Below are 144,179 nucleotides of genomic sequence, written 5' to 3'. Positions count from 1 at the left end.
TGCGAACCACGAATGAACCCCAAACTTATGTGAGCTTGTAGAGGGTCGCTGGGACTGTAAGAAAACAGTGAGGGTTAGAAAAATAGCCCACCCCAAGACCCTGTAAGGTAGGTGTAAAGTGCACCTACAACCCCCAGAGAGCACAGAAGTCGTGATAGGGGGATTCTGCAAGGAAAACCAACACCAGCAAAGCAACAACAGTGGATTTCCAGACCTGAGTACCTGTAAGACAAGGGGACCAAGTCCAAGAGTCGCGACAGTGTCGAGAGTGGCCAGATGCCCAGGAAATGCCAGCTGAGGGTGCAAAGGAGCTGCCACCGGATGGGAGAAGCTTGGTGTTTTGCAAGAATGAAGAGGACTAGGAACTTCCCCTTTGAAAGATGGATGTCCCACGTCGTGAAGAAGCTTGCAGAGGTGTTCCCACGCAGAAAGACCGCAAACAAGCCTTGCTAGCTGCAAGGTTAGGGTTTTTGGATGCTGCTGTGGCCCAGGAGGGACCAGGATGTAGCCACTTGGATGAGGAGACAGAGGGGCCGCCCAGCAAGCCAGGGAGCCCTCACAGAAGCAGGCAGCACCCGCAGGAGTACTGAAACAGGCACTTGGAAGAGGAGTGAACCGGAGTCCACCCGAAGTCAGAAAAGGGAGTCCCACAATGCCGGAGGACAACTCAGAAGGTTGTGCACTGCAGGTTAGAGTGCCGGGACCCAGGCTTGGCTGTGCACGAAGGAAATCCTGGAAGAGTGCACAGGAGCTGGAGCAGCTGCAAATCACGCGGTACCCAGCAATGCAGTCTAGCATGGGGAGGCAAGGACTTACCTCCACCAAACTTGGACTGAAGAGTCACTGGACTGTGGGAGTCACTTGGACAGAGTTGCTGAGTTCCAGGGACCACGCTTGTTGTGCTGAGAAGGGACCTAGAGGACCGGCGATGCAGTCTTTTGTTGCCTGCGGTTGCAGAGAGAAGATTCTGTCGACCCACAGGAGATTTCTTCAGAGCTCCTGGTGCAGAAAGGAGGCAGGGTACCCCCAGAGCATGCACCACCAGGAAACAGGCGAGAAAGCCAGCAGGATGAAGCGATATAAGGTTGCAGTAGTCGTCTTAGCTACTTTGTTGCAGTTTTGCAGGCACCCTGAGCAGTCAGCGGTCGATCCTTTGGCAGAAGGTGAAGAGGGAGATGCAGAGGAACTCTGGTGAGCTCTTGCATTCGGTATCTGAAGAATTCCCCAAAGCAGAGACCCTAAATAGCCAGAAAAGGAGGTTTGGCTGCCTAGGAAGGAGGATAGGCTAGTAAGAAAGGTAAGAGCCTATCAGAAGGAGTCTCTGACGTCACCTGCTGGCCCTGGCCACTCATAGCAGTCCAGTGTGCCAGCACACCTCTGAATCCAAGATGGCAGAGGTCTGAGGCACGCTGGAGGAGCTCTTGGCACCTCCCCTGGGAGGTGCAGGTCAGGGGAGTGGTCACTCCCCTTTCCTTTGTCCAGTTTCGCTCCAGAGCAGGGCTGGGGGATCCCTGAACCGGTGTAGACTGGCTTATGCAGAGATGGGCACCATCTGTGCCCATCAAAGCATTTTCAGAGGCTGGGGGAGGCTACTCCTCCCCAGCCCTGACACCTATTTCCAAAGGGAGAGGGTGTAACACCCTCTCTCTGAGGAAGTCCTTTGTTCTGCCTTCCTGGGCCAGGCCTGGCTGGACCCCAGGAGGGCAGAAACCTGTCTGAGGGGTTGGCAACAGCAGCAGCTGCAGTGAAACCCCAGGAAAGGCAGTTTACCCGGGTTCTGGGCTAGAGACCCGGGGGATCATGGAATTGTCTCCCCAATGCCAGAATGGCATTGGGGTGACAATTCCATGATCTTAGACATGTTACATGGCCATATTCGGAGTTACCATTATGAAGCTACACATAGGTAGTGACCTATGTGTAGTGCACATGTGTAATGTTGTCCCCGCACTCACAAAGTCCGTGGAATTTGCCCTGAACCATGTGGGGGCACCTTGGCTAGTGCCAGGGTGCCCACACACTAAGTAACTTTGCACCTAACCTTTACCAGGTAAAGGTTAGACATATAGGTGACTTATAAGTTACTTAAGTGCAGTGAAAATGGCTGTGAAATAATGTGCGCATTATTTCACTCAGGCTGCAGTGGCAGGCCTGTGTAAGGATTGTCAGAGCTCCCTATGGGTGGCAAAAGAAATGCTGCAGCCCTTAGGGATCTCCTGGAACCCCAATACCCTGGGTACCTTAGTACCATATACTAGGGAATTATAAGGGTGTTCCAGTATGCCAATGTGAATTGGTGAAATTTGTCACTAGCCTGTTAGTGACAATTTGGAAAGAAATGAGAGAGCATAACCACTGAGATTCTGGATAGCAGAGCCTCAGTGAAACAGTTAGTCATAACACAGGTAACACATTCAGGGCACACTTATGAGCACTGGGGCACTGGCTGGCAGGGTCCCAGTGACACATACAACTAAAACAACATATATACAGTGAAAAATGGGGGTAACATGCCAGGCAAGATGGTACTTTCCTACACAACCCCCCCCCAACCAAACGAAGGACAATAAGACTAGCCATGACCTGATGAGTCTTCATTGTCTAAGTGGAAATATCTGGAGAGTCCATCTGCATTGGAGTGGGTACCCCCAGGTCTATGTTCCACTGAATAGTCCATTCCCTGAGATATGGACCACCTCAACAATTTAGGGTTTTCACCTTTCATTTGTTTTAGCCAAAGTAGAGGTTTGTGGTCTGTCTGAACAATGAAGTGAGTGCCAAACAGGTATGGCCTCACCTTCTTCAGTGCCCAGACCACAGCAAAGGCCTCCCTCTCTATGGCAGACCAATGCTTTTCCCTAGGGGTCAACCTCCTGCTGATAAAAGCAACAGGTTGATCCTGGCCCTCAGAATTGAGTTGTGATAAGACTGCCCCTACCCCTAATTCAGATGCATCAGTTTGAACAATGAATTTCTTGGAGTAACATGGGCTTTTTAGGACAGGTGCAGTGCACATGGCCTGTTTGAGCTCCTCAAAAGCTTTCTGACAGCTAGCTGTCCACAATACCTTTTTAGGCATCATCTTACTTGTGAGATCATTAAGTGGGGCTGCTATGGAGCCATAGTTTTGAATGAATCTCCTGTAATACCCAGTGAGGCCTAGGAAGGCTCTCACCTGGGTCTGATTTGTAGGAGGAACCCAATCCATGATTGTCTGGATTTTCCCCTGAAGTGGTGCAATCTGTTCTCCACCTACCAGATGTCCCAGATAAACCACCTTTCCCTGCCCTATCTGGCACTTTGAAGCCTTGATAGTGAGGACTGCCTTTTGCAGGGCCTCCAAAACTTTCCAAAGGTGGACCAGGTGCTCATCCCAGGTGGAGCTAAAGACAGCTATATCATCTAGATATGCTACACTAAAAGCCTCCAACCCTTGCAGGACTGTATTCACCAACCTCTGAAAAGTGGTAGGTGCATTTTTCAAACCAAAGGACATTACTGTGAATTGGTAGTGCCCTCCAATAGTCGAAAATGCAGTTTTTGCTTTAGGATCCTCTGATAATTTGATCTGCCAATACCCTGCAGTCAAATCAAAGGTGCTTAGATACTTGGCAGATGCCAGTGTATCTATGAGATCATCTGCCCTGGGTATAGGGTGAGCATCAGTTTTTGTTACCTGGTTGAGACCTCTGTAATCTACACAAAACCTCATCTCCCTTTTTTCATCTTTTGAGTGAGGCTTTGGTACAAGTACCACAGGAGAGGCCCAAGGGCTTTCAGAATGTTCAACCACTCCTAAGTCAAGCATTTTCTGAACTTCCTGCTTTGTGCAGTCCCTGACATGGTCAGGCTGCCTATAGATTTTACTCTTGACAGGCATGCTGTCTCCAGTATCAATTGTGTGTTGACACCAAGATGTGGCGCCTGGCACAGTTGAAAAGAGATCAGAAAACTGACATAGGAGATTTATGCAGTTGTCTTTCTGCTCAGCAGTAAGACAGTCTGCCAAAACTACACCTTCCACTAGAGCTCCATCTTCCTGGCTATTGATGTGTGCTGTACCTGTGAGCGAAATAGCTGTGGCTCTACCCGTACGATTTCCTCCACCATGACCCTGAGCTCCTCCTCGGAGAAGCGGGGGTGTCTTTGGCGTGACATGGGGTGGTGTGTGTGATGTCTGGGGTGGTGTATGTGTTGATGAGTGTGGTGAGTGTAGTGGTATGTGGTGTTTTGTGAGTGGATGTTGTGTGGTTGATGGTGTTGTGTGCCTCTGTGTGATGGGGTTGTCAATAGCTGTGCTCTATCTCTCGCCTTCTTTCAGAATTTTTGGTTGTAGGGGTTTGTGGGTGATGTGGGTGTGTATTTTATATTGTGTTGGGTGTGTGGGAGTGGTGTGTGTACGTGTATCAGATGTGTGTATTTCGAAATGTCCAATGTGGCGGTGTTTTGTAGAAGTGTGTGTACTTTGAGCGCGGCGGTGTGTACCGCCAATGGAATACCACGGTTGAAAGACCGCCGCGTGGATTTGTGGGTCGTAATAGCATGGGCCTGTTTCTATTGGTGTGGAGGTGGAGGTTTTGTTTCTGCATGTTTATCGCTGACCTTTGGTGTGGCGGTGTTGTGTGGGTGTCTGAATTACGGCAGATTCGAAGATGTGTGTCATAATAGCTGTGGCGGTCTACCGCGGCACCGGCGGTGTATTGGCGGTCTTCTGCACGGCGGTAAGCGCCTTATACCGCCAATGTTGTAATGACCCCCAATATGCCAAAAGTATCTCAGAGGATATACTCACATAGGAGGTAAGTAAAATACACAAAATATACACACATACCAAAATCAGGTAAGTAAAACACTTACTAAAGTATTGCAAACACTGTAGAACACAATAGAATGCAATAGGAAACAATAGGCCTAGGGGCAACACAAACAACATACTCCAAAAGTGGAATACGAACCACGAATGGACCCCAGGCCAAGTGTAGTGTGTAGAGGGTCGCTGGGAGTGTAAGAAAACACTAAGGGTGTCCAAGAAACCACACCCCAAGACCCTGAAAAGTAGGAGTAAAGTTACCCTTCTTCCCAAGAAAGACAGTAAAGTTGAGGTAGGGGATTCTGCAAAGACAACAACTGACTGCAAAGCACTGAAGACGGATTTCTGGACCTGAGGACCTGCAAAGGAAGGGCACCAAGTCCAAGAGTCATGCAAGTATCCAAGGGGGTCAGGAGCCCACTAAACCAAGGATGAAGGTGCAAAAGGGCTGCCTCTGGGTGGAAGAAGCCAAAGATTCTGCAACAACGGAAGGTGCCTGGAACTTCTCCTTTGGTCAGAAGATGTCTCACTTAAGGAGGCTGGCCTATTGTGGGTACCTTGTGGTACTTACACCTTGTGCCAGGTCCAGTTATCCCTTATTAGTAGATTAGAGGTGTTCTAGCAGCTTAGGCTGATAGAGGTAGCTATAGCAGAGCAGCTTAGGCTGAACCAGGAGACATGCCAAGCTCCTACTATACCACTTATATCACTTAGCACTATATCATAAGAAAACACAATACTCAGAGTTACTAAAAATAAAGGTACTTTATTTTAGTGACAATATGCCAAAAGTATCTTAGAGGATATACTCCCTTAGGAGGTAAGTAATATACACAGAATATACACACACAACCAAAATCAGGTAAGTAGACAGTTAGAAAAGTAGTACAAACACTGTAGAACATAATAGAATGCAATAGGGAAAAATAGGCCTAGGGGCAACACAAACCATATACTCCGAATGAGTAATGCAAACCACAAATGGACCCCAGGCCTAGTGTAGTGTGTAGAGGGTTGCTGGTAGTGTAAGAACACACTAAGGGTGTCTAAGATACCCCACCCCAAGACCCTGAAAAGTAGGGGTAAAGTTACCCTACTACCCCAGAAAGACAGTAAAGTCAAGATTGGGGATTCTGCAAGGACAACAACTGACTGCAAAACACTGAAGATGGATTCCTGGACCTGAGGACCTGTAAAGGAAGGGGACCAAGTCCAAGAGTCACGCAGTGTCCAGGGGGGGCAGGAGCCCACTAAACCCCGGATGAAGGTGCAAAAGGGCTGCCTCCGGGTGGAAGAAGCCAAAGATTCTGCAACAACAGAAGGTGCCAGGAATTTCTCCTTTGGTCAGATGTCCCACGGCATGCTGGAGGAAGCAGATTTGTTTCCACGCAGAAAGACTGCAAACAAGCCGTGCTAGCTGCAAGAAGCACGGTTGAGGGTTTTGGGTGCTGCCGGGGCCCAGGAACGACCAGGAGATTGCCCCTTGGAGGAGGAGACGGAGGGGGAGCTCGGCAACACGGAGAGTCCACACAGAAGCAGGCAGCACCTGCAGAAGCACCTGAACAGGCATGCAGAAGATCTCAGCACGACAGTCGACTCAGCACAACAAAAGAGGGTCCCGCAAAGTCGGAGTCCAACTGAGCAAGTTGGGCAATACAGGACAAAGTGCTGGGGACCTGGGCTGGGCTGTGCACAAAGGAAGTCTTGCAAAAGTGCACAGAAGCCCGAGAAGCTTCAGTTCACGCAGTACACAGGATTACTGTCTGGTGTGGGAAGGCAAGGACTTACCTCCACCAAAATCGGAGAGAAGGGCCACTGGACTGTCGGGGACACTTGGATCCAGCTCCTGTGTTCCAGGGACCACACTCGTCACAATGAGAGGGGACCCAGAGGACCGGTGATGCAGAGGTTTGGTGCCTGCTTTGGCAGGGGGAATATTCAAACGATGCAAGGGAGATTTCTTCTTGGCTTCCAGTGCATGGTCAAGGCAGACAGCCCTCAGAGCATGCACCACCAGGAAACAGTTGAGAAAGCCGGCAGGATGAGGTGCTACAATGTTGCTGGTAGTCTTCTTGCAACTTTGTTGTGGTTTTGCAGGCATCCTGGAGAAGTCAGCAGTCGATCCTTGGCAGAAGTCGGAGAGGGAAGTGCAGAGCAACTCTGGTGAGCTCTTGCATTCGTTATCTGGTGAGATGCTCACAGGAGAGACCCTAAATAGCCTTCAGAAGAGGATTGGCTACAGAGAAAGGTTAGCACCTATCAGGAGGGGTCTCTGACATCACCTGCTGGCACTGGCCACTCAGAGCTGTCCATTGTGCCCTCACACCTCTGCATTCAAGATGGCAGAGGTCTAGGCCACACTGGAGGAGCTCGGCGCCCCTCCCATGGGAGGTGCTGGTCAGGGGAGTGATCACTCCCCTTTCCTTTGTCCAGTTTCACTCCAGAGCAGGGCTGGGGGGATCCCTGAACCGGAAGGTGCCCTCCTCATGGAAGGAGGGCACCTTCTGTGCCCTTCAAAGCATTTCCAGAGGCCAGGAGAGGCTACTCCTCTCATGCCCTTCACACCTATTTCCAAAGGGAGAGGGTGTAACACCCTCTTTCAGAGGAAATCCTTTGTTCTGTCTTCCTGGGACTGGGCTACCCAGGCCCCAGGGGGGCAGAAACCTGTCTGAGGGGTCGGCAGCAGTGGTAGCTGCTGAGAAAACCCCGGAAAGTTAGTTTGGCAGTATGCAGCAGACCCGGGGATGCATGGAATTGTCCCTCCTATACCAGAATGGTATTGGGGTGACAATTGGATGATCCTAGACATGTTACATGGCCATGTTCGGAGTTACCATGGTGACGCTACATATAGGTATTGACCTATATGTAGTACACGCGTGTAATGGTGTCCCCGCACTCACAAAGTCCGGGGAAATTGCCCTGAACAATGTGGGGACACCTTGGCTAGTGCCAGGGTGCCCTCACACTAAGTAACTGTGCACCTAACCTTCACTTAGTGAGGGTTAGACATATAGGTGACTTATAAGTTACTTAAGTGCAGTGTAAAATGGCTGTGAAATAACGTGGACGTTATTTCATTCAGGCTGCAGTGGCAGTCCTTTGTAAGAATTGTCTGAGCTCCCTATGGGTGGCAAAAGAAATGCTGCAGCCCATAGGGATCTCCTGGAACCCCAATACACAGGGTACCTAGGTACCATATACTGGGGAATTATAAGGGTGTTCCAGTGTGCCAATCAAAATTGGTAAAATTAGTCACTAGCCTGCAGTGACAATTTTCAAAACAAAGAGAGCATAAACACTGAGGTTCTGGTTAGCAGAGCCTCAGTGATACAGTTAGGCACCACACAGGGAACACAGACAGGGCACACTTTATAAGCACTGGGGTCCCGGCTAGCAGGATTCCAGTGACATAGGCAAAAACAAACATACATATAAGTAAAAATGGGGGTAACATGCCAGGCAAGATGGTACTTTCCTACTTGGGCAGGAGCCCACTAAACCCCGGATTAAGGTGCAAAATGGCTGCCTCTGGATGGAAGAAGCTGAAGATTATGCAACAACAAAAGGTGCTAGTAACTTCTCCTCTGTGCAAAAGATGTCCCATGGTGTGCTGGAGGATGCGGAATTGTATCTTTGGCAAAAGACCACAAAGAAGCCTTGCTAGCTGCAAGAGTTGCAGTTAAACAAAAAGGGTGCTGCCCGGGCCCAGGAAGGACCTGGATGTCGCCACTTGGGAGAGGAGACAGAGGGGGCCCTCAGCAATGTAGAGAGCCCATGCACAAGAAGGTAGCACCCACAGAAGTCCTTGAACATGGGTTCAAGAAGTCTGAACATTGCGGTTGTCTCAACACTGCGAAAGAGGGTCCCACGAAGCCGGAGATCAACTCAGGGAGCTGAGCAATGCAGGACAGAGTGCTGGGGACCTAGGCTTGGCTGTGCATGAAGGATTTCATGGAAATGTGCACAGAAGCCCTTTTAGCTGCAGTTCATGCGGTGCACAGGATTACTGTCTGGAGAGCGAAGGCAAGGACTTACCTCCTCCAAATTTGGACAGTTGGACCACTGGAGAGTCATGTTCACTTGGGTCCACCACCTGTGGTCCAGTGGCCACTGTCGTCAGGATGAGAGGGGTCCCAGACTACCGGTGATGTTGAAGTTTGGTATCTGCTGAAGCAGGGAAAAAATTCCATCGACCCACAGGAGATTTCTTCGTGGCTTCCAGTGCAGGATGAAGGCAGGCAGCCCCCAAAGCTTGCACCACCAGGAAACAGTCGAGAAAGCCACCAGGATTAGGTGCTACAATGTCGCTGGTAGTCTTCTTGCTACTTTGTTGCAGTTTTGCAGGTGTCATGGAGCAGTCAGCCATCGATCCTTGGCAGAAGTTGAAGAGAGAGGTGCAGAGGAACTCTGGTGAATTGATGCAAATCATTATCTGAGGAAAAGCCCACAGGAGAGACCTTAAATACCCCTCGGAGGAGGATTGGCCACCTAGTCAGGTAAGCACCTATCAGGAGGGGTCTCTGACGTCACCTGCTGCCACTGGCCACTCAGAGGCCTCCAGAGTGCCCTCACACCTCTGGATCCAAGTTGGCTGAGGTCTGGGACACACTGGATGAGCTCTGGGCACCACCCCTGAGGTGGTGATGGACAGGGGAGTGGTCACTCCCCTTTCCTTTGTCCATTTTCACACCAGAGCAGGAACTGGGGGTTCCCTGAACCGGTGTAGACTGGCTTATGCAAGGAGGGCACCATCTGTGTCCTTCAAAGCATTTCCAGAGGCTGGGAGATGCTACCCCTCCCCAGTCTTTAACACCTATTTCCAAAGGGAGAGGCTGTAACACCCTCTCTCAGAGGAAATTCTTTGTTCTGCTTTCTTGGGACTAGGCTGCCCAGACATCAGGAGGGTAGAACCCTGTCTGTGGGGTGGCAGCAGCGGTAACTGCAGAAAAAGCCCCAGAGAGCTGGTTTGGCAGTACCCGGGGTCCATCGTGGAGCCCCGAGGATGCATGGGATTGGCACCCCAATACCAGATTTGGCATGGGGGACAATTCCATGATCTTAGACATGTTACATGGCCATATTCAGAGTTACCATTGTGAAGCTACATATAGCTATTGACCTATATGTAGTGCACGGGTGTAATGGCGTCTCCGTACTCAAAAAGTCTGGAGAAATGGCCCTGAACTATGTGGTGGCACCTTTGCTAGTGCAATGGTGCCATCACACTTAGTCACTTTGCGTCTAACCTTCAGCAAGTGAAGGGTAGACATATAGGTGACTTGTAAGTTACTTAACTTCAGTTAAAATGGCTGTGAAATAACGTGTGTGTTATTTTACTCAGGCTGCAGTGGCAGTCCTGTGTAAGGGTTTGCCTGAGCTCCCTGTGGGTGGCAAAAGAAATGCTGCAGCCCATATGGATCTCCTGGAACCCCAATACCCTGGGTACCTAGGTACCTAGGTACCATATACTAGGGAATTATAAGGGTGTTCCAGTGTGCCAATTGAAATTGGTAAAAGTGGTCACTAGCCTATAGTGACAAATGTAAAGGCAGAGAGAGCATAAGCACTGAGGTTCTGGTTAGCAGGCCCTCAGTGACACAGTTAGTCACTACACAGGCACACACATTCAGACTACAGACTATGAGCACTGGGGTCCTGGCTTAGAGGATCCCAGGGAGACAGGCAAAAACAAACTTACATACATGTAAAAATGGGGGTAACATGCCAGGCAAGATGGCACTTTCCTAGAGTACCTAGGTACCATATACTAGAGACTTATGAGGGGGTCCAATGTGCCAAGTTGAATTGGTAATTGAAGTCACTAAACTACAGTGACTAATTTGAAAGCAGGGAGAGCATAAGCACTGAAGTTCTGGTTAGCTACTGACAACACACACATTACACCACAAACTATGAGCACTGGGGTCCTGGCTAGCAGGATCCCAGTGACACAGGCAAAACACACTGACAAATAGGGTTTTAAACATGAGCACTGGGGTCCTGGCTAGCAGGATCCCAGTAAGACAGTAAAAACACACTGACACACACTCACAAACAGGCCAAAAGTAGGGGTAACCATGGTAGAAAGAGGTTACTTTCTCACAGTCACTCCCCTTTCCTTTGTCCAGTTTCGTGCCAGAATAGGGACTGGGGGTCCCTGAACAGGTATAGACTGGTTTATGTAAGGAGGGCACTAAATGTGCCCTTCAAAGCATTTCCAGTGGCTTGGAGAGACTACCCCTCCCAAGTCTGCAACACCTATTTCCAAAGGGAGAGGGTGTAACACCCCTGTCTCAAAGGAAATCCTTTGTTCTGCCATCCTGGGCTCGAGTTCTTTAAGGAACAGGAGGGCAGAAACCTGTCTGTGAGGTGGCGGCAGCTGGGGCTGCCTGGAAAACCTCAGAAGGCTGAAATGGCAATACTGGGGGTCCTCTAAGGGGCCCCCAGAGTGCATGGAATCATAGAACCAATGATTGCAAAAGGTTTGGGCTATGATTCCAACATGTTTGATACCAAACATGCCCATGTTTGGAGTTACCATCAAGTAGCTGACCTAGGTAGTGACCTATGTACAGTACACACGTATAATGGCGTCCCTGCGCTAACAAAGTCTGGGGAAACTGGTCCTGGAGTTTGTGAGGGGCCTTATGCTAGTGCAAGGGTGCCCTCATTTACAGGTAATTTGTACCCTGCCCTCAAGGCTGGAATGCCTTCTGTAAGGGTGACTTATTAGTTACATGGTGCAGTGTAAATGGCAGTGAAAGGGTGCTTGCACCTTTTAACTCAGGCTGCAATGGTAGTCCTGTAGAAGCCTTAGCATGGGCTCCCTATGGGTGGCACAATATATGCTGCAACCCATAGGGATCCCCTGGAACCCCAATGCCCTGGGTACCTGGGTACCATATACTAGGGACTTATAAGGGGGCACACACTGACAAACAGGCCGAATGTGGGAGCAATCAAGCTAGAAAGAGGCTGCGTTCCTACAATGGTTGTACCAGAAGGGTAATTGAAAGGACTTTTGGAACACTGAAAGCCAGTTTCCGGTGCCTCCATGTATCAGGTGGATCCCTACTCTACATCCATTGGAAGGTCTGCCAGATAGCGGTGGACTGCTGCAGGCTTCACAATTTGGCCCTCAGGCGCTATGTGCTATACATGCAGGAGTAGGGGGGAGACAATGCACCTGTGGCAGCAGAGGACACTGAAGACAGTGATGAGGATGTGGACAACAGGACAATGACACTCAGTTAACACTAATTCTGTTCATACCTCCATTACAGATAAGTGCTGGGTGGCTGCTGTGTTGTGCCAAGCACAAATGTGTGTATTATGTGACCTGTGAGGTGGCGGCAGCGACCTCTGACCTGTTTCAGGTCCTGAGCTCGCCCCCCACAACCGCAGCACCAACCTGCTGCCTCCTGCCTCTGTCCCCTGACCACGCTGCTGTTTGCGTGTTCGAGGCCCTCCTCCACCCGCAGGCATCCTCCTGCGCCTCATCCCTGGGGTCTAGTGGGCTCTGACTAGCTTCACTTGACCCGTGTGCGGCTTTCCGCCGTCCCTGTTTTGCCCCTTGTGCGCTCCCCGTTCCCTGCCGCTGCCTCCCTGCGGCCCCGCTCCCCTCGCGCCCCCATTTGCCGCTCCCTCCCGCCTCCCGCCTCCCAGCTGCTCCTCCCTCCCCCCTCCCTTCTTAATGGCTGGCGCTGCGCGTCCGCGCCACTGGCGCGCCGGAGGCAAGCCCGTATGCGCCCGTCCGCGCCTGGACCGTGCCCAGCGCCACACCCCCTGGCCCTCGCGCCCCCCGCATCCGCTACTCGATCAACGAACTCCGCGCCTTCAACCCCGGCCCCTCCACTGAATGCTACCGGGCATCCCCGAAGCACACTAAAGGACCTTTTTCCTGCCGTACCTGCAACTTCTCCTGCATCAGAACGACCAATCCAACTACGAAAACATCCAACCCCAACCACCTGAACTGCATCCTCATCAACACCCGCTCCGCTCGAAAACACGCCATCGAGCTCTGGGATTTGCTCGACACCACTGCTCCTGACGTGGCTTTCCTGACCGAAACCTGGTGGAACGACTCCTCGTCTCCGGACATCGCCATCGCCATACCGGACGGCTACAAAATCACCAGAAGAGATCGAACCAACGGAATCGGCGGCGGAATAGCCATCGCTCACAAAGCTACCCTCAAAATCCACACCCACTCGGACGACACCCTCAGGACAGCCGAACACCTCCACTTCCAGATCCACACGGACCCCAACACGACCCTCAGAGGAACCCTAATTTACCGCCCTCCAGGACCAAGAGCCCCCTTCAACGACACCATCGCCGACCTTGCAAGCACCCACGCCCTCGCTTCCCCGTATTACATCCTCCTGGGAGATCTGAACTACCATCTGGAAAATGCCAACGACGTCAACACCGCGTCACTGACCTCCAACCTCCTCAACCTCGGTCTCCGCCAGCTAGTCAACACACCTACCCACATCGCCGGTCACACCCTTGACCCCCTCTTCACCTCTAGCAACCACATTTCCTTCAGCCACACCTCCGAACTCCACTGGACTGACCATCACTGTGTCCATTTCACCTATAAGAAAACCACAGAGCAACACCGCATCCAGCTACCTCCCCACCGCCGCTGGGGCAAAGTCACCCAAGAACAACTGACCAGCACCCTCATCAACAACCTTCCACCCGACGCAATCGACCCGAGCACAGCCGCCAACAACCTCCATCAATGGATCCTCGACTGCGCCAACACCCTTGCCCCTCTCAAGAAACCCACCACCACCCAAGGAAAGAAAAAACCAGCCTGGTTCACAGACGATCTCACCACCTCCAAAAGCAACTGCCAGAAGCTCAAAAAGAAATGGATCCAAGAACGCACACCCGACAACCTCGCCGCCCTCAAAAACGCCAACCGCGAACACCACCAACGGATCCGCACCGCCAAGCGCGCCCACTTCACCGAACGCATCAACAACAACGCCCACGACTGCAAAGAACTCTTCGGCATCGTGAAGGAACTCTCCAATCCGAAAGCCAACTCCAACGACATCCCGCCCTCCCAGAAACTCTGCGACGACCTCTCCACCTTCTTCCACCAGAAAATCACCACCATCCACGACAGCTTCATCACCGGTCCACCGCCAGACCCCACCCCCGACGTCTCCTCCCGCGACTGCCGCCTCACCGCCTGGACCCACGTGGACGAGGCAGAAACCATAGCAACCATGAACACCATCCACTCAGGCTCCCCCACGGACCCCTGCCCCCATCATGTTTTCAACTCAGCCAACGCCACCATCGCCCCGAACTCCGCAAGATCATCAACCTCTCCTTCACTTCTGCCACCTTCCCGGACAGCTGGAAACACGCAGAAATCCAACCCCTCCTCAAAAAACCCAAGGCTGACCCCAACGACCTCAAAAACTTCCGTCCGATCTCTCTCCTCCCTTTTCCAGCGAAAGTCATCGAGAAGATCATCAACACTCAGCTCACCCACTTCCTCGAAGACAATTCCATCCTGGACCCCTCACAATCCGGATTCAGACGAAACCACAGCACTGAGACCGCCCTCCTCACCGCCACAGATGACATCAGACATCAAATGGACAACGGCGAAACCTCAGCCCTCATCCTCCTCGACCTATCAGCCGCTTTTGACACCGTCTGCCACCGCACCCTTCTGACCCGCCTCCAGGAAGCCGGCATCCAAGATAAAGCCCTCCACTGGATCTCATCCTTCCTCTCCGACAGAACGCAGAGAGTCCGTCTTTCCCCTTTCCGCTCCAAAGCCACCAACCTCATCTGCGGCGTCCCCCAAGGATCCTCCCTCAGCCCCACGTTGTTCAACGTCTACATGGCCCCCCTCGCTCAACTGGCCCGCCAACATCATCTCAGCATCATCTCCTACGCCGACGATACCCAGCTCGTCCTCTCCCTGACCAAAGACCCGCTCACCGCCAAAACAAACCTCCACGAGGGACTAAAATCCATCGCCGATTGGATGAACAACAGTCGCCTGAAACTCAACTCCGACAAGACGGAAGTCCTCATCCTCGGACGCACTCCCTCGGCCTGGAACGACTCATGGTGGCCCTCCGTCCTCAGACCCCCACCCACCCCTGCCAGCCACGCAAGAAACCTCGGCTTCATCCTGGACTCCGCCCTCACCATGTCCAAACAGGTCAGCGCCGTCTCCTCCTCCTGTTTCAACACCCTTCGAATGCTCCGCAGAATCTTCAAGTGGATTCCAACAGAAACCAGAAAGACGGTGACCCAGGCCCTCGTCAGCAGCAGACTTGACTACGGCAACGCACTCTACACAGGCATCCCAACCAAAGACATCAAACGCCTCCAACGTATCCAAAATGCCTCCGCCCGACTGATCCTCAACATACCCCGCCGAAGTCACATCTCCCCTCACCTAAAGGAACTCCACTGGATCCCGGTAGACAAGAGGATCACCTTCAAACTCCTGACCCACGCTCACAAGGCACTTCACAACACCGGACCCTCCTACCTCAACACCAGACTCAACTTCTACACTCCAACACGTCAACTCCGATCCGCCAACCTCGCCCTCGTACCCCGAATCCAGCGCAAGACATCCGGCGGCAGATCCTTCTCCTTCCTCGCCGCCAAGACCTGGAACTCTCTCCCCACATCTCTTCGCCAGACCCAGGACCTCCTCGCATTCAGAAGGCTCCTCAAGACCTGGCTCTTCGACCGCTAAACCAGCAGCGCTCCCCCCCGCCCCCCTCAGTGCCTCGAAACCTTGACGGGTACATAGCGCGCTTTATAAATACTATGATTGATTGATTGATTGACACTGTTCCATCTGTGGTCAGTCATGCCAGTGTTATGGTGATGTGGTATTTGCTTATTCAGCCCAGGCAATGTGTCAGTAGTTTAGCTTTCTCAAATACATGCCCCCTGCAAACTGTGTCCTCATCCCATACAGTGCGTAGCATATGTTGCTGGGAATGCCATGTAACTTACAATGTGCTTACACAATCGATCTGTGACTTCAATTTCCCTGACAGTGTGGCCCAGACTAGGTGGTCAGAGGAGGGATTGGCATGCTGACAACATGGCATAGCTAATACTGTGGTATATTGTTGAGGGCCTGAAATTAGTTGTTTCTCCTCACTTATGGCATTAAGAGTCAAACGTTGTTCAAATTACTGAGTAGAAGGGGCCCGCTGAATGTAGGCTGTTATGTTACAGGGGCTCGTGTTGCTCTGCTTTCCTTTACGTCTCAGTTGAATGTCACTAATGGTTTCCCTTTTTGCAGATGTTGGTGTGGTCAAGACTGAGAACTAATGTGATGACTACAGACTGCTCTCACACTGTTTGGTGGATGGTGACTTATGGCATGTTTTCACACTTGTTATGTGTACTGTCCATTGGATTGGTTCACACTTTACATGACATTTGCACAGGATAATACAGGTCAAGACATTGCATATTGTTGTAATTAAAGCACACAAATTTCAGTTGTGTTCAAGTGTGTTTATTGAAGTGACAAAAAGGAAGGGATAGTGCAATAGAGTGGGGTGATGGTGGACAAAAACTTCAGTGTAGTGGGCCAGTTGGTTTTTAGCACAGGTCCGGTATCCATGGGGCCATAGGAAAAGGAACAATGGCAGTCCAAAGTGAACAAGGTGTCTCAGTGGCACACTAGGGAGACATTCAGGAGGGGCTCATATCCTGGCGGTGGATTGGGTCTTGGCTACAGTATCTGGTGTCTGTGTGGGTCGCAGGGAACGTTTGCGGGGTGGTACTTCTGCTACAGAGGGCGAGGTGCTGGTGGCCTGTGAGTCTTATGGCAAGCCCTCCTGGCCACTAGCTGCAGCAGATGTGCAAGGCTGGTGTGAACACTGGCTAGTGGAAGGGGCCCGCTGATGTCTTGTGTACTCACATATGATGTTCGCCATGTCACCCAGCACCCCTGCAATGGAGGCCATGCTGGAATTTAAGCCCTGCAACTGCTGCATGCCCTCCTGGTGGTGATCCCCCTGCAGCCGCTGGTTATCCTGCAATATAGTGATCACCTGGCCCATCGTGTCCTAGGATTTCTGGTAGGCTCCCAGGACCTGTTTGAGGGCCTCCTGGGCAGTCAGTTCCCTGGGTTGTGCCTCCCTTTGGCACACAGCTAACCTCCCACTGACCCTGGCCCCCTGTGCCTGTGTCCCCTTAACTGTTTGCCAAGTCCCACTGACACAAGGACATTCATCGTCTTGTCTGTGTGGTGTTGACTCGTGTCCCTGTACAGGTGGGCACACTGTTGATTGTTGTGTCCTGGGAACAGAGGTTTGAGGATGTTGGATTGCTGCTGTGGTATTGGAGTCCGGGGGGGCACCCTGTGGTGGACTGGGTGTTGGCTGTGGTGTCCAACTGACCAGTGGTCCCAGATCGGCCAGGGAGATCATGCAGGTCGAGACATCCAGAGTTTCTGTCATCTCTGAGGGCTTCCTCTGATCGAGGACTGGGTTGCCATGGCACATGCGCCACACTGACATTGGCTGAGGTACCTGTGGACATGTATAAGATTTGTTGCAGTCATTGTCAGTTACATATTCAGCATTTCTGGCTTTCCCTTTGGTATGGGTGTTATCCTTCCACCTTTGTTTAGTGTATGGTGATGGATTGTGGGATTGGTAGTGCTACATGCCGCCCATGCATTACTGTTGTGTGTGCATGGAGAGCTGGGAGGGCTGTGCTTGCAGTGGGTAGGGCATGCAATGGTACACTGTTGAGGGTGGCTATGAAGGTCGTTGTCTGTATGGGATGGAGAGGGGTGAAGGGAGTCAGGGTGAGGGGGTGACATGCCATGCAGGTGTTGGTGGTGTTGAGGTGGTAAGTGTGACTTACCAGTGTCCAGCCCTCCAGTAAGGCTGTCTGGCTGCTGGTGAGCCACGACTTTCTCCTCCCATGCTGTCAACTGTGGGGGAGGAGGTGGGTGTCAACCGCCAGTCTTCATTATGGCAACGTGATGCCTGGAGGCCATTGCGCGCACCTTCCCCCGTAGGTTGTTCCACCTATTTCTTATGTCATCCCCTGTGTGTCGATAGGTTACCACAGAGTTCACCTTTTCCACGATCCTCCGCCACAGCTCCATCTTCTTGGCAATGGATATCTCCTGGACTGGTGGACTGAACAGCAGTGGCTCTGCCCTGACAATTTCTTCCACCATCACCCACAACTCTTCATCAGTGAAACAGGGGTTCTTTTGTGGGACATGCCTCTTGTGTAGTGTGTGTGTTGTGCAGAGGGTGTTGAGTGTTGAGGTGGGGTGTGTGGTGTGTGATGTGTGACGGGTGTATAGGTGGTTGTGGTGTGTGTGTGTGCAATTCTGAGAATGTATGTGCTGGCAACATGTAACGGAATTGTTGAGTTTTCAAAGACTTGTGGGTTGTGTGGGGGTATATTTTATAGTGCTGTTGGCGGATGGGTACGTTGTGTGTATATGTGTCAGGTGTGTGTTTTTGCAATCTGGACAATGTTGGCTTCTGTTGGTGCAGAGTGGCCAAATCGACCTCAGCAGTCCGCACTGCCAATGCCGGACTGCTGTTGAGTGTCCGCTGTGTTGATTCGTGGTTCAGAATTTGGAGGGCGGTGTGTTGCAGGCGTAGCAGGGAGGGTGGTTGGTCAGACTGTTTTTTGCCTCCTTTGGGTCTGGTGGAATTGTTGTGGCTGATTCTGTTGGTTTTATTTTTGTGTGTCATAATCTGGCGGGCAGATTGCCGCCTCAGCGGCGGTCTGTTGGCAGCCGTCATCACGGTTGTCTTTGGAATAGACCGCCAATGTCATAATGAGGGCCTATGTCTGGCTTTTTTTCTACAATACCTGTTCTGGCCTTTTCCGCCGGTGGTTTCAGGTAAGTAAATCAAAACGTGAGACAGAAGAAGGAACCATCAATTAAAGAAAATACAATTATTAATTTATCTCCATGCACAAAACAATAGTCCAGAGATTATCATAGCCATAGGAATTTTTATCTCTCCCTCTAGTCGCACAGAGAGGGTCGGTTGTGTGACAGTGAATGATGCTGGTAGAATATTAATGCTGTCATGCAATCTGAGGTGCCCTTTTCATCCCCCCTTCTCACTGGCGACCTTCTTTTAATTGACTCCACCCCCATCTTATCTACTCCGTACCTGCCACTCACAACCGTGGCCACATCTCTCCTTTTGGGGTTGCTCAGTGTCTCTGACGTAGTCACAGCACTATGTCCCAAACCATTACTCTTCCTGCTCTTCGGTTTCCTGGTACTCTCCCTCCTCATAGTTTTCATCTTTGGTGCCACAACCACCTCCTTCCTAACATCTTAACTGTTCTCCTGTTCTCTCACTTCCTCGTTCTCCTCTCCCTTCAGCGTCTCTCCTTCATTCCCTTTGCCCTTTTTTACTTGTCCTTCCTCTTTTCATATCCTTTTCCCTCTAGCTTCCTGAATTCATCCCTTTCTGCTTCCTGGTTGTTACTTAGGTATTCTCCTTCCTTTCCACTGATTGTTGTTTTAGGTAGGTCCGTCTTGCTCTACCCTATCTATTGAAAAACATCTGAGGTTAATGTTGTCCAAAAGGGTGGTGTTTCACAAGGTGTTTTAGTAAATTACTCACACATAGCTGGAGGAGATTTCCAACACCTGTCTATAAAAAACCTACTGCTACAGCTAACAACGCAATAAAATGAAATCAAATAATACTTTTTTAATGCAAGTTATACAGTTTTAGCAAAATCATTACTCCTGTGTACATTTAAAAAAAGACATAAAGGCCCTCATTACAACCCTGGCGGTCCAAGACCGCCAGGGCTGTTTCGGAGGAAGCACCGCCAACAGGCTGGCGGTGCTTCCCATGGCATTACGACCCCGGTGAAGCTCTGCAGTTGCACCGCCGGGGCCGGCGGTTTCCCGCCACAGTTGCACTGGCGGTGTTAATCCGCCAGGGCAGCGCTGCCCAGGGGATTATGAGTCCCCTACCGCCAGCCTTTTCCTGGTGGTTTGAACCGCCATGAAAAGGCTGGCGGTACGGGGAGTCACGGGGCCCCTGGGGGCCCCTGCACTGCCCATGCCAGTGGCATGGGCAGTGCAGGTGCCCCCTGACAGGGCACCATGCAGCTTTTCACAGTCTGCTATGCAGACAGTGAAAAGCGCGACAGGTGCAACTGCACCTGTCGCTCGGCCGCAACACAGCCAGCTCCATTTGGAGCCGGCTCCTGTGTTGCGGCGGAGATTCCCGCTGGGCCGGCGGGGATCTCCAAATGGCCGTAGCGGGGGTGCGGCTGCATTGGCGGCCGCCCGGCAGTCCGATCTTGGCGAGCGGCTCCAGCCGCCCGCCAAGGTCGTAATTAGGGCCTAAATGTCTAAAATTGTTAAAGGTTGTTTTACAGCATGTAAAAGACCAACTAACGCAATCCCAATTTCACAATCAGCCATGTATAGCCACGCTCAAAAAGGCATTCACAAGCACTTTGTTGTCTTAAATATTGCAAAGGAGGAATAACGGTTGAAGAAAATATTTTCTATATAAAGCACATGTATGAAAATAGCTTAACTTTTTAATAGTGTGCCTTTATAATTGCTAAAAGTTTGAAACAAGTTTTTTTCCAATAACCATTGGTGTGATTTACCAGACTCCACGCTGCCTGCTCTTTAAGCCTTCAACTAAAAACAACAGGATAAAAACTTGCAAATTCTCAAAAATCTTGTCTTTTCGCAGGGACTAAAACTAGGCTTGAGCTCTTTTCAATCCAAAGCTAACGATTAGAATGCTGCAGTCCAAACTAGGAATGGTTTGACACACGCATGCATTAATTATAAGCACCAAGCATGACATTTTGGCAAACTTTTACTCAAATACCAAATCACCTCAGGAGTCGCTGCATTGTTTCAGAGCTTTAATGAATCGAACCTCAATTGAGGTAGACCACTGAAAGACAGTTTTTCCACAACATTTTGTTCCATATTCAGAATATAGTTTATTAATCATTATAGTTTTGTTCCCATTATATTTAACTGAGCAGAAATTGTGCGCAAAGAAAGCAGCAAAGTGAGCAGAGAATTAAATTATGTAAATTTTATTCTCTTCAGCCACTAGTCATTTAATTCAAATTTATGTATCAAAATAAAAAGAAGCATAAGGTTTTGTAAAACGTTGTCTAACAGCCTGTTAGAAATGGCGTCTCTAGTTGGCAGTGGTTTGCACCCTCTCCAAATACGGGCCCCTGTTCTAGTCAGGATAATGAAGTTACACAGCTATGACAACCCCTGCTCACCCCCTTGATAGCTTGGCACGAGCAGTCAGGGTTATCTCAGAGGCTACATATAAAGTATTTGTACACACACACACACACACAGTAACACAGTGAAATCACTACGAAAGGACTCCACACCAGTTTAGAAAATAGCCAATATTTGTCTGAGTAAAACAAGAGCAAATTGACAAAAATCCAACATACACAAGTGGAGATATCACTTTTTAAAGATTTAAATGGGTCTTCATTCATAGGAATCAATGATTGTATCTGGAATGCATCAAAAACAAAGACAATGTGGGCCGCAGAGGAAGTGAGGCACTGAAAAAGCAAAGCAGTGCATCAGTTTCTTACTGAGCAGGTGAGATGATATGTCGGTTCCTTACTGGCAGGGGATATGATGATTCTGTTATCGCCTTGCAGGGAAGGGGATGAGTTGGTTTCAGGTCATGCAGCCTTGGCTCCTTACTGAGGATGAGAAAGTGATGCCCAGAGACGATGCATGCAAAATCCAGATGCGCTGTAATCATGGAGCCACAATGGAACAGGCTCTGCGTTGATCCAACAGGTGCTGCGTCAATTTTTCCACCGCAAGATAGGCATTGCGCTGATTTTCAGCCGCTGAGCATCATTGCATGGATTTTCTCCCTCACATCACCAGTTTCCACTTCCAAGTGCACCAGAACTGTATTTGACACCATTTGGCACATCAGGACTCTCAGCAGAAAAGTCCAGGCAATAGTAGATGAAGTCTTTGATGCCCCTAAGAATTCTTAACAGGAGTCAAGCTCAGTTCAAGCCCTTGAGAACATTGGAAATCAGATGTTAAAAGCAAAGTCCTATCCTTTCACTTCCAGGACAGAAGCAACACGCCAGCATAAAAAGCAACAGGCAGAGTGGCAGTCCCTCTTACAGCATCCAGCTCTTTTTCCTGGCAGAATGTCCTCAGTCCAGAAGTGTTCCAACAATGTGGTGTCAGAGGTCCAGTACTTATACCCATTCCTGTCTTTGAACAAGGATAAGTCTTTGTAGTGCACAAGACCCTGCCTTACCTTTGCTGGCCCCAGACACTCTCCAGGGGGTTAGAGACTGCTTTTTGTGATGACACGCACAGCCCTATTCTGGCGCAGGTGTCAATTCCTCCCACCAATCTAGCTCAGGAAGACCCATCAGCCTGGTGATGGGCCATCAGGATATGCAGGGCGCACCTCAGCTCCCTTTGTGTGACTGTCTAGAGTGAATGCACAAACAGCCCAACTGTCATCCTGACGTGTATTCAGCAGACAGGCAGAGGCAGAGAATTGTTAAGCAAGAAAATGCCCACTTTCTAAAGGTGGCATTTTCAAACTTACAAATCAAAAAACAACTTCACCGAAAGTTGGATTCTTAAATTGTGAGCTCAGAGACCCCAATCTTCCAATCTCTGTCTGCTCCCAATAGGAAATTACACTTAAAATGTATTTCAAGCAATCCCCATGTTATCCTATGGGAGAGATAGTCCTTGCAATAGTGAAAACCGAATGTACAGTATTTCACTATCAGAACATGTAAAACACACCAGTACATGTTCTACCATTTAAATACACTGCACCCTACCCATGTGCTGTCCCCAGGCCTATTTTAGGGGTACATGAGATGTACTGAAAGGGAAGGTTTGGGCCTGGCAAGTGGGTGCACATGCCAGGTCGAAAGGGCATCTTAAAACTGCACACACAGACACTGCAGTGGCAGGTCTGACACATGTTTACAGGGCTACTTATGTGGGTGGCACAATCACTGATGCAAGCACACTAGCAGCATTTGGTTTACAGGCCCTGTGCACACAAAGTGTGCTTTACCTGACACTTACTTGTAAATCAAATATGCCAATCATGGATAATATTAGCCCTGGTTAGCAGTGGCAAACTGTCCAGAGTCCTAAAGCCAACAAAAACAGGTCAGAAACAATAGAAGGAAGAAGGCAAAAACATTTGAGGATAACCCTGCAGAAAGAGGCAGGTCCAAAACAGCCTAAAATATATATTTATGTATATTCTGATTCAACATAGGCTAGAGTGGTTTACCCATTAGATGCAAGCCAGATGCTTTAGTTCTGAATACATCACTTAAACCTCAAAATGCATTAATAGCCACAAAAACTATTGCACCTTATTTCAAAATGACAGTATTAAACAACAATTGTTACATTCTTAAATTTACTAATTGACAGAGGGATAAAAAATCCACTTTTCTAGAGACCAAGTCCTAGTCTAGCTGGACCTATAAGCAACGTGTAATTTCTACCCAATCACTAACAGCATGTGTAATACCATTAAAGAATGGTAACTGATTAAAAACACTAATTTATATATTTGACTTCTGCATTCACGGCACACAGCACCAGAAGTATGTCAGCTGCCTTAGTGTCAAACGGTCAGTGCCAGACGCAACATTTCCTTATGTTAGCCAACATGTGGGATTAAAACATGACAAGCAACCCTCTAACAGTATACGAAGCATATGTGTTAACTTGTCAGAATAGAGCACGTTGGCATGTTTAAGCCTACGCACAAGAGTCCACAGAGAAGTGTGTTGTGTAGACCAACTGCCATAGTTGCATATTGGTCAGAAGTGGAATATTAAAGTTATGCAAACATATGTTTCCTTATTAACAAGGACACCAAAGAGCTATTATTACATAGACCAAGAACGTCAGTGTTTCATTGACAGATTACCTTTTTTTTTTTAAAAAGCCTATTTTGTTTTTTACAATAGAAAAAGCTTTGAGTTTTATTTGGCTTACATTTTACAAGACTTTTAACAACAGTGCCCCAAAGCATGCTTTCGCAGAATGCAAAGACGAGATTAATGCAAATCCTGAATTAATCTCAGCCACTGGTAATCATTCAGGCTGCATTCAAGGCCCTGAATGCATGCCTTTTTTTTCCCACCATGCCACCTTAGACTGGACCCAGCCATATGCAAATCCGCCTTGTTTTTCTTCCAGTAAGAAAAGTTTAGACCAAACTGCCAAGCCAAATCCTCTCACGTCCACTGGAACACAAACAATCGAAGACCAGCTTCAGCCTATTTGGTCCTCTTCAGTAGGGAGCAGCTTGGTTCAGGCAGGATAGTGAACACAGGACCCACATCTGGGCATGCATGTCTTATTTAGAACAATAAAATGAGGAATAAGAAAAGTGATGGGTGGAATCATTGAATTAATCTCAGCCAGGTCACATCTCAGTTAATTGTTTTTGTTGCTCCCCACGCCCCCTCAAATTACACCCAGCCATGTGCAAAGCAGCCATGGTCCTGTTCCAATAAGAACAAACCAGCCCTAACTGCTAATCAAGTCCTGTCCTAACCAGAATACAAGCAACCCCACACCAGTTTCAGTATATTTGAGGTACTGCTGCCCGGTGTAGCTTGGTTCCAGTGGCATAAGGTGGGTCTCTGTCTGGAATGATACAGTGAGCAAAAATGCTGGCCTGGAATGCAGCCTGTGGAATAGCCAGTGGCTGGGAATAATTCTTCACCTTGTTTTTGTGGTAGACACCATAAGGTCCCATTCTTTCTGTGCCATCGGACTCAAGCTATCCCTCTCTGACAAGACCTAAGTAGGTTGAAACTGGTGTGAGTTGCTTGTGTTTCCATCTGGAGGTGACCTGGTCTGGATTGTACCTATTGGGGCAGAACCAGAACTGATTTGAACAAGTATTAGTCTAGAAGGGCACAGTTGGCAAAAAAATAATGACCTGGAACGTGGCTTTAATCAATAACTACTGGCTGAGAATAATTCAAGCATTCCTTCCAGCACCTTGTTGTTTTTGCCATAAATTATATCTTCAAGCCTTGTTAAATTCTATCTTTCCTTCATCATAGTAAAACCAGTTTGCCTCAGTAAGGACTTGTGTGCAGTTACTGTAATTAGATTGCCCTGCAGCCCAGATCACTGAAAGAAAGATGTAGTCTTCTATAATTATTGCAGTGGATCATTAGTCATGCTGGGGAAGCCAAAATCGGAAAGGAAAGGAAATGTAATTACAGAAGTTGCCACTGCCAGGAAGCCCTGTTGTTGACAGTTGTGAATGGGACAGGAAAAGTTTACAACTGCTGCCTCAAATAAAGGCAAGCCTGAGCTCCCTTTATTTTCACAGTTACAGGGCAAAGATAGGTCATGGTAGAAAATGACCAGTTAAGCATGCTTTTCTATAGTCAAACTGGCCTCGCTCCCATGTGGAGAACATTAAGATGAACAGCTTGAGTGTCTTCCTTTGGCTACGGAGATGACAATACTTTATTACAATGTACAGGCTCATGGGTTTGCTTCAGGAGACCACACTGATGAGCTAGCCCAAGACTCTCTTTTGTAGATTTGAAGAACACTGAAATAGTGCTCCCTGAGACAATGTCTGCTGCAAGCTGCATGCTTCAAAATCTAGAAGGGAACCGTTTTTATTCTGCAGCTTATGCTTTGCGAGTCACCACCAACAATGCTATGGTATCTGAAAATATATATGGAAATGAGAACATGACTGGAATTTGGAGACAAGAAGAAGATGACGACTGCTGAGGAAGGACCATTGACAGAATCAAGGTTCTAATGCTAACAGAAGAAACAGGGTTTAAGGACTTAAGGACCAAGAATAAAAAAAGAGTGGACCATTTCCAAACCAATCTACCTTGTACAAAATTAGTGGCTTCATTTGGGACTGCACTTTTGTCCTAAAGAGAATGGTTGAGAAGACTGTCCTCCAATGAAATACTTGGCATGTACCTGAAGAACAGTTTCAAGATATGTGAGACTTTTGGAACATCAGAACATGACTCAGAGAATGTTTTGCTACAAGTTTGGGGAATCTCAATATTTAATTTTTATCAGCTCTTTAGAAACATGAACAAATGCTGCAAGTGAATAAAACTGGTTTTGCAGGCCATCATCTCCATAAAAGTTAACTTCTTGAAAAGATCTCTCTGAGACTTTCCTTTAAGTGACAGAAAGCAGCCATGTTGAAACAACTATATATACTACTGGAGTGTCAAGATCACAACATGAGCATTGTTTTAAAGTATAATACTTTAATCTGATTCATGTTTGTGCCATTTTAATTATCATCTTGTTTTGTTAGTTATTCGGGTTGGGATTTTCATGTGCTTTAGTTCTTGACTTTGAAGTTATTTAATGCTACTGAATGCAAACACAAACACTTTTTCTGAAAGAAGTACATTACATGAGTCAGGAGCTTGGTTGCCTGTCAGAACCTCTGTCGCATGTTTGCTACCACAGACATCTCGAAGTGGGAAACTGGATTCCCTCTTTGTCAGATCATCTAGAGAAGAGCAGGGCTCCTTCTCAACGTCAGAGGATACCATTTTCATGACTTTCTCTTTCATTCTTCCTAGCACTGCCACTGAGGCGCTAACAGCCGCCATTTTAGAAGTGCTGATTTCTCAGAGCAGAAAAATGATACACATGAGTTCTTCAGAGCACATCTTGTCAGTTAGGCATGTGTTTCATGTATAGCAGACTCAGTAGAATTATGCTCCATTTCTTTACTCTACTCCATATTTCGATTGTATTTTTAGCTTTTCCTGTGTTCTTCCTAATAAATTAGTTTTTACCAGGCCACGAAATTCCTCACATTACAGTCTTGATTGATGCTGCATTCAACCAGTATATCTATATATGAGTGGTCTCTCAAGATTTTTTGGTGTCTTTCAATTAATATTGTGTGCTTCTATAATACTTACTCCAGTTGTGTCTCCAAGGATCAGTCTACTGCAAAGTCCCCATACAGTCTCTATCCAGAAGCTCCTTGCTGGATGATTTAACTTTTTCCATTGCAATAGCTCATTCAGTTACTCCTTGTTCCTAATCAGTGTATCTGTTCTCAATGAAGCAAGAATCACACTCCTCCGCAAACAAAAGACTGAAAAAGGACCCTCCTTTTCCTTAGAAACCACCATCTCCTACATCATTGGAAATTTTGTTGGAGGAAATTCAAGCCTTTCATCTTTTTGTTGAAGAAAAAAACAAACGCATCCAGTATCTTGATGATAAATGGTCCATCATGGAAACTTGAATGTCATTGTTCGAGCAATAGGTTAGTGACATACTAATTTGGAAAAAGAAAGTTCTTCAATTAAAGAAACACTCAGAAGACTTAGAACACAGTTGCAATCATTTCCGAATTCATAGTCTTGCTGAGGGAATGGATGAAGAGTATCTTGTCCCCTTTTTTTGTTTCAATCATTCCTCAATTATTGGATCTACCCCCTTCTACTAACTTCAATATACAATGAGTGCGTATACTGGGTCCTCATCTCTCTTTTACAACACCTACTAAGCTGCGAGCAGTTACTCTTTTCTTTTTGGAGTTCACAGACCTTTTGAAACTTCTAAATGCAGTCAAATCAAAAAGACATATCACATGGCCTAACAGAAAGATTTTTGTTTCACAAGATGTCTCCAATGTTATGGGCAACAGAAGAAAGGAATTTCTCAAACTTTGTCTGGCACTCCAAACTCCGGATGCTCGATATGGCTTTTTTCATCCATGTTTTTTTAAGAATACTTATCAAAATAAAACCACCTTATATGAGCAACTGGCTGAACTTAAGAAATATATTAAATCTCATTTGGTAGAAAATATGGATACACTTGGTCTCTCTATAAATTAATGTTTATATTATGCTGTTTTTTGTCTCTTGAGACTCTAATTTGTTTGTTTCATTTGTTATTAAGATATCTATGTAATAGTTCTCTCTTGTTTCTTTACAGATCCACAACATTTGTCACCCTATTTATTGTACAATGTGTGTACCTTGACCACTGTGGTCCCTTACAACATGATGGTGCATACAAATACATCTTTGTTGCTCTTGACTACTATTCTAGATTTGTGTGGGTATGGCCACAACGGTCGGCAGATGATGGACCTGTTATTAATTAAAGATTTGCAGGTCTTTATATGTACATATGCAGTTGCAGCATTCCACTCAGACTAGGCATTCAGGGACACCATGAGGACGATAGGTGTTGAACTCCATTACTCTTACCTGTACCATCCCAAGGGTAATTTGGTGGTGGAGAGGAGGAATCGAGACTTGAGACATAAAGCAATCCTTAACAGCGAGAGCATTAGGCTCAGAAATCATTAAATGATCTGCCCGGACAGTCCTTGGGACACCTATGTATGTTCCAGATCTTGATGGTCCTGGAGTGGTGGCGGTGGACACACTGTTTGACCTGACTGAGCGTGTCACTGTTTTATAAGAACTACAGCAATTCCGTGATGACAATTCATCCACTTGTGCCACCACCTTGGGAATAAGGGATTTGCCAACAATATCTACCAGCTGGATCCCTAAAGTTGGGGATCTGGTTCAAGAAAAGATTGCGATGAAGACGGAATTTGGGCCATCCTACAGAGCACCGGTTCCAGGCCTGGGAATTCAACTTACCAAAACTGTCTTTCTACCTGCCTGGTTCCAATGGAAACAGATTAGTCTCCATTGATAACATCAAATTGCATCATGTGGCCAATCCTGCACAGTAGACCAAGAGGTCCCTTGGGTTGTGCCCAATCCCCTCTCACTACCCAACAGGATTTACCTCTTCAAGCAGTGAACAATATTTTTGCAAAAACAAATGTGTACAGCAAAAATACAAATACCTCCTCGAGCATGGGGAGGGTGGACAAGGAGCTATCCCTGATTCCAGCCAACACTGCACTGACCACACAAGTCCAACACATGGAACTGTACCACTAAGATTCAACAGACTGGCTGTATCGTCTACTATGAATCCCCACAAAAAGTGGATTCATCCACCAGCTCTGCACTGGCTCCTGTGTTTGCACAGACTACTTGTGGTTATTTCTTCAACAGTGATGATTTTTCTTCTGACTCTTCTGAGTCTACAACAGCAACTCAATCAAAGACTAAAGTGTATTTATGGCTTAAAAGTAACTATTGGGTTTTTTCATGGTATTATCTGTGTATACTTTTGACATTGCTTGCCTTTCTGCCATGGATTGGTTTTGTTATTGTTTTTTTTCTTTTGATTAATGCTCATTACCTTCCTGCAGGCTCTACCGTTGAGCCGGTGGATGAGCTTTTAACACCTTACTTATCTTCCCATAAAGTTACAAGAGACTTGTCCCTTGTGAACATTTCAGCAGTTCTGATTTCCTGATGTGATTGTTTGAGATAAAGTGCCTTTCAACATCTACGGTCCTACTCAGGTCATTCAATTACCATATGTGTTTAAAATTTCAATGACTGATGTAATTACAACTGGTGTCTTCGCTGACTGGGACGTTAAAACAGTTGACAATGCTTGCTGAGTTAGATTACTACACTGTATTCGAAAGTGAAGATGTGTACATGAACACTGCAAATTATGGGGAAATGTTCTATTATAATCATTGGGGACATTGCTTTCTGCTCCAAGCTTGCAAACCCAGATATGTTTTTAATTAACCACAATGGGGAAATTGCATGTCTCCACCTGTGGGGCGCTACAACACCCATACAGATAAATTTCTATATTTCACTTGGCATGACTCTTGAAATGCTGAGGCATATTATTACAATATACCACCATCCATGATGAGGAAAATATTGCTAACACATACAAAACTGATTTGCCCAGATTCCTTTGTTTCCCTGCTTGCAGTTGAAGGCTACATGTATTGGAAAAACTCTATTGGTGTGAAAAGTGTATGGGGAACAAATGATTGGCAGATATGGGGTCGGGAAGGTTTGTTTAGAGCATGCCTTATGCCCCAGCAAATTATCTTTTTAAATGAAACTGTCCTTCAAACATCCTGTTTGTGGTTAGCTGAAATGAATGAAATGAACACACCCAGCATCCACACACCAGCTAAAGTTAACAATGAATTGACAGCTTGGGTTCAGAATGGTACCTTTAATTCCTCTCTTTCAGGTCCCATTGGGTGGTTATTGTGGCCAAAGGACACAAACGGTTGCCATGCACATTTTGTTAATTCATCAGGGGGTTTCATGGCAAGCCAGCCAGACCCTTGCTTTGTCTTGGGTGACCACTCAGGTATTGCTACCAGATACAGTGTGGGTAAACTGTGCCAACAATGGTTACGTTCCTCTACCTTAGCAGCTGTGAAACAATATCTTAGTGTCCTTTCTGAGGAAACAGATTTGCAAGATGTATTGCTAGGACCTAGGAAGCCACGCTCAAAACTTTTTCTGTATGTCATATTCAATGAGATTTGAAAGCTTTCTCAAATGGAAGCTTCTGCACGTTTAAGGCAGAAAGAGAAGGAAAACATGGAAAAGTCTTTAGCTGTTGTTGATAATGGCATGAGCACTTTGTCCAACAGAATTTAAACCTTAATATTGTTCCATCTACTCTTGATATCGTACAGAATGACATGTCCCTTTTACAACACAAGCAGAGTCAGCTGCATTTCATCATGCATCTGGGTTGGACATTGCAGGTTTTGAAAAATGGCTGCGTGCCTTGGAAACACATTAACAGTAGTGACTGTTTACATTTTCATTTATCCAAGCAACAACAAGCCATGGCTAAGAAAGGAACTTGTTACACCATGCTTAACATAGAGAAGTTAGAAAAAATGCCATTCACTGTGGCGGAAACACCCTCAGCAGAATGGATAATACATGGAGTAATCAATCTGCCTATTCCTATGTTTCATTTTACAAACTGCTTGAAACATTTTGTTGTAGGCAGATATGAGCGGTTAGGAGATAATCAGATTCACAAAGTATGGGATTTGCCTTTTGATCACAAATGTCTGAACAGCATAACAGAGGTCTTTATTAGCAGAAGTGAATGTGAGGCTACTGTTAGTCATTCTATGGCTTGTAAGCAGGTGTCCTTGCACGACCTTTTCAATGCGGAGGTCGCCAACTTGGCATGCAGTCTGAAGGGTACTCCCGCCCCTTTGATTTATCCAGTATTTCAGATACTTTCAAACAGAAGTTAACTGGTTCTGAACGAAGATTTCAGTTCCTCATATTGTAACTTGCTGCGGACATGTTTTAATACCCCCACACAAGAGATTAGAGTAGCAGAATTGTGGCCACGCATTGCTACTGCAAATGTACATTTTGACAACCTGAGCAGACTAAAGGTACTATTGTTTCAAAAACAAGTAACATTGGCATCAGCCAAAGAAATGTGTGACATGCAGATTGCAAGGTCATCAGCTGAGATACAGTCCCTATTATATACCAATTTCCCCCAAACACTTTGGAGAGTTGGTGAGCATAATTTTCAATGCCTCTAGCACTACAAAGTTTTTGCACTTCTTAGGCTGTTGGTTCTAGGTTTGTCAGCACCTTCCAGACTGTGTTTAGAGTCATAACCTCAGCCATACATTCACTTTTTTCAAGTATTTCTGGTGGATCCCTTATTACTTTGGCGTTGATTGCTGCTATATTGCTGATACTATTTTGTCTGTGCAGTGGCTGCCCTATCTTTTCAAAGCAGAGGGATGGAGCTACCATCAACCAGGCTGTGTCGTGATTGTATGATGCAGTACTTCGGAGCTCCTTTGATGGAAGAGCTGGCGCAAGATTGGTCATTGACATTCAGACTGATATTATCCTGTGTGCAACAGTTTTTTCACTGCATTTGGTGTACTTCTGAATGTGCACCAATAGTGTCTCTTGCCATGCAGCCTGTGCCCCTGTGAACAAGGATATGTTAATGTTCTCATTGAGGGTTTATTCACGGACATGCCCCTTGAGACTGAGGTTGATCCTTGAGCCATCTGGCACAGTGGACGGTGCTGCCTCTGCAGGTCATACTGCGTATGAGGATCCTGAACCCTTTTGCTGCGTGAACCCCACTGCTAATCCTTTGACTAACCTATCACCTGCTGAAGTGGAGTTCTTCCTGGTCTCAATCTCCATGGATGATATTGGAGACTTTTACACAACCATGATTATTGGAAAAACGACCATTGGGATTTTTCAAAATGTAAAACCATGTCACCAAATTGACTTTCAATTCGGACTGTCTGACAGCCTGTTTTGTTTGTCACTATTAACATTATATCTCTCATGTATGGTTTTAACATTTGCCTTTAAGAATTTAAGTTTAGAGCATTTTATCAGTAATGTACTTACTGGTTTGTCATCCTGTACCATCGTCTCATGTGAAATGGGATCGGAGTGTGAACATGTTGTGTCCAAGTCTGCTCACATTTTCTGACACTTAGGTACATTCTCATGGTAGGGAGTCTGCACGAACAAAACCATGCGTCTTATAAAAACAGCATGTGAGACCAAGGTCATTAGAGGGGGTTCTACCCAGGATGCATCATCTACACTGCACTCCATTTAGCAGCAGACCTCAGTCTTTTGTGTCTCTTCATCGCCTGATTGGGTTATTGGAGGCCAACTTTGTACCAGGGTAACGGGGGGTGGGACGGATTTCATGGACATGGCTTCAGCAGGTTAGGTTTAGTACACCTTGCTCTCTGTTCAGGGTAGAAATACACTCTATGTAGATATTTGCATATTAATGTCATTTGCAAAATGTTAGGATTGTACCTAGTCACATCGTTCACTTGGACAGTACTGATTTTACTGCTTGCCAATATCCTAATCATTGCAGCACATGTGTTTTACCTTAGATTACAGTATTTTCAATAAATGTATTGAAAATCATCGTGCATCCTTTTTCTTGCCTGTGTGTGTGTCAGAGACTCATTTCCAAGGAGAGAAAATTGTAAAACTTGTGCATTCGATTTCCCTGAGAAAACTTCAGAGTCCATGTGCTAGGCTGCCAGAAATCACCTTTAATGTTTGTGTTTTGGTGAGGTGCTGCTAGAAGCTGGAAGGGTTGGGCCAACAGCTTCCAACTGTTGTAGGAGTGACTCAGTCACCTACAATCAGAAGTGCTGCTGCCCCTACTCCAGTAGTCTTGCAGAAATACAAGGGTCCTTGCGACAATTGTGGGGCCACATAATGCATTAGCATTTGATTGGTAGTGAAAGGATTAGTGGTTACAGGACCCCGCATGGCCCGCTGTTCTCCGGAGTGCAGCATTTCTCTTGTGCATCTAATGACCACACGCTCATTGCTTGTGGTGTCTGTGTTACTGGTTACAACCCTCAGACGTGAGGGTGCTAGCGCAGGTATATTAATAAAAATTATTAATTAGTGTTCATGTATTGTGAACATTAAGGGGGTTATTCTAACTTTGGAGGAGGTGTTAATCCGTCCCAAAAGTGACAGAAAAGTGACGGATTTACCACCAGCCGTATTACGAGTCCATTATATCCTATGGAACTCGTAATACGGCTGGTGGTATATCCGTCACTTTACCGTCACTTTTGGGACGGATTAACACTCCTCCAAAGTTAGAATAACCCCCTAAGTTTGTGTAGAAAATATAATAACATAGAAAAATAATGCAGGCATTTGAAAATGAGATTACGATGAGTGTCCGCCAATGCTCACAAAGTGTACTTACTAATGAATTATTATTGTGAAATGTTGAATATATGTTTGATTAATGTAGTAATATGTCATAGTAAGAGTTATGCATTATGTGTTAGCTTTATTAATTATAGGTCTTAACTTAGTGAATATCTTGGCCTAGTTTGCCAGGCCTCATGTAAAAGCTGTATTTCTCAACGTTTAATAAATGGCTGTCCTAGAGAGTTAAACTGTGATTTTCCATTTAGCATTATGTGTTTGTAGCTGAGAAACCTTTCCCATGAGAATCAACTGCTAGAAGATGCTGTTCTTACTAATGTCAATTTTTTTGTCTAATGCGTGTGAGACTGACTTACTTAGGAGGAGAACAATGGAGATACTGACTGGAGTGGAAGCTGCAACAATATTGTTACCTGACAAGCCGGATGACGAGGACATTGCAGGACAAATCGATCAACGACATGTGAACGGAGTAATAACAGAATTAATAGATGTGGAGTTTTAGTTTTATTGGACAAAGTGTGAACATGTGATTAACTGACCAATGGGGATTTGGGAGATAGTTTTAGGAGATATAACATACCCGGACTGCGCAGAGAGGAGAGACACATTCAAGCTTTTGCCATTGCCCCATTTTTCTCTATTCTTCTGGAGGGTTTACCTCTATTCTTTTGAGTTGCCTAAAGATTTTTTGTTTGCTGAATCCTGATGCCTTGCTGATCGACTGAGGTCCTGAGGACGAAGACTGACTCTGCTTGCTGATCCACACTGAGGATAGGTATAATGAAATAGACTGTTGATTATTGTGCATATTTGCTTTTTCTTTCTAGGTACCAACTGTAATGTTTTGATGGAGCCATAGTTAGATGTTTTTCCAAATTGATGTTACTAAATTGTTTTGCATGAAGCCCAGCATGCTGATGCTAGTCTGGTGTTAGTTAAGGATCCTCACTAATGAAATCATGCTAATAGGGATTGATGCTTGATGAATTTCTTTGTTAAACCTAATGTATGTGATTACTTTGACGCAGTTGACTTTGGGTCAGATGTAGGTAGAACACAAATTGCAAGTTGCAATTTGCGAGTCAAAGCGACTCGCAAATTGCAACTCGCAATTCGCGATGTAGAAAGGTGTTTCAGACACCTTCTGCGACTCGCTATGGGGTCGCAAAGACCCACCTCATAAATATTTATGAGGTGGGTCGCAGTTTGCGACCCCATAGCGAGTCTAGGCACTCACGGGGATGGTGGCCTGCTGGAGACAGCAGACCACCATGTCCGTGACTGCTTTTAAATAAAGCAGTTTTTTTTTTTCTCTTTGCAGCCCGTTTTCCTTAAAACCTTTTGTTTCGGTTTTTTTCAGAGTAGGCAGTGGTCCATAGGACCACTGCCTGCTCTGAAAAAATAATTTTGTGAGCATTCACAAAGGGGAAGGGGTCCCGTGGGGACCCCTTCCCCTTTGCGAATGAGTTACCATCCACTTCAAGTGGATGGTAACTGCGAGTTGATTTGCGACCGCTTTCGCGGTCACAAATCAACTTAAATCGCGGTGCGAGTCCCAAATAGGAAGGGAACACCCCTTCCTATTTGCGAGTCGGAAACACATTTTGCGAGTCGGTTCCGACTCGCAAAATGTGTTTCTGCATCGCTTGAGGGCTTTTGCACCTCGCAAACGGCGTTTTTCGCCGTTTGCGAGGTGCAAAAGCCTACCTACATCTGGCCCTTTGTTATTAATTTGCACCATAACCTTAGTATGCTTTGTAGTTGAAGCTTTGATTAGATTACGTTTCTTCCGCCGCTTTGGACAGCCTGTATTCTTTCTGTTTTTGTTTAATTTGATATTGAGATTAATCTACATGACCTTAGCATTGTTAACAGAGGGAAATAAATATTCAAACTTTTACTAAAAGGTGTGGTTATTCGTGACTGAAAGGTCATGGTGCGTGACACTTACTGACTCCATGGATTATTACTGTTATTGATTGCTGATGATTATTGATTATTGTTTATTGATTATTGGTTATGTACTGGAGCTATGGTAAGAACATCTTAATTAAGAGTCAAAAGGTTTATCGACTTATTCGCGTCCCCTTGTAAGTTTTCTTATTAAGGTCAGACGCGCTAACAGGGGCGTGCCCATATCAGTATTGCATTCTACCTCTTGGGGTACCACTAAACTGGCGTCTCTTTGTGTGTAACCGGATTTGTCTTTTGTGGTTCAAGTCATCATGTACCATTGTGCCTCATTCCAGTGAGATACGGAACAGGAACTGATTGTGTGTTTAGAAGTGCCTGGTGCAACTCAAGTCATCACGCACCAGGCGTGGTGTCCCATTTAAGGAAGGCATTGTATTGGTAAATTTTCATGTTCAATCAGGATGGTCTGCTGATACTCAAGGCATCATGCACCAGACGTTGTTCCTCATTTCCAGGAGGCACTGCATTGGTAACTTGTTGGGTGCAAACGGGATTGTCTAGTACGACTCAAGTCATCACGCACCAGACGTTGTGCTTCATTTTAGGGAGGCATGGCATTGGTAACTTTTCATGTGGAAGCAGGGTTGCCTGGTGCGACTCAAGTCATCGCACACCAGACATTTGGCCTCATTATAGGGAAGCCTTGTCTTGAGCACTTTATGTGTGCATGCAAAACTGCCTGGTGTGACTCAGGTCATCGCGCACCAGACCTTGTGCCCAAACCAGGAGAGTACAGAATTTACCTGGGGCAGTCCAAGTCATCGCGCCCCAGATGTGGTGCCTCCTGCCCTGTGAGGTGACAGATTCGTAACTATCTGGGAAGTGGAGTATCTGGCTTGGCTGGGCACCACTGTGAACAGTATGTCCCAAGGATACCCTCCCCCTGTGCTCTGCAGACCATGCCCATGCTGGAAGGCTGGTGTGGAACCTCCTGAGTGAACTTCTCAAGTGGGGACTGACTGTTGCCTGATCAGCCATTATCTGTCTTCCCCCGTACTTTTGCCCCTGGATACTGACTAATTGTAACCACCAGCCATTAGTGGCCTAGTATCGGGTGGACGATTGCTTCATTTCTAAATCTGAGGGGGTGGGAACTGGTTAGGTGTGGGAGGAAGATTTGGGTCCAAGAAAGGTCTGCAAACTCATTTTCTTCATCATATGCCGGCTGTCAGAGCACTAGGGTGCTGGAAGCGAGTGTGTGCGATTGCATGCATGCAAGGGTGACTGATATCTGTGGCACTGCATAGCTGTGTGGAGTAAGAGAGTGTCTGGGCTTGAATACACTGAGCGCCATTGTTGCTGTGCACATTGTTTACTATTGTGGTTGACATTGACATTTCCTAGTGGGGCCTAGGCCTTGGAACTATTTCAAAAGTGCCATAGTCCTGTGTATGAATACATTGCTGCTATCATTGGGAACTGGGTTGCATCCTAAAACTCTTTTATATTGAATTGGGGTGATTGCTAGGGTGGATCTCATGCTAACATAGTAGTACCGCATGTGGGTGTGCGGGAAGGGACAGTATTATTTTTCTCACGTGTACATGCTGTTGATGTCATATTAACACTGTTGGGCCTCATATTAATAGTAATATTTCTGAATGTGGTTAATGCCCAGATTTGCATGATGTTCATGCTGTGTTAATTCATCTGTGCATTGAATACAAACTTTATTTACATACACCTTGTGTGAAGTTGTTTTTGTGATGCACATTTTACTTATTGTGTGAACATGCTGTGCCAATGCTTTACACATTGTCTCTGTGATAAGCCTGACTGCTCTGAGCGACCCTTGACACTCGGGTAGGTCACTTCCCCGCTGCTGCAGCTCCACCTGCCCAGGCCCCTGCCACTGGTTTGTAGGTCCTAGGTCTTTCCTTTGTGCTCCGCTTCTGTCTCTCTCCATTTTTGCTCCTGTTGTGCTTCTCTATTCCTCCACTTTCGCTCCTGTTGTGCTTCTCTATTCCTCAACTTTCGTTCCTGTTGTGCTTCTCTATTCCTCCGCTTTCACTCCTGTTGTGCTTCTCTATTCCTCCACTTTCGCACGTGTTGTGCTTCTGTCTTTCTCCTTTGTCTCTCCTGGTGTGCTTCTCTATTTCTCCTTTTTCGCTCCTGTTGGGCTTCTGTCCTTCTCCATTGTCTCGCCTGTTGCACTTCTGTCTTTCTCAATTTCTCCATTTCCCTCCCGTTCCGCTTTCCCGCTCTCCCCCTCCCGCTTTTCCGCCGCTGCCTCCCGTGTGGCCCCACCCCCCCTGCTCCCATTCGCTGCCCTCCCTCCCGCCTCCCAGCTGAACCCTCCACCCCCCCATCCCTCTTATGGTGGCCGCTGCGCGGCAAAGACAGCGACCCTTGACCCTCGGGTAGGTCGCTTCTCCGCTGCTGCAGCTCCACCTGCCCAGGCCCCTGCCATTGGTTTGTAGGTCCTAGGTCTTTCCTTTGGGCTCCGCTTCTGTCTCTCTCCATTTTTGCTCCTGTTGTGCTTCTCTATTCTTCCACTTTCGCTCCTGTTGGGCTTCTCTATTCCTCTACTTTCGCTCCTGTTGTGCTTCTCTATTCCTTCACTTTTGCTCGTGTTGTGCTTCTCTATTCCTCCACTTTCGCTCCTGTTGTGCTTCTCTATTCCTCCACTTTCGCTCCTGTTGTGCTGCTGTCTTTCTCCTTTGTCTCTCCTGGTGTGCTTCTCTATTTCACCTTTTTCGCTCCTGTTGGGCTTCTGTCCTTCTCCATTTTCTTGCCTGTTGCGCTTCTGTCTTTCTCCATTTCTCCATTTCCCTCCCGTTCCGCTTTCTCGCTCTCCCCCCGCTCTCCCGCCTCCTGCTTTCCTGCTGCTGCCTCCCGTGCGGCCCGCCCCCCCTGCTCCCATTCGCTGCCCTCCCTCCCACCTCCCGCCTCCCATCTGGCCCCTCCACCCCCCTTCCCTCTTATGGCGGCCGCTACGCGGCAGAGATAGCGACCCTTGACCCTCGGGTACGTCGCTTCCCCGCCACTGCAGCTCCACCTGCCACTGGTTTGTAGGTCCTAGGTCTTTCCTTTGTGCTCCGCTTCTGTCTCTCTCCATTTTTGCTCCTGTTGTGCTTCTCTATTCCTCCACTTTCGCTCCTGTTGTGCTTCTCTATTCCTCCACTTTCGCTCCTGTTGTGCTTCTCTATTCCTCCACTTTTGCTCGTGTTGTGCTTCTGTCTTTCTCCTTTGTCTCTCCTGGTGTGCTTCTCTATTTCTCCTTTTTTGCTCCTGTTGGGCTTCTGTCCTTCTCCATTTGCTCACCTGTTGCGCTTCTGTCTTTCTCCATTTCTCCATTTCCCTCCCATTCCGCTTTCCCACTCTCCCCCACTCCCGCTCTCCCGCCTCCCGCTTTCCCTCCGCTGCCTCCCGTACGGCCCCAACCCTGCTCCCATTCGCTGCCCTCCCTCCCGCCTCCCAGCGGACCCCTCCTCCCCCCTTCCCTTAACAGCGGGCGCTATGCGACCGCGCCGCTGGCGCGCCGAAGGCGTGCCAAAGGCAAGCCCGTCTGCGCCCGTCCGCGCCTGGACCGCGCCCAGCGCCAGAACCCCTGGCCCCCACCGCACCCAAAAACCCTATCTTAGATACAACGCTGCCTCCCTCAATGCACTCAACCCCGAGCCAACAACCACCTGCTACCAAGCCAGCCCCAAACGCACTCATGGAACCCTCGCCTGTCAAGCCTGCAAGTATACCTTCCACCGAGCCTGCAGTCCTTCCACCGGCCCACGCACCGACAACCACCTCAAGTGCATCCTCCTCAACACACACTCCGTCCACAAGCACGCCATCGAATTTTGGGACCTCCTGGACACAACAGCACCTGACGTCGCCTTCATCACAGAAACCTGGATGAACGCCTCCTTGGCTCCTGACATCGCCTTAGCCATCCCCGACAGCTACAAGATCGCCCAGAAAGACCGCACCAACCAAATCGGGGGAAGAATCGCCATCATCTACAAGAACTCCATCAACATCACGACCTCCACCGAAGACAACCCCCTCGCCGCCGAGCACATACACTTCCAGTCCACACCGACCCCAGAACCACCCTTGGAGGTACTCTCGTCTACAGGCCCCTTGGCCCACGCGCCCAATTCAGCGAATGCATCACTGACTTCATCACCCCGCACGCCCTAGCCTCGCCAGACTTCATCCTCCTCGGGGACCTGAACTTCCACCTGGAGAGAACAACGACACCAACACCGCCACCCTGCTCGACAACCTAGCCAACCTCGGACTCAAGCAACTGGTGAACACCCCCACCCACACCGCTGGCCACACGCTCGACCCCATCTTTTCCGCCAGCAACCACATATCCTTCAGCCACTCCTCTGAGATACACTGGACCGACCATAGATGTGTCCACTTCACCTTCAAACGTGAGACCCACCACCTTCGCATACAACAAATCACCCGCAGACCCTTGAACAAAATCTCTACAGAGCAGCTACTCTCTACTCTAAACCATAACCAACAAGCCATCTCCACCGACGCCAACAACGCAGCCCTCAGCCTCACACAGTGGATCACCAAATGTGCCGACAACCTCGCCCCTCTCAGAAGCCACCCAAGAGAGTCCAACATCAGGAAACCCCAGTGGTTCATGGACGCCCTCAAAGAATCCAAGAAAACCTGCCGTACCCTCGAAAAAACCTGGTGCAAAGAACACACCGCAGAAAACATGCCAGCCCTCAAGATCGCCACTCGTGAACACCACCAGCTGATCCGCTCCACCAAAAGGGCATCTTTCAAAGAGAGACTTGACAACAACACCCACAACAGCAAAGAACTCTTCAACATCGTCAAAGAGCTCTCCAACCCCAACGCCAGCTCCAACACCATCACGCCCTCACAAGAACTCTGCAACTCCCTCGCTACTTTCTTCCATCAAAAGATCACCGAACTACACGACAGCTTCGGACCCCAGACCCCGCCGCCCACCACTGAACCAACAGCCCCAGCCACTACCCTCAACGCCTGGACCACCATCACCATGAACACCATCCACTCCAGCTCACCCTCGGACCCGTGCCCCCACCACATCTTCAACAAAGCCGACGCCATCATCGCCCCCTATCTCCAGAGCATCATCAACAGCTTGTTCGCATCGGCCACCTTCCCCGAAAGCTGGAAACACGCGGAAGTCAATGCTCTCCTGCAAAAACCCACGGCCGACTCCAACGACCTGAAGAACTTCCGCCCCATCTCTCTTCTCCCCTTCCCGGCCAAGGTCATCGAGAAGGCCATCAACAAGCAACTGACCAACTTCCTATCAACCTGCTCAACCCCTCCCAATCAGGTTTTCATGCCAACCACAGAACGGAAACCGCCCTCATCGCAGTCACCGACGACATCAGAACCCTGATGGACAACAGAGAAACAACGCCCTCATCCTCCTAGACCTCTCGGCTGCCTTCGACACCATGTGCCACGCACCCTAATAACCCGCCTCCGCTCCACTGGAATCCAAGGACAGGCCCTGGACTGGATCATCTCGTTCCTCTCTGACCGAACCCAAAGAGTCTACCTCCCGCCCTTCCCCTCAGAATCCACCGAGATCATCTGCAGCGTTCCACAAGGCTCTACGCTCAGCCCTACCCTATTCAATATCTACATAAGCCCCCTCGCCAACATCGCTCGCAAACACAACATCAACATCATCTCCTACGCCGAAGAAACCCAGCTGATACTCTCCCTCACCAAAGACCCAGCCACTGCCAAAGCCAACCTGCAGGATGGAATGAAAGACGTCGCAGAATGGATGAAGCTCAGCCGCCTGAAGCTGAACTCAGACAAGACGGAGGTCCTCATCCACGGACACTCCCCGTCCGCCTGGAACGACTCTTGGTGGCCCACGGCCCTGGGCACCGCACCAACCCCTTCAGACCACGCACGCAACCTCAGATTCATCCTGGACCCCCTCCTCACCATGAACAAGCAAGTCAACGCCGTCTCATCATCTTGCTTCCACACCCTTCGCATGCTCCGAAAAACCTTCCGCTGGATCCCCGCCGAAACTAGAAAAACTGTTACCCACGCCCTCGTCACAAGCCGCCTGGACTACGGAAAAGCTACAGAAATGTCTTCAGCACATACAGAACGCCTCCGCACGCCTCATCCTTGACATACCGTGCCACAGCCACATATCCGCCCACCTGAAACACCTGCACTGGCTCCCCGTCAACAAAAGGATCACCTTCAGGCTCCTCACCCACGCACACAGAGCCCTCCACAAAAAGGGCCCGAATACCTCAACAGTCGCCTCGCGTTCTACACGCCCACCCGTCAGCCCACCCGTCAGCTTCACTCAGCCAGCCTCACTCTCGCCTCCGTCCCTCGCATCCGCAGAACCACCGCTGGAGGTAAATCCTTCTCCTACCTGGCAGCCAAGACATGGAACTCCCTTCCCGTTCACCTAAGAACTACCCAGGACCACCTCGCCCTCAGGAAGCGCCTTAAGACCTGTCTCTTTAAACAGCAGTAACCTCACCCACCTAGCGCCTTGAGACCCTCACGGGTGAGTAGCGCGCTCTATAAATGCCTTGATTGATTGATTGTGCCAAGCTACCCAAGGGTGAGCACAGATTATACAGTGAGTGTAATTACCCACCCCTGATGGGAGCAGTAGGTTCTGTTTGGCTAGTTCCTTGCCTCAGCCAATCTGAACGTGCTTCTTCCAACATTTGGTGGTCAAACAATGGTATAAGACTTGCATTTGCAAAACATCACACAGCAACTGACTGCGTGCCAGAAGTGTTCCTTTGTTCCAAATGTGTGCCTGAAGGATGGATTGACCTTGGTGTCAGGGATTGCTGTTCCCCATAGATCTCTATGTTGGCTCCTGCTTGTTTTCTGCCATGCCCGAGGTCCTACCTAGGGGGGACTTGTTCTAGTTGGTGGAGCTGGATCTGTAAACTGTGACACAACCTGAAGGGTTCTGCCAGAGGAGGAGGGGCTTAACAGGAGCGTATCACATAGACGGATCTTTAGAAATCCCTGCAAGAACGGGCAGAGGCACACCCAAAAAGGACAGTGAATGGTGGGAGCGATCTTGAGTGTGGGGAGGGACCCAAGCTGGTACTAGGGTCTTCGGATGGACTAACGGTAGACGGGGGGAGACCTTATCCTTCAGAAGGGAAGGTCTCCTTGGCCACAGGTAGCAGGACAGAAGGGAAGGAAGGACACTAAAGTTAGGACTTGCCAGACAGGACAAGGAACAGCTCCTAGCCCTTGCCAGCTTAGAAAAAGATCAGGTCCTTGCCAAATTGGAAAGCGAACAGGCCCTAGCTGGAAATGGACTATCCATGGAAGAGAAAACATGGCCCATGTGCGTAGCCTCAGAGAATTGGACATAAGAACCCTTCAAATAGGGTTCAATTGCAGAAATGGTGGCAGTGCACCTGCTGAGTTTGACAATGAGAGTAGATATCAAATTCTCAAGAAATAAATACCAATGTTCCTTTTGGGGAGACATCAAGGAACGGCTGGCAACTTATGAGGTGACTTTAACAGCGCACGGGGCTCCAGAGGAAGACTGGAGGGATAACTTAGGGTGATTCTTCTCTAAAGCTGGGAGAGATGCCCTCCTGACACCGACAGGGGAGGGTATGGTGATTTACCAGGTCAAGAAAGCTATTGTTATCTGTATGTTTGGGGGAGGCTCCAAACATTCTGTCCCGAGTTGGGGAGATCTCTTACCCTATGCGGTAAAGACTTTGTTGGGTGCCCCTCAGGTGGAAGGGCCTGCTATCTCCCCACCATGGGTTGGGGAGAAGAAATCAGCGTAAGGAGCTCCTTGTGGAGCTGAGTGGTAAATAGGTAGCATGCTCCTTCTCACAGAGAGAGGGGAGTTGGGGACAGGCCAGCGCCCAGGAAGTCTCATGTTTTCTCTCCAGGTGAGGGGGGAGTCGGGACAGGCAAAAGCCTAAAATGACTTACACCCAGCCCCCGGACCTGGAGGATCCCCAAAGGGATCACCAGGTGGGGAAGCTGTCCAGAGCGAGAAGAAACCCCCCCTAGGGGGTCCCCTAGTTGCAGTGAGCTGTAAGAAGATGGCTGGAACCAGTAAACCATCAATTCTGGAACAAGGCATGACCTGGTCCAAGAAGGAGAGCAGGGGAAAAAAATCTCACTCCTGGCGGGCCCCAGAGTATAGACCATGAGCTGGAGGACTAGGCACAGGAAGCCATCCGTGGCCTGGTCAGTGTGTAAGGGGGAGGAAGTTGCAAGATATCTGGGGCCATGGGCTCTCCCTTTTGGGGGCCACCAGCAGCTGACGTCTTTAGGTGGCTTGGCGTCAGGTTATAGACGCTGGCAGCTGTTGGTGCCCTTTTACCTGGTGTTGTTCCACAGACCTAAGGTGGCCCCAGGGGTAGGGCAATGAGTGCTACTCCTGGAGCTATAAAGGTCCACACCCTAGAGTGGGCCCCAAGAGCAGGAAGGGAGAACCTATGAGGTTCAGGGGGCTCAGCTGGAGGGAGTGCCACCACAGTAGTGGGCCATTGTCCAGGCTTTATTAGCCTTAGCCGGGTGGTTTATCTAGGGAATGATGGAAACAGTCCTGGCTTTAGGCTGGGAGGGGGTCATGTTGGGCATGGCCCTTCTTAGGGCATTTCCCTGAAAATGTTCACTTTTTCCACTCAGTTTTTTTTGGTGACTCTGTGTCACCAAAGGACTTAGGACTCTGGGCACTTTCACACTGTACTGCTTGGGAAAGTGTGTTCACCCTTCCCACTCGTTCCAGGAAGAGGTGCTTATGTGATTGGTTGAGATGCCGTACCCAGAAGTGCCCTGTAAAAAGGTACACCACATACCCGAGGAAGTTGCCCTGGCCTCTAGTGGGACTTTGCACTGTGTTCCCCTGCCCAACATGTATTAGGCCTAGTAGTGAAGTCATGTGGAGGTGCAGGTGTGCTTACACTCTGGGTGGCATCTCCCCCACTGGGACCAGCCCTGAGTAGGCCATCCGATAACCCTAGAGCATCCCCTAGAGGGCAGAGCAGGTGGGAGGCAGAAGGCAGGGTAGGTTCACAAGGGTGTCCCATGCCCTGGAAGGAGTGAAACCCACATGGGTTTCCTTACCAAGGAGATCAGCTCTTCCTTGAGATTTTGCTGATCCCCTCTGAATGGCCTCAGGCCTCTGGGCACTTTCCCCATTTCAGTACAGTGTGAAGTGCACGTGCCCTCTCTGCATAAGTTAAGAAGTGGCACCTACCAGTATGTGCACACTGGTGTTTACATGTATATATTGAGCCTGGCCTTGTTTGCCTATATTTGCACACTTGCACATTGGTGTTTTCATGTATATACTGTGTCTGGCATGGCTTACCCAAATGTGCACATTTGCGCATTGGTGTTTTCATGTATATACTGAGCCTGGCCTGGTTTGCCTATATTTGCGCACTTGCACAATGGTGTTTTCATGTATGCACTGAGCCTGCATTACTTGCCTATATATGAACACGTGCACATTGGTGCTTCCATGTATATATACTGAGCCTGGCACAGCCTGCCAGTGTGTGCAGACTTGCACATTAGGGTTTTTATATATGTACTGAGCTGGACAGAGCAGGCCTGTATGGGTGCACTTGCACCCTTGTGGTGTTATTAAAGCTTGTGTCCAGCCGGCCCACGCAGGTGTGTCCACGGAGTGAAGAATGCCCATGTGTGTTTTCACTACCTCTGAGAACAGCTTTACCTACAGGCTAAAATGGGGGAAAGTTTGTAATGAATCCTAACTGCAACAGTGGATTGCAGTGGAGCAGCCTTATGATGTTTACTAGCATCAGATTCCCAAAGACAAACTCTTTGCACTGGTGAAGGTGTTTTTGTCAGTAACACCTTGGAAATGTCACTTCTAGCAAGTGGGCATTTATATGTTCTAAAATCCTTTTTGTGTGCCTTTTTAATTCAAGCTTCATTCAACTGGGTGCCGGGGAAATACACATCTGTGAATTCCCCAGCGACAGCTAAAGATTTGGCTAAAGGGAAATCAGAACTTTGCCATTTGCGGACGTGGCTGGATAGATTGGAGGAAGAGGTTTTGACATTTGGCCTCTCAGAGTCAGATCACGGTGCCATTAAAGATAATGATCTACATTCCATGGCCACATGACAGCGAAGACTGAATTTTAGGGGCAAAATATCTGTGGTTCAAAGGGTTCCCACTTCAAAGGCACACTTCAGTATAATTAGAGGTACCACAGGAATGCAAGACAAAGTCCCTGTACTGTGTGTTGCACACTGCCAGAGAAATCTGTTGTGCACAGGAGTACTTACTGTCCTAGGAAAGGATCACACACTCTTCCTACATTGTGGCAGGCAGGGGCACATTGCTTGCTGCAGTGTGACACTCTGAAGTGTGCTCTCCAAGGGTTTGTTGGCTTGCCACCTGTCCTCCATGGAGGACTCAAAGACATCAAATATTTCCTGTGAGGGACCTGCACCTTCTACTGTGTCATCTGGATAGTGGGGCCCGCCTATGCATCTATGTTGTATGCTTGATTCCACCTGGTAGCAGCAGTGTGAGGGTAGAACTAAGTATTGTGCCTGGTGACTAGATTTACCTGGTGTGGAGCCTGCAAAGTACTGTCCGCATTCAAACAGTGTGGCCTTTCATTATGGGGCCACTTCACCCAGAAGCGTTTGGTTAGTAGTGAATGTATTACTGGTTGTGGGACCCCGCATGGCCCGCTGTTCTCGAGTGTGCCGGATTTCTCTTGTGGGAACACCAATTGCACGCTAATTGTATGTTGTGTCCATGCCACTAGTTGCAACCCTTGTTGGTGGAGCGTACCTGGAGCAGTGCTGCATTCTACCTCATGTGATACCACTGAACTGGCGTCTCTGTGTGTGCAACTGGTTTGACTCAAGTAATTGCGCACCAGATGCTGTGCCCCATTTCAGGGAGGAACAGAATGGGAACTGATTGTGTGTTCAGAACTGCCTGGTATGACTCAAACCATCGCTCACCAGGCATGGTGTCTCATTTCAGGGACGCACTGCATTAGTAATTCTGGTGTGTAACCTGGACGGTCTGATGCGACTCAAGTCATCGCACACCAGACATTGTACCTCATACCCGGTAGGCACTGCATTGATAACTTATCAAGTGCAAGCAGGACTGTCTGGTGGCGAAGTGTGGCACAATGGTTAGAGTGACAGACCCTGATGCAGAGATCTGGCCTATGACCAGGGTTTGATTCCCACTGTGGCAGGTCGTGGGCTCAGTTCCCTTGGACCAGATAATTAATGGGTCCCACTCTGTAACTCTGGGAAACAGCTTGTTTAATCTCCACCACAGCCCTGACAGTGCTTGCATGCCTGGCTTCACCCTGGGGGTTGCCAAGGAGTGGGTGCCTTACAGGGAAAAGCCAGGAGGGGTTCCACAGTGGTATGCATACAGTACCTTGAGACCCTAACAGGTGAGTAGTGTGCTATACAAGTGCGAAGTATAAGGTGGGAATTGGTTGGAAGAAGGTCTGGGCCCAAGAGGGGTCTGAAAACATATTTTACACTTCACCTGCCGGCTTCCAGAACACCAGATTAGGGTGATGGGAGCTAGTGTTTGCAAGTAGTGTAGGCAAGTGAACAACTGATATCCATGACACTGCATAATGATGTGAAGTGAGTGAGTGTCTGGGATTGATTACACCAAGTAGCGTCGTTGTCGTTGTCGTGCACATCATTTACTATTGTGGTTGACATTGACGTTTACTCGTACAACCTAGGCTGCGGAGCTATTTCAAAAGTGCTTTTGTTCTCTGTATTTATACATTGCTGCCATTGTTGAGAACCAGGATGCATCCTAAAACTGTTTTATATTGAATTGGGGTGATCACTGGGGTGGGTCTTGTGCTGCCAACGTGGTAATACTGCTTGAGGGTGCTGGGAGGGAAAGTATTGTTTTTCTCATGTGTACATATTGATGATGTTGTATTAACACTGTTGAGCCTACTTTTAATGGCATTTCTGAATGTGATTTATGCCCAGATTTACATGATGTTAATGTGGTGTTAATTCATATGTGTTTTGATTACAACCTTCATTTACATACACCTAGTGTGAAGTCTCATTTGTGATGCTCAGTATACTTATTGCGTGGGAGTGCTATATCAATGCTTTACACATTGTCCCTGTGATAAGCTTTACTGCTCTGTGCCAAAATACCCAAGAATGAGTGCAGGTTATACAGTGAGGGTAATCACCCATCCGTGATGGGAGTGGTAGCTTCTGCCTGGCTAGAGCTGCGCCTTAGACAACCAGAAAGTGCTGTTTCCGACTCAAACAGCAACCACAGTTCTTGTCAGGGTGTAAACATAAGCAAACCCCCAAAAAACCTGTCCTCAAGCCTCTGGTAGTGTGGTACAAAGAAGTCAGGCTTAACTTAAAGGCTATGCATAAAGTATTTATGCAGCACTTTGAAGAGTAATAAAATGAAAACACAACACAAGAAAAATTCCACACCAATTTAGAAAAATAGAGTAAACATTATTGAATAATTTGCAACTAAAATGACAAATATCTAAGAAGTTGAACCAGATGTATGCAATTTTAAGGATTTAAGTGAAAAGAGTGCCTAGAAGCACAAAGTGGCAACTTTCATTACTAGGTCTCACCAAACCGGGACAAAGTCACAAGTTCAGACCGACTGCTGCGGAGAGTGGGCCGATGACTAGGACCAAGTTAGGCCTGCTGAACAAAGTACCTTAAATCCTGGTTGCAGAGCATTGCAAAGTCCTGTTTCAAGGATGTGTCATGCAACAGCAGTTCTAAGGAAGCTGCGGGCTGCAATGCAAGATCCTGCATCAGGGATGCATTGTGCATTTGGGGTTCCTATGTGGCTGTGAGGAGATGCATCACGCTAGGTCGGTTCTGCTCACAGGGCCACAGCTTGGCTGGCAGAGCACCTTCAGCCACACTTCCAAGGGTCCAGGACTATGGTGGCACTGCTTGGGAGCAAGACTCACAACAGATAGAGTGCAGTTGCTGAGTTCAAGGTGGTTGGAGCCTTTTCTGTCCATGAAGCCCTAACCAGGAGGCCAGCCAACTGGCGCCTGGAATCACTTTGTTGGTTCTGGGTTCACGAAGCACTCAGGCAGGAGAGTAGCAGTCCTGACTGCACATCTTCACAGCAGTCTTTTAGAGTCTTCCACAGGTCTAGAGGTGTGCTGAAGAGTTTGGGACTATGGGTCTGATATTTATTCCTGGTGCCGGCTTTGTAAGAAAAGGTTCTAGAGGTTTCCACCCCGAAAGAGGTTTGGAATTTCCTGCTTTCCCACCCTGTCCCCAGCTTGTCTGGGTGACAGAAGACTAGTGTCAAACCCTTTGTGAATGTTCTCAGGCACAGCCTTTGTGATGTTGATGAATGGAAGGTGAGAGTGCCTCCCCCTCATCAAGTCTGTAATGGCTCATCCTGCCAGCACCTATTCCCCACTTGTCTCACTGTCTGGGAGCAATACACAAGGACCAACTGCCAACTACAGCTAGACAATGACCCAAGAAACAGACTGCATGCATCAAATGGTTAGGACAAGAAAATGGCAACTTTCTAAAAGTGACATTTTCAGAATTGTGCCTTAAAATCCAACTTTACCTTTGACGAGCGTTTCAAATTACAATTCGTAGACACCAAACACGACAATCCTTCTTGTTCCGAGGTGAACGCTATCAATTACTAAATGTAGTAAGGTAACCAAATGGAATAGATACTATCCTATGGGAGAGGTAGGCCATGCAGTAATGAAAAACAAATGTAAGCGTTTTTCACTATTGGGACATGTAAAAGTAAAACATACAAGTAAAACATACATGCCCAATGTGTTAAGTATAGTGCACCATTTCCTATAGGCTGTTTAGAGCCCACCCTAGGGGTGACATATGTATTAAAAAAGGTTTAGGCCTGGCAAAAGGTAATTTTGCCAGGTTGAAATGGATGTCCAAAACTGCTCAAAGAGGCTGCAATGGCGGGCCGGGTACATGTTAGGAAGGCTACTTAATTTGGTGGCACAATAAGTTCTGCAGGCCCACTAGTAGCACTTAATTTACAGGTGCTGTAGTAAGGCAATGTTACAATGTTTTAAGGAGTGAGCACACACATTTTAGCACTGGTAAGGGGTCGTGAAGGGCACAGAGTCCTAAGGCCAACAAAAAAACGATCAGCAAAAGTGGAGGAGTAAGGCAAAATGTTTGGGGTGGGTGACCACTCTAAGGCTGATAGACAACAGTAGATTGGAATCACAATATCATACCTTTGCTAGCTGCAGTTCATGGTAAGACTGGTTACAATTCTGGGATAGTGTAAGGTTTCCAGGCTGAATGGACACCCGCCATTTCATGGCAATGGCTCCATAACTCTGCACACTGCATCCATGCCAATAAAACCCTTGCATTCAACTAGCGATAAAGGGAAGCAAGGCTGTCAGAGCTCCAGCTTTGTGCCAGAGCCCTCAGCTGGCAGTCTGTGCTGGAGACCAAGTCCAGGATCATGCACCAAGTTGCAGCATCCACCAAGAAGCCCTTCCACTGACACCAATGCTCTGTACACCATTTATCAGGCCCCCGCCCTCTGCTGTTGAGTGGTATGCACCCGATATCTGAAGAAACACACCACATAAATCCCACTGGTCAGGCTACCCCCAGTTTCAGCATTCTTATCTGTGCCCAGATTTTATCACCAGCACCCTGGCACTGCAGAGCAGTCTGCCATGAGGGAAATAAGTAGAAGTCTAAGGCCCATATTTATACTTTTTGACGCAAAACTGCGCTAACGCAGTTTTGCGTAAAAAAAATGTGCGTCGGCGCCGTCTGGTGTGCGTTAAAAAAAACGACGTACAGCAGGCAGAGCCGGCGTAGGGGGATATGGGGCTTGGGCATCAAGAAATGGAGCAAGTCAGGTTGTGGCAATTTTTTCGCCTCAACCCGATTTGCGCCATTTTTTTTTCACTCCCAACCCCCATAGAAATTACTCTTGTCTTAGCAAAGACAGGAGTCATGCCCCCTTGCCCAATGGCCATTGGGCATAGTGGCATGTAGGGGGGCACAAATCAGGCCCCCCATGCCACAAAAAAAATAAAAATTAAAACTTACCTGAACTTACCTTAATGTCCCTGGGATGGGTCCCTCCAGCCTTGGGTGTCCTCCTGGGGTGGGCAAGGGTGACAGGGGGTGTCCCTGGGGGCATTGGAGGGCACCTCTGGGCTCCTTCAGAGCCCACAGGTCCCTTAACGCCTGCCTTTTGCAGGCGCTATAAAACGGTGCAAAAGCGGCCGTACGTGATTTTTTTTGACCCGCCCAATCCCGGGCGTGAATTTTGCCCGGGAGTATAAATCCGACGCACATGCCTCTGAGTCGATTTTTTAGACGGGAACGCCTACCTTGCATATAATTAACGCAAAGTAGGTGTAAAATGTAAAATGTAAATGTAAATTAGCACTTGTATAGCGCACTACTCACCCGTTAGGGTCTCAAGGCGCTGTACTCATACCGCTATGGAACCCCTCCTGACTTTTCCCTGTGAGGCACCCACTCCTGAGCACCCCCAGGGTGAAGCCAGGCATCCAAGCGCTGTTGGGGCCGTTGTGGAGATTAAGCAAGCTATTGCCCAGAGTTGCAGAGTGGGACCCATGAATTAGATTAGGCACCGAGGCGAGAATTATCTGGTCAAGGGGAATTGAGCCCAAGACCTGCCGAAGCAGGACTTGAACCCTGGTCTTGAGCCAGATCTCTGCTTCAGGGTCTGCCGCTCTAACCATTGAGCCACACTTCTCCAGTGTCCACGCTAAAAAATGGCGCTAACTCCATGGACTTTGGCGCTAGACGCGTCTAACGCCAAAGTATAAATATGGAGTTAGTTTTGCGTCGGAATTGCGTAAAAAAAAACGACGCAATTCCGGCGCAAACGGAGTATAAATATGCCCCTAAGTCACTGTAGTAATTCAACAGTATGTAGGCATGCAATGTCTTTCCAACAGGCAGCAGGACGGTTCCAAGAAAGGTATCTCACCACACAGGAAGTCAGCCAGGCAGTCACTTAACAGAATATAACAGACTGTTTGTGCTGCCAGGTAAGCTTTGCCAAGGTGTGCCATCTTGGTGTCCAGCACTCTGGCAACCCAGCTTCATTTTCCTGCTTCTCAAGGAAGCATAGATGCTTTGCAAATATTAAAGAAGCAATCTGGCAACCACCACTTTCTGTGCTCGATACTTAACTTTCTCATTTTCATCTGTTTAAATGTCCTTTCAGACATGACCATTCGCTTACAATACTCTGTTTTGTTGACACTAAGAAGGACAAAACACTTGCTGAATCACATTTAGAAAGATGACTTGTATAAAAATACCATGATGTCCATAGGCTATCACAGCAAACACCTGGCTTACTGGCTTAAAGAGATTCAACTTTAACAGCAACAGTAATTAAACTGCACATGCCCAATCTGCACGTTGCAGCTCCTAAAACTCATTATCGAATCATGACCTTTGTAAAATCTCTCACTCAGCTAAGTTGCAAATTCCACATAGCAAACATCAGTCAGTTCTTGTATTGCAATCTGTCCAAACTAACAAAGTAGTCATTCAAACTTGTAAAATGTACAAAATGTCACCTCTCGTGCTCTTTTGGAACAATAATAAAATATGTGAATGATAAGGTCAGTGGTGAGATTTAAGGGCTACGTCAAATGAATAATAGAAGACTTTTGTATACCCTATGTTTAGTAAATTTCTAGACTGATTTACAGCACTATGAAAAGTGAAGGTTCTTGTAGTCAATAACACTGACTTAACATAGGGGCTAAATATCATTAACTCTGTGACTATAGAGGATGTGATCTGTGTGCACATTACTTATGCCATTTCTCATGTCTCATTGATTGGGGCCAGGTTAGATCATACACGAATTCCCCATAAAATAGCTCAGTTACAACAACTCTCCATTGTGTTGCTTTCCACGACCCCAGTCTGTACCCAAGCAATAGCACTATTATATACCTGTGCTGAGTACAACACTCAGTCGTAGGTGAGTTACCACTAAATGGTGTACACCTCTAATTATGAGCAGCACATTAATATAGGGCAGAGATATCTACCATCTCATGGCCCTAATGAGAGACTGTTACATTCCATCTCCACTGGGACACAATTTGCAAGAGAAATGCAAATGTGGCCTTATCCCTTGCCCTCCACCTCTTTTAGCCATCAACTACGCACCTGGAATCTGCATTATAAAACCAGCGGGAACAGGCAAAACAAAAATGATTAGTGCTTTCCTGAGACTAACTCCCTGACTGATCTGGCTGATGAGGAGTGATACCCCGAAACCGGTCCTAGGAGACTTTTACTGATCCAGGAAGGACCTAACCTGGCAGTCTGGGCTGGACTGTTCCCATGGGGAGCAGGGTCAGGACTGATTTGCATATGACTGTGTCCAAACTGAGGTGAAAAGGTGAGCAATAAACAATTGGATTTAACCCAGATCTGTGACTAGGAGTGAGTGTTTTACAATGTTCAGCATTCCATCATACATCTTTTTGTTTTGCTATAGTCACCTAGGTGGGAAGGGTATGCCCAGAAGTGGGTCCCGTGCTCAATAGGGAGCAGGGTCAAGACTGTGTTGCATATGGCTGCATGCAAACTTGGGTGACATGGTGAGCAAAAAAAACTATGGATTTAATGCAGATCTCAGACTGGGGGTATGAGTTTGACAATGTTCAGCATCCCGTCCATCTTCTTTTTGTGTTGCTTTAGATTTCCGGAAGGCATTTTTGCACAGCACTTAAGTTTGATAGCATCTTAGCAAAAAAGCAGTATCGATCTCAAATGTCATATGTTGAAGATTAATACCTTCACTCAGGGAGTCCGCCAAAGACTGGGTCAAGAAAAGGGCAAAAATTTAAAAACTACACACTGCTAATAACCTGGCCACGATACTGACATAAGAATTAAGCTATTCTCAGTTCTTAGTCCTGAGGAGACCCTAAAGGGATGAGGGTCGAACCGTGTCAACATTGAGCTCTAGGGAATTAATTAACTTCTGTGTGGAGATAATCCTCAAATATTGTGGTTTCTCATTGGTTCAATTAATTATTTGTTACAACCCCTGGTAATGTTGGTATATTTTGGAGTATGGACAATTGAAAATACAGTTACTCCTCATCATGGTCATGCTTACCAAAGAGAACTTTCTGTACTACGTGTTTTGTGCCTAGCAATACCAAGCTTCTCAAACATATTCATGGCTAAAACATACACCATTACATGGTACACTCGCTTGGCTTAATTTGAGCTGGTGGTTGCAGGTGAAGTTCACCGGCACTCATTTTGTGGGACTGCAACCTATTTGTGCTCATTAGACTTTGGTCCAGAGCAAGAGAGAGGGAAAAAAACAACACATGGGGGTCCAGTAAGATGGAAAACTCAGCAACCAAGAAAGAAAGCAAGCAAGAATGAAGAAGAACCCAAAAGAGTGAGATACATGTGAAGTGGTAGAGGAGAGAGGAATGAGGTAGAATCAAAATAAGACTGCCTCAGTATTTGGCAGTCTTTGTGTGGCCTGCAGGCATTTGAGCAAACTTTGGGAATTGACACTTAAGTGGTCATTACAACCCTGGCGGACAGTGTTAAAGCGGCGGTAAGACCTTTTCCGGTGCGGATTCACCGCAAACAAAAACACGGCGGAAACAGGACTTCGAAGGGAAAACGCTCACCTCTACACACCCCACGAGGAACCAGGACGCCATGGAACCAGAGCTTCACATTTTCCCTGCCCTTATCTTCTTGCTCCTCTACCAGGAGCACGAACGCTGGCGGCGAATACCACGGTGAGTACTGCACCTACGACACAGGGGAGGGGGGAGGGAAAAAACAGACACACACACACAACACGCAACACGCAACACCCCCACCCTCACCCACTACAACCCACACACTAATACATGTTGATACATTATACAGTTACGCCCCCCAAACCCCCCAGAAGAATGCAAAGACAAAAGGAAATGAGTGTAACCATAGTAATATAATAAAATCCAGAACGCAAAAATATATATACACTATAAACAAATAAATACACCAAGATTAGTAGTCCAGGTATTGCTCCAATAAAGTCCGTGTAACACTGGGCCCACACTGCATGGGCGAGGCCCACACTTAATACCCGAACATGACGTAGAGAACACTGCAGGGGCATCAGATAGCAATAAAACATGCACCTCAGGGGGAAGGGAAAGGGGGGCACCTCAACCGGTTGAGTGCACGACACCAAATCCACGAGGGGGCCCCATGCCCACTGTTCAATCCTGGGGAGTGCAAAGCCACAGTCTCACAAGTCTCTACAATGGGTGGTTTGCCCACTGTTCAATCCTGGGGAGTGCAAAGCCACAGTCTCTCAAGTCTCTACAGTGGGTGGTTTGCCTACTGTGCAATCCTGGGGAGTGCAAAGCCACAGTCTCTACAGTCTCTACAGTGGGAGGTTTGCCCACTGTTCAATCCTGGGGAGTGCAAAGCCACAGTCTCTCAAGTCTCTACAGTGGGTGGTTTGCCCTCTGTTCAATCCTGGGGAGTGCAAAGCCACAGTCTCTCAAGTCTCTACAGTGGGTGGTTTGCCCACTGTTCAATCCTGGGGAGTGCAAAGCCAAAGTCTCACAAGTGGATAAAAGTCTCCACTGGTTCTGGAGGGGGCTTTTTGCCCAGAGTGCTTCATCCTACCAAGGACTGTGTGAGTGGATGTATCTCTCCACTGGTTCTGGAGGGGTCTTTGTGCCCACAGTGCTTCATCCTGCCAAGGACTGTGTGAGTGGATGTATCTCTCCACTGGTTCTGGTGGGGGCTTTGTGCCCAGAGTGCTTCATCCTGCCAAGGACTGTGTGAGTGGATGCCTTTCTCCACTGGTTCTGGAGGGGGATGTGTGCCCAGAGTGCTTCATCCTGCCAAGGACAGAGGTAGTGGATGTATCTCCCCACTGGTTCTGGAGGGGGCTTTGTGCACAGAGTGCTTCATCCTGCTAGTGGCGGACTCAGTAGCGTCAGTGCCCTTGGCGCTCATGGGCCAGCGGTGCTTGTGGCGGCGGTGTCCTTGGCAGCGGTGCTTGTGGCGGCGGTGTCCTGTTCAGTGGTGCCTGTGGCGGCGGTGTCCTTAGCTGCGGTGCTTGTGGCTGCGGTGTCCTGTTCAGCGGTGCTTGTGGCGGCGGTGTCCTTGGCAGCGGTGCTTGTTGCGGCGGGGTCCTTGGCAGCAACTCAGCTGCTGGTGGTCCTGTCTGGCACAGCAGGGCTGGTGCTGGTGGTGCTGGGTGGCCCAGCGGGGCTGGTGCTGGCGGTCTTGTCTGGCCCAGCGGGGCTGGTGCTGGCGGTGCTGTGTGGCCTAGCGGGGCTGGTGCTGGCAGTCCTGTCTGGCCCAGCGGGGCTGGTGCTGGTGGTGCTGTGTGGCCCAGCGTGGCTGGTGCTGGCGGTGCTGTGTGACCCAGCGGGGCTGGTGCTGGCGGTCCTGTCTGGCCCAGCGGGGCTGGTGCTGGCGGTGCTGTGTGGCACAGCGGGGCTGGTGCTGGCGGTGCTGTGTGGCCCAGCGGGGCTGGTGGTCCTGTCTGGCCCAGCGGGGCTGGTGCTGTGTGGCCCAGTGAGGCTGGTCCTGGCGGTGCTGTCTGGCCACGCGGGGCTGATGCTGGTGGTGCTGTGACGCCCAGCGTGGCTGGTGCTGGCGGTGCTGTGTGGCCCAGCGGGACTGGTGCTGGTGGTGCTGTGTGGCCCAGCGTGGCTGGTGCTGGCGGTGCTGTGTGACCCAGCGGGGCTGGTGCTGGCGGTCCTGTCTGGCCCAGCGGGGCTGGTGCTGGTGGTGCTGTGTGGCCCAGCGGGGCTGGTGCTGGCGGTCCTGTCTGGACCAGCATGGCTGGTGCTGGCGGTGCTGTGTGGCCCAGCGGGGCTGGTGCTGGTGGTGCTGTCTGGCCCAGCGGGGCTGGTGGCGGTAGCCTCCTGGCCAGCGGGGATGATGGCGGCGGCCTCCTGGGCAGCGGGGGTGATGGCGGCAGCCTCCTGCGGGATGATGGCGGTCGCCTCCTGGGCAGCGGGGATGATGGCGGTGTTCTCCGCCGTGCTGCTCTTCCCAGACTTGCCGGGTTTCTTGTGCCCCTTCCCCACCTTGAAAGGTGTCGCAGCTGACTCCACACTCCCACCTGTACCCCTGGGAGCAGCTTTGGTGGCTGGAGTCTTCCCCCTCTCCCGCTGGGCACTGGCCAACTTTTGATGCTTGACAGGTGGAGGACTGTCCGTGCTGTGGCTCCTTGCCACACTGGCTGCCCTGCTGCACTCCAGAATCCGATGACTACTGGCACCACTGGTTCCGGAGATGTTGTGGCTGAGGTGCTAGGTTGGAACCTGGAGAGTCGGGCCCTAGGAGACTGACGGGTGGGGGAGGTGAGGTAAAGAGGTCAAGGGTGAAAAGGAAAGGTTTCTTGGGAACACTGGGATGGGTAGCTGGAGGGGGTTTGGGAGTGGAGGAAGAGGTTGTGGTTGTAGGAGGTGTACGTTTGGTGACTTTGGGTGAAGGTGCATGCACTGGAGGCTGTCGTGAGGTGGATGGCTGTTGGGTGGGTGTGTGCCTGCGTTTGTGTATCTTGGGAGGTGGCATCACAGACACACTGGGAGAGGACACAGGGGACGTGTGAATGGTAGTGGGGTGGTGACTGCACGTGAGCGGGTGTGGTGGTGTGTGTGCTGGTGATGGAAGTAGTGGCTGTAGATGTAGTGCATGCAGGTGTGAGTGGAGACAAGACTGGGAGGAAGGAGGGAGATGAGGTGGAGGGGGACACAGTGGAGACAGTGGATGTTGGTGTGTCTGCATGTGTGTGATGCTTGCGTGAGTGCCTGTGGGATGTGTGGTGCTTATGTTGGCCAGAGCTTCCCTTGTGTTTTGAGGTGTGTGCATGCTGGTCTGATGGTGTGCTTGGGATAGGCTGAGGTACAGGGGATTGGGTCTGGTTGGAGGAAGTTGGAGGGGTGAGGCTAGAGACAGGGACGATAGCTGCCATCAGTGCTGAGGCCAGAGTCTGAAAAGCTCGCTGAAGGGCTGCCTGACCAGAATGAATGCCCTCCAGGAATGCATTTGTCTGTTGCAACTGCCTCTCTACACCCTGGATGGCATTCAAAATGGTAGACTGCCCAACAGACGAGTCTGTATCACTGGTGTCAGCTCCTGTCCCCGCCGTGGAGCTCCCCTCGCCCTCCGTCCCACTGGTGAATTCGGAGTCCGTAGTCTCGCCCTCCAGGGCCATGTGGGATGCAGCTCCCTCCTGCTCTGGTGCAACTGCTCCTCTACCTGAGGATGCTAATGCACACAAGAACATGGAGACCACAAAAAGGGGGGGGGGGTACAGAAGAAAGACATGTTGAGTGCATGCATTACCACTACAGTTGGCGGACATGACAGACACGGAAGCTCCCTGCACTACGCCACGCACTTGGGGTCCACTGTTCAATCCCTGGGAGATGGCCTACAAGGCAATTGCCGACATCTGCACACATGGATGTCACAGGAGCATGACTAGGTGTAGTTTGCACTGTACACAGGTGGGTCGGGGTGACACAGGGTCTGCCAGAAGAAGGGGACCTGCCTAGCACACTCGCCCTGGCCTAGGGAAACCCACAGCCCACCTCCCCTACCCAGACACCTCCACTGTGTGCTGAATCAGCTTAATGAGAGTGTACTCACCCCCTTGTGGCTGCTGTGATGCCCTCAAGCCCCCATCCAATTCTGGGTATGCCACCGCCAGGATCCTGAACATCAGGGGGGACATGGTGCAACAGGCACCCCTCCCACGTTGGGAGGCCATCCCCAGCTGGGCCTCCGCCGTCTTCTTACTCCAGCGGCAAATGTCCTCCCATCTCTTACGGTAGTGGGTGCTCCGTCTGTGATAGACCCCCAGGGTCCGGACGTCCTTGGCGATGGCATGCCAGTTGTCCTTTTTCTGGTGGGTGCTGACCTACATGAATTGTACAGGGGAAAAATAAAAGTTATTACCAACTGCATCGTCACATTCATTGGCCCCATCCCTACCCTTGCCATGTGGCACATGCACTCACCTTCGTTTCATGCACTCCTCAATCCCCCCCCTATCTTTCATCCACCCCACTCCACACAGGCATAGCCCATACAGCATACTCCCAGTGTACTTACCTGTTTGTTTGGAGGACCGTAGAGTAGCGTGTACTGGAGGAGGACCCCATCCACGAGTTTCTTCAACTCCTCTGTGGTGAAGGCATGGGCCCTTTCCCCAGACGCACGAGCCATTGTCTCTTCCAGACTGAGGTCACAGCAGCACTTGCAGTGTAGGTCCTCTCCTGTCGAAGATCAGGTATCGAGTAATTGAACAGATAGAAAATGGCGGTCACGTCGTGGGTCGTGACAGTGTGGGCGTATTTCTTTTGGCGTGACGGTGGAGTTTCGTTTTTTTGTCGCCAGTTTATCACTGACCTTTGGTGTGGCGGACTTGTGTGGGTGTCTCAATTTGGTGGATTCCCAGCAGTGGGTCATAATGACCGTGGCGGAATTCCGCTGCCGCGGCAGTGTTGGCAGTCTTCTGCACAGCGGTAATCGGCTTTTACCGCCAATGTTGTAATGAGTGCCTTATTCTTTTACAAATGGAGCACTATACATAGGACAGCTCTTGTTTGAGGTGACCTTGTTAATTTAGAGGAGATCACACAGCAGAAGCACCAATGGCCGGAAATTGAGCTTCATCACTAAACAGCACTGCAGACTTCTTGTTCAGCTCCACAAAGTGCTCCAGTCTTCCAGCCTTACCCTTGCAGATTCCAAAAACCGCCTATACCTCCCACGCACACTTGGAGGCATATTTATACTTGTTTTGCGCCAAACTAGCGTCAATTTGTTTTATGCAAATTTGGTGCAAAACTAACTCCATATTTACACTTTGGTGCTAGACCCGTCTAGTGCCAGATTATGGAGTTAAAGTCATTTTTTGGACGTGGAAACCTACCTTGTGTCAATGAGATGCAAGGTAGGCATTCCCGTGCAAAACAGTACTCTATGGCCTTCTCACCATATTTATCCCCCTGTGCTAAAATAACACACAGGGGAGGAGGGGTCAAATAATGGTGCAAAGCTTGCTTTGCACCATTATTTAACACCTGGGTCAGGGCAGGCGTTAGGGGACCTGTGGACCTATTTCCATGGTGGAACACCATGGAATAAGCCCACAGGTGCCCTCCCAAGGCCCCAGGGACACCCCCACCCATACCAGAGGGACAGCAGAGGATGGGGGATCCCATCCCAGGTAAGTATAGCTAAGTACAGGTAAGTATTTATTTTCAAGTGCCATTAAGGACCCTGAAATGGGCCCCCCAACATGGCAATGGGTGCAATGGTCATGCCTAGGGGACCAAGGTCCCATGTGCTGGCCCCTGGGGTGGTGGGCATGACTCCTGTCTTTTCTAAGACAGGAGTCATGTGGTATGTATGGTTTTGCGTCAGAAAACGATGCTAGGCTGGTTAGAGTAATTGTATTTTACTCTAACCTGCCTAAACGCCCTTCTCCCATACCGCCAACGCCACCCCCACCCGCACCCGGCTAACGTCATTTTATTTTACACTAGCCTACCCTTTGTGCGGCCTTGCACCATTCCATAAACATGGTGCCCGGCTGGCACTCAAGAATTGTGCAAGCCGGAGCAAAATGTTTTGGAGCAAAACTGCACCAAAAAGTGTAAATGTGCCCCTATGTGGTTAATCCACAGGTAAGAAAAACAACCCTTGCACCACCCGTTCCCTGAATGGTTCATGATCCCTAAAGTGCAAGAACATGTTGGCGCTTCTGATGTCCCTCCTATGAATAGGTTTACCTACAAGGCAAGGCATGTGTGTTCCTCTGGTGCCCCTCCAACCACTTATTGTCATAGAAGAGAGAGAAGGCAAGAGACCTGCTCTCTCTTTTGATGCAGAGAATGCCTTTGACAGGGTCGACTGGCAATTTTTGACAAACGTCTTTACTAAAGCTAGGGTGGGTCACAACTTGATGAGTTATATCTTAGCAACTATGTAGCAACTTCTGCAAAAACATGATAAACATCAAGTTTTCCTTGACTATGTCACTTTTAAGAGACACAGATATTCCCTTTCTCTCTTCACTCTTTTCCAGGTCAATAGACAGTTTTTTCAGAAATTAATTGCAAAATTGAAGTTTAGGATTCTGGAACTCGGTCAAAATAAACGTAAAATGATGTTTCTCACCAAAACACATACTTTGGGGGTTATTCTAACTTTGGAGGAGGTGTTAATCCGTCCCAAAAGTGACGGTAAAGTGACGGATATACCACCAGCCGTATTACGAGTTCCATAGGATATAATGGACTCGTAATACGGCTGGTGGTAAATCCGTCACTTTTCCGTCACTTTTGGGACAGATTAACACCTCCTCCAAAGTTAGAATAACCCCCTTTGTTTCCTAAACAAACCTGAATCATCAATCCTGAATCTTCAAGGAATTGACACTCTTTGTGGAGGTGTAGGCCTTCCTGGTAAATTACAATAAGTCCCAAGGCCTAAGCATCTCTGATCTGCTAAACAAATGCAAGGCACTCCTGAAGGACGGTGGTCTCTCTTTTTCCATGGGTTTCAATGAATGTTAAGTATATTTTTGTCCTGAAAGAACCCCGCCACGTTCAAATGTGGCATTCTCCTTGTTACAGGCCCTTTACAAGGACCTACATAGATGGATGAAAATTAACCTTTCCTGAGGTCTAATGAATGTAGTGCAGACTTTACTGTTAAGTGTCCCTAATTCCCTGTTCAGACAGAGTCTGTAAACATTTGGACTGACAAGGAACTGAGGGTAGCAAAATCAGTTTTCGTCTGGGACAGTACCAGTATTGCCATGGGATTTTCCAACTTTGAAAACTGCATCTATTTGGCTTAATTACATCCAGCACTAGCCTGGAACTAATACCATCAAACAAAGGCATGGGTGTTCTTAGAACCAGATCACTACTCACACCACTACGAAATCTCTTATGGCTTCCCCAAACCTGTCATAGTCAAACATCACGTTCTGAGCTTGATCCGGGAAAACAGAAGTGATTAATTTCCCTAACGCTTGACACCACTGACATAGAATGCTGATTTCAGGCCAGGGAAATTAAACACAAGTTTTAAAAGATGGATCTCATACAGGCCGCTCCTGCTGGCACTTTATTCACTGATGTCAAACCGCTTACAAGACAAGACAAGAATGTATAGAACAATTTAAACTTGCTAGGGATCTTAATAGGAAATAAAATCCATTAATTAAATACCAAGTATGAATGAAAACTAGACGTAACCAAAAGCTGTGTTTAAATGTGCACTTTCCTTTATACCTTTGCATGACCTGTGTTGCTTGACTTACTTGATTTGCTAACATTGACACATTCCAATAAACTTTCATGGCCTATTCATGACACAAATTTCCTCTTATAACAAAGAAAGCTACACAATTTTTTTCTTTCTATCTGACTGACCTGCATTGGAATGTTAAAACTTCTTCAACTAATCTGAAACTTGCTTCTTTATGAATAGACTTATGATGTGAAGATGCATGAGAATGAAATGACAAAGTGCAAATAAGCATAAAACTTATACAAGTGGCTTGTTTTTGAAAGAGTAATGCATGTAAGAAAGAATGTCTATGTATCCAGAATAATGTTTCATGAAACATAGTATGTCATATGATAAGACTGCTCTTTGTTCAAAAATCCACATGGACAGAAAGTGTTCAGCTCTCATGAAATAACAGATCCTGATCGAATGTCTAATATCTCGAATGAAACAATTTTGTTAAAACTCTATTTTTTATGTTATGTGTATAAAACGTGTTCCCAGGGAAGTGGCAAGGGCGGCAGCAGAGGCAGACTTTTTCTCAGACTCAGAAACTCTCTTTCTCTCTGATCTCTTGACACAGACTGGTTGTTTTCTGCCTAGACTACTATCATTAAGAAGTCTGTTACGATATTCTTTATGAAAACTGATAGTTTTGCAGACCAGACTAGTACTAGATTTGTTATTTTCGCTATTCATTGACTAAAATGTTTTACTTGTACTGAATCAAATATTATAATAGGGAGAGATTGTGGGACTCACCTTAGCAATGTTCTGTTAACTTTAATTGACTAATAAAGAGAAATCGAACACATGATAAAATAAAGCTTTTGAAACTATAATTAAAACTCTTGCTAATGACTCATGAGAGACTATTGAAATGTACTATTGATGTTGAATTGCAGCTTTGACTCTATACCCATTCTCAGGATACCCTCCTGGTGGCCCTAAGAGGTGCAGAGTATTTGATAATTTTAGGATCCTCCGCTTTCCCAAAAGTTGGTAACAGAGGTAAGATTACTATGGTTAGAGAAACAAGTTGCAATAATGAAAAAGTTGTCACCAATTTAGATAAAAGACTGAGGCCCATATTTATACTTTTTTAGTGCCACATTTGCGTCATTTTTTTATGCAAAAGCGGCGCAAACTTACAAAATACAATTGTATTTTGTACATTTGTGAGGCTTTAGCGTCAAAAAGCGGCACAAATGTGGCGCTAAAAAAGTATAGATATGGGCCTGAATGCCCAGAACTCGAATGCCAAGGCTCATGAGATGCAGTTTCTGAAGCAGTTGCAGAATGTGGTTGAAGAATTGCTGAAATTGATGGGTGTCTCAATGTGGTTAATGCGTCAAATTGTGCACATAATGATCTGTGATTTGTTTTGAAATTGCTTTATGATGCTTTGATTGCAATTGCCATGGTTTATGATTTATTTGCATTGTCAAAGAGATAAATAGGTTATCAGACTAAGAAGTAGTCTAACATACTGGGCTAGAGATAACAAGATACAGAGAAATATAACATGTTCTTGTCTGCTAGGAGAAGTGTAAGTTGTGAGACATCGTCGACTTTACACAGATAGGGACATAATAATCTGTTGTGATTGTACTAATTTTAATTGGTGCTTGCAAAACCTAATGCACAAAGGTAACAACACTGATCAGGTGAATTCCCGCAGGTCGAGAGCTCATCACTGTGAATGAGAAATTAATTGAAATCAGAATGTGTAAAGCCCAGTTTTGATTGTTTCTGATCATACTATAGATTTTCCTTAGAAGAAGTAGACACAGATTGATGACTTTTATGTTTAGTTGTTAGATTTGTCTCTCATTAGTTTTAAGGACAAAATTGTAAAAGAAGGTGAACTGCTACAAGGAGCGAGATGTTGCATCATATGGTGCTGTACTGGTATTGGCCGGTGGGTGTGAAGCCACGGTGTGATTGGCTGAATCTTAGCAAGAGCTGCAAAGTCATTGATTGTTTTGAACTACCAAGCTGTGTTGTGATAAGATACAAAGATTATGGCCCTCATTATGACACTGGCGATAAATCCCGCTTACCGCCACGCTGACGGCCGCCAACTTACCGCTGCGGTGGCGGATATCCGTCCACCATATTATGACACACACACCAATCTGACAGAATTCAGCCACAAACACAAGTCCGCCAGACAAAAGGTCAGTGATAAAAAAACACTCATCACATTATGACCCACGAATCACCACAGCGGACATTCAACGGTGGTAAACCATTGGCGGAACATACCGCCGAACTCAGAATGGACCCTTACATACAAAACAACACTACATTGGCCAATACTAAAAACTCATACCTGACACCCATACACACACCACACACACTCACGCACAGCACTATACAACACCCACCCACAATACCCACAACCCTTTACAAACAACAATTACTGCAGGAGACTGAGAAGAAGAGCACAGAAACAACTAGACACACATACTACTTACACCCATACACCCCTCACAAACTCCACACCACACACCCCACCACATTACCCAACACACCCTCACCTACATACATCACACAACACCCATGGCACCACAAAGGCACCCCTGTTTCATTGAGGAGGATTTAAGGATCATGGTGGAGGAAATTGTCAGGGTAGAGCCACAGCTGTTTGGAGCACAGGTGCAGCAGATATCTACAGCAAGGAAGCCGGAGCTGTGGCGGAGAATCGTGAACAGGGTGAATGCCGTGAGACAGCACCCAAGAACAAGGGACGACATCAGGAAGAGGTGGAACGACCTATGGGGGAAGGTACGTTCCATAGCAGCAAGACACCAGCTACCATCCAGAGGACTGGCGGCGGACCCCCACCTTTCCCACAGCTCACAGCATGGGAGAAGCAGATAATGGCAATACTGCATCCTGAGGGACTCGCTGGAGTAGCTGGAGGACTGGACACTGATAAGTCAACATTTACTACTTATCACCCCCCATGCCTGCATGCCATCACACCCCCGCACCCTCACTCCCCTCACTCCACACCATCCCACACTGCACCTACACATATGACTAACCCCAATGCCAAGCCCTGTATGCAATACCAAAGCATGGACAGCTCTCCCAGCCCTGCATGGACACCCATCACTAAAGCATGCACAGCATAGGGAAACTAACAAAAGGTGGCAGGTCAACACCAATCATAGAGGGGAAGCCACAGAAAAACAAATGTCATACACTTGAAGCATAATACATAATTTACATCCCCTCACGTACCCCAGCCAATGTCAGTGGAGAGGAGGTGACACCACTATCCAGTCCCCCATCAGAAGAGGCCCCCCAATGATGACAGCAACTCTGTACTTCTGGATCTGGAGGACCTACCTGGCCCATCAGTGACCAAAGACAGCCGGCCACCCAAGCCTGCTCACAGACCACCACAGAGCCTCCCCATCAGGATCCAACACCACTGCACACACCCAGCGTACCCACACCTCTGTTCCCAGGACACGACAATCCGCAGTGTGCCCACCTGTACAGGGACCCCAGGCCACACCTCGCCACCAAGACAATCAGGGACCTGGGGTCAGTGGCAGTGGGCACACCGTTCAGGGGACAGGGGCACAGGCCAACAGGGACTCTGGGAGGACTGCTGTGCACCAGGGGGAGGACAGGAGCAGGGAACCGACTCTCCAGGAGGAACTCTCCGAGATCCTGGGAGCCTACCAACATTCTCAGGATACGATGGGCCAGATCCTTGACAATGTGCATGAGAACAGTCAGCTGCAAGAGGGACAGAACCAGGGCATCAGGGAGGACTTGCTGGCCATTAACACCACCCTGCTCTCCATAGCAGGGATGCTGGCAGACAAGGCCAACATCATGAGGAAGGCAACAGCACACCAGTGGGCCCCTACCACTAGACAGTCAACTGAACAGCCATTCACTTCCACTGCCACTGGTGGCCAGGAGGCCCCGCCACAGGACCCACAGGCCACCATCATCCCTCCCCCTGCAGAAGGTGAACCACCCTACAAACGGTCCCTGCGACCCAGACAGAAGCCAGAGACACTTGCCAAGACCACTGCCAGGAAATGAAACTCTCTTGATTGTCCCCCTTGTGTCCCACTCTATCACCTTGTCCACCTTGAACTGCCATTGCTCCCCTTCCTATGTCCCCTTGGACACTTACACCTGTGCTACAAACAGACTGGAACAATACCCTGGACTTTCCTCCATCATCCCCCCATTCCACTTCACTTTCCCCTCAATTTATTAGCACTACAATAAACACCCTTGGATAAAACTCGACTACTAGTATTTCATGTATTGCACATGTGTATTGATTGAAACAGCTACATCCATTGCAAATTAACTGTACATAGTGAGAGCATAGAATGAATGACCTGTTGCTGGCTGTAGTGATCACATCCCGAATTTGTTGTCATATCACCAACATCTATAAAATGATAATCCATAGGCGACAGTAAGTAGAGGAAACAATTGGGTAATGCCAGCATGCCAATGCCACACAGAATCAACAATAGTCATAGAAATGTGAAGTTGCACTGTCTCACCCGTGTGTCATTGGAAGTACTGACGGATCACTAATGTTCTGTTGTCTACATCCTCATCCTCTGCCTCCTCATCCTTACTGTCCTCGGGGTCCACTGCTGCCACAGGGGCTTCTCCAGTCTCCTCCTCCTGCAGCAAAGGTAAATGGTGTCTGAGGGCCAGGTTGTCCAACATGCAGCATGCCACTACTATCTGGCAGACCTTCTCAGGTGAGTAACACAGGGATCCACATGTCAGATGGAGGCACCTGAACCTGGCCTTCAAGAGGCCGAAGGTCCTCTCAATTATCCTTCTGGTTCGCCCATGTGCCTCATTATAACGTTCTTCAGCCCTTGTCCTGGCATTCCTCACAGGGGTCAGCAGCCACAATAGGTTTGGGTAGCCAGAGTCACCTGCAAGTATTGAGGGACAACATTTAGCCACAAACTATCCTATTTGGCTAACAGCAGAGGCATCCACCAACATACACTGGGTGGGAACTCAGCCCAACCTGAGGCCTCTAAGTCATTACCTAAGAGACGATCTACAAGTAAGCTAGGCGATACCACCACCTGCTTTGGGCCAGTAACTCCATCCCAACTAAACTGAACTATAGCTAAGGGGAGGAACTGAGTGGAGTTATGGACACCAATATACCTGTACTGTTGTCCAATGAGGTGTTGTGCAGGAGACACCAGGTTTTCAGTCACCAAAGTGATACTGGCACCTGTGTCCCTGTAGGCCTGGGCCTCAACACCATTTATTAAAACTGACTGCCTGTACTTATCCATTGTAAGGGGACAAGCAGCCAAGGTGGCAAGGCCAATGCCACTAGGTGTGACAGAAACTGTCTTGGGACTGACTACCCCAGTTTCTACTATGAACCCAAAAGTGAACCCAACTACACTCTTATTTTGACTGTTGCCAGCAGTCCCACCACTATTACCACTACTGCTAGGAGCACTAGAGTTTGATGTATTAATGGTGGTAGGCTCAGGGGCTTTACCAGGGCAGGACTTATCCCCTGGCCTATATTTTTACACAAATAGCACCAAGGCTTTTTAGTGTGTGTGGATTGTGAAGAAGAGGAAGAAGATGATTTATCCCCACCCCCTAAAGAGTGTTTAGGATGTGAAGAAGGATCTTTGGTTTTACCTTTGTCCCCATGCTTATCCTGAGATTTTTCACCATCTTTCTTCTTGCCATCCTTGTCACCCTCTGTATGACAATTTCTGCTCACCCTTGTTCTGACCCATTTGTCTGCCTTCTTTCCCAATTCTTGGGGAGAGGTCAGACCTGAGTCTCCCAAGTACTGGTGCAACAAATCAGACATACAACTATTCAAAATATGCTCTCTCAGAATAAGATTATAAAGGCTTTCATAGTCAGTGACCTTACTGCCATGTGACCATCCCTCTAAGGCCTTCACTTAACAGTCTACAAAGTCTGTCCACTCTTGAGAGTACTCTTTTCTGGTATCTCTGAACTTTATCCTGTATTGTTCAGTGGTTCTGCCAAATCCATCTAAGAGTGCATCTTTCCAAACTTTGTAGTTATTGGCATCACTTTCTCTGACAGTAAGGAGCATTTCCCTACCCTTACCAGTGAATGATAACCACAAGATAGCAGCCCACTGGCTTTGAGTGACCAACTGTACCATACAGGCCCTCTCAAGTGCACCTGTTGATGTCATCGCCCTCCTTGTAAGGGGAGACAATTTTGTGCAGGTTTCTCGAATCTTGTTCTCATACCGGATTACTATCAAGAATACTGCTGTTGCCACCATGGGGAACTAACCCCAACCTCTGCCTCTCCCTCTCTACATCTAGAAATTCCCTGACTAAGGCCAACTGCTGCTGTCTCAGTTTCAGTCTGACCTCTTCCATCCTCAGCTTTCTGAGTACCCTGTTTAGGATGTTAGTCTAGGGTGTTATCCTCAGGGTGGGAGGCTTGGGAATTCTGGGACACAGAGGAAATGTGGGACTTAGCAGAAGTGGACCAGTCTCGACCTGGCTGGACTCTAGTTACCTGGCCTTTTGGAGTGAAAGGTGCCCTACTAGTGTGTGACCCCTCCCACTACCAGTTTCACTAGCTGGCCGGTTAGCTGGCAGGTCTTTGGAGGAACCCTCCCAGAGTCCTCAGGGCCCTCCCCTGAATCTTGCTGGGTACACTCCTCCTCTACCTCCTGATCCTGGGATGGGCCAGAGTGTTTCTGGTCACTTTCTAGGAGAAGGCTAAGGAGAAGATCTTTGGTAGGATTATTACCAATGCTTATACCTCTTTCTATGCAGAGGCCCCTCAAACGTTTAAAGTTTAAACTACCATAGGTTGCCTGAACAACTGTGGGAGTGAGCTCTACTGCAGACATAGTTGTAAGAAAGAGTTTAAGATAGAGAGAAAAAAGTTTTTAGAACTTTTAAAGAAAAGAGGAAAACTTTTCAAACTTTTTCAAAACGTTTGAAAACTTTTTAGAAAGTTTTTTGAAAGAGACTTAAACTGTTTAGGTCAACTGTGTATATTTGTACATATTTGGAATATGGTTTTCTTATGAAAAGCACCAATGACAAAGTGGTAAAGCAGTTACAAGTACTTATCCCACCGCTGCACCACCAATGTAGGAGGCTAGCCTGGCTTATAGTGGGTGCCTGATGGTACTTACACCTTGTGCCAGGTCCAGTTATCCCTTATTAGTAGATTAGTAGTGTTCTAGCAGCTTAGGCTGATAGAGGTAGCTATAGCAGAGCAGCTTAGGATGAACTACGAGGCATGCAAAGCTCCTACTATACCACTTATATCATACAGCACTATATCATAAGAATCACAATACTCAGAGTTACTAAAAATAAATGTACTTTATTTTAGTGACAATGTGCCAAAAAATATCTCAGAGGATATACTCCTTTAGGATGTAAGTAAAATATACAAAATATACACACAAACCAAAATCAGGTAAGTAAACAGTTAGAAAAGTAGTGCAAACTCTGTAGAATACAATGGGATGCAATAGGCCTAGGGGCAACACAAACCATATATCAGGAAAGTGAAATGCAAACCACTTAGGGACCCCTGACCTAGTGTAGTGTGTAGAGGGTCACTTGTAGTGTAAGAAAACACTAAGGGTGTCCAAGATACCCCACCCCAAGACCCCTGAAAAGTAGGAGTAAAGTGACCCTACTTTCCCAGAAACACACTAAAGTCATGATAGGAGATTCTGCAAAGACCACACAGACTGAAAAGCACTGAAGACGGATTCATGGACTTGAGGACCTGTAAAGGAAGGGGACTAAGTTCAAGAGTCACGAAAGTATCCAGGGGGGGGCATGAGCCCACTAAACCCCATATGAAGGTGCAAAATTGTTGCCTCCAGGTGGAAGAAACTGAAGATTCTGCAACAACCGAAGATGCCAGGAACTTCTCCATTGCACAAAAGATGACCCACGGAATGCTGGAGGATGCAGAGTTGTTTCTTTGGAGAAAGACCACAAACAAGCCTTGCTAGCTGCAAAGGTCACATTTGAAGAAAAAAGGTAGGAAGGAAGGACCAGGAGGTCGCTACTTGGAAGTGGAGACAGAGGGGGCCCTCAGCAACACAAAGAGCCCATGTACAAGAAGGTAGCACCTGCAGAAGTACTTGAACATGGGTTCATGAAAACTGAGCACAGCAGTTGTCTCAACATTACAAAGGAGGGTCCCACGAAGCCAGTGCTCAAATCAGCGAGTTGAGCAATACAGGACGGAGTGCTGGGGACCTGGTCTAGGCTGTGCACAAAGGATTACTTGCAAGGATGCACAAAATCCCTAGGAGCTGCAGGTCACACAGTATACAGGATTACTATCTGGCGAGGGGAAGCAAAGACTTACCTCTGCCAAATTTGGACATGTGGACCACTGGACTGTCGGGGTCACTTGGATCTACCACCTGTGTTACAGGGACTACGCCGTCACGATGAGAGGGGACCCAGAGGACTGGTGAACCTGAAGTTTGGTGGCTGCGTTAGCAGGGGGCAGACTCTGTCAACCAACGGGAGATTTCTTCTTGGCTTCCAGTGCAGGGTGAAGGCAGACAGCCCCCAGAGCATACACCACCAGGAAACAGTCGAGAAAGCCGGAAGGATTAGGCGCTACAATGTCGCTGTTAGTCTCCTTGCTACTTTGTTGCAGTTTTGCAGGTGTCCTGGAGCAGTCAGCGGTCGATCCTTGGCAGAAGTCGAAGAGGGAGATGCAGAGGAACTCTAATAAATTCTTGCAAATCGTTATCTGAGGAAAAGCCCACAGGAGAGACCCTAAATAGCCCTCAGTGGAGGATTGGCCACTTAGTCAGGTAAGGAACCATCAGGAGGGGTCTCTGCCGTCTCCTGCTGGCACTGGCCACTCAGAGGCCTCCATTGTGCCCTCACACCTCCGGATTCAAGATGGCAGAGGTCTGGGACACACTGGAGGAGCTCTGGGTGCCAACCCTGGGGTGGTGATGGACAGGGGAGTGGACACTCCCCTTTCCTTTGTCTAGTTTCGTGCCAGAGCAGGAACTAGGGGTTCCCTTAACCAGTGTAGACTGGCTTCTGCAAGGAGGGCACCATCTGTGCACTTCAAAGCATTTCCAGAGGCCGGGGGAGGCTACTCCTCCCCAGCCCTTAACACCTATTTCCAAAGGGAGAAGGTGTAACACCCTCTCTCAAAGGCAATTCTTTGTTCTGTCTTTCTGGGACTGGGCTGCCCAGACCCCTGGAGGGGCAGAACCCTGTCTGCGGGTTGGCAGCAGCGGTAGCTGCAGGTGAAAACCCCAGAGAGCTGGTTTGGCAGTTCCCGGGGTCCATGTTGGAGCCCCGGGGATGCGTGGGATTGGCACCCCAATCCCAAATTTGGCATGGGGGGACAATTCCTTGATCTTAGACATGTTACATGGCCATATTCGGAGTTACCATTGCAAAGCTACATATTGGTATTGACCTATATGTAGTGCACGCATGTAATGGTGTACCCGCACTCACAAAGTCCTGGGAAATTGCCCTGAACTATCTGGGGGCACCTTGGCTAGTGCCAGGGTGCCCTCACACTTAGTAACTTTGCACCTAACCCTCACCAAGTGAGGGTTAGACATATCGGTGACTTATAAGTTACTCAAGTGCAGTGTAAAATGGCAGTGGCAGTCCTGTGTAATATTGGTCTGAGCTCCCTATGGGTGGCAAAAGAAATGCTGCAGCCCATTTCCTGGAACCCCAATACCCTGGGTACCTAGTTACCTTATACTAGGGAATTATAAGGGTGTTCCAGTGTGCCAATTAGAATTGGTGAAAATGATCACTAGCCTATAGTGACAATTTTAAAGGCAGAGAGAGCATAAGCACTGAGGTTCTGATTAGCAGAGCCTCAGCGACACAGTTAGGCACTACACAGGGATACACATACAGGCCACAAACTATGAGCACTGGGGTCCTGGCTAGCAGGGTCCCAGTGAGACACATAAATCACACTGACAAATAAGGTTTTCACTCTGAGCCCTGGGGTCCTGGCTAGCCAGATCCAAGTGAGACAGTAAAAACACCCTGACATACACTCACAAACAGACCAAAAGTGGGGGTAACAATGCTAGAAAGAGGCTACCTTCCTACATCATGTTATGAGTGGTGTAATGTCTGAGGTCATAAGCAGTGCATTACGTGGGAACAAGTTATAGTTAGCTCAAGTAACGATAACTGCTGATGGTTCTGTACCTGTGAAATGTGAGGCTACTTATAATGTCCCTGTAACCTTTGTCTTTTTCAGTTAAAAAAAAATGATATATATATTTACATAGACACACATATACACACACACAAATTATTTAAAATTAAAAAATAAACAAATAATAACAATGGATATATTTAAAAATGAGAAAAAAATTGAAAATAATAGGCATACTATTCCCACTTCAGTCTATATAACAGTAGGGAAAATGGTAGCGTTCGGATAGGTTACATTTACTATTTCCACTCCACTTTGTGAAACAGTAGGAAAAGCATTGGACTTCAGGGGTTAAATTTACTATTTCCACTCAAATCTGTGGAACAGTAAGTAAAGCATTGGACTTCAGAGGGGTTACATTTACTATTTCTACCTCAGTCTGTGCAACATTAGAGAAAGCATTGGACTTAGGATGGGTAATATTTACTATTCCCACTTCAGTCTGTGCAGAAACAGGGAAAGTACTTCACTTCAAACACATAGCATATTTGCATAACCCTATTCATTTACAAGAAATATGAAATTCTTAATAGAAAGTATTAATTAATTAACTAAAGCATATCTATAAACAAAAAACAAGTAAACAATGTACATGATTAATAAACAATTTAGTAATTGTCAATAAAATAATGTTAATTATTATTTAATTGACTTCTTACACTATACCCCCTGAAACCTATCCGACCACACTTAAAATATAACTCAAATAAATAGCCTTTACACAATTAAAATATTAGTTAGTTAAATTATTAACAACTTAATAATTGTTTTTTGCTTATTACTTAAATACTTTCGCTCCTACAAACCCACCAACCTGCACCTAATATATAACTTAAAATGTAAAATTATTGCACAAACAACATAATATTCAATTATACATTTAATACTAAACTAATAATTGATTGCTAATTATTACCTCATTCACCTCTAACCCCATACCCACACAAACCCAGCAGCCAGGACCTAATATATAACTTAAAAAATAAAATTATCACACAACTTATATAATTAATAATCAATTAAAAATGAATTATAAATTAATACTTGTTAATTAACTTCCCACCCTATAACCCTACATCCCAGTAGCCCGCATCTAATACATAACTTAAAAAATATAAATATTACAAAATGTAATTGTTAATAAATTAGAGCGAATTAACTTCCCACCCTATACCCCTACAGACCTAGCAACCCGCTATGACACCATAAGTAAGTGGTTCCCAAACTTTTTCGACCCGCGGCTCCCTTCACCTATATTGGCCATTGCCCGCGGCGCCCCATTATGTTACTTTTTTTTTTCTGGGTGGGCGATGTAAGCTCAGCCTCAGGAGTACTTTAATTATATCAACGAGCATAACATGGATGTTTTGTATGTTTCTTTCTCCCTGCTAGACCACATCTCCTCCAATTCAACCTCTCATTCTTAAACGTCTAAAAAATGTAGCCACATCTCCCCTCTGTGTCACACTTGCTGTCATCCATGCACTTATTTTCTTCTCTGTTTACAACGTCATTACTTTGCCTTGACCACACACACACCTCACACCTCACCTTTGGTGCACACATTCTGCCTTCAATCTGGACACTTTCTCCTCTAACACTACTTAACAATACTTGATCATTCACCCGTGCTTAATTTGTGCTTGTTGTTTCCGGTGCTAAGCACCAGCACTTATTTTTGTGGGCCAGCACTTATTTTTCTGCCTCAAGCATTTACTGCAAGCAAAAGACACATAAGGGAAAGACTGGGGAAGAGAAAAACAAAATAGTGTCACAATGGGAGAAAACAGAAAGATGCAAGAGTGAGCTGAAGGGGCAGGGAGTGGCTTTAAAATCATTGAAGAGGCCTGAGATGGCTTCAGTATTACACTGTCTCAGTATTCCATTTTCCCACATTTAATTGCAGCAGCCACATGTTTAAAAGGAGGACTTTGGGCACCAGCACATTTTTATTTACAAATTAAGCACTGTCGTTCACAATCCCACTCTGCAGTTTCTTGAGAATTTAGGAGGCACTGCTGCCTTAAATTATTTCAAAGGCTTCAGCTTGTGATAACTGTGCTTTCCAAGTTCCACTTAGTCTGTACCTCCCATAGCCGTTTTTCTGGCATCCCAACGAAAATTGCCTTCCCCTGGCAGTAAGACTCAGTAAGTAATCTGATTTGGGCATGCAAGTGAGGGAGGGCTGTGGGCCTATAATTTATTTTGAACAATTTACTAGCATTTAGTAAACACAAATGAGGAAAAAAAGGAAAGGTGTGCTTTATAATGAGAAAAGGGTGGAAGGCTAATCTTTCACAAAGCAGAAACGCTGCAATTTTGCCCTGGACTTGTCATCAACAAGGATCTAATAATTCTAATAAAGTCTTCTAATCTAAATAAACCAACTCAACTTCTGTGGGTGTGTGCTGAATCAAGCTGTTAGCAGTTTTCTCCTGTCCAGCAACTACACAGGGGCCTCATTTGGAGTGCTCGCCCCTGGGAAATATCCATCTCTTTTAAAAACAGAACATTAGTTATTAATAATACTATAATTACTATACCGTAGGAGAATTTCCTGCACATTCCTGTGATCTCCGGTCCTGCCGTGCCCTGTCTCTCACCCTAAATTAGAAATCCTAATAATAATAATAATTACCTGATTATTGTAAATTCAACAAGGAACACGTCCGATGTGCACACTTCAATGAGGATCCCACGGGAGCAATAACATTCTAGTGCTCTCTTCTGAATTTCCAATGACGAAGGCTTTTATTTAAGAACGTAATCACGTTTGGTGAAACCATGCTGCAGACGGCAAGACTTGACAGGTGGGGCTTATGTAACTCCCCCACATGAAATGCTAATGAGTTAGTCGGCCGCAAAATACTTTTAACTCGTCATAAGCAGGTAATTTATAAACTACACGCATACATTTAAAAAAAAAAATCATATCATGTTTCCAAAATGCGTGCGGCACCCCTCGCAACTTTTAACGGCGCACCAGGGTGCCGCGGCGCACAGTTTGGGAACCACTGCCATAAGTTACTATTAGCAATTAAATTAAAAAATATAAATCACTTAAAATTACTAATTATATTTAGGAATATTAATGACAATTATACAAACAATATCACAAAATATATTAACTAAAACACAGACAATACAAAACGATATTTTATATAACTATATTATTGAAAACGATATTAACAATAGCAATCTTCTTGACAACCTTATTATGTACCTAAAAAGAAGAAAAAAATCGACATTCTTGGCAACAATATTTCTGCATCACAATATTTTTGATTCACAATATTTTTGTCATTATTTCTGTAACTCTGTATTGAAAACTCAATATTTTGTCCAAATACTGTGAGGTTAACATTTATGTTTACCCGCTTGTGGGTGAAGAGTACTCCTTCATCCACCCATTAATCCCGTTTTGGTAAGTTCCTCTCATTCCACTGGATATGGAGCCAAGCGGACTAGGGAGACAAAAGGGAAGCACCGGTGTGAAGTTTATCTGGCAGTAACAGAGTAGGCATCCTTTAAAGCTCTGGAGGAGCTGGCACAGAACCAGGCAATCTTGTCGAGGAAGAAGACAACCAAATATCTCATCACATTTGAGCATCAGAGTTAAGGTGACAGCTGGAAACTGGCATGAAAGCCTTTCGGTTTTAGGCAGGAAAAAGTCAACTTTCTCAAAGTTTAATTTCCATAACAGTAATATTGAAACTGACTTGACCATTACATAGGATTTAAAATGACTATTTGAGTCCTTGAAATACTTTTCTAGCTTTTGTAGGAAAGTAGCTTCTTTCTAGCTTGGTTACCTCCACTTTTGGCCTGTTTGTCAGTGTGTTTGACTGTGTTCCCTGGAAACCTGCAAACCAGGACCCCAGAGATTATGCTCTCTCCTTTAAACTTGGTTGCTGGAACCATTTTCATTCTACAGTTGCCATACAGGTGCCCCCATGTAAGCCCTTCGTATATGGTATCCAGGCACCCAGGGCAATGGGGTTCCAGAGGATCCCCATGGGCTGTAGCAGTTATTCTGCCAACCATAGGGAGCCAATGCAAAGGGTTCTGCAGGACTGCCATTGGAGCCTGTGTGAAAAGGGGCAAGCACCCTTTCACTGCCACTTTTCACTGCACCAGGACTATTATAAACCACCCGCATGGCAGGCATTCTAGCCCAGAGTGCAGGGTGCAAAGTACCCGTGTGTGAGGTCACCCCTGCACTAGCAGAGGTGCCCCCACAAACTCCAGGCCCATTTTCTTGGATTTCGGGAGCACAGGGATGCCATTTTACGGTTGTACTGGACATAGGTCAATACCTATGTCCAGCTACATAATGGTAACTCCGAACATAGGCATGTTTAGTATCAAACATGTCGGAATCATACCCCAATGCTTTTGCAAGCATTGGTTGCATGATTCAATGCACTCTGGGGGCTCCTTAGAGGACCCCCATTATTGCCATTACAGCCTTCTGAAGGTTTCCTGGCAGCCCAAGCTGCTGCCACCTCACAGAGAGTGTTCTGCCCTCCTGTTGCTTGAGCAGCAGAAGCCCAGGAAGGCAAAACACATGATTTCCTTTGGTAGAGCGGTGTTACACCCTCTCCCTTTGGAAATAGGTGTTACAGGCTTGGGAGGTGTAGCCTCCCCAAGCCACTGGTAGTGCTTTGAGGGGCACATTTGGTGCCCTACTTGCATAAACCAGCCCACATTGGTTTAGGGACCCCAGTCCCTGCTCTGGCACACAACTGGAGGGGGTGCTCAGAGCTCCTCCAGAGGGTCCCTGGGCTTTGCCATCTTGGATTCAAGGTTGGCAGGGAACTCTGGGAGCATCTGAGTGGCCAGCGCAGGCAGGTGACTTCAGAGCCCCTTCCTGATAGGTGGTCACCCAGCTCTGTGACCAATCCCCCTTTCAGGGCTAGAAAAAAGCCGCTAGGAAGAAGGACATAGGTAACGGGCGCTCACAGTAAGTCCATGCAGTCGAGTTCACAGATTATTTATGTCATGGTGCTCATGACAGGAGGATCTTCCTAACTCCTCCAATGTTTCAAAGGAAACTGACAGTAACAACAAACAGCTGTCAGAGCACTCACAAGAGTAAAGTTTTAAGAGTATGGTGATGTAATAAATCCTCTGTGTGAAAGGCAATCACGCCAGGCTCTGGTTCAGGATAAATTTATTTCTTGAAGTAGTTCAATCATAATAGGGAAATGTCCTTGAAATCATGTACAATTAGCCTCCACAGCCAACACGTGTTTCGTCCAATGAGAGATCCCTCTCACGGACTTCATCAGGGCTTAAAGTCAGGTACGGCCTGTGTTCAACGGTACTATTATCGTGGTCTAGGAAATCTCGTGTGATGAACGCAGTTAATTATCACATCCCAGTTTAATACTGCAGGAATCCTAATATGTTATCTTAATCAAATATGCTAGTACCTTTATGGGAACATCGTAGCCGTGGTCAGATCATTGCACGGCGTTCCCTGTGACCGAGATCTATCATCGTAGCGTTCATCACACGAGATTTCCTAGACCACGATAATAGTACGGTTGAACACAGGCCGTACCTGACTTTAAGCCCTGATGAAGTCCGTGAGAGGGATCTCTCATTGGACGAAACACGTGTTGGCTGTGGAGGCTAATTGTACATGATTTCAAGGACATTTCCCTATTATGATTGAACTACTTCAAGAAATAAATTTATCCTGAACCAGAGCCTGGCGTGATTGCCTTTCACACAGAGGATTTATTACATCACCATACTCTTAAAACTTTACTCTTGTGAGTGCTCTGACAGCTGTTTGTCCCCCTTTCAGGGCTATTTAGGGGCTCTCCTTTTGGGTGGTTCCTCAGATCTGGCTTGCAAGACTCCAGCAGGACTCCTCTGCAACCTCCCCTTCAACTTCTGACCGAAGAAGTTGCAGCTGGATACTCTAGGATCCGACAAGCTGCAACAAAGAAGCAATACTCTGCCTGCAACATTGTACCCAAGGCTCCTTCCAGCAACTTTTCTCCAGTTGTGCATCCTCTGAGGACAGCCCGTCTTCAGCCTGCACATGAAAGAAGAAGGAATCTCCCTTGGAGTGAAGGAGTCTCTCCCCTGCATCTGCAGGCACCAACTGCAATGACAACTGGCTGCATGGATCCCCTCTCCTCCTGAGCTGTGTGGATCCTGCAACACGGGTGGTGGACTGAAGTGATCCCGACGGTCCTCCCTTTCAGCTATCCAACGTGGGTAGAGGTAAGCCCTTGCCTTCCCACACAGGACAGTCCTGGTGTGTATTTCGTCATTTGCAGCTGCCAAGGCTGGTTGGCATCATCTCCAAGGAATCCTCAGGTCTCTTGAAGCTCCAGCCCCCCAGCTCTCCCTCCTACGGAGCACAGCTTCCTGAGGTTCTCCTGCGGTGTGGGACCCCTTTTTGTAGTGTTGCGTGGGCTCCTTCTTTGACCTATGTGTCCCTGTCCTGTGGGTGCTGCCTGTGCTTCTGTGGACTCTCTGTGTCGCTGAGGGCCGCCTCTGACTCCCCCTCCTGGGTAGAGCCCATCTGGTCCTTCCTGGTCTCTGGCAGCACCACTTTACGCCAACCGCAAATTTTGTGTGTGCCAAGGATTGTTGGTGGAATCCGAAGACACAAACCTGACTGCAATCCTCCTTCCGGCGTGGGACATCAGCTGCATCCTCCAGGACACTCGAATCCGTCTTCTTGGGTGCAGTGGTGACTCTCCTTCATCACCGTCAACTCATCTCTTGCACCTTCAGTCTAGTGGGTAGGGGCTCCTGCCCTTCCTAGACTCTGCTGTGCTTCTTGGACTTGGTCCCCTTCTTCCACAGGTCCTCTTGTCCAGGAATCCATTGTTGGCGTCTTGCAGTCTCTTCTGGGTTTTGCATTATTATTCTTATCTTATCTGTATGTGTTCTGGTGAATTTACAGTGATATACTCCTGCTTTACTGGTCGCTGGGGTGGTTTGTGGTACTTACCTTTGGGCTTTCCTAGTAATCCCAGCTCCCCTCTAAATACTCCACTTACCTAGGTAGGGGACCGACTGTCGCATTCCATTTGTTTAGTATATGGTTTGTGCTCCTTCTACTGCCATTATTCTCAATTGTGATCTCACTATATTGCACTGTTTCCTCACTGTTTTATGCCTATTTCTGCATACTAGTGTATATATTTTGTATATTACTTACCTCCTAAGGGAGTATAGCGTCTATGGTATTTTTGGTATTTGTGTCACCAACATAAAGTACCTTTATTTTTGTAACACTGAGTGTTTTCTTTCATGTGTGTAAGTACTGTGTGTGATTACAGTGGTATTGCATGAGCTTTGCATGTCTCCTAGATAAGCCTTGGATGCTCATCCACAGCTACTTCTAGAGAGCCTGGCTTCTAGACACTATCTACACTACACTAATAAGGGATACCTGGTATACGGTCTAATTACCATAGATACCCACCACACATCAAGCCAGCCTCCTACAGCTTTTCCTAAAATGAATACAATACGTATTACATTTAATGGTGTAACCCAATCTTAACTTATTGGAAAGCCAGCCTTGCCACAGTGAAAAATTACTTTGGAGGTTTTTCACTGTCAGGAGATGTAAAACATTAAGGCCCTTATAACTACATTGCCGGTAAATGCTGCCTACCACCACGGATAAGGCCGCCAACATACCATCGCAATGGCTACCAACCATCCACCAAAATATGACTGTGGCCAGAATTCTGCCAGAATTCGCCCTGCACCAGAAGGACCGAAGAAATCTCCTGTGGAGTGACGGAGTGAATCAATCAGTAAATTTGTTGAGCACGCTACTCACCCGGAGGGTCTCAAGGCACTGGGGGAACGGGGTGCTAATGCTCGAACAGCCAGGTATTAAGGCACTTCCTGAAGGTCAGGAGGTCCTGGGTCATACGTAGGTTGGCGGGGAGGGAGTTCCAGGTTTTGGCGGCGAGGTGGGAGAAGGGTCTGCTGCTGGTTGTGGTACGGTGAATGCAGGGGACTGTTGTGAGGGCGAGGTTGGCGTAACGGAGCTGGCGTGTTGAATTGTGGAAGTTGAGTCGGTCGTTCAAGTAGGCCGGTCCAATGTCGTGGAGAGCTTTGTGAGCATGGATTAGGATTTTGAAGACGATCCTTTTGTTGATGGGTAGCCAGTGGAGGTCCCTGAGGTGGGCAGAGATGGTTCGTGTCAAGGGAGGTTGAGGATGAGACGTGCTGAGGCATTCTGGATGCACTGGAGTTTTTTTCTGGAGCTTAGCCGTTGTTCCCGCTTAAAGGGCATTTCCATAGTCCAGACTGCTGCTAACGAGGGCATGGGTGACCATTCTTCTGGTTGCCACGGGAATCCACCTGAAGGTCTTTCGGACCATTCGAAGGGTGTTGAAGCATGAGTACAAGATAGCGTTGACTTGCTGGGTCATGGAGAGTGAAGAGTCTAGTGTGAAGCCGAGGTTGCATGCATGGGTGGTGGGCGTTGGGGGCGACCCCAGGGTGGCCGGCCACCAGGAGTCATCCTATGCTGACTTGTTGGGGCCGAAGATGATGATCTCGGTCTTTTCTGAATTCAGCTTGAGGTGGCTTGCTTTCATCCACTTCCCTGCTCCAGCAGGCACCTTCTAAGATGACGACTGGTTCTCTGGGACTCCTCTCCTGGTGACGAGCATGCTTCCTGGAACACAGGTGGTGGACCCCTTCAATCCAGACTGTCCTAAGGTCCAGCTGTCCAAATTTGGCTGAGGTAAGAGCTTGCCTTCCGGGTTTGCGACAGTACCTCTGTGCACCACATCATCTCTAGCTCCTGAGGCCTCTGTGCACTAATTGCAAGAATCCTTCATGCACAGCATGGCCCAGGTCCCCAGCACTCCATCCTGCGATGCTCAACTCGCTGAGTTGTTCTTTGGCGGCGTGGGACCTTATTCTGTAGTGCTGCAGCAACTGCAATTTGCACCTTCTTTGTCCCCTTGTCCTGGGACACCCGTGGGTGCTGCCTGGTCATCTGTGGGCTCCCTCCAGTGTTAGGAGTCTCCTCTGCATCCTCAGTCAGAGTTGAGGCCCCCAGGTTCGTCCTGGGTCCAGGTAAAGCCATTTTGACGCAAACTGCAACCTTACTTGAACCAAGGCTTGTTGGACGAATCCAGCACTGCAACTTGCCTGCATCCAGCATCTTGACTTGGGACATCTCTTGCATCATTCAGAAATCCGCAGCCATCTTCTTTGGTGCTCTTCTGCAGACTTCTTCCAACCGGAGAATCCTCTTTTGCTCCATCTTCTAGGTTGGCAGGGGCTCCACTCCTTCCTGGAATCTTCTGCGACTTTTGGACTTGGTCTCCTCTCTTCACAGGTCTTCAGGTCCAGGAATCCACCATTTTTTGCTTGCAGTCTTGCTGGGTTCTTGCAATAATTCTTATCACAACTTGTAGTGTGTCCTGCGGAAACTTGCAGTACTTTACTCCTACTTACCTGGGTTCTGCGGTGTGGTATTTTACTTACCTTTGTGGTTTTCTTACACTTCCAGTGCCCCTCTGCACACTACACTTGCCTAGGGGGGAATTTGTGATTCACATTCCACTTTCTTTTTCTATGGTTTGTGTTGCCCCAGGCCCATTGCATCCTATTGCATTCCATGGTATTTTCTACTGTTTGCGCTATTCTGTCACTATTTACCTACCTGATTTTGATTTCTAGTGTATATATTGTGTATAATAATACTTACCTCCAGAAGGAGTATTGCCTCTAAGATATTTTTGGCTTTGTGTCACTAAAATAAAGTACCTTTATTTTTGGTAACACTGAGTATTGTCCTTTATTATGTATAAGTACTGTGTAACTATATTGGTATTGCAGGAGCTTTGCATGTCTCCTAGTTCAGCCTACGCTGCTCTGATAAAGCTAACTATAGACAGCCTAAGGTGCTAGAACACTGCCTACATTTCACTAATAAAGGATGAAGGTATAAGGTGTAAGTACCTAGGGTACCCGAAACAAACCAGGCCAGCCTCCTACAGTGCCAAAGCACCATTAGTAATTCTTTATGTGCAGGAAGGGACTCCTTCCGGCACATAAACAACCACACCCCTAAATTCAATCATCCTTGCACGATGATGCAAGGATGTCTGCATTGGCGCTTGCAGCCAAATTTAGCACAGGCATTGAGGACAACAGAGGAATGCACTGTATTCAATTAAATATGGTGCATCCATGCGTTGTGAAAAGGACCAATTCAATCTTTTTACACTACTCAGTTACTGTGTCTTGTGGTCTCAGTGCCCGTTACAGGTTATATTTGAAGGTTTGTTTCCCTGAGATTTTCTGAAGCATGGCTGTTCCATATGAAGTGTTGAAAACTTGTCAGTCTGACTCTTCATATGTTTAATTATCAGAAGGGGGATTTGATGTTTTTTAACTCCAATTTTGTAACAATGTATACAACAGAAAGTCTTGTCACACTCTCAAAGGAGCCAAGTGCCCTTTCATATCTCATATGCAAGTCTTTGGATCCTAGACACAACAGAGATCTACTACATGTCGCGTAGGCCCTCATTATTCTAATGAGACCACTGGATTTTGAGCAGCAACATCATCCACGGTGTGGGAGACTGAGTCTGACCCACAGTGGGTGACACCTGTCGCTCCAATGCCGGGTTTTGCTCCGGCTAACTAGCAGTGCCTTGTCTCTCCCGAAAGGTAGAGATGATTGGGCAGCCGAGCCCATGACATGTCATACTTCTCAGGGAAGTTGTGGTCACTCAGGTCGCATCCGGTTCTCTCATTCACAATTCAGTCTCATATATAAATGACAATGAAAGCAGTATAAGTTTTAAAGACTGGGTTAATAAAACAACTGCATTTTAGATACCAAAGCATGATCTGCAATAACCAGAATGACACAACATGACAATATTAAAATGGTGACAATGAGAGTGAAGTAGAAGAATAACGCTATCATATTGCCACTAGAATCGATGGACTATTTTCTATCTGAATCATAATTTGAGCACAGCATGTTAAGCTCTAATTCTGCCTTTCAGGTTCCCCCGGGAGGATATCAACCCTCATACCTGAGCAAAGGCCAGTAGGCTGCGTTAGTATCTGCAGTGAAGCATTCAGCAATCAGCATACAGTCGTGGTTCCCTGGCTGGAATCTCACTACATCACCGTCACTCTGACAGCAGCCTCTTTTGAAATCTGCATAATGGATACATGACCAATCTGCAGTGACTGGAGCCCCAACAGCTGCCACCTGCTGCTGTGTCTACCACTCCAGCTCAGCAGCCTCCTCTTGCCTCACCCTCGCAGGCCCCAAGAAGCACCAGTCAAGCCAGTCTTCCTCGGTTGGCTTCTTCACCTCCATAACCAATTCCATGAATTAGACGGTGGCCTCTGCTTGGGCTGGGCTGATGGAGCAGACCTCAGCAGCGATAGGACAAGCCAGGAAGTTCAAACAACTTCTGGTCATTGACGAGCCACACATTAACTGCTATGAGATGTTGCCGCAGGAGTTGGCATCACGGAAACATTGCTGCATGTTGCTGCCGTGTGGATGCCGTCGCAGTGAGATGCTGGGAGACACTGGGAGGCCCCTGCAGAATTGCAAAACACCTTGCGGCTCGACACTGGTGCCTCCCGCTTTCCACCTCCTGCCCCCCCAATGACAGTCAAGTGTGGTGGGAGGCCGCATGGGGGTTGTGGATGCAGGCAGACGGGACTCATTTGTCAAGTGGGTGGGCTCTTGCTGCTGTGGCCAGGCCAGAAGAGGGGCGGAAGAGACCCAGTGTAATGTAGAATCATAGTATTGGTGCAATGGAGCTGCAGAACTCACCCAGGAATGTGGAGCTTCCTTAGGAGGTGATTCCAAGGCCATTGTCCATTGCTTAGCCTCAGCAAGCAAACACAAGTTAAAAACAAGTAACCATATACCAGCCCCTGACTCTTCCACTGAGACTCACATTTTGAATTGACTGAGGGGTCAAGATATCATGCAACCAGCTATTGTGAGGGGCAATGGCCCTAAAGCCAGGCCAGGCAAGACAGACAGACATCAAAGGGCAATGAAGTTAGGTGAAGGTTGAAAGCGAGGGGTTGCAAGTGTCAAGCACAAGGTGCCAAAAGCATGCGGAGTGCGCTAAGTACAAGTGAGTAAGTTGAGGCTTGGTCTGTGTGGGCTACGATTGCTATGAAGCCATTAGGCCACAGCTCTCCATCGATGCACATAATTAAAGGAGTTTCATTGCGGTCAGGGAAAGTAAGGATGACACACACTCGGAGGAGGATTAAGGGAGCAAGGAGACAGAGACAGAGACAATGCTCGTCAGGACCCGAGGAGCAGGAATCAGTCGTATGTCAGTGTTAAACTTGGTGAAAAACTCCCTCAAAACCTGCAGTTTCCAAGAAATCAAAAACAGCAATCTCCTACAAGAAAGAGGGATATAAAATTACTGACTTTTAGCAATCAAGCCAGTAGACAACTCCTCAGCAGCTCCGAGTGGTCTTTCGCCCCCTCCATCGCCTGACAGAGACATTATTTCTGTAGATATCAACAAGTCACCTAAGGTGAGAAATTTCTCTGAGTCAACTCATCAGACATTAGAGTATTGAAGCCATACCTCAGCAACTTTAGCCTAACAATTCAAGTGTTGTTCACAATTGCAACCAGCTCAACTCCTTTTCTTCTCTAAATCTTGTAATTGGAACAATTTGAGCGAGAACTCTCCTTCAACAACACAGCGGGGGGCAGACGGTGTTGAGCAGTGGCTACTGCTAAATGACCTTTCAGACTCAGTCTTATGCCAGCAGAACACTGGTACAGGGCTGACCAACTCATCCCCAGGACTGCCCACTTCTCCCATGCATGGAGAAGAGGAACTTTTGGAAAACACAAGACTCAGTTTGAGCCCGTTTTCCATTTGCAGTAGTAGTTCCCTTGCCAAGACAAAACTCTCCTTTGAATTCAGGAGCCCAAGGAGCTTAAACAAGCAGGTTGAGCTAACGGATACAGCATCAGTCCATCAAGAGGAATTTGATACCCCCTAGGCCCCTCTACCATCAGTCAAAATTAAAGTAAAAGAGGGAATTCCTGTTAAATCGGCAACAGGAGAGTCTGTGGCCTCGTGGTGGGCTCTCCTATCGATCATGGATGCAATGTCCGCAGCTATTAACCATCAAGCTGGCAAGCAGGAAATTCAGGTTGATCTTCTCAATATTTTGGCAGTGCATGTAGTGGGCATCGATAAGAAGCTACAAGCACTCAATGACCTGATAAAAAGGGCCCAAAATCATTCTTACTCCCAACAAGTCTCATGTCAGTGTGCACCCCCAGGGGATAATGCAGATATAGTGACAGCAATTCTTAATGATATTTTGACAGACTAAGGGCACAATCATCCAGATCCCCTGTTAGATACTGCTTTATCGAGGATGAGGCTTATGAAAAATCAGTCATCAATAAATAAGCTGCCAATGAAATCGCACATGTTCAAGAAAGTACTGCTTTACCGTGTATTCACTCCACACTCCAGGCAATGGAACAGAGTCCAAAAGAAATTGGAACAGGCCCCCGCTCCTGAAATGTAGGTATCCACGGGGGTGGACTCAGGGGAAGTTGTATGTGAAATTGCAGAGCATGGGTCATCACTTACCAAGAGGAAAACAAAATGGTAAATGAAAGCACAAAAGAAAGGTAAGATGGAGCAACAAAACAGAATATGGAAATTATTTTCCAAACCTAGTGGCATGCCGGTTCCCAACTCAGAGGGGGCAAACAAGGCAGAAAATAACAAAAATGCTGCACAACAGGAGAGCTTTCTCAAGAGCTTACATTGGTCACCAGTAGAGGCAAGCCCCCAGAGAAAGTCAAATAGCAAGAATGGTAAAAACTGTCAACAGCTAACAAAGGGGCCAGGTTCAGCATTTAGGCAATTGGGCAGCCCCATGGCTTTAAACCTGTAATCAGGAAAACAAGAGGGGAACAACAGTGATAAAATGCAGGTAATGACTAAAGATTATCCCACAATATTGGTACCTGAAGATAGGAATCATCAAAAACATCAGAACGAGACATTGAAGAAAGGAAGTTGAAAAGCAAGTAAGGTGAGGAGATTGACAAGTTCGAAGGGAAGCAGCAGTAATATGTCCCCCACAGCAGGTAGCCAAATATTTCCAGCTTGAAGGCCAAAGTATCTAACTGGCCAATGCCCTTCCTGTTGTAGATCTAAATTGAGTAAATAATCTAGCGTACCCCGCTGATCAAAACGGAGCAATCACCCAAAAACAATATGAGGGAATCCAAACATGGGCTGTAGGTCAGGAACAATACTACAGGTCTGACAAGGCCCAGCAACCAAAAATGACACTGTGTCTTCAAGATCTCAATGCCCATTAATGCAGTTAACTAGTAGGGGCTCGGGAGACAACAAAATATTGTTAATTCCTCACTACAACTCGATGGGGACATCTTAAATAGTGGAACTATCATCAAACTTATAAATGGAATACCGTCCTTAGCTTGCATTGCTTCGGCAAACTTCAATCAGTGGAGTTCATGCCCCATCCAGATAGAAGGGATAGAGAGGCAACGTTAACATCTTGGGCTTCCCCAGATAGTGTTGTTAAAATTCTGGCAAACCAAGCCATCTTTATATCATGGGTACTGCGATAGAAAGAATAGAACATTCCTGCTACCCCAGTCCACTGTTCCCAACGGAAACTATAGAGGGGTTCAGTCTTACAAGGAGTGGTAGGTGTGGCTTATACCTTGAGTAGACTGGAAAATCTAACCATAGTGAAGCATCCTAGTATGCTCCACCAGGGCATGATCCAGCAAATATACGTTGGTTCAGTTCCTTCCAACAATCCAACCAAGCAGCACCCTATAAATTCTCAAGTCACCAACTGGTCCTGATGAAAATCTCTGCAGGTGAGCAGAAGTGGATGACTGCATAGACATCTGCTCTTGGAACTCTCATGGTTTGGAGAACCTGTTATTAGATGCAGAGGCTGTAGAGAGCTGGCCTGGTGTGCAGTGGGTACCTAAGGTACTTACACCTTATACCAGGTCCAGGTATCCCCTATTAGTGAAATGAAGGAAGTGTCTAGAAGCCAGGCTCTCTAGAGGTAGCTGTGGATGAGAAGCCAAGGCATATCTAGGAGACATTCAAAGCTCATGCAATACCGCTGTAGTCACACAGCACTTATACACATGAAAGAAACCACAAGGTGTTACAAAATTAAAGGTACTTTATTACGGTAACACAACACCAAAAATACTATAGAGGCAATGCTCCCTTAGGAGGTCAATAATACACAAGATATATACACTAGTTGTCAGAAATAGGCATAATAATAGTTAGACAACAGTGCAAAGCAATGTAAAATACAATAGAGAATAGTGACCCTAGGTGGAGCACAAATCATATACTAAAAAAATTGAATGTGAGAGTCGGACCCCCACCTAGGTAAGTGGAGTGTGTAGAGGGGTGCCAGGAAAGCACAAAGGTAAGTACCGCCCAATGACCAGGAAGGTAGGAGTAAATTACTATAATTTCCCTAAAATACCCACTTAGAGGAAAATAAGAGAATTGCAAAACCCAGAGATGACTGCAAGAAACCAATGGTGGATTCCTGAAGAGAAAGACCTGTGGAAAGAGGGGACCAAGTCCAGAAGACACAGCACAGTTCAGTGGGGACAGAAGCCCCTACCCACTAGGCTCACTAGGCAACGGATGCAGGAGTTCCTCAACAGTGAGGTCAAAAAGTCAGCACTGCAGCACTAGAGTCAGAGTTGTGTTCCTGGAGGATGCAGGTGATGTCCCACGCCGAAAGGAAGATTAAAGTCTCAGGAGGGGGAGCCAGAGGGGGCACCTCAACATTCCAGAGGGCCCACAGAAGCTGCAAATGGAGCCCACGCAGCACTACGAAAAGGAGTTCCATGCCGCAGGTGAGCCACTCAGGGAGCTGTGAATCACAGGAAGGAGTGCTGGGGGCTAGAGCTATGTGATGCCTGAAGACCCCTTGGAGGAAGTGCCAACAAGCCTTGGCAGCTGCAAAAGACACAGTGCATGGGGTAATGTCCTGCATGGGAAGGCAAGGGCTTACCTCAACCCAAGTGGGACAGCTGGTAGAGAGGACCGAAGGGACCATGTCCGACCACCACCCGTGATGCAGGATCCACGCAACTCAGCAGGAGAGGGGATCCACACAGCTGGTCGTTGTTGCTGTTGGTGCCTGCAGATGCAGGGGAGTGACTCCTTTGGTCCAAGGAACATTCCTTCTTCTTTCCTGTGCAGACTGAAGACAGGCTGTCCTCAGAGGATGCATGACCGGGGAAATGTTGCAGAAGCTGGAATGTGCTGTGGAAACAATGTTGCAGGAGAAGACCTCGTCTTTGTTGCAGATTGTCAGGTCCTGGAGAGTCCAGTTGCAGTTTCTTTGGTCAGAAGTCAAAATGGAGGTTGCAGAGGAATCTGGCTGGAATCTTGCAAGCCTAATCAGAGAAACCACCCAAAAGAGACACCCTAAATAGCCCTGAAAGGGGAACTGGTCACCTAGCTGGGTGACCACCTATCAGGAGGGGACTCCTATGCCTTCTACCTGACCTGCCACTCATATGTTCTCAGAATTCCCTGCCAACCTTGGATTCAAGATAGCAATACCCAGGGACCTTCTGGAGGAGCTCGGAGCACCACCCTTGGGGTGGTGATGGACAGGGGAGTGGTCACACCCATTTCCATTGTTCAGTTTTGCACCAGAGCAGGGACTAGAGGTCCCTGGAGCTGTGTAGACTGGTTTATGCATGGAGGACACCAAATGTGCCCTTCAAAGCATACTAGTGGCTTGGGGAGGCTACCCCTCCCAAGTCCAGTAACACCTATTTACAAAGGGAGAGGGTGTAACATCCCTCTTCGAAAGGAAACCCTTTGTTCTAGCTTTCTGGGCTTGAGCTGCTGAAGCAACAGGACAGCAGAAACCTGTTTGTGAGGTGGCAGCAGCTGGGGCTGCCTGGAAAACCTCAGAAGGCTGCAGGAACAATGGTGGAGGACCTCTAAGGAGCCCCCAGAGTGCATGGAAGCATACAACCAATATTTGGAAAAGTATTGGGTTATGATTCTGGCATGTTTGATACCAAACATGCCTAGGTTTGGAGTTACCATTATGTAGCTGGACATAGGTAGTTGCCTATGTCCAGTACACATGTAAAATGGTGTCTCTGCACTCACAAAGTTCAGTAAAGTGGGTCTGGAGTTTGTGGGGCATCTCTGCTAGGGCAGGCTGCCCTTACACATGGGTACATGCACCTTGCTCTCCAGGCTGAGAGGGCCTACCATAGGGGTGACTTATAGTGACCTGGTGCAGTGACCTATAGTGAAAACAGGTGTATGCACCCGCTTCACACAGACTGCAAAGGCAGGCCTGCCGAACCCTTTGCATGGGCTCCCTATGGATGGCAGAATAACTGCTGCAGCCCATAGGAATCCCCTGGAATTCCAATGCCCTGGGTACTTAGGTACCTTGTAATAGGGGCTTACTTTGGGGCACCAGTATGCCAATTGTAGGATGCAATACAGAGATTTGGGAAAGAGAGCATAATCACTGGGGGTCCTGGTTAGCAGGATCCCAGTTAACACAGTCAAACACACTGACATCAGGCCGTAAAGGGGGTAACCATGCTAGAAAAAGGGTATTTTCCTATCGAGGCAAGGTTGTTTCTCCAGAAGTACAACATCATGTCTCAGGAAACTTGGTGCACAGATCCAACCCAAATTTCAGGCTACTTTGGGTTCTACACTTCAGCAACACAGTCTCACAGATGGCCTTTCGATGTCCTGCTCTACCAAATATAACCAAGACATTGAACAGATTGATCTAGGAGTCAACCGGATGCTGCAAATCAAGCTAGCGCCCCAGCAGACATCTTTCCCTAATATGTTATTGCTGTTTATCAATGTATATATTCACCCTAACAAGGTACAAAAAAGAGAAAACATGGAAACGTGGTTTAGCGCCATATTAACTCTGCAGAAGCAGTATGAGCATGCAATTTGTATTATTTCAGGAGACTTCAACGTTGACCTGGGCAAAGCCATTACAAAAAGGGGCTTAAAATATTGTGGAACATATTTGGGCAAAAGGTTTGCAAATCTCAGTCTGAAGCGTCTTATGTGCTTCTCAAAGGAAGTTTTCCCTCACCAATTATCTTTGCAAAGAAGTTTAACAATCAACTTCACATTAATTAGCAAAGCAGCTTTGCCTTTAATCACCTCCTATCAAATCCTTTTACGTTCAGAGAGTGATCACATTTCACAATCCATCAGGATTCATCTCAAAAGCAAGAAGCTTCCTCCAACAAACATAATAATTTCTGCACCAGTGACCTACAATACAAAAAAAATAAAATGTCAGGGCGCTGGTGTTGAGAAAGTGATGGAAGAGGTTTATAGATGCACTAGAGCATAAGAATGAACTAGAAAAACAGGAAAAACTAGAATCTGAACCTGGTGAGCGGAAGCGGGTAAGGGCATGGCTGCATTCATGTGATTTTTCACTGACAAAATTTCCCTCACAAAAACGCCCTTCAACATTACAAAACAGGGCAAAGAAAAACAACTGGGGGGGTCATGGAAGGCAACCTTGGTACAAATGAAAGTTTAAGTCTCATGTGAACCAAGAAAAGTGGTGAAGGAACTGCGACGGGTCAAGAAGCCAAATAAATCAAGGCTCCTTAAGTTGAAACTGCAATACAAGAAAGATTGCTGGTCAGCAAAACAGCATTACCAGGAGTACCTGTGGACCAAGCTCCTCATGTTCAGCATACAGCAGAACGACAAAAAGTTCTAGCAGCTGGTGAATGGGCTGTCTTTGGGAAAATCATGACAATCTAATTCAGGGATAGATGCAGATTCCTGCAAAGCCTCTCAATATATTCAGCCCCAGTTCAAAAGGATAAGGCCCATATTTATACTTTTTGACGCAAAACTGCGCTAACGCAGTTTTGCGTCAAAAAAATTAGCGCCGGCTAACGCCATTCTGAAGCGCCATGCGGGCGCCGTATTTATTGAATGACGTTAGCCGGCGTTAGCCGCCGGCGCCGTCTGGTGTGCGTTAAAAAAAACGACGTACACCAGGCAGCGCCGGCGTAGGGGAAAATGGAGCTTGGGCGTCAAGAAATGGGGCAAGTCAGGTTGAGGCAATTTTTTCGCCTCAACCCGATTTGCGCCATTTTTTTTCACTCCCAACCCCCATAGAAATTACTCCTGTCTTAGCAAAGACAGGAGTCATGCCCCCTTGCCCAATGGCCATGCCCAGGGGACTTCTGTCCCCTGGGCATGGTCATTGGGCATAGTGGCATGTAGGGGGGCACAAATCAGGCCCCCCTATGCCACAAAAAAAAAAAAAAAAAAACACTTACCTGAACTTACCTTAATGTCCCTGGGATGGGTCCCTCCAGCCTTGGGTGTCCTCCTGGGGTGGGCAAGGGTGACAGGGGGTGTCCCTGGGGGCATGGGAGGGCACCTCTGGGCTCCTTCAGAGCCCACAGGTCCCTTAACGCCTGCCTTTTGCAGGCGCTAAAAAACGGCGCAAAAGCGGCTGTACGTCATTTTTTTTGACCCGCCCACTCCCGGGCGTGAATTTTGCCCGGGAGTATAAATCCGACGCACATGCCTCGGAGTCGATTTTTTAGATGTGAACGCCTACCTTGCATCTCATTAACGCAAAGTAGGTGTCCACGCTAAAAAATGACGCAAACTCCATGGACTTTGGCGCTAGACGCGTCTAACGCCAAAGTATAAATATGGAGTTAGTTTTGCGTCGAAATTGCGTCAAAAAAAACGACGTAATTCCGGCGCAAACAGAGTATAAATATGCCCCTAAGGGTGATGACCCTTTGGTTACGATGAAATACAAAAGGAGTCTGGCTTCATCCAACTTTGGTTTCTTCAAACGATCACGAACAAGCCTCCATGGTCATAGACACTGAACAATTGACAGGAATGATAAATAAACTAAAATTGGAAGAGACAGCAGGTCAGAACAGAATTCTGAATGCTCTTTTTAGAGGCGACATAACATATTGGGCCCACTACATAGCACTCTTTTTAATGATCTTTATTGTATCAAGCGTTTGCCAGACTCATGGAAAGGAAACATCTTCCGTCCGATTTACAAGAGTGGTAATCCAGCTTCTCCTTCAAACTATAGGCTTGTAGCTGTAATTGACGTTGAAGCAAAGCTTTATGCATCCTGTCTTCAGCACCATTTAACAGCTTGGATAGATGATAAACATCTTATACCTCAAAGTCAGACAGGATTTAGGGCCAGATGTATGAAAGCTTTTTGCATTCGCAAATGGTGAGAATGACCGTTTGCGAATGCAAAAAGCCATTTCAGAATGTATGAAAGGCATTCTGAATGCAATTTTAAGGAATTGCTAAAATAGCGATTCCTTAAAATTGCAACGCTGTTTAGAGAGTCGCAAATTGCGACTCTCTAAATAAGAAATCGCAAATAAGGATTCCTTATTTGCGATTTCTAAAGCACAAGTAAGAAGCAATTCCTAAATGCGATTTGGGTATTTAGGAATCGCTATTTACCACCAGGTTGAACCTTTTAACATTTAAAATGCATTTCTAAAATTTACATGTAAAGCACACATGCCCTTTTGGCATGTGTGCACCCTACATGTTGCAAAAAATTATTTTGGGGTGCAGCAGAGGGGGCCTTAGGCACCCAGCACCTTGGGGTTTTGCATTTCCAAAATTGCGATTTCTGGTTGAGAAATCGCAATTTTGGAAATGCAAAAAATGTGCAGATATGGGGCTACAGGCCCATAGGTGCGAATGAGGCCGGTATCGGCAATTTGCGATCCGGTAATAGCATTTGCGATTTTTAAGAAATCGCTATTACCGATTCGCAAATGTGATACATTGTATTTTGCGAATCAGAAATAGCGATTTCTTAAAAATCGCTATTTCTGACTCGCAAAAGGCCTCCTTGATACATCTGGCCCTTAGAGCTGGTATGGGGACACTAACTAATTTATCAACACCATCCTTGTTAGTTGCACAAGCTAGACACAGGAAGAGTTAGTTAAATGTGTGCTTCATCGATCTCAAGTCGGCCTTTGATCATGTTCCTAGAGCTCGACTGTGGCAAAAACTGGAAGAGTGGGGTCTTCCCAGTGGCCTACTGAGTGCAATCATTGAACTACATTCAGATACCTGGGCGCAAGTCAAAATCAGAGAGGGAAGTCAAGTTACCAGTGGAGCTTACACAGCTAATGGCCTCAAAGAAGGATGTGTCCTAGCACCAATGCTGTTCAAAATATATACTGCCGACTTGACTGGGGCACTCTCACTTGAAAAGAGTCATCCGCCCATTGTGGACTCTGAAGAAATAGCATGGCTACAATATGCAGATGATGTTGTATTACTGAGCCAAACACCAGTCAACTTGCAGCGCAATATCGATGCCCTTATCAGCTATATGGACGAGCAAGGTTTGGAATTAAACTTGCATAAAACCGAGGTGGTTCGGCTGGTTGATTTGAAATTCAAATCATTTGCAAGGTTTATTAAAAGAAATCAGGTGGAGGTAGTCCCTTCATATAAATATCTTATACCTTACAGTGGATCACCAAATAACTTTCAAACGCTCAAGAAAAGCACAGTCCCTTACTAAAACGGAGCTGTCCTTCACTTAGCATTTGCTTTTGGTAATGTCAGCGTGCTTAATGCCAACAGTTACTTATGGGGCTGAAATTATGTTTCACAGATATATTTAGAACTCGGATTGAAAAAAATCAAGCACTCCTCTGCAAGTGTGCCTACATTTAACTTTGCTGAAGACTTCAAGCCGCAGAGGTCGGCTCCATCAGCAGCTTATGCTGGTTGGGAATCGAGGGACAACAGTACAGCAACCTAAAAGGCTCATGGGGTCGTTATCTAAATCATGCAACTAAGGAACTAGGGCCCTCATTGCGAGTGTGGTGGTTTCTGGGCAAGACCGCTGAGCAAAATACCGCAACTATACCATCAGTGCCTGTGGAACAATGACTGCCGCAGTATGAGTCACAAAGTGAAAATTACCCAAATACCAACATATATTCAACACTGCCAGGCCGACTGATGGTAAAAGAATGACTGTCTGACCACCAGCCTCAGTACGCTGACACCATTCTATCCACCATGTTACGTATGCACAGTGGAAAACGATTGGCGGTGAGTACCGCTGCGGTTAAAAATGGTACCTCCAATAGTAGGCAACATCACATTGGACAGTTTGAAGACCCCACACCGGACAATATACATGGAGAGAGTGTGAGGGAGAGAAGGGAAATTAGGGGGAACACAGCCGTACTCAGCTCCCTATATAACCAAAAAACACACTATGACCCCCACACCTGAGACACATACACAAACCACACACACCTGCTCACAGCACTATAAAACACCCCGCCACACACACCCACAACCCCTTGTGAATCCCTCGAACGGCATACATAGCGAAGACCCATTTACACAGATCCGATACACCACAGGCATTTTCACATTGCACACTCAGCGCACACCACACAACTGCATGTATTGCACTAGGCACTCATCACACTGACATATCAACACCACAACCCACCTGCATCTACAACCAAACACCCTCACTGCACCAACATGGCATGCCAAAAACACTCACATTTCACTGTCAATGAGTTGAGGGTCATGGGAGATGAAATTGTCAGGGTAGAACCACACCTTTTCAGGGCCCAGGCCCAGCAAACATTGATGGCAAGGAAAACAGAGTTATGGCAGAGGATCGTTGACAGGGTCAACTCAGTGGGCACACATCCACGCACAAGAGAGGACATTTGGAAGAGGTGGAACGACCTTCGGGGGAAGGTGCGTTCCATAGTGTCGAGGCACCAGATTGCCTTGAACAAGACTGGTGGTGGTCCCCCACCTCCACCCCTTGAGCTAACATCCTGGGAGGAGAAGGTCTTGGATACCATTCATCCTGAGGGCCTGACTGGAATCATCAGAGCGATTAACTCTGGTAAGTCAACAAAATGCCCTAGGCATCAGCCATTCCTGCCCAGCATGTATCCCCACCCACATCACTCCACAATCCATCCCATACCACACTTCTGCTCCCCCCAGGCTCCCCACGCCCCTCCCCTGCATGCCACACCAGCCCACTGCCACCATCCCCACACAGTCAACCCCCCAATGCATGAATACCAATCACAATGCCAAGCACCACAGCTCCCAAAATGCAAAGCTCCCTACACATCAGAGGATCACAGTCACACTTCACAGTGGAACACCTGCATGGAAAACCAAACCACATGTCACACCAACTGGCAGCCCCACCTGCGTTCCAACACATCGCAATGACAGCAATGTTATCCACTATCCTCAACCCTCAATGGCACATGGAAAAAATGGCACAATCCGCATTCCCCCAACAATGTCTGCATCACTGCAGCTGTCATTGCCATCACTGGGAAGCAAGTCAAGCTATACCATGCATCGTACGATGTGGCCAACAAACACATCTACAAAATTAAACTGACTCCCATTCCATCCACAGGTCCCGCTGCCACTTCCAACCATCAGCAGATGCCAGGGTCATACAGCCCTCCTAGGATGCCTGGCCCATCAGGGATGACTGGTCAGTCCATACCCAGTAGCCCCACCGAGGACACACCCGACTCCCCCTCCTATGTGGCAGCCACACCTCAGCCAGCATTTCCGAAAAACAGTGCCCCAGGGATGGGTCAATCAGAAGTGTGCCCACAGTACAGGGGCCAGAGTCAAGGGCACACACTCAAGACGATCAAGGTCCTGGTGCTACTGGGAGTGGGCACACTGTGCCAGAGGAACATGTACAGGGGACCAGGTGTAGTGGAGGGGACCTGTGGTCCAAGGGATGGGGCAGGTACAATAACAGCCTGCCCAGGTGCATACCACCAAACCCAGGACATGATGGGCCAGATACTCACGACCGTGCAGGAGAACTAGAGGCTGCAGGGAATACACCATCGGAGGTCCTCAATGCCACCATGGCCACCATTACAGGGGTGCTCAAGGAACTGACCAGGATCCTGCATGAGTCCTCCACCCACCAGCAAACCCCTTCCAATAGGCACATCCCAACAGAGACCTCCACTACAGGTAAGCTAGTGGGATGGAGGCCCTCCCGAAGGAGCCGCAGACCACCAGCACCCCTCCCCCTGTAGCTGAGCGGCCACCATGCAAGCAAGGATGTCCAACCAGACATCTTTCAGGAACTTATGCCAAGACCACAGCCAGGGAGTGACCCTCTCCTGAACATTCTCCCTTGTGTGCCACTGACATATCCTGTGACTGTCCACTGTTATCTCTCCATTCTCCCATGGCCCCATGTACTGGACCAAGACTACACACAGCTGGCCAGACTACTCTGATGAGTTCACCCACCATGACTCCATCAATCACCCTTTGCAGGTGTCAGTCACAAATAAACATTATTGAGCACACCTACTGTCTACATGCTTTATTGTAAAACGTGGCATTACATGTTTAACTGTCAACCCATTATCCTGCCAAAGTTTGTGTAAGTGATAGAAGGGAGAGCAATATGCATCATGGATCACAGTGGAGCAGGCAGAGGCTGGACACATATGTCAAGGGAGGACAACAAGTGAACCACACAAATGCCCTGCAAGTAGAACAAGACATGAACAACATTTGCTATAGGACTTAAAAATGTCCACACAACACACATGCACCACAATTACAAAGTCCTATGGGAGATTGGCAAGTGTCAGCTCTGGACATATGTCCATGTCAGACCCACATTTCCAAGACAACCATCCCCAATGGTACCAGCATCGCAGCAAACAAAGCTAAACCTGAAGCATGTTCCACAGTCAATACAGTAATGTTGCACTGCCTACCAATGTGGACTCTTAGAAGAGGGAGCAATACTGTTGACACCACAACGTGTAGCACACATATTGTAGTAGAAGTGGTAGTACAGGGATCAATGGAAAAGCACTAACATGTCACATGCATGTGAAGCAACACAACACATGCATGTGAGATCAGGGAGATCCCTGAACTGAAATGTGCACAGTAACAAGCCCACTGATGGTGAAATGTGACCCCCAAACCTACACAGAGGCAGAGCTGCACCCAATACCACCAGTGCTAACAGGCAGCCAGGAGTACAACTCATATAACAGACATCTGACACATACTTGTAGCTCAGTGGAAGTATTGTCATATCAACTCTGCTCTGGAGTCAGCTGCATCCTCATCATCTTTATCCTCTTCACTCCCCGTGTCCCCTTCATCAGCCACTGGTCCAGCTTCCACCTCCTCTGCATCCAGCAATGGAATGTGACATATCAGGGCCAGATTGTGTAGCATGCAGCAGGCAACCACGGTCTCGCACACCTTCTGAGGTTTATAGAGTAGGGCACCTCCGCAGATGTGTAAACACTGGAATCTGGCCATCAGTCACCCAAAGGTTCTTTCAATCACATGCCTTGTCCTACCGTGGGTCTCATTGAAAGGATTTTCAGCATCGGGATGAGATTGGGCAGGGAGTGAAGAGAGTTGAGTGTACAGAGGCACACATACTATTGTATAATACTGATGAACCAGGCCCGGTCCCTCTGTAGTGGTGCCATCATGTGTGGGACGTTGCTGTCACTTGGCTGAGAACTTGGGTGTTACTTGTGAGATACTTTCTTTAGCAAGACACACCACCTCCAGATTGATAAAATAGAACTTTTTAAGGTTCCTGAACACTTGCTCATTTCTCCTGGATGGCACCAAGGCAACGTGTGTACCATCTGTGGCCCCTATCACAAGAGGGACATGTGCAAAATCGTAGAAGGCAAATTTGACAGTGGTTAAATCAGCATGTTGGGGGAACCTGATGTAGGAAGGCATTTGTCTCAGCAGGGCACACAGTACATCCTTTAACACATTGATGAACATAGGCTGTGACATCCCTGCTGCACAGCCCACTGTCATCTGGAATGACCCTTTGGCAAGTGGAGGACTGGCAACACCTGTACAGTGCAAGGGGTGGCGTTGGGATGATGTATGGCAGGCAACAGATCAGGCTCCAACTGGGTCACCAGCTCCATGATGGCCTGACGGTTAAGATGATACGTCTGAATGATGTGTCGCTCTTCGAAGGTGGCAAAGTTGACTAGGAGCCGGTACACAGGAGCATGTCTCATCCTCAACATTGCACCATATTGGGGAATAGGAGGGGGAGAAGTCAGTAAAAGCAGCATTGACTGTGTGGACACAGTAAAGCTGTGCAAAAGTTACAATTGTCACCCATGACGCAGCCACCCAGCCCCTATTCACAAGATATATGTAAAATAGCAGTTACCTGTCCTGCATGCACAGGTCAGAGGAAAGTGACCTCATACCGCCGGCATTAGATGTCATGGTGGTGGGAGGTCGCTACCGCCGTGCAACTCCTCATTGGATAACATGGTTGTCTATGGGAGACTGGAGCCAAAGCTCATCGGCGCCGGCGGTGACTGTGATGTCCATGGTGGACGTGACCACCATTTCATGTGGCAATTCTTACTTGACTCCTGACCCTTCTGCACAAGACCTTCACTGCGTGTGCTGCTCTGTTCTGACTATGGTAGCCAAGATGCCATGTCCTGCAGGTGATAGGTTCCCAGCCTTCTCCCAGGAGGAACTTGAGAAGCTTGTGGATGGTGTCCTACCTGTGTATTGGCAGTTTTATGGGGCACCAGATCAGTAGTTGCGTCTAATGTCACTACCTTGTCTGATAGCGATGTGTATGTGAATGTAAGGCATTGGGACATGGCAGATAGAGTGGATGCACTGAGATGGGTGAGGAGTCTGACCGTTAGTGGCGTCTAGACATGTGAGTGTGGGCATGAGATGCGAGCGATGTGTGCTGTCCACTGCTGTCCCTGTGACGCTACTCTACATGACTTTCTCTTTCTGTCTGTTTCACCTATGCAGGTCAGCGCTCATCAGGCTGGCCATCGGCAAGCAAGTACGGACCCTGGGGGTCCATGCCCAGCGGAGCACCCACTGCAGAAAGAGGTGAGAGGACCTGAGATGCTGGGCCTGGAAGACCATGAAGGCCCAGCTGGGGACGTCCTCCCAACGAATGAGGGGTGCCCGTCGAACCCTGACACCCCTAATCACCCACATTTTGGCGGTGGCCTCCCTGAGGTGGATGGGCGCCTAAGGGTAGCACAGCAGCCACATGGGGGTAAGTACACACTCTCACCTCCTTAGTGTGTTGCTTAGGTGAATTTGGGTTGTGGACTAGTGGGAAGTTATAGCATAGGTACTGGTTTGATGGTTGTCCACTATGGGTCTCAGTCACCCTGCCACGATTGGTATCACAGATGTGGGCCTATACCATGGAGTCAGTGACTTATGAGGGCAAATACTTCAAAATTGTAATTGGCTTTGTCACCCTCAAACAAGTTTTGGTACCCAGCTCCTGCCAACATCATTAGTACACCTGAGGTGTCAGGGCATTGTCATCTGTGTTTTCCGACCACTGTGCCAGGGGAGATGAGTGAGTCCTCATTCTGCTGCCTTGTAATGTATGTGTAGTGAGGCAGAGTGGGGCAAGATGTCAGTGTTCTATATGTCACTGGCTTAATAGGCATGCTACCTACCCATGCAGGATTCAGTTGATACAGTAGTCCAGAACACGTTTCCCCAAACGGCCATGTGGAGTTGGCATGCACCTACACCCAAATCACCTCCACGTACTCATCTCTCAACCACTCCCTCTACCTCCACTCCTATCCCTTTCTGCCATGACTGTCCCTGTGTTCCTAGGAAGCATTTCCTGCGTAACGTTTCCCTGTTTCCCACCAGTGAATTTGTCCCTGCCCCCCCTAAGCACCCTGTTACCCTCCCCACACCCCAGCCTTCCACCTCCTAGTACTCTCCTGATCGTCACCCTGCCCCTCCCCTGCCTAAGGCTTGATTTAGAGCTTGCCTCCTGTTGTTTGAAGTCTCAGGGACAGCAAAGACTTCTCTCTGCCAGCACCTGGAGTCTCTGGAGAGACTCCTGCCCCGACAAGTGGTGCCCTATCCAGTCCCTGGGCCCTTGAAAGGAAAGCTGGTGGAATCCAAGGAAATCGACTTCGGACGACTTCGGACCGACGCCGCTGCTAAATCCGGTAACGCCGCCTGCACCTGACGCCATGACCTTCGCTGGAACGCGACGCTCTTCGCAGGCCCGACGCGGCAGCAGCCCTGCTGAAATCCGTGCCTCCGTGGAAGTCACCGCACCACGTCGTGACCGACGCCGCTCGAAGTGCGCGGATTCAACGTTTCGCACAGACGCCGCGATCCCCGACTTTGCGCATCGGCTTGTTTTCACTCTTCACCAAAGGTACTGTACTTGGGGGTCTACACGACTCCGTGTCCGGCGCCGCTGGTGTCGGCTTGTTGGGAACGACTCCGTCACGATGCCGTGTTAACATCTCATCGAAGCATTTTTGTTTCTAAACGCTATTTTTGAGTTTAATCTCTAAAAATTCATAACTTAACTTGTGTATGTCAGATTTTTGTCGTTTTGGTCTTGTTTTGTTTAGATAAATATTTCCTATTTTTTTCTAAACTGGTGTTGTGTCATTTTGTAGTGTTTTCATTAAGTTACTGTCTGTGTTGGTACAAATACTTTACACCTAGCACTCAGAGGTTAAGCCTACTGCTCTGCCAAGCTACCAAAGGGGTAAGCAGGGGTTAGCTGAGGGTGATTCTCTTTTACCCTGACTAGAGTGAGGGTCCTTGCTTGAACAGGGGGTAACCTGACTGTCAACCAAAGACCCCATTTCTAACAAATATGACTGATGACCTGCTGTATTGCTCATTGCCATGTGCATTAGCTCCAGGATCCCATGACAGAAAACCATTAGGGCTTTATTGGGAATTCTGAAACAGAAGCACACTGACTTGCAGTATGTCATGTTGAGTTCCAAGGGGTTGAAAAATGGTAGGGCATGGGTTTCTAATAGACCATCTCTTCTTTTGCAATATGGCTCACCATATTAAGCGGTGATAGGTGGGACAAATGCTGGTCCAGTTCACAGAAACGTTCTGTGAGGAAATGCTCCTAGACCATAACAAGAGTCTTAGGAAAGTGTGATTAAAGTTTGCTTTGAAGTTGGATGTTTACATTTCAATGGCACTGTTCCCCCTTCAATTGGCTAACTTGTTAACAACAGTGTTAGATATGCCCGCATCCAATAAGAATGTAGTTTGCATGCTATGGGAATGCAAGGAAATAAAATGTTATTGGTCAACTCTCTGGGAGGAGATGAAAGCAAATATTGATTGACCTGCCATTCCTCCATGCAGAGGGTGTTGATCTATAGCACCTGTGTGTGAGAAAGTAGCCTCTTTCTAGCATGGTTACCCCCATTTTTGGCCTGTTTGTCAGTGTGTTTAACTGTGTCACTGGTATCCTGCTAACCAGGACCTCAGTGCTAATGCTCTCTCTTTTCCCAAATTTGTCACTATATACTGATAACCCAGTATTTCATCCCAAATTGGCATACTGGTCCATAGTATTTGGTACTTAGGTACCCAGGGCATTGGGTTTCCAGGGGATCCCTATGGGCTGCAGCATTACTTTTGCCACCCATAGGGAGCACATGCAAAGGCTATTGCAGGACTGCCATTGCAGCCTCCGTGAAATGGTGCACGCACCCTTCACAGCCATTTTCACTGCACCAGGTCACTTACTATTCACCTATATGTCAGGCCTTCAAACCTTGAAGGCTGGGTGCAAAGTACCTGTGTGTGAGGGCACCCCTGCATTAAACAGAGGTGCCCCCATGTTGTCCAGGAGCATTTTCCTAGACTTTGTGAGTGTGGGGACGCCATTTTACGCATGCACTGGACATAGGTCAATACCTATGTCCAGCTTCACAATAGTAACTCTGAATATGGCCATAGAAGGTGTCTAACACCTGGGAATTGTACCCTGATATTAATTCTTGTATTGGTTTTACATTTCCATGCACTTTGGAGGGCTCCACAGTGGACCCCCAGTACTGCCATACCAGCCTTCTGAGGTTTTCCAGGCAGCCCCAGCTGCTGCCACCTCACAGATAAGTTTCTGCCCTCCTGTTGTTCAAGCAGCTCGAGCTCAGGAAGGCAGAACAAAGCATTTGCTTTGGGAGAGGGGTGTTACAAGCATGCATGAGTAGCCTCCCAGAACCTCTAGAAATGCTTTCAAGGGCACAGGTAGTGCCCTCCTTGCATAATCCAGTCTACACCAGTTCAGGGACCCCCCAGTCCCTGTTCTGGCGTGAAACTGGATAAAAGAAAGGCGAGTGACCACTCCCATGTCCATAACCACCCCAGGGGTTGTGCCCAGAGCTCCTCCAGAGTGTCCATGGGTTTTGCCATCTTGGATTTCAAGGTGGTGGGGCACTCTGGGAGCATCTGAGTGGCCAGTTCCAGCAGGTGACGTCAGAGCCCTCCCCTGATAGGTGCATACCTGTGTAGCTGACCAATCCCCCTTTCTGGGCTATTTAGGGTCTCTCCTCTGGGTGCTTCCTCAGATCCGGATTGCAAGACTCCAGCAGGAATCCTCTGCATAATTTTCTTCATCTTCTACCAATCAAACTGTATCTGGACCCTCTAGGAACTCTATAAACTACAACAAAGAAGCAAAGAGGACTTCTGCAATATTGTATCTTCAGCTACTGTCAGAAACTGCAACTGACTCCAGGTTGTACATCCTCCGAGGACTGCCTGTCTTCAGCCTGCACCAGACGAAGTGAAGGAATCTCCCTTGAAGTGAAGGAGTCACTTCCCTGCTTCAGCAGGCACCCCTCTCCAGCGATGACCGGTGGTGTGGGTCCCCTCTCCTGACGATGATCATGGATCCAGCAACACGAGATGTGGACTAAAGTGACCCCAACAGTCCCTAGGTCCAGATGTCCAACTTTGGTGGAGGTAAGAGCTTGCCTCCCCACGCAAGACAGTACCCCCGTGCACCCCATGACTTGCAGTTGCCAAGGCTTGTGTGGGACCTTCACAAAGGCATTTGGCATTTGTGTCACCAAAAAAAAAATTCTTTATTTTGGTAATACTGAGTATTTTCTTTCATGTGTGGGAGGACTGTGTGACTACAGTGGTTTTGCAAGAGCTTTGCATGTCTCCTAGATCAGCCGTGGCTGCTCAGCTACAGCAACCCCTAGACAGCCTGGCTTCCAGACACTGACTACATTTCACTAATAAGGGATAACTGGACCTGGTATAAGGTGTAAGTACCTTTGGTACCCACTACAAACCAGGCCAGCCTTCTACACTGTGACACCTTGCATGATGATTGCTTTCCACATTGCTAGCATTGACGAACATTGGTATATAAGGACTCGCGGAAGACTCTCACAATACTGACTTTTGATATTTGCCTGAAACCCATATATGATGTCAGTGAGGCTCCAAAATGCAGGTAGCAGGAGTCACAGTTGGACAAACACAGGTTTTTACACTTTTAAAATTATTTCAGAACTTAGGGCCTGATTTAGAGTTTGGCGGACTGGTTACTCCATCACAAAGATGACGGGTATCCTTTCCACTGTATTATAATTCCCATAGAACATAATAGTATCGTAATGCGGCGGTCAGGATATCTGTCATGTTTGTGATGGATAAACCCCATCCACCAAACTCCAAACCGAGTCCAGCATAGAGATCTCTGTTGCAGCATCAAATTATTTTGAAATAACACCTACTTTCAATGTACAACATTTTTAAAATAAAGACATTGGCCCTCATTACAACCCTGGCGGTCGGTGTTAAAGTGGCGGTATTACTGCCAAGAGGCCGACGGAGACAAAATGGGATTACGATTGTGGCGGAAACCGCCAACATAGACAGCCACTTTAACACTCCGACCGCCACGGCGGTACAAACAAACAGAGCAGCGGACACCGCCAACAGACAGGGGGAAGACAATGTACCATCCACCCTATCACAACAGGCCTATCGGCCACCTTTTCTGGGGTGGAACCAACTCGAACAAAAACACGGCAGAAACAGTACACAGAAGGGAGAACACTCACCTCTCCACATCCCACAAGGAACCAGGACACCATGGAGTCCGAATTGCAGATACTGCCGATGATGGTCTTCCTGCTCCTCTATCAGGAGCTCCGACGGCGGCGACGACCACGATGAGTACTGCACTTACAACACAGGGGAGGGGGAGGGAAAAGAGAGCGACACACTCACGCAACACGCAACACCCCCACCCTCACCCACAACACCATACACACAAATATATGCAGCAACATTACATATACACCCCTCCACCCCCTGTAAGAACGCAAGGACAAAAGGAAATTATTTGAACAAATGTAATCATGTGAAATATCATTATCAAAATTCTAAATCCAGGATATACAATGATGTACACCAACCACACAAGTCCGGATACTGCACCAATCATTGTCCATGGACCACTGGGCCCAAAATGCATGGGCGAGGCCCACACATGATACCTGACTCCAAACGGAGAGAACACTGGATGGGCATCAGGTAGAAAATATACGGGCACCTCAGCCTGATGAACGCACAGCGCAACTGCTCCACGAGGGGGTCCATGCCCACAGTTTGGTCCTGGGGAGTGCAAAGCCACAGTCTTTCAAGTCTCTCCAGTGGGTTGTTTGCCCACTGCTTTATCCTGGGGAGTGCAAAGCCACAGCCCCTCAAGTCTCTCCAGTGGGTGGTTTGCCCACTGCATTATCCTGGGGAGTGCAAAGCCACAGTCTCTCAAGTCTCTCCAGTGGGTGGTTTGCCCACTGCATTATCCTGGGGAGTGCAAAGCCACAGTCTCTCAAGTCTCTCCAGTGGGTGGTTTGCCCACTGCTTTATCCTGGGGAGTGCAAAGCAACAGTCTCTCAAGTCTCTCCAGTGGGTGGTTTGCCCACTGCTTTATCCTGGGGAGTGCAAAGCCTCAGTCTCTCAAGTCTCTCCAGTGGGTGGTTTGCCCACTGCTTTATCCTGGGAAGTGCAAAGCCACAGTCTCTCAAGTCTCTCCAGTGGGTGGTTTGCCCCACTGCATTATCCTGGGGAGTGCAAAGCCACAGTCTCTCAAGTCTCTCTAGTGGGTGGTTTGCCCACTGCTTTATCCTGGGCAGTGCAAAGCCACAGTCTCGCAAGTCTCTCCAGTGGGTGGTTTGCCCACTGCATTATCCTGGGGAGTGCAAAGCCACAGTCTCTCAAGTCCCTCCAATGGGTGGGGAGAGCAAAGCCACAGTCTCTCAAGTTTTTCGTGTGGGTGGTTTGCCCACTGCTTTATCCTGGGGAGTGCAAAGCCACAGTCTCTCAAGTCTCTCCAGTGGGTGGTTTGCCCGCTGCTTTATTCTGGGGAGTGGAACGCCACAGTCTCACAAGTCTCTCCAGTGGGTGGTTTGCCCACTGCATTTTCCTGGGAGTGCAGAGCCACAGTGTCTCAAGTCCCTCCAGTGGGTAGGGAGTGCAAAGCCACAGTCTTCCAAGTCTTTCCAGTGGGTGGGTTGCCCACTGCTTTATCCTGGGGAGTGCAAAGCCACAGGATCTCAAGTCTTTGCAGTGGGTGGGTTGCCCACTGCTTTATCCTGGGGAGTGCAATGCCACAGTCTCTCAAGTGGATAACAGTCTGCACTGGTTCTGGACGGGGCTTTGTGCCCAGAGTGCATCATCCTGCCAAGGACTGAGGTAGTGGATGTGATTCTCCACTGGTTCTGGGGGGGCTTTGTACCCAGAGTGCTTCATCCTGCCAAGGACTGAGGTAGTGGATGTGACTCTCCACTGGTTCTGGAAGGGGCTTTGTGTCCAGAGTGCTTCATCCTGCCAATGACTGAGGTAGTGGATGTGATTCTCCACTGGTTCTGGAGGAGGCATGGTGCCCAGAGTGCTTCATCCTGCCAAGGACTTAGGTAGTGGATGTGATTCTCCACTGGTTCTGGAGGGGGCTTTGTTCCCAGAGTGCTTCATCCTACCAAGGACTGAGGTAGTGGATGTGATTCTCCACTGGTTCTGGAGGGGGCATCGTGCCCAGAGTGCTTCATCCTGCCAAGGACTGAGGTAGTGGATGTGATTCTCCACTGGTTCTGGAGGGGGCATCGTGCCCAGAGTGCTTCATCCTGCCAAGAACTGAGGTAGTGGATGTGATTCTCCACTGGTTCTGGAGGGGGCTTTGTGCCCAGAGTGCTTCATCCTACCAAGGACTGAGGTAGTGGATGTGATTCTCCACTGGTTCTGGAGGGGGCATGGTGCCCAGAGTGCTTCATCCTGCCAAGGACTGAGGGAGTGGATGTGATTCTCCACTGGTTCTGGAGGGGTCTTTGTGCCCAGAGTGCTCCACGTGCAGTGTGGCCGGAACAAAACACTCGCCTGGGTGTGTGTGCCACGAGATTGTCGAGGTGCAGGTAGCATGATACGTCATGGAGGCAGAGACATACCCCACACTGTTGCGGCTTCGCATTCCATATGCAGGTGACAACTGTGTCGACAGTGATGCTTTATGGAAGCTGCCCAGGGTCCTTGAACTCACCACCAGCCTCGGACGACTGACCACTGGGGATGGTATCCATGTCTGCTGTGGTGGCACTGTCTGAGGACGTCCCTGGGCCACTGGCGGTGCTTGTGGCGGTATCATTCATGGCGGTGCTTGCAGCGGGATCTGTGGCGGCGGTGCTGGCAGGGTGTGTGGCGGCGGTGCTGGCGGCGGGGTCTGTGGCGGCGGTGCTGGTTGCGGAGTCTGTGGCAGCGGTGCTGACTGCGGGGCCTGTGGCTGCGGTGCTGGTGGCAGAACATGTGTCTGCACCAGCTGAGTGAGAAAGCAGGATGTCTCCTGCAGCCTCGGACGGCTGCTCACCGGGGAAGAGGCTGGGGACTGTCAAAACGGCTGTAGACGTGGCGGAGGCAGTGCAGGTAGCGGTGCTGGTGGCGGTGCAGGTGGCGGTGCAGGTGGCGGTGCAGGTGGCGGTGTTCTATGCCATACAGGTTGGCGTGGACGTGGACAGAAGGTGTGACACTGGTCCCTCAGTCTGTGCCACCATGCCCTCTCCTGACCTGCTCTTCAGTTTTTGGCCCTTCCCCACCTTTGATGGTGGCGCAGTTGTCTTGCCACTATCCCCTTTCGTTTTCGCTGACCCCTTGGTGGCAGGTGTTTTCGGCTTCTCCCTCCGGGATGTGGGCACCTTTTTAACCTTGGCAGGTGGCGGAATGTCCTTGCCCTTGCTAAGTGGCACACTGCAGCCCTGATGGTTGGTGCACTCCATGACCCCGCAGTTGCTGGCACCACTGTGCCTGGGGATGTGGTGGCTGAGGTGCTGGGCTGGGGCCTGGAAAGCCTGGCCGTAGGTGAAGGATGGGGGGGAGGTCTAGGGAAGAGGTCAAGGGTTGCCAGGAAAAGTTTTTTAAACACACTGGGGTGGGTAGATGGAGGGGGTTTGGGAGTGGAGGAAGAGGTAGTGGTTGTAGGAGGTGTACGTCTGCTGAATTTGGGTGAAGGTGCATGGCCTGGAGGCTGTTGTGAGGTGGATGGCTGTTGGGTGGGTGTGCCTGCATTTGTGTACTTTGGGAGGAGGGCTCACAGACACACTGGGAGAGGACACTGAGGATGGGTGAATGGAAGTGGGGGTGGTGAGTGCACGTGAGCGGTGTGTGGTGATGGGCATGCTGGTGATAGAGGTAGTGGCTGAGGATGTAGTGCATGCAGGTGTGAGTGGAGACGAGACTCGGAGGGAGGAGGGAGACTTGGAGGAGGGGGACACAGTGGGGGATGTTGGTATGTGTGCATGGGTATGATGCTTGTGTGAGTGCCTGTGGGATGTGTGGTGCTTATGTTTGCCTGAGCCATTCTTGTGTGTTGATGTGTGTGCATGCTGGTCTGATGGTGTGCTTGGGATAGGCTAAGGTACAGGGGTTTGGGTCTGGGTGGAGGAGGTTGGAGGGGGGAGGCTGGACACAGGGACAATGGCTGCCATCAGTGCTGAGGCCAGAGCCTGAAATGCTCTCTGTTGGACTGCCTGGCCAGAATGAATGCCCTCCAGGTATGCATTTGTTTGTTGCAAATGCCTCTCAACACCCTGGATGGCATTCCGAATGGTAGACTGCCCAACAGTGAGGGATCTCAGGAGGTCAATAGCCTCCTCACTGAAGGCAGCAGGGCTGACTGGGGCAGGGGCTGAGATGCCTGGGGCGAAGAAGATGCCCACCCTCCTGGGTGAGCTGGCACAGGACAGATGCTAAGGGGCTGCTGGGAGGGCGGTGCTGGTAGGGGGGGTGGCAGCTGTACCTGTTGATGCGGTGGGCACAGAGGGGCCCGCCACCGCAAGGGAGCTCCCATCAGAGGAGGAGTCGCTTTCGCTGATCTCTGCTCCTGTCCTTGCCGTGAAGCTCCCCTTGCCCTCCGTCCCACTGGTGGCTTCAAATCCATTGTTTCACCCTCCAGGCCCAAGTAGGATGCAGCTCCCTCCTGTTGTGGTGCCAATGCTCCTCCACCTGATGATGCTATTGCACACAAGAAGAGGGAGACCACAAAAAGGGGGGGGGGAACAGGAGAAAGACATGTTCAGTGCATGCAACACCACTACCGTTGGCGGACACAACAGACACAGCAGCCCTCTGCACTACTCCATGCACTTATAGTTCCTAGATTAATCACATGCCCATGGGGTACAAGGCCAAAGCCCAGTTGCTGCACACCTGGAAGTCACAGGAGCCTGACTAGGTGTAGATGGCACTAGCCACTAGTTGGGTTGGGGTGCCACATAGCCTGCCTCACAAGGGACCTTGCCTACCAAGATTGCCCTGGCCTAGGGGAAACCACTGCCCACCTCCCCCACCGAGACACCTCGTAATGCACGCAGAGTCCGCTGAATGAGAGTGTACTCACCCCCTTGTGGCTGCTGTGATGCCCTCAAGCGCCCATCCAACTCCGGATACTCCACCGGCAGGATCTGGAACATCAGGGGGGTCATGGTGCGATGGGAACCCCTCCCACGTTGGGAACCCATCCCCAGCTCGGCCTCCGCCATTTTCTTGCTTCAGCGGTGCAGGTCCTCCCATCTTTTACGGCAGTGGGTGCTCCGTCTGTGGTGGACCCCCAGGGTCCAGATGTCCTTGGCGATGGCACGCCAAATAGCCTTCTTCTGGTGGGTGCTGACCTAGAGGAATAGTACAGTGGGAAAGGAAAATCTTTACCCGTCCGGACCGTCATACTCATTGGCCCCCGTTCCCACCCTTGCCCTGACACACATACACTCACCGTCCGCACATGCAGACCTCAGCCCCCCCACCCATGTATCTTCCATCCACACCACTCAAAACAGGCATTGCCCATGCAGCATGCTCACAGTGTACACAACTGTTTGTCTGGAGGACCGTACAGTTGTGTGTACTGGGGGAGGACCCCATCCACTAGTTTCTCCAACTCCTCTGAAGTGAAGGCAGGGGCCCTTTCCCCAGTCACATGAGCCATTGTTGCTTCCAGACACAGGTCACAGCAGCACTTGCCGTGTAGGTCCTCTCCTGTTGAAGGTCAGGTATCAAGTGAGGGAACAGAGAGAAAATGGTGGTCACATCCGCGGCGGTGCGTACCATCACCGCCGGCGTACATCATCTTTGGCTCCTCTGACCCATATGGTCCAATGTTAACCAATGCAGAATTGCGCCGCAGTCTTCGACCACCCACCGCGACGGTGTAGAACACCAGTGCAGTTACCTCATATCCCCTTGTCCCACCTTACAGGTCAGGCAGCTGCCATTTCAGGGGGCCACATGGCATGAATAATAACTGCGTCACACCAATATAGGCCTTGAATACACACAGTTACAGGCACATTGTGGATTAATAAATGTGTGCAAATGACATTTTGTGATACCTCAGTGTTGGATGACTCTCTGCTCGCTGTTCTCCTCCATAGGGCACGTCTGCTGGGGCAGGTGATGAGACGGCGGCATCCTTCGGTGTACAGACCGCTGCTGGACCTGTCGACAATGGAAGAGAGACACATCATAGTCACCTACAGACTTGATCGTGCAACAATCCAGGAACTGTGCGCCCAGTTGGAGCCAGATCTGATGTCAGCTAACCGCCATCCCACAGGGATACCCCTTCTAGTGCAGTTCCTGTCAGTACTCCATTTCCTGGCAAGTGGTTCCTTTCAAACAACAGTGGCCCATTGCATCAGGGATGTCCCAGCCAACGTTCTCTAACATGTTGTCCAGAGTGTTGTCTGCCTTGCTGAAACACATGCGCAACTACATCGTGTTCCCTCAGGTGGAGGATTTGCCCACAGTGAAAGGTGACTTCTATGCCCTGGGACATATCCCCAACATCGTTGGTGCCATTGATGGGACACATGTGGCATTGGTACCCCCCCGCAGGAGTGAACAGGTGTACAGAAACCAGAAGAGCTACCATTCGATGACTGTGTTTGGCAGACCAGTACATCTCCCATGTGAATGCCAAGTTTCCTGCCTCAGTGCATGACGCTTACATTTTGAGGAATAGCAGCAGCCCTTATGTGATGGGGCAACTCCAGAGGCACCATGTGTGGCTAATAGGTGAGGCCAAAGACCCTATACAGTGTGAATAGGTGTCTGGGTATGGGGTTGTCCCTAAGGGTTTGTGTGTGTCTAACAGTTGTCCCTCCATATTTGCAGGTGACTCTGGTTATCCCAACCTGTCATGGCTACTGACCCCAGTGAGGAATCCCAGGACAAGGGCAGAGGAACGCTACAATGAGGCACATGGGTGAACTAGGAGGGTGATAGAACGAACCTTTGGCCTCCTGAAGGCCAGATTCCGGTGCCTCCACATGACAGGTGGTTCTCTCTACTACTCACCAAAGAAGGTGTGCCAGATCATCATGGCCTGCTGTATGCTGCACAACCTGGCTTTCGACGACAGATGCCTTTTCTGCAGGAGGATGGGCCAGATGGTGGTAATGTGGCAGCTGTGGAGCCTGTGCATAGTGAAGAAGAGGAGGCAGAAGAAGAAGATATCGACAACAGAAACAACATAATCATTATTGGAGCTAGCATAAGTCTGTCATTTTCACTCAGTATATGGACCCTGACTTGTCAATTTGCCTTTCCATTTCACAGATGTGGGTCCCACTTTGTGCCCTCTGCTATATTTCCTCCAGGCCTACAGCTGTGTTACATCGGTATGTGCAAAAGTAAATTGACATTGGTTAATGCAATTACACGTTTGTGAAAGCACAGACTGACTCCAGATTGTTTTGTGATTGAAGTGTGTTTATTTCTGTGCAAATAAGTGGAGGGGGTCGTAAAATGGGCAGGGGGGATGGTGGAGGAATGTCCATGGCAGATTCCAGTCCATTTGTTTCACAGGTGCATTGTCCAAAGGGGCATAGGAAGTGGAGCAATGGCAGTTTAAGGATGGACAGGGTGACAAAGTGGGACAGAAGGGTGACATTCAGGGGGGGCTAATTTCCTGGCGGGGGTCTTGGCAATGTTCTTTGTTTTGTTCCTGGATCTCAGGGACCGTTTGCACGGTGGTTCTCCATCTGCAGGGGGTGGGGTGCTGGTTTTGTGTTCCTGTGGCGGTGCCTCCTGTCCACTAGCGCCGACGGAGGTGGAGGACTGTTCATTGTCCAGGCTAGTGTCAGGGGCCCCTTGTTGTGCCACAGTGTCCCTCCTGGTGTTGACAAGGTCTTGCAGCACCCCTGCAATGGTGACCAGGGTGTTGTTAATGGACCTCAGGTCCTCCCTGATCCCCAGATAGTGTTCCTCCTGCAGCCGCTGGGTCTCCTGAAACTTGGCCAGTACGCTTGCCATCGTCTCCTGGGAATGATGGTAAGCTCCCATGATGTTGGAGAGGGCCTCGTGGAGAGTGGGTTCCCTTGGCCTGTCCTCCCACTGTCGCACAGCAATCCTCCCAGCTTCCCTGTTTTCCTGAGCCTCTGTCCCCTGAACCGTGTGCCCACTGGCACTGCCCCCAGGTCCCTGATTTTCTTGGGTTGGTGAGTTTGCCTCGGTTCCCTGTAGTGGTGGACACACTGCTGATTGACGTGTCCTGGGGACAGAGGGATGGGCCCGCTGGGTGGGTGCTGTGGTGGTGTTTCCTGAGGGGGGAGGCTCTGTGGTGGCTTGTGCTAGTTCCAGGGGAACCGACTGTCCTGAGGTCCCAGATGGGCCGGGCTGGTCATCTTGATCCAGTTGTGCAGAGCTGCTGTCATAACTGTGGGTCTCTTCTGTGGGGGGACTGGATATGTCTGGTACCTCCTGTCTGGTGACGTTGGCTAGGGGTCCTACAGGGGTGTAAAGGCATGATTATTGCATCTGTGTGTGCCATTGTGTGCAATGGGTGAGTGACCCTGTACTCCAGTGCTTGCATTCTTGGCTTGGTCCTTGTGTGATATTTGGTTTGGGGTCTGTGTGGGTATCTGTAGTGGACATGCTTTGGTGATGGGTGTCCATGCTTGGGTGTGGCATGCAGGGCTTGGTATTGGGATGGGTGGGTTTGTGATAGTGGGTCATATGTGAGGTGTCGGAGTGATGGGGGTGATGGTGAGGGTGGGAGTATGTGATGGTATGCAGGTAAGGTGGAGGGGATAAGGTAGTAAAGAGTTGACTTACCAGAGTCCAGTCCTCCTGCTAGTCCTGCGAGGCCCTCAGGATGCAGTATTGCCAAGACCTGCTCCTTCCATGTTGTTAGTTGTGGGGGAGGAGGTGGGGGTCCACCGCCAGTCCTCTGTACAGCAATCTGGTGTCTGGAGACCACTGAACGCACCTTCCCCCGTAGGTCGTTCCACATCTTCCTGATGTCATCCCTAGTTCTTGGATGCTGTCCCACTGGGTTGACTCTGTCGACAATTCTGCGCCACAGCTCCATCTTCCTTGCAATGGAGGTGTGCTGCACCTGTGATCCGAATAGCTGTAGCTCTACCTGGACAATTTCCTCCACCATGACCCTAAGCTCCTCCTCAGAGAACCTGGGGTGTCGTTGAGGTGCCATGATGTGGTGGGGGTGATGTGTAAGGTGGTGTGTGTTGTGATGTGTGAGGGGATGTGTTGTTGTGGGTTGTTTGAGGTGCGTGGATGTTGTGTAAGTGATGGTGTTGTGTGTCTGTGGATGCTGGTGCTGTTTATGGTGGTACTCTCTCTCTGGTGGGGTTTCAAAATTCTGGTAGTAAGGGTTTGTGGGTGATGTGGGTGGGTGCTTTATATTGGATTGGGTGTGTGGGTGTTGTGTGTGTATGTGTGTCAGGTGTGTGTATTTTGATTTGTCCAATGTGGTTGTGTTTTGTAAATGTGTGTGTATTTTGATTTCAGTGTGTGGAATACCGCGGTTGAAAGACCGCCGCGTTGATTCGTGGGTGGTGATACTGTGGGCATATTCCTGTTGGCGTGACGGTGTCGGTTTTGTTATCACCAGTTTATCACTGACCTTTGGTGTGGCGGACTTGTGTGGGTGCCTGTATTATGGCGGATTCGGAGCTGTGGGTCGTAATAGCTGTAGCGGAATTCTGCAGCCGCAGCAGTATGTTGGCGGTCTTCTGCACGGCGGTAAGCGGCATTTACCGCCAGGCTTGTAATGAGGGCCATTATCATTGGTGCAGCAGGTGCAGTGGCACAAGGACCCATTGAACCCTGATAAATGCTGTATTTTACTTCCTTAACAAGAGTCAAAGGGGGGGATTTCCTTGCTTGCAACTGGGCTCATTGCATCCTTGCTATGCCAGTGCCCTCATTTAGGTCAGCTTTATATTAGAAGTGTGTTGCTGCCAATGGTGCTGGGCAGGGGGGCAGTGGACCCCAAAACTTGCTTTCCACCAGCCCTTTCATGATGGGGTCCTTGTCATGAAAAGGCTGGCAGAAAGTGGGGTTGTAATCAGCCAGGCACCACTGAGTTCAGCGCCGCCCTAGGTGAGTACAACCTCGACCACCGTCACTATGTCAGGAACAAAGTTCCTGGTGGGGATGGCCATCTTTAAGCGTGTCTGCCCACCAAAGTCATAATTAGGCAGTTGGACTGCCTGGAGTGCGGCGGTCCAACTGCCACAGCAAGGCTGTCGGTCCCAGGACTGCTAGCCTTGTAAACATGCCATAGTGGATTCAATGCAGCACACAATTCATTTCCGAAAAGGTCTATTCATCAAATCATAACTAATTTCAGATTAAAATGCACAGTCTATCCAGACAACAGTTTGAGGCTAAAAGACACCTTAATGAAAGGTGATTAGCTGATAAATACCATCACGGATGACATGTGAGCACATTCTTATTTGTGCTGAAATCAGTTGTAGAGTAAGCCTCACAACTCCTACAACTAGTGTAGGTCTTCAACAATTTTTCCTGAAGTCCCGCAGGAGTTTTTCCAGAAAAGCAAACAGAGTTTAATTCAGCATTCCCCAGTTCCAGGCCTATTGCAGACATGTTTCAGAGAAATGCTGTGTTTATTTTGATGAGATCCATAAAAATATTTCTTTTAGATCAAAACAGGACCTCACATATAGGAAATGATAGGGTGTCACAGAGAATATGTTCAGTTATATTACTGAGCAGCTGCTATATAACAATACTGAAAACACATCCCTGAATATTAGATGTAAACAGATTTAGAATTTGAACGAGTGTGCCTGTGCGCTGCCAGTGACCTGGCCAAAGAGGGACTGAGAGAGCTGAAACTGGATCATAAATTCAAAGCTGCTCCAAACCGGGGCCCTCAAAATACATTTGACTGGGGCCCCCAAAATCCTATAAATGCCCCTGTTCCAGGGTGTGTCAGGTGTGAAAGATTAATTAACCTTAAAATCCTTTCTCTGCCCAGCCTTTATCTGAACCTAGAATAATATAGACAACTTCTCCTCATGTACTAAAGTGTCCTACCTGCTTCAGATTGTTGTCTTTGTCTATAACACCCAAAACACTCATGCCAGACTTCATACCGGGAGTAGGCAGCTTCCTGTTCATAGATTCTCTTACTTCACTGTCTTAAGATAATTTGCTTGCCGTTTTATAAATTATGTTTTTGCTCCACATTTTGGCTATGGGTTTAGCATCCTGCAAGCTGGATCCTTAGCCACTCATACTATGGGCCTGATTATGACCTTGGAGGATGTGACACTCTGTCGCAAACATGGGGCATATCCCATCCACCGTATTACAAGTTCCATTATATCCAATGGAACTTGTAAAACAGCAGACGGGATATCCGTCACATCTGTGATGGAGTATCCCATCTGCCAATGTCGCAATCAGGCCCTAAGTCTTGACTCTCTGTCGCACTTGCGCATGGCATGAGTTCATTAACTTTAAGGTGTCAATTTGCAATACTGTCTAAATCCATCTGACATCAGATATATGCTGGTCACACTTTGCCCTTCTTTTTGTGAGCAAGAATAAAACTTGAAGCTTTTTACAAGTACATTAGTTTCTTTTTTTGATAGATTGAAGATTCAATGAGTTGTGGATGGTTATGGCCTGCATTTTCACCTCAGCACTTAAAAGTACTTTGGTGCGTGAAAAGTAAAATCTGGACAATGTACAGGCTGTATTTGGGTAGGGTTTTTATGAAGGCTGAATATGTGAGTGAAACTTTTCTGTAAGTGCATACAATTTGAATGATGTTGATAATTTGCATGGTCAGGAATTCTCCCCCCTTTGGAGCATGAAAAGTCAAATGGAAACAGTCCCCTCAGGCTATATCTGTGAAGGGGTTCCAGGAAGGATAGATGTCCAGTGCCAGATCAGATGTAGTGTATATGTACATGTAATGTAAATGTTGATCTTTGGGTTGATAAACCTCCAAGTGGCATAAGGGGCAGGCGTAAATAGCAGCAAAGGCCCACAGTCAGATTGGATGTAGTTATTGATCCAAGTACTGAGTTCCACACTTAGAGTGTGGTAACTTGAATAGGTCTGTTGCGTAGTCTCTCATTATTCTGCGGTGTGGGAGACTGAGTCTTAACCCTCTACAGGTGACACCTGTCATCCTAATACGCGGTTTGCTCCAACTAACTAGCAGTGCCTCATCTCCACCCAAGAGCAGGGATGATTGGGCAGCCGAGTACATGACACAATTGACTTCTCAAGGAAATCCTGGTTACTCAGGTCCCATCCGTTTCTCTCAGTTACATTAGTCTCACATATACAAATGACAAGCAGAAGCAGTATATGTTTCACTAAGGTATTTAATGAAGCGACTGCATCTTAGACAATAAAGCATGTATTGCAATAACCAGGACAATAAAGCTTGACAGAATTAGAATTGTGACAAGGAGAGTAAAGCATAAGAATAACGCCACCATGTTGTCACTAAAATCAATAGACTTACTCCTACCTAGGCTATGATAGAGCACAGCATGTTAAGCTCTAATTCTGCCCTTCAGGTTCCCCTGGGAAGACATCATTCCCCATTGCTGAGCAAAGGCCTGAAGTCTGGATAAGCAGCTGCAGCAAAGCGTTTAGCAATCAGCATACAGTCGTGGTCCTCTGGCTGGAATCTCCCTCTAACATGTAAGGGACAGGGAAGTGTTTTTATAATAAAACAGCAGATGTTCTGAGAAAATGTCCCTACGTAAGGATATGTGTTTTTCTATGAATACAAGAAACAAAATCTTTACCACGTTCACCAGCAACCTATCTTGCTACAGCCTTGACAGAAGCACAGACTGAACAAGAATGACTTGTTTGAGAACGTAGTGCTGGCCTAAGCAAGAACAGCTAGATAGAGAGAAATAAAACAAGACAAGACAATATATCTAGGCTAAAGTGTACAGCGGCAGGCCTCATGTGCTAAAATAACGTGCATGGAGCTAAAACTAAAATGGCTACACAACAGGTCAAGGAGCACAAAGACGTTGGCAACATGTAATGATGGCTCCAATTTCCTTTATCTGCCGGGAAATTTAGTCCCACAAACCAGGGAAATCAGGCAAATGACCTATGTGTTTATCTGCAAAATATTTTCCACCCGAGATTTCTTATTAGTGCTGAAATCATTTGTAGAGTAAGCCCCACAATTCCTACAACTAGTGTAGGTCTTCAACAGTTTTTCCTGAAGTCCCGCAGGAGTTTTTCCAGAAAAGCAAACAGAGTTTAATTCAGCATTCCCTAGTTCCAGGCTTCTTAAGTTCTCAACAGCTAGGGAGTGCTAGTGAGTCACACATTGTTTTTATAACGAGAAATAAATTGCCATTTTAGTGCTCCTAGTCCAATCAATAACAAGTCCAAACTCTGCACTACCTTTTCTACAGTGCAGTGTCATTTTTTTCTGGTGGAGTGCTTAATTTCACTGAAAACAGCTTCCTAGAAGCATGTGCAGAGGAAAATACTGCATGGCTCTGGACAGCCCTGCAGTGGAAGATATCACTCTTGCCCCCCCACTGCACCCACAGCACTAGCTACCCGATTAAGTTCAACAGAATTCTAGCACCCTTTAGTTTTTCTCCTCTGACTTCCCACTGATGACAAAGCAGGGAAGACAAAGACTAACACAGTTTTGCACCAAAAAGTTTAGCGCCAGCTTGCACCATTTCTGAGCACCAGCTGGGCACCATATTTATGGAATGGTGCAAGCTGGTGCAAAGGGTAGACTAGTGTAAAAAAAATTATGTTAGCCGGGTGGGGCTGGCGGTATGGGAGAAGGGGGTTTTGCACCAAAAAATGACATAAGCCAGATTAGAGTAAAAAAAAGGACTCTAACCAGCCTAGCATCATTTTCTGACGGAAAACCATCCATACCACATGACTCCTGTCTTGGAAAAGACAGGAGTCATACCCGCCACCCCAATGGCCAGCACAGGGGATTAGGGTGCCCTGGGCATGGCTATTGCACCTAGTGCCATGTAGGGGGGCCTATTCCAGGGCCTTCAAAAGCACTTTAAAAAAATCAATACTTACCTGTACTTACCTGGGATGGGGTCCTCGATCCTCCACTGTCCCTCTGGTGTGGGTGGGGGTGTCCCTGGGGACAGGGGAGGGCACCTTTGGGCTTATTCCATGGTGTTCCGCCATGGAAATAGGCACACAGGTCCCCTAATGCCTGCCCTGACCTGGGCTTTAAATAATGGTGCAAAGCAGGCTTTGCACCATTATTTGATCCCTCCTCCTCCTTGCCTGATTTTAGCACGGGCATAAATTTGGCGCTAAGGCCATAGAGTCATTTTGTGCATGGGAACGTCTACCTTGCATCTCATTGACGCAAGGTAGGTTTCCATGGCCAAAAAATGACTTTATCTCCATAAATTTGGCACTAGACGGGTCTAGCGCCAAAGTATAAATATGGAGTTAGTTTTGCACCGAATTTACATAAAACAATGATGCAAATTCAGTGCAAAACAAGTATAAATATGCCCCAAAGAGTCTAAAAGGGACCCCTTCATGAAACAAGCTAGGTGATGGCACAAATGTTCACTGTAAACGTCAGGGCAGCACTTGTCTGTCAGGCTATCCTATCCTTCCAGGCAACTGTGAGAGCCCCCTTTGAAGCTCTTGGGTGGTAGAAGAATGAAGAGGTGTAAATTCTCCAGTCACATGTAAGTATACCAAATACAAGTACTTAAACTGGCCCAAGAATTCATCATAGTACATCACATAAGTACCAAAGGCCATATCATGAAGAGGTGTTCTTGCTCAGAGCTGAGCAACATCTTTTTGTGTTCATGCATGAACTATAAATGGACCAAGTTCAAACAGAGAAGCAAGCCCTGCTTTTAGTTTTTGACTTGTGTTGTCAGCATTTCATGCATTAAACCAGAGAAATTCTGAGTTATATGTATGAATTTTAGTCATCTCAAATTGAAAAAATGTTGCTTAAAATCTACAACGAGCCTGTGCAGCTCTATACAATACATCCCCAAATAGTAAAAAACGAACTCAGTTTTCACTGCGGATTAGGTCTTTTCAAGACACAGTACCCATAATTTATGAATGTAATAATTATCACAACCATTTCTTTAAAATTTAAAAACCTATATATATTTAGCATTATGAGTCCTGCAAAGCTTTCTAGTACCCAGCATCCATTGTGGAGGTTAAGGTCCATGCACCTGTTGATACAGGGTGACTCTAAGCTAACTCCCAATGATTCATGGCGAGGTCCACGCACTCATCTTTATAGTGAGGTAAGGCCAATGTCACCTTATTGCCCAAATGTATCATGGTACTAAAAAGTGGGTCACGGTTCCAGAAAGTTTGAGAAGCACTGGTCTATATGGTAAACTGATTATCTTCCTGTAGCAGACTGGCCTGGTTTGTAGTGGGTACCCAAGGTACCTACACCTTATACAAGGTCCAATTATTGCTTATTAGTGAAATGTAGTCAGTGTCTAGAAGCCAGGCTCTATAGGGGTAGTGTGGATGAGCAGCCAAGGCCTTACTAGGAGACATGCAAAGCTCATGCAATACCACTGTAGTCACACAGTACTCACACACATGAAAGAAAATACTCAGTGTTACAAAAAATAAAGGTACTTTATTTTGGTGACACAAAAGCCAAAAATACCATAGAGACTATACTCCCTTAGGAGGTAAGTAGTATACACAGTATATACACCAGGATACACAAATAGCTGTAAAAAGAGTTAGAAAACAGTGCAAATAGTGAAATTCACAGTAGTTAGAAATGGGCCTAGGGGAAACACAAACCATATACTAAAATAGTGGAATGTGAAAGTTGGTTTCCCACCTAGGAAAGTGTAGTGTGTAGAGGGGCACTGCCAGTGTAAGAAAACACCAAAGGTAAGTAATAGAACCCACCCCAAGGCCCAGGAAAGCAGGAATAAATCAAAGTATGTTTCCTAGAACACACAAGAACAAGTGATAGAAGATTGTGAAAGAACCAGAAGAGACTGCAAGACACCATCAATGGATTCCTGGACCTGAAGACTTGTGGAAGAAGGGGACCAAGGCCATGAAGCACATAGGAGTCCAGGGAGAACAGGAGCACCTGCTAACCCGGATGAAGGTGCAAAAGAAGAACCACCAGTGAAGAAGAACAATCAGTACTGCACCCAAGAAGACGGATGCGGGTTCCTGGTTGGTGCAGATGATGTCCAACACTGGATGAATGATTGCAGTCTGGTTTGCATCGCTGGATCCTACCAACAAGCCTTGGCACATGTAAAGCACGCAGTTAGTGGAAAATGGTGCTGCCCGGGGCCGGGGGGGACCTGGTGGCTTCTTCCCAGGAGGGGGATCAGAGGGGGCTCTCAGCAGCTCAGAAAGCCCTCAGAAGAACAAGCAGCATGCACAGGAGTCCCACAGCATATGGAAAAAGAAGGTGCAAAAGGAGGCCCATGCAGCACTACCCAAAGGAATCCCACGCCGCCGGAAAATCACTCAGGAAGCTGTGAATCACAGGAATGCTGGGGGCTGGAGCTGCACGGTGTGCAAAGAACTTTGTGGAAGGATGCCAACAAGCCTTGGCAACTGCAAAAAAAAAGTGGTGCAAGGGGGTACTGTCTTGCATGGGGTGGCAAACTCTTACCTCCACCAAAAATGGACAGCTGGACGTCAGAACCATCAGGACCAATTCAGTCCACTACCCGTGTTGCTGGATCCATGCACTTCTTCAGGCGAGGGGACCCAAGCCACCAGTCGTCGCTGCAGAGGGGTGCCTGCTGAAGCAGGGAAGTGACTCCACTTCAAGTGAGATTCTTTCGTTCTTCTGGTGCAGGCTGAAGACAGGCAGTCCTCGGAGGATGCACGACCTGGGAACAGTAGCAGTTGCTGGCAGGAGCTGAAGATACAATGTTGCAGAAGTCGTCTTTGCTTCTTTGTTGCAGTTTGTCTAGTTCCTGAAGGATCCAGATGCAGTTTCATCGATAGAAGGTGAAGGAGAGGATGCAGAGGATTCCTGTTGGAGTCTTGCAATCCGAATCTCAGGAAACACCCAGAGAGAGAGACCCTAAAAAGCCCTTAAAGGGGGATTGGTCAGCTACACTGGTAAGCACCTATCAGGGGAGGGCTCTTACTTCACCTGCTGGCATTGGCCACTCAGATGCTCACAGAGTGCCCCATCACCTTGGAATCCAAGATGGCAAAATCAAGAGACACACGCTGGAGGAGCTCTGGGAACCACCCCTGGGGTGGTGATGGACAGGGGAGTGGTCACTTCCCTTTCCCTTGTCCAGTTTCATGCCAGAGCAGGGGTTGGGGCTCCCTGAACCAGTTTAGACTGGATTATGCAACAAGGGCACCATCTGTGCCCTTCAAAGCATTTCCAGAGTCACTGGGAGGCTACCCCTCCCATGTCTGTAACACCTATTTCTAAAGGGAGAGGGTGTAACACCCCTCTCCCAAAGAAAATGCTTTGTTTTGCCTTCCTGGGCTCGAGCTGCTTGAGCAACAGGAAAGCAGAAACCGGTCAATGAGGTGGCAGCAGCAGGGGCTGCCTGGAAATCCTCAGAAGGCTGGTATGGCAGTACTGGGGGCCACAGTGGAGCTCCTAGAGTGCATGGAATTATTCAACCAATGCTAGAATCAGCATTGGGGTATAATTCCAAGATGTTAGACACCTTATGTGGCCATATTCAGAGTTACCATTGTGAAGCTGGAGATAGGTATTGACCTATGTCCAGTGCACACGTAAAATGGCGTCCCCGCACTCACAAAGTCTGGGAAAATGGTATTGGATGACGTGTGGGCACCTTTGCTAGTGTAGGGATGCCCTCACACACAGGTACTCTGCACCCAGCCTTCAGGGATGGAAGGCCTGGTATATGGGTGACTTATAAGTGACCTGGTGCAGTGTAAATTGCTGTGAAAAGGGTGCATGTACCATTTCACACAAGCTGCAATGACAGTCCTGTAGAAGCCTTTGCATTGGCTCCCTATGGGTGGCAGAAGTAATGCTGCAGCCCATAGGGATCTCCTGGAACCCCAGTGCCCTGTGTAGCTAAGTACCATATACTAGAGACTTATAAGGGGGCACAAGTATGCCAATTATGAGTGGAATACTGTGTTAGCAGTATCCAACAACCAAATTTAAGTGAAGAGAGCATAGGCACTGGGGTCCTGGTTAGCAGGAACCCAGTGACACAGTCAAACACTGAAAAACAGACCAAAGATAGGGGTAATCATGCTAGAAAGAGGCTACTTTCTCACACATCCCCCCACCAAACGAAGGACAATAAGGCTAACCTTGACCAGTTGAGACTTTATTGTCTAAGTAGTGATAAGTGGAGAGAAGACCTGCAATAGAGTGGTTACTCCCTTTATAATCCAATGTATGGTCCCTTCCCTGTGAGGAGGTGAACCTCCCTGTTTGGAGATTTTTAGCTAGAGAACAGTGCAAGTGTGAACTCTGAGATTCCCGATTTGTAAGGTTATTAAAAAAGTTTTAAAGTGGGGCAGGATGGCTGTCCCTGGGATCCTATGTCAAGACAGGGTTGCTGTCCTAGGGATTGTAGTGCCAGACAGGGATGCTGTCTTAGGAAGAGCAGAGCAAAACGTTAGCCCCCATGGCTCCAAAAGAGGACATGGTTGCTGTCCCTCCTGGGTTGGAACAGGACAGGGTTGCTGTCTTAAAGGCTCCACATAAGGACAAGGCTGCTGTCCTATTTTGAGGTAGTGCAGGGATGCTGCACTACAGTTTCTCTCGGAGGGCTAGAGGGTTGCTCCAAATTTACTAAGGCAGGGCAGGTATGCTTGCCTGTTGCAGTGTTTTCACAGAGAGGGTCTTTTACCTCTGGGAGCTCAGCTGTGGACTCGCTTGGTACAGGTTCTACCCTCGGAGAGGTATTTCCCACCACAGGAATGGTATACTTCGTGTTAGGGTGGGTAAGGGATACTTTGATACCCTTTTTACCTGTAGGGCGAGGAGGATCCTGAGGCTTCAGGGCTCCTTCTCTTCTTTGCTTTTTCATCTCTCTTGAGATTTAAGGAAGCAATTCCTTGGGGATAACCAGCATGGATGCATGGGTCCTAAACTGTACTTCAGCCCAACTTAAGGCCTCTAGGTCATTTTCTAGGAGACAGTCTACAGGTAAGCTAGGTGACACCATCACCTGCTTAGGGTCAGTAACTCCACCCCACCTAAGTTGCATTACAGCTCAGGGGAGAGACTGAGTGGATTTGTTGACATCAGTAACATGGTACGTCTGTCAGTGCAGGTGACATCAGGCTTTCAGTCACTGAAGTGATACTGGCACCTATTTCCCTGTAGGCCTGGGCCTCAACACCATTTATTTCAATTGACTGCTTGAACTTATCCATGTTAAGGGGACAAGCTGCCAAGGTACAAGGCCAATGCCGCCAGGTGAGACACAAACTGTCTTGGGGCTTTCTACACCTACCCAAGTTTCTATGATGGACTCAAAAGTGAACCCAACCACACCTTTACTTTGACTATTGCCAGTAGTCCCATCACTATTACTACTACTCCTGGGGTACTAGAAGATGAAGTGGGTGTAGTAGTGGTGGTATGCTACGGGGGTTTACCTGGACAGGACTTGTTCCCTGGTATATGGCCTTTTCCTCTGCACACATAGCACCAAGGCTTTTTATTGTGTGTAGAAGAGGAAGAGGAAGAAGTTTTATCCCACCCCAGAGGAGTGTTGTGGATCTGAAGAGGAATCTTTATGTTTATGTTTGTCCCCATGCTTGTCCTGAGACTTTTCACCATCTTTCTTCTTTTCTTTGTCACCCCCAGTATGAGCTTTTCTGCTCACCCTTGTTCTGACCCATTTGACTGCCTTCTTTCCCAATTCTCGTGGAGACGTCAGATCTGAGTATACCAAGTATTGGTGTACAAATCAGACACCCAGTTATTCAAAATATGATCTCTCAAGATTAGATTATATAGACCCTCATAGTCCGACACTTTGCTGCCATGTAACCAGCCTTATAAAGCTTTGACAGAACAGTCCACAAACTCAACTCAATCCTGTGAGGATTACTTTTTGGTTTCTCTGAATTTAATTCTGTTCGGCTCTGCGGTGAGCCCAAAACCATCTATGAGTGCATTCTTAAGGATACTGCAGTTATCTGAGTCCTCCTCCCTGACAGTGAGGAGTCTGTCCATCACCTTATCAGTGAAGGACAAGCAAAGAATAGCAGCCCACTGCATGTGAGAGGCCCTCTGAACTTTACAGGCCCTCTCAAGTGCAGCAAAACACTTTTGGATGTCATCCCCCACTGTAGGAGGCTGGCCTGGCTTATAGTGGGTACCAATGGTACTTACACCTTGTGACAGTTCCAGTTATACCTTATTAGTAGAGTAGCAGTGTTCTAGCAGCTTAGGCTGATAGAGGTAGCTATAGCAGAGCAGCCAAGGCTGAACTAGGAGACATGCAAAGCTCATGGAATACCACCTATTTCATATTGGTACTATATCATAAGAAAGACAATACTCAGTGTTACTAAAAAACAAAGGTACTTTATTTTAGTGACAATGTGCCAAAAATATCTCAGAGGATATACTTCCTTAGGAGGTAAGTAAACTATACAAAATATACACAACAGACCAAATCAGGAAAGTAAAACAGTCAGAAAGTAGTGCAAACACTGTAGAATACAACAGGATGTAAAAGGCCTAGGGGCAACACAAACCATATCCTAAGAAAGTGGAATGAGAACCAAGAATGGGCCCCTAGGTTAGTGTAGTGTGTATAGGGTCACTGGGAGTGTAAGAAAACACTAAGGGTGTCCATGATACCCCACCCCCAGACCCTGGAAAGTAGGAGTAAAGTATTACTATTTCCACGGAAACACACTAAAGTCGCGATACAGGATTTTGCAAAGACCACAACAGACTGCAAAACACTGAAGACGGATTCCTGAACCTGAGGACCTGTAAAGGATGGGGACCAAGTCCAAGAGTCGCAAATATGTCCGGCGGGGCAGGTGCCCACTAAACCCCGGATGAAGGTGCAAAATGCTAGCCTCTGGTTGGAAGAAGCTGAAGATTCTGCAACAACGAAAGGAGGTAGGAAGTTCTTCTTCATGCAGAAGATGTCCCACAGCATGTTGGAGGATGCAGAAGTGTTTCTTTGGCAAAATACCACAAACAAGCCTTGCTAGCTGCAAGAGTCATGGTGAAAGAAAAAGGGTGCTGCCCGGGCCCAGGAAGGACCAGAATGTCGCCACTTGGGAAAGGAGACAGAGGGGGCCCTCATAAATATAGAGAGCCCATGCACAAGCAGGAAGCACCCACAGAAGTCCTTGAACACGGGTTCAAGAAGTCTGAATATGGCAGTTTTCTCAACACTGCAAAAGGAGGTCCCACGACACCGGATATCAACTCAGGGAGCTGAGCATTGCAGGACAGAGTGCTGGGGACCTAGGCTTCGCTGTGCATGCAGGATTTCTTGGAAATGTGCACAGAATCCCTTGAAGCTGAAGTTCACGTGGTGCACAGGATTACTGTCTGGAGAGGGGAGGCAAGGACTTACCTCCTCCAAATTTGAACAGTTGGACCACTGGATAGTCTGGGTCACTTGGGTCTACCACCTATGTTCAAGGGGCCATGCTCGTCAGGATGAGAGGGGTCCCAGAGTACCGGTGAAGCTGAAGTTTGGGGCCTGCTGAAGCAGGGGGAAGATTCCATCGACCCACTGGAGATTTCTTTGTGGCTTCCAGTGCCAGGTGAAGGCAGTCAGCTCCCAGAGCATGCACCACCAGGAAACAGTCGAGAAAGCGGACAGAATTAGGCGCTACAATGTCGCTGGTAGTCTTCTGGCTACTTTGTTGCAGTTTTGCAGGCGTCCTGGAGCAGTCAGCGGTCGATCCTTGGCAGATGTTGAAGAGAGTAGTACAGAGGAGTCCTGCTGGATTCTTGCAAGTCATTATATGAGGAAAAGTCCACTGGAGGGACCCTAAATAGCCCTGAGAGGAGGATTGGCTACCTAGTCAGGTTTGCACCTATCAGGAGGGGTCTCTGACGTCACCTGATGGCACTTGCCACTCAGAGGCCTCCAGAGTGCCCTCACACCTCTGGAAACAAGATGTCAGAGGTCTGGGACACACTGGAGGGGCTTTGGGCACCAACCCTGGGGTGGTGATGGATAGGGGAGTGGTCACTCCCCTTTCCTTTGTCCAGTTTCGCACCAGAGCAGGGACTGGGGGTTCCCTAAACCAGTGTAGACTGGCTTATGCAGGGAGGGCACCATCTGTGCCCTTCAAAGCATTTCCAGAGGCTGGGAGAGGCTACCCCTCCCCAGCCTTTAACACTTATTTCCAAAGATAAAGGATGTAACACCCTGCTCTCAGAGGAAATGCTTTGTTCTGCCTTCCTGGGACTGGGCTGCCCAGACCCCAGGAGGGCAGAAGCCTGTCTGTGGGGTGGCAGCAGCGGTAGCTGCAGAGGAAACCACAGAGAGCTGGTTTGGCAGTACCCGGGGTCCATAGTGGAGCCCCGGGGATGCATGGACTTAGCTCCCCAATACCAGATTTGGAGTGGGGGGACAATTCAATGATCTTAGACATGTTACATGGCCATATTCGGAGTTACCATTGTGAAGCTACATATAGGTATTGACCTATATGTAGTGCACACGTTTAATGGTGTCCCTGCACTCACAAAGTCCGGGAAAATGGCCATGAACTATGTGGGGGCACCTTTGCTATTGCAAGGGTGCCCTCACACTTAGTAACTTTGCACCTAACCTTCAGCAAGTGAAGTTTAGACATATAGGTGAATTATAAGGTACTTACGTGCAGTGAAAATGGCTGTGAAATAACGTTTCGTTATTTCACTCAGGCTGCAATGGGAGTCCTGTGTAAAGGTTTGTCTGAGCTCCCTATGGGTGGCAAAAGAAATGCTGCAGCCCATAGGGATCTCCTGGAACCCCATTACCCTGGGTACCTAGGTACCATATACTATGGAATTATAGGGGTGTTTCAGTATGCCAATTGAAATTTGTAAAAGTGGTCACTAGCCTATAGTGACAAATGTAAAGGCAGAGAGAGCATAAACACTGAGGTTCTGATTAGCAGAGCCTCAGTGACACAGTTAGTCACTACACAGGTATACACATTCAGGTCAAAAACTATGAGCACCGGGGTCCTGGCTAGGAGGATCCCAGTGAGACAGTCAAAAACAAACTGATATACATGTAAAAATGGGGGTAGCATGCCAGGTAAGATGGTACTTTCCTACACCCACCTTGTATGGGGTAACAATTTTATATAAGTTTCTAGAGTCAATGGTGTCTTCCATGACCCCATAACTCCTGAAACTACTGCTGTCACCATAGGGAACTAACCCCAACCCCTACCTTTCTCTCTCCGTCGCCAAGGCCTCCCTATCTATGGCTAGCAGTTGCTGCTGCAGCCTCAGCCTGGCCTCCTTCAGTCTCAGTTTCCTGAGCTCCCTATCTATGGAGTCATCACCTGGAGTTGAACCTTGGGATCCCTCAGAAACTGAGGTGATTTGAGAGTGTGCAGAGGTAGATCTTTCCCTAACCTTAGTAACCCTGGTAACTTGACCTCTAGTGTGAAGGGAGGGCTCCCAGAGTGACTACCCCTCCCACTGCCAGCTACACTAGATGGTTTGCTAGGGGGAAGATATTTTGAAGAGCCCTCCCCTGAATCTGCAGGATGATTCCCTGACTCTAACATTGTAGACTCTTCCTCCTCTTCCTCCTGGTTACCAGTCTGTTCCTGGTCATCCTGAAAAAGGAGGCTGAAAAAATAATCCTGTTAGGGTTCTTCCCTACATCTAAGTTCATCCCTGAGCAAACCCCTTTGAGTTCTTTGAAGGTCATGGCCTCATAGGGAGTACCCATGGCCTTAGAGCTAGGCTCAGGAGTAGACATTGGTGGTCATTTTGATATTGGCAATCTTTTACACAGACCGCCAATGTATCACCGGCCAAATGACCCCCAGTGTTGGCGGTCTTCAGATAGCCATATTATGGCTGCTGGCTGCTCTCTGCCACTATTAGGTGATTAGGCGAGAAAGCAGCAAGCAGCCATACTGGAGGTCGGCGGTCTAGTGGAGGTTGCTCTACTGCCACTGCCATGTCACCACTACACCATCCGCCATATTATATCACTGTAAACGGAGTGGCTGTGTTGTTGTGATGGGATACTGGCGGCGGAGCAAGCACCATGGACCCCGTTCCTTCCCAGACGACCACTGCGACCACCAGGTAGGGTGATCGACTGACAAGGGAGGGGGGTGTTGTGTTGTTTTGTATGCGTGTGCATGCAAGTGTATGTGTTCTTGTTTGAATGCGTGTATGCGTGGCCGTGTGTGCATGTGTGTGTGAATGAGTGTGCATGTATGTGTGCGTTTATGTGTGATGTGTGCCTGTGTGCATGTACGGGGGCTTCAGAATGGGGATCTGTGGGGCAGGGTGTTCAGAAAGGGGTATCAGGGGGAGGGGGTTCAGAATGGGGATCGGGGGGTGAGGGGGTGTCACTGCTTTGGGGGTGGGGGCTCCTGATGGGATCGGGGAGGGGGAGGGGGAGGGGGTGGGTCCTACATGGAGGTGGGGGGTTGGGGAGTCCTGCAGTGGCAACAGGAATGACTATTCCGGTCGCCAGTATCGTTACAGCCAGGGATTCTGTGGCGGGGCTGCCACCATGGAATCCCTGGTGGTAAGGATGCTCAAAATACCATTGGCGGTGTTTGGTGGACCGCCGGGTTGAAGGTGGTCCTACCCCACTGGAGGTACAGGTGGTGAAGTGGCTGCAATGCAGCCAGTTCACTTCCATTGTCATAATTTGGCCATCCTGCACCGCCACACTGTTGGCGGTCTGGCTGCCACCGCCAGCGTGGAGGGGCAGGACTGGCAGGGTCATAATGATCCCTGTAGTGTAGTGAGTGTTAGAGTATTGTAAGTGAAAAGAGAACCCTACTCTACCTAACCCTTAGTCTCTTAGAAAGGAAAGTAAGATACTAGGGGCCAGATGTAGCAAAGGTTTTTTCCCATTCTGTGTCTATGGGAAAAAGTGTTCGTACATATGGCCCTAGATCCTGTACTAGGTATATGTATAGCTTTAGGTATAGAGTCCACTTTCCTGTGGAAAGCACTGGTGACAGAGTGATAAGGCAATTGCAAGTACTTATCCCACTGTTGCACCACCAATGTAGGAGGCTGGGATAAGGTACTTACACCTTATACCAGGTCCAGTTATCCTTTATTAGTAAAATGTAGTCAGTGTCTAGAAGCCAGGCTCTCTAGGGGTAGTGTGGATGAGCAGCCAAGGCCTAACTAGGAGGCAGGCAAAGCTCATGCAATACCACTGTAGTCACACGGTACTCACAAACATGAAAGAAAATACTAGGTGTTACAAAAATAAAGGTACTTTATTTTGGTGACACAAATGCCAAAAATACCTTAGAGACTATACTCCCTTAGGAGGTAAGTAATATACACAGTATATACTCTAGAGTGCAGAAAAAGCTGTAAAAACAGTTAGAAAACAGTGCAAATAATGAAAATGACAATAGTTAGAAATGGACCTAGGAGAAACACAAACCATATACTAAAATATTGCAATGCGAAAGTTGGTTTCCCACCTAGACATGTGTAGTGTATAGAGGGGTACTGCGAGTGTAAGAAAACACCAAAGGTAAGTAATAGAACCCACCCCAGAGCCCAGGAAAGCAGGAGTAAATCACAGTAAGTTTCCTCGAACACACAAGAACACGTGATAAAACATTTTGCAAGAACCAGAAGAGACTGCAAGACACCAACGATGGATTCCTAGACTTGAAGACCTGTGGAAGAAGGGGACCAAGTCCAGGAAGTACTGAAGAGTCCAGAGAGAACAGGAGTCCCTGCTAACCTGGATGAAGGAGCAAAAGAAGAACCACCGGTGAAGAAGAACAGTCAGTACTGCACCCAAGAAGATAGATGTGGGTTCCTGGTTGGTGCAGATGATGTCCCATGCTGGATGGATGATTGCAGTCTGGTTTTTGTTGCTGGATTCCACCAACAAGCCTTGGCCCACGCAAAGCACGCAGTTAACAGAAAATGGCACTGCCACGTACCAGGAGTAACCTGGTGGCCTCTACCCAGGTGGGGGAGACAGACGGCACTCTCAAAAACTCAGAGAGCCCTCAGAAGACCAGGTAGTGTGCACTGGAATCCCACAGAACGGGGACAAAGACGATGCTAAAGGAGGCCCATGGAGCACTACACAAAGGAATCTCACGCTGCCGAAGAACGACTCACAAAGCTGTGCATTGCAGGTTAGAGTGTTTGGGGCTGGAGTTACTTGGTGCATGAAGAACTTTGTGGAAGGATGCCAATAAGCCTTGGCCACTTCAAAACAAACGGTGCATGGGGCTACTGTCTTGCGTGAGGAGGCAAGCTCTTACCTCCATCAAAGTTAGACAGCTGGACGCTGAAGCCACGCACTTCTTCAGGAGAGGGAACCCAATCCACTGCTCGTCGCTACAGTGGGGTGCCTGCTGAAGCAGGGAAGTGACTCCTTCACTTCAATAGAGATTCCTTTGTTCTTCTGGTGCAGGCTGAAGACAGGCAGTCCTCGGAAGACGCATGACCTGGAAACAGTTGCAGTTGCTCGCAGGAGATGAAGTTACAATGTTGCAGAAGTCTCATTTGCTTCTTTGTTATAGTCTGTAGAATTCCTGGAGGGTTCAGATGCAGTTTCATCTGTAGAAGGTTAGGTAAAGGATGCAATGGAGCCATTGTGGAGTCTTGCAATCTGAATCTGAGGAAACACTCAGAGGAGAGACCGTAAATAGCCCTGAAAGGAGGATTGGTCAGCAATACAGGTAAGCATCTATCAGGGGAGGGCTCTGACATCACCTGCTGCCACTGGCCACTCAGAAGCTCCCAGAGTGCCCCATAACCTTGGAATCCAGGATGGCAAAATCCAGGGACACTCTGGAGGAGCTCTGGGCACCACCCCTGAGTTGATGGACAGGGGAATGGTCAGTCCCCTTTCTTTTGTCAATTTTTGTGCCAGAGCACGGACTGGGGGTCCATGAACCTGTGTACACTGGATTATGCAAGGAGGGTACCATCTGTACCCTTCAAAGTATTTCCAGAGGCTCTGGGAGGCTACCCCTCCCATGCCTGTAACACCTATTTCAAAAGGGAGAGAGTGTAACACTCCTATCCCAAAGGATATGCTTTGTTATGCTTTCTTGGGCTTGATCTGCTTGAGCAACAGGAGGGCAGAAGCCTGTCTGTGAGTTGACAGCAGCAGGGGCTGCAGGGAAAACCTCAGAAGGCTCGTATGGCAGTACTGGGGGGCCACAGTGGAGCCCCCAGAGTGCATAGAATTATACAACCAATGCTAGAATCAGCATTGGGGTATAATTCCAAGATGTTAAACACCTTACATGGCCATATTCAAAGTTACCATTGTGAAGCTGGGCATAGGTACTGCACGCGTAAAATGGTGTCCCCGCAATCACGAAGTCTGGGAAAATGGTCCTGGACCACGTGGGGGCACCTCTTCTAGTGCAAAGGTGACTTCTGTCAACACCAGGACAGGTCCTGCTCTACGGGCAGCATAATGCAAGATGACAAACATTACACAATGTAATAATTCATTCATTGTGTGCTGATATTGCATATTAACTTTTTGCATTGCAGGTATTTATCTTGAATTTTCATTAATACTGTTTGCATTAATACTGTTTGCAATGTATTATTTATTTCTAAATTTCTCATTCCTGGGTATCAATGCTTTGGTTAGCTGAACTGGCCTACAATAACTCGTATCATACGTCTACTGAAGCGACGCCCTTTTTAGGTCTATTTGGTTATCATCCAGCTACTTTGCCAATTACAATCACACAGGAAAGTTCACTTACACCAGCAGTGACAGAAACAATACGACAACTCCATCAAACCCAGAAACAAACCCAACAACATCTGAACAAAGCAAAACAAAAGCATAAAAAACATTATGACAAAAAACATTGTGAGGGACCAAAATATAAGCCAGGAGATAGAGTGTGGCTTTCAACACGTCACATTGACTTCAAGAAAAGACATATGTTTAATCCCAAATATATAGGTCCTTACACAGTTCTTCAACAGATCAATCCAATATCCTACATACTACAGTCACCAAAATCACTCCGTATTCATCCAGTGTTTCATACTTCTCTCCTGAAAAGAGCATTCCAGAAAACTCGCTCTCGACCAACTCCAGTACTGGTACAAGGAGAACTGGAATACGAAGTAAAACTGGTTTTGGATTCAGAATTTAGAGGTCGTACTCTCTGGTATCTAATATCTTGGAAAGGGTACGGTCCAGAGAATGACTCATGGGTCTCAGCATCTGATGTTCATGCTCCACGACTAATGCAGCGTTTTCACCACTTAAACCTAGACAAACCAGGCCCTAGAGCGCGTTCGGGAGGGGGCAGTGCTGTCAACACCAGGACAGTGCGCTCTCTACGGGCAACATAATGCAAGATGACAAACATTATGCAATGTAATAATTCATGCATTGTGTGCTGATAGTGCATATTAACTTTTTGCATTGCAGGTATTTATCTTGAAACATCATTAATACTGTTTGCAATAATACTGTTTGCAATGTATTGGTTATTTCCAAGCCTTTCCTGCAGCCTGGCTAGGTGTGGTTGGGTGTGGCAGGTGGGCGGGGCTTGGGTCTATTTAAGGAACCCAGCCCTGCCTCATGTGCTCTCTATTCAGAGGTCCTGGTGCAGAGCAGCAGCATTTTCCAGGGCTCCTGTTCCTGGGGCCTACTTGACCATTTCCGGGCCCTGTCCTCATTACCTTGGTGATCCTCAGGCAGGGCGGTAAGGCGGAGGTCAGGGTAGGCCCCCGACTCAGTTTCCAGAGATTTGTGAGTTTTTGTCTTTTGATTAAATTGTGTGTGCGATTGTTTCTTGGCAATTAACCCTTGCATTTCAGATCATCAGAGTGCACTATCATTTCCTGGCATTTGAATCTTGATGGTTGAATCGGCAGCAGTGTGTGCATTTCATTCTTGGCAATTAACCCTTGCATTTCAGATCGGTAGAGTGCATGATCATTTCCTGGCATTTGAATCTTGATGGTTGAATCGGCAGCAGTGTGCGCATTTCATTCTTGGCAATTAACCCTTGCATTTCAGATCGGCAGAGTGCGCGATCATTTCCTAGCATTTGAATCTTGATGGTTGAATTGGCAGCAGTGTGCGCGGTTCATTCTTGGCAATTAACCCTTGCATTTCAGATCGGCAGAGTGCACGATCATTTCCTGGCATTTGAATCTTGATGGTGGAATCGTCAGCAGTGTGCGCGATTCATTCTTGGCAATTAACCCCTGCAGTTCAGATCGGCAGAGTGCGCGATAATTTCCTGGCATTTAAATCTTGCTGGTTGAATTGGCAGCAGTGTGCGCGATTCATTCTTGGCAATTAACCCTTGCAGTTCAGATTGGCAGAGTTGTGCGATAATTTCATGTATTGGAATCTTAATGTACAGTTTGGCAATAAGATGCATAGTAATTTCTGGGCAATTGAATCCTGAAATTCAAAACAAAACAGAGTGTGACTTTACAGTATCCTTCATGAGTCTGCCGCAGTTCATGTTTTGGGAATTAATGTGTGAATTGATTCTTGTCATGCCATAGTTGCTATTCCAAGAACTAACTTGAGAGAGTTCCATGTTCAGTACATAAGATGTTATTGTGGAAATCCTTATAGGAAAGTTTGCGTAATCCTTCTTTTACTTCCAGGTATCCAGAACTAAAAGGTCATGTTATTGAAAAGCTCTTGATCTCTCATGTTATCACAGTATAGATATGTATAACAAAGTTCATGAATGTTAATGTGAATGAATTACTACTGTGTTCTTAACTCGTGTTTCCACAGGTCTCTTTTCCCGCTGTTCCCAACCTAAACCCCGATCATTTCCTGGCATTTGAATCTTGATGGTTGAATCGGCAGCAGTGTGCGCGGTTCATTCTTGGCAATTAACCCTTGCATTTCAGATCGGCAGAGTGCGCAATCATTTCCTGGCATTTGAATCTTGATGGTTGAATCGGCAGCAGTGTGCGCGATTCATTCTTCGCAATTAAACCCATGCAGTTCAGATCGGCAAAGTGCGCAATCATTTCCTGCCATTTAAATCTTGATGGTTGAATCGGTAGAAGTGTGCACGATTCATTCTTGGCAATTAACCCTTGCAGTTCGGATCAGCAGTGTTGTGCGATCATTTCAGATATTGCAATCTTAATGTACAGTTTGGCAATAAGATGCACAGTAATTTCTGGGCAATTGAATCCTGAAATTCAAAACAAAACAGAGTGTGACTTTACAGCATCATTAATGAGTCTGTTGCAGTTCATGTTTTGGGAATTATTGTGTTAATTGATTCTTCTCATGCCATAGTTGCTATTCCAAGAACTAACTTGGGAGAGTTCCATGTTCAGTAACTAAAATGTTATTCTGGAAATGCTTATATGAAAGTTTGCATAATCCTTCTTTTACTTCAGGTATCCAGAACTAAAAGGTCATGTTATTTAAAAGCTCTTGATCTCTCATGTTATCACAGTATAGATATGTATAACAAAGTTCATGAATGTTAATGTGAATGACTTTGCTATTGTGTTCTTAACTCTTGTTTCCACAGGTCTCCTTCCCCGCGCTGTTCCCAACCTAAACCCCATCCCCGCTTGGCCATTCTTTAACTTTGTGCTATAACGGCTATTAGAGTTTGGAGCTGCCAAGAGGTGGACATATTGGGAACAGGTGCAAACCCCGAGGATCCGGTCTCGCTGACAGAATAGTGAGCCCACACATTTTATCCTCCTGGTTTGTGCTAGGTTTTCAATATGACCACATTGGACGAGTTACTTAAAGTAATTACACCGCTTCAAGTGGATGTAGTCGAATCTAAAAACTTAGCAACCAACCTAGCAGAAAGGGTGGATCAGTTACAAGACAGAGTGGGAAAGAAGGAGCAAAGTCCTTTGGGTGCGGGTAGGTTTAATCCTTCTCCTCAAGGTTCAGGAGGGAATCCTCCAACTAACATATCACTCACAGTTCCCACACCCATTCCTTTGGCTCCCCCAGAAAGGTTTTCAGGTGATCCTTAGAAAGTACAATCCTTTTTGACTCAAGTAGAATTGCACTTCACCTGTAGACCAAACACCTTCCCTGATGCCCAATCCAGGGTGGCTTTCTTGATTTCTTATCTGACTGGAGACGCGGCCACCTGGGCAATTCCTCTTGTGCGTTGAGATAATCCTTTGCTTCATAACTAGAGAGACTTTGTCAGAGAATAGGAAAATGTTTTCGACCGAAGAACAGTTACTCTGTCCGCAGACCGAGAACTGTTAGAATTGCGACAAGGAAGTAAGGATCTTGTCTCTTACTTGGCTAACTTTAATAGGCTGGTAGCAGAAAAGGCCTGGCCTGAGGAAAATAGATCAGCTCTATTCTATCAAGGACTCAAAGATGAGTTAAAAGACATTCTTGCACAGATTGATCTTCAACCCAAAGATTGTCAAGATCTGATAAATCTTGTTTTAAGGTTAGACCACCGTTTGGTAGAGCGACGTGGAATACGTAAAAAGACTGCGAAAAGTTCCTGGCGTGTTCAGGAGCATAGAGGCTCACAAACTCATGGAGACCACAATCATAAACCAATGGAAATAGGAACCATCAGGCAGCCCTTAACAAAAGATGAGAAATATCTATGTAGAAAAAACGGACAAAGTCTGTATTGTGGTCGAAAGGGCCATTTCGTTAAAGAATGTACAGTAAAACCAAAAAATAAACAAACCCCTACCAAGAAGGTTGTAGCAAATGCACAGATCACTCAGGAAAACTAGAAAACCCAAAATGTAAGGAAGGATTGCTCTTGGTTGTAACCATGGACCCTTATCAAGATGCTAAAAAGGTTTTACTTGAGTCAAGACATTTAAAATTAGATCAAGAAGTACTGGTAAAACAAAAGACTTATCTAAAGAAAGCCTTAGTAGATTCTGGGGCCACTGGTAACTTTATTGATGCACAATTGATTCAAACATGGGGATCCCATGTAAGAAGAAGAAAACACCAGAGATAATACAAGCTGTAGATGGAAAACTCCTAGCTGGAGGTCCGGTGACTCTGCAGACCTTCCCCTTGTCAGTGATCTGTAAAGGGGGAAATCAAGACACCAAACATGTAGAGAAATAATCTTTGATGTAATCCATGCTCCTCAGTATGGAATTATTCTAGGAATGCCACGGTTACGTTATCATAATCCTTTAACTAACTGGCAAGAAAGGAAAATCATGTTTTCTTCATTTAGGTGTAATGAAAAATGTCTCCAAACATCAAGTGTCACAGATTCCCACAAATCCACCATAGCCACAGCCGCTGAAAAAGATGTAACGCTGCCTTTGCAGTATTCATCCTTCCTTAATGTTTTTGATGAAAGCGAAGCAGGAACCTTGCCACCGCACAGACCTTATGACTGACAAATTGATCTGACTCCTTGTGCTATACTCCCTAGTTGTTGTGTGTATGCCCTGTCTGAACACGAAAATCAATATCTAAGGAACTATTTAGACCAACTTCTAGGTAATGGATTTATCCGTCCTTCCAAGTCTCCTGCAGCTTCTCCTCTTTGTTTTGTTCCCACGGCTAATGGGGATCTTAGGGCTTGTATAGAATATAGAGGGTTAATTAAGATCACAATAAAGAATAAATACCCATTACCCTTGATCCCTGTCCTGTTGGATCAAGTTAAAAAAGCCAAAATGTACACCAAGTTAGACCTAGGAGGGGCTTACCACCTAGTCAGGATGAGAGAAGGCAACAAGTGGAAAACCGCCTTTAAAACTAGATATGGTCTATTTGAATACACAGTCATGCCCTTCGGACTTTGTAATGCTCCAGCAGCATTCCAATTCTTTCTGAATGATATCCTTAGAGAATATCTAGATCTATTTGCAATGGTTTATATTGATGATATTCTAATCTATTCTGATAACGAAGTTGAACATGTACAACATGTTCAAAAAATTCTCACAGCCCTTCGGAAGCATCACTTATATTGCAAATTGAGCAAATGTGAATTTCATGTTACCACCGTCAAATTTTTAGGGGTCATCCTTACCCCTCAAGGCATGGTCATGGCAGAAATAAAAGTGCAAGCAGTATCCGATTGGCCAAACCCCAAAACCGTTCAAGACGTCCAGTGCTTCCTTGGTTTTGCAAATTTCTATCGTAGGTTCATAGACCACTTTTCACACAAAGTGGCACCAATCACCAAGTTACTACGAAAGAAAGAACCATTTGTATGGTCTGCAGAAGCTGACAAGGCTTTTTCAATCTTAAAGGAAACCTTCTCCACTGCTCCAGTCTTGACTCACCCAGATACTGAACGTCCATTCATAGTAGAAGCAGATGCTTCAGATGTGGCTATTGGTGCAGTGTTACCACAACGCAACAAAGATACCGGTCAGCTACACCCTGTAGCTTACATGTCCCGAAAACTAAACGAAGTGGAACAAAGTTATGTCATTGCTGAGAAAGTACTTCTAGCAATTTGTGATGCCTTTAAAGAATGGAGATACTATTTGCTAGGTGCAGATATACTATTACAGTATATACAGATCATCGTAATCTCCAGTTCATGAGTTCAGCTAGACTTTTGACTCCTCGACAATTATGATGGATGTTGTTTTTTGCCGAGTTTGATTTTGTGGTAACCTTTCGCCCTGGCAAAGAAAATCGCAAAGCGGATACTTTGTCCAGACAATACTCTTCCATGTTACCCACAATCCAACCCCCACGAGCTATCATTGCTCCAGACAAAATTCTTTGCATCCTTAAAACTGAAGATTTTTTGGAAAATATTCGTAATTCTTTCACCATCGAAAAATGGCAGAAATGGGCTCAAGCAAACCCCAAAAGATCAATCAAACAAGGCCTGCCTTTTCATGATGCATGTTTATTTGTTCCTACTACCAAGTTGCGCAAATTAGTGTTTGATTGGTTGCGCGTTATACCTACGGCAGGTCATCCAGGTATTCCTAAAACACTTGAACTAATCCAACTATATTTTTAGTGGCCTACTTTGACAAAAGACATCAAGCAAATGGTAACTAACTGTGAAGTTTGTGCCCGTACCAAGACAAGTCATTCAAAACCAAAATGGTTGTTACATCCTCTCCCAACTCCACTCCGACCTTGGGAACACATTTCAATAGACTTTATTACAGGACTGCCAGTTGTTCAACATCACTCAGTAATCCTTGTAGTTGTAGATAGTCACACAAAATATGCACATTTCATTGCTTGCAGGAAATTGCCTACCTCCAGTGAATTGGCAACAATACTTTTAAATAGAGTGGTCCGTTACATCTACATTATCTACCAATCACCATCCTCAAACAGATGGTCAAACTGAGAGACTCAATCAAACATTGAAACAATATTTGCGTGCCTATGCTGAAAAGACACTCCATTCCTGAGAATCAATGCTTTGGTTAGCTGAACTGGCCTACAATAACTCATATCATACGTCTACTGGAGAGACGCCCTTTTTCGGTCTATTTGGTTATCATCCAGATACTTTGCCAATTACAATCACACAGGAAAGTTCACTTACACCAGCAGTGACAGAAACAATACGACAACTTCATCAAACCCAGAAACAAACCCAACAACATCTGAACAAAGCAAAACAAAAGCATAAAAAACATTATGACAAAAAACATTGTGAGGGACCACAATATAAGCCAGGAGATAGAGTGTGGCTTTCAACACGTCACATTGACTTCAAGAAAAGACATATGTTTAATCCCAAATATATAGGTCCTTACACAGTTCTTCAACAGATCAATCCAATATCCTACATACTACAGTCACCAAAATCACTCCGTATTCATCCAGTGTTTCATACTTCTCTCCTGAAAAGAGCATTCCAGAAAACTCGCTCTCGACCAACTCCAGTACTGGTACAAGGAGAACTGGAATACGAAGTAAAACTGGTTTTGGATTCAGAATTTAGAGGTCTTACTCTCTGGTATCTAATATCTTGGAAAGGGTACGGTCCAGAGAATGACTCATGGGTCTCAGCATCTGATGTTCATGCTCCAGGACTAATGCAGCGTTTTCACCACTTAAATCTAGACAAACCAGGCCCTAGAGCGCGTTCGGGAGGGGGCAGTGCTGTCAACACCAGGACAGTGCGCTCTCTACGGGCAACATAATGCAAGATGACAAACATTATGCAATGTAATAATTCATGCATTGTGTGCTGATAGTGCATATTAACTTTTTGCATTGCAGGTATTTATCTTGAAACATCATTAATACTGTTTGCAATAATACTGTTTGCAATGTATTGGTTATTTCCAAGCCTTTCCTTCAGCCTGGCTAGGTGTGGTTGGGTGTGGCAGGTGGGCGGGGCTTGGGTCTATTTAAGGAACCCAGCCCTGCCTCATGTGCTCTCTATTCAGAGGTCCTGGTGCAGAGCAGCAGCATTTTCCAGGGCTCCTGTTCCGGAGGCCTACTTGACCATTTCCGGGCCCTGTCCTCATTACCTTGGTGATCCTCAGGCAGGGCGGTAAGGCAGAGGTCAGGGTATGCCCCCCGACTCCATTTCCAGAGATTTTTGAGTTTTTGTCTTTTGATTAAATTGTGTGTGCGATTGTTTCTTGGCAATTAACCCTTGCATTTCAGATCATCAGAGTGCACTATAATTTCCTGGCATTTGAATCTTGATGGTTGAATCGGCAGCAGTGTGTGCAATTCATTCTTGGCAATTAACCCTTGCATTTCAGATCGGCAGAGTGCGCGATCATTTCCTGGCATTCGAATCTTGATGGTTGAATCGGCAGCAGTGTGCGCGGTTCATTCTTGGCAATTAACCCTTGCATTTCAGATCGGCAGAGTGCACGATCATTTCCTGGCATTTGAATCTTGATGGTGGAATCGTCAGCATGTGCGCGATTCATTCTTGGCAATTAACCCCTGCAGTTCAGATAGGCAGAGTTGTGCGATCATTTGATGTATTGGAATCTTAATGTACAGTTTGGCAATAAGATGCATAGTAATTTCTGGGCAATTGAATCCTGAAATTCAAAACAAAACAGAGTGTGACTTTACAGTATCCTTCATGAGTCTGCCGCAGTTCATGTTTTGGGAATTAATGTGTGAATTGATTCTTGTCATGCCATAGTTGCTATTCCAAGAACTAACTTGAGAGAGTTTCATGTTCAGTACATAAGATGTTATTGTGGAAATGCTTATATGAAAGTTTGCGTAATCCTTCTTTTACTTCCAGGTATCCAGAACTAAAAGGTCATGTTATTGAAAAGCTCTTAATCTCTCATATTATCACAGTATAGATATTTATAACAAAGTTCATAAATGTTAATGTGAATGAATTACTACTGTGTTCTTAACTCTTGTTTCCACAGGTCTCCTTTCCCGCTGTTCCCAACCTAAACCCCATCCCCCGCTTGGCCATTCTTTAACTCTGTGCTGTAACGGCTATTAGAGTTTGGAGCTGCCAAGAGGTGGACATATAGGGAACAGGCGCAAACCCAGAGGATCCGGTTTCGCTGACACCTTCACACACAAGTTCTTTGCACCCAGCCTTCAGGGTTGGAAGGTGACTGATAAGTCACCTGGTGCAGTGTAAATGGCTGTGAAAGTGTGCATGCACCATTTCACACACGCTGCAATGGTAGTCCTGTAGAAGCCTTTGCATGGGTTCCCTGTGGGTGGCAAAAGTAATGCTGCAGCCCATAGGGATCCCCTGGAACCACAATGCCCTGGGTACCTACACTAGGGACTTATAAGGGGGCACCAGTATGCAATTATGAGTGGAATACTGTGCTAGCAGTATTCAACAACCAGAATTTAAGGGGAGAGAGCATAAGCACTGGGGTCCTGGTTAGCAGGGTCTCAGTGACACAGCCAAACACATTGATAAATAGGCCAAAAATGGAAGTAACTATGCTGGAAAGAGGCTACTTTCTCATGCTTCCACCCAGTGGAAGACCTCAACAATTTGTTCTTCATCATCCCCAAGTGTCCACATAAATTGTTGCAAATCAATGGTGTCCACTGACAGATTAGAGACCCAAGATTGGATGGAAATTTCCCTTAGAATAGGAGACAGTAGGCTTTGTGTATCTGGGGATACACTTGACAAATGATCTGGCACTTCTCTTTAGCAAGAACATAGGTAGAAAACTTTAGGATTAAAGGAGATATGTCAGACCCTTGCATCAGCTGCCTAATGCTTTGCTGGGCAGAGATGCCTTTTAATAATGATCTTCCTGCCTGGAGCTCTCCCTTTTTGTAGAACACTCCATTTGAGGTCCCAGAGAGTTTATTTTTTTTGTGTTGTAAATTTTTATTGCGTTTCAACAGCAGATAACATGCCAAGCAAATACAATATGGCATAACACAACCTTACAAGGCAAAAAAGGAAATGAGTCCACATGAATAAGCCAAAGGACAACAATTTGTGAATAACATGAACTAGAGGAAGCGCATGAGTGTCGCCTGAGATACAGCTGTAGGTACATGGGACATATATCAATATTTGTGGAACCAAACATTATTGGGAGGAAAAAGATAGAGGGATATCAGAAGAGACTAACAATGAGGAGTAATGATTAATAGTAGTAATGATAATAGCAATAATGATACTTATAATAATAGTAATAGCAATAATGACAACGGCGGTGACCAGCAATAGGCAACAGATCTAATAATACTAATCAATACTAAGAGGGGGAGGTGGGGAGTGGGAGTGGAGGGAGATGGGAAGTGGAGGGGGGAGGGGTGGGCGGGGGATGCGAACCTTTCAAGTATCTGCTGATAAGGGTGGGGGGAGAGGGGGTAGAGGAGATCAGCTTTCGGGTTAGGACAATATTCCGAAGTATATCCACCATGTGTGAATCTTACGTCTCTGTTTATCGTCTCCAGAGAGTTTTTTTTGACTGGTGGATGAGGTGACAAGTCTATTGTTGTGGTCTGGGGGATACCGACGATTGCCCTCCCTAGGTTGACCTGAAAGTCCCTGATGGGGGAGATGGCCCTTCTGAATTTGCAGTGGTATGATTGGGCAGCCCAATTATTTATTATTAGTGAATGGGTCTGTGCAACACAATAAGAATGCACCTTCCTGACAGATAGATGACCTAAACGGATATGTTTGGCAGTTGTTGGCTTGCATGACTTCCGGCTCCAACAGCCAATGTAGTCAAGATATGGAGAAGGGCAAGGGAGGCACTGTGGAGGAAGGACAAATTGATACATTAGACACCCTTGTGGGAGGCAGAAGCACTAAAAGGATTGCAGGTACTAAAGGGCCACAGGAAATGGCATCTACTGGGTATCACTAGGGTAGGGGACATATGGTGGGGCAGTTATGTTGTATTATGTTACATGTATTTATAATGTGGACTATCACTTGCAAGGATATCCTGGCACTGAGCATAGTCTGTATGCCGAGACCTGCATATGGTCGTTTTGTTAACTGAAAAGCCAGGTCTTCAGCTTCTTACTGAATTGAGTAAGAGAGGAGGAGGCTCTGATGTGGAGTGGGAGGTTGTTCCATGCTTTAGGAGTGTTGTAATAGAACACCTGTCCTCCTGATCTGCTTCTGTGTATGTGTGGGACGTATGCGATTAGGAGTCTTGTGGAGCATGGTGTCTGGAGAATAAGAGGCAGCTGTTAAGGTAGGTGGGGCCTAAGTTGTGCAGTGCCTTGAATGTGTATATGTGTGAGGAAACATGTACCTCTGTGTATTGACAGTCAGTGAAACTTCCTGAGATGGTGTGATGTGAGTTCTGTATAGGAGGTTGAGGGTGAGTCTGGCCACCACGTTCAGGATGTTTGGTTTGTAGTCATACTGCAACTTGCTTGGTGATCCAGGAGTAAAGGTTGTTCCTGTAGTCCAAGTTGCTGATGTCTCGAACATGAGTAATGGTTTTTGTAGTGTTGCTTAGAAGCCGTTTGGTAATGTTCCTCAGCTTCTTCAGAGTGTTGAAGCAGGATGCAGTGAAGGCATTGACTTGTGCGGTCATTTACAGTTTGTTTTTGCTGATTCTCAGGTTCTTGGCATGGGTGCTGGATGTGGGTCCAAGTTTGGCCAGCCACCATTTGGAGTCCTATGGTAAAGTCTTCTTGCTGAAGATCACTACTTCTGTCTTGTCAGTGTTGATCTTGAGACAGTTGGCTTTCATTCATTTAGCAGCTTCCGTCATGCAGGCAGTGAACTTGTTTCTTGTTTTGGGGACCACGTCCAAGAGGGAGAGCATGAGGTTTGTGTTCTCAGCATTGAATATGTTGATATTGTGTACTCGGCTGATGTTGTCCAAGGGGATCATATATATGTTGAAGAGGGTGAGGCTGGATAATGAACCTTGAGGTACTCCACAGATGAGTTTTCAGGCTTGCAGGTAGTAAGATGTGTTCTATCTGTTAAAAAGGAGAAGATACATCTTAGAGCAGAAGTTACAGTTTAGAGCAGGTCCTTGGATGCCAATCTTGTGCAGGTGACTGAGGATATGGTCTGAGACTCGGACAAATGCTGCACCGAGATCCAGGAGAATGCTGCTTTGTCTTCTTGCTCAAGGGTCATGTGGGTGTCTTCTGTGGCAACTATGAAATCTGTTTCTGTACTGTGGTTTGGTCTGAATCCAGATTGCATGGCATCATGGAGATGGTGCTCGGTGAGGCTGTCAATGAGGCGTCAGTTGATGAGTCTTGTCAGGTATTCTAAGAGGGAAATGGGTCTGTAGATGTAAAGCATGGCTGGGTCAGTGGGTGGTTTCCTGAGCACTGGTGGGGCAGTGGCACAATACCATTTTCTGAGTTGCAGGAATATTCGGATTTGACAGGGAATCAATACTTCAGATATCTCCTGGTGTGATGCATACAACAGAGCCAGGACCACTAATTGTAAGAAGTGGCATAACAGACTAGGCCAGAATATAGGATCCTGCCCCCTCCTATGAATAAACATGCAGTCTTGCAAATATACACAACACAACAGTTTTCCGCAATTGATAGAAAACGCTTGGTGTGAGGTATGTTATTATCTCAGTGAGGTAGCAGTTCAAGTAGGTTTTCAAATGGTCCAACTAAAAGTACTCTACAGGGCCTACCACAGAAGAACAAGGCGGGTTCAGATGGGGATGATATATAATGATCTTGCTATGAGGG

The sequence above is a fragment of the Pleurodeles waltl genome, chromosome 5, assembly GCF_031143425.1.
Source record: "Pleurodeles waltl isolate 20211129_DDA chromosome 5, aPleWal1.hap1.20221129, whole genome shotgun sequence".
NCBI classification, from domain to species: domain Eukaryota; kingdom Metazoa; phylum Chordata; class Amphibia; order Caudata; family Salamandridae; genus Pleurodeles; species Pleurodeles waltl.
This window is presented reverse-complemented; position numbering follows the sequence as displayed.